Source organism: Ictalurus furcatus, chromosome 5 (genome assembly GCF_023375685.1).
Source record: "Ictalurus furcatus strain D&B chromosome 5, Billie_1.0, whole genome shotgun sequence".
NCBI classification, from domain to species: Eukaryota; Metazoa; Chordata; class Actinopteri; order Siluriformes; family Ictaluridae; genus Ictalurus; species Ictalurus furcatus.
The window spans coordinates 20319068-20463246 of NC_071259.1; the positions used below are offsets into that span (position 1 = coordinate 20319068).

Here is a 144179-nt window from a genome sequence, read left to right on the forward strand (position 1 = left end):
TACACACACACACACGCACACACACACGCACACACACACACACACGCACACACACACAAACACACACTGCGAGCTAACTAGAATTGTGGGACCTGGGTAGCAAATCAGTACCACAGAGAATGTTAGACTGGATACCCAGGTACAGTATATGTGAATATGGTTCACACATGGTTCTCTGGTTTTCTGTCACTAACTCGGTGGACCTGGCTACACTATCCATCAATCCATCAATCCTCTACCGCTTACTCCTTTTCAGGGTCACGGGGAACCTGGAGCCTATCCCAGGGAGCATCGGGCACAAGGCGGGGTACACCCTGGACAGGGTGCCAGTCCATCACAGGGCACAATCACACACACACTCACACATCATTCATACATTACGGACACTAGACATGCCAATCAGCCTACCATGCATGTCTTTGGACTGGGGGAGGAAACCAGAGTACCCAGAGGAAACCCCCGCAGCACGGGGAGAACATGAAAACTCCCCACACACAGGGCCTGGCTACACTAAATTGGGGTAATTGTAAATTGGCTTCTACATTGAATGTGTGTGTGTGTGTGTGTGTGTGTGTGTGTGTGTGTGTGTGTGTGTGGTGCCCACCAATGGACTAGCATCCTGTCTAGGGTGTGTTCCTGTTCCTACCTCATGGCCAGTGTTCCTGGGAAAGGATCTGGATTCACAGTGACCTTGACCAGGATAAAGTGCTTACAGAAGATGAATGAATGAATGATTAACAAATTCAGCAGCCCCCCCTCGAAGTAAATTAGTATTGGCACCTCTGGATTTAATGAATGATTTTCCACTTAGAGAAAAAATGTGTGAGATCACTCATGACTTCAGATCGATCGCTCTCGCTCTCTCTCTCTCTCTCTCTCTCTCTCTCTCTCTGGCATGGATGTGGTTAACTGCTTAACACGGCTGGGTGGATTTTAACACTGAGGTAGCAGGACAGCCCAACACACACACACGAGCACCTGCTACCTCTTTTCCTCTACATATACAGACTTTTTTCACTTCGGACTTATCGGAAGGCTGTATGTGGATGAAGTGGTGACAGAGTTTGTTTTGTTGGGTTTTTTTTTGTGGCTCGGTGTAGGCTAATACGCGGGGCTGTGGTCTGATGAGACGTTTATTTATTTATTTATTTATTTTGAAGGCAGGAAAACTTTGGTAACTCGTATACTAAAGAAACACTGACCAGCCTCCGTCAAATGGACAGAAACACGCCGTGTTTGGTAGTTTCTGAGTGGTCTGTGTGTGGTGGGATTTATGGATAGCTTCGTCCGACGCCGCGGAATGTAACGGCCAACACAAGCGCCTCAGCCGCCGGAGTTACCTGTAGTGAAGTGAGTAGCTTCCTATTGATGTTCAATAGCAGGACACATTTCTAATGAGCGAAATGATGTTATTCTGTTGCTGCAGATATGTTTAACCCTTAGTTTTAGTTGAAGAGAAAATTAAAGCTGAATGTATCGATAATGTTTGTTCGATTTGCATTTTAACCTTATTGAGACGCAGCTCATATTGACTGCTTTATTGAATTTTCAACTACTTTTATGATTTACTGTTCTCAAAGCTTATTGTCGTCGGTGTATAAATGTGCAGAGTGAAAGCCTTTGTTTGTTTTGTTTTTTTTGAGCATGTCATGAAGTCTCCACCTCAGCTTTTGTCTTTTACTTAAGGCTTTTTTTTTTTTTTTTCCAATCCAAATCCATTCAGACTACTGAGACCTAAGCAATGTAATTTTGAAATGCACACAGTGTGAACAGGTTTAGCAGCTCAGCTAAAGTTCTTAAGCACTGTGTTGTTTTATCTTTGTTTTGTGATTATAATGATATGACCTCCAAATTTAAATAAAAACAATATACTAATAATAGTTATATTATTAACATGCTGTTTTTTAACACGAGATGGGATGAAGTATAGCAATTTGCATATTAATGATATGCCAGAATATTTAGTAGGCTATTATATATTTTTTCTTACGTCCCAAAAAACTATGTTTATTTCCTGTGTATATAACTACACACTCAGAAAAAAGGGTACTAAAGTGCACTAAAAGGTATTGTTCCTTATCAAGCAAGCATGCTCCTTTTGTACCTTTAAGTATATAGCCTTTTACCTAGAACGGTGTATATATAGTGCCCACCATTAATATTGGCACCCTTGGTAAATATGAGTAAAGAAGGCTGTGAAAATTGTTTTTATTGTTTAACCTTTTGATCTTTTGTTTTTAAAAATTCACAAAAATACTATGCTCTCATGGATGTCAAACACAGGTTTATCAAAAATATCTTTGTTAAAGGTATTATTTAACAAACAATTACTGGCACCCTTTTAGTCAATACTTTGTGCTACTCTTTGCCAAGATAACAGCTCTAAGTCTTCTCCTGTAATGCCTGATGAGGTTGGAGAATACATGGCAAAGGATCTGAGATCATTCCTCCATACAGAATCTCTCCAGATCCTTAAAATTTCCAGGTCCATGGTGGGGGACTCTACACTTCAGTTCACCCCACAGGTTTTCTATGGGGTTCAAGGTGACTGGGATGGCCTTGATTTTGTGGTCAGTAAACCATTTTTGTGTTGATTTTGATGTATGGTTTGGATCATTGTCCTGTTGGAAGATCCAACAGTCTATGAGTCTATGATGCCATGTCCTAACAAAACGTACAGGTCCTCTGGCAGAAAAACAGCCCCAAAACATTATTTAACTGTGGGCATGAGGTATTTTCCATATGGATACCTCTCTGTGTTGTATGAGAATATAGGCTTTTTACTTGAAACCCTTCCAAACAATTTGTGGTGATGTAGGTGACTTCGGATTGTAGTTTTGGAGACTTTCTGACCCCAAGATGGAACTAACTTCTGCAATTCTCTAGCTGTGTTCTTTGGAGATTTTTTTGAACCATCCTCTTCACAGTGCGTTGAGACAATATAGACACACGTCCAATTCCAGGTTGATTCATAACATTTCCAGTTAACTGGAACTCCTTAATTATTGCCCTGATGCTGGAAATGGACATTTTCAATGCTTTTGCTATTTTCTTATAGCCACTTCCCATTTTGTGAAGCTCAACAACCTTTTACCGCACATCACAGCTATTTTCCTTGGTCTTAGCCATTGTTATGAATGACTAAGGGAATTTGGCCTATGTGTTACCTCATATTTATACCCCTGTGAAACAGGAAGTCATGGTTGAGCAATTTTCTGTTCATAGTCACCCAGATGTACAAAAAAATTGTAAAATATAAATGGGAATATACTTCCAATATATTTTTCTTATATGAGTTCATAGGGATGCCAATAATTGTTGTACACCTATATTTAACAAAGATAATTTTTGATAAACCTGTGTTTTGTTTGCAATTGTTTGGTATTTAATTGTTTGCAAATTTTTGTGATTTAATTTGAACGAAATATTAAAAGGTTAAACAATATAGACAATTTTTCACAGCCTTCACCAAGGGTGCCAATATTAGTGGAGGGCACTATATGTGCTGTGTTGCCTCAGTTTCAGCTACTGATATCAATACCCTTTTTTTTGGATGTGTGGTAAAAACCCTTTTTGGATGTGTTGTAAAGCCCTTGACAATAGCACTATCTATCTACTTTATAATGTTGAATGTCGGATAAGAAGATCTAACTGTACACATAAACAGTTAAACTATGGAGCAAGTGAATAATGTCCTGTTGCATTACATATGAAAGTGGATTTTTTTTTATTGTTTGGTTTAGAATCACATGTAGTGTCATATGTTTTTGTTTGTTTGTTTGTTTGTTTGGTTGGTTGTTTCATTTTAGCTTCTCCCTAACTGTCACAGGCCCTGAATCTATTATATTTTTTTAGGTCATTGTAGAGTTTGCACCACCACATTGACCATATTGACATTAATCATAAAACCACCCATGGGAGCATAAATTTAGTGGAATCCAGAGAGCCAGGCGGGATGCTGCCTTGTCAATTATTAATATGGCTAAACTCAAGGTTGAAGAAAAAAGTGAGTAAAAAATCAATACAGAGGCATCTTGTTCTCAGGACTTTTGCTCTCTGGGCAAGCTCACCAGTGCATGTTGTGAGATCACTAACAAGCTTTGTGAAATATTTATTCTGTCAGCCTAAGCTAGCTGTATTTCATTGATTTTGGGATGATGTTACCTTAGTTTTCTAAAGCAAATTTCCCCCATTTCTGTTGGCGTGCTATTATGTTCTGTGCATTATTTTTAAACATTAACCATAGATGTAATTGGGACAATATTTGATTTTAAAGAAGCAGATTACTGTAGCTAGAGTATATTTTGATCCCAATTAAATATATTGTCTTTCTGTGTGTAGCTTTATTCAGTGTGTAGATAGTTTATCTTTTGCTTGGTTTTTCTGTGAATTTTGTTTTTGAATGAGATCAGAATTGGAGATCCATTATTTTTGGAAGCACAATACACTGACCTGAGATCATTATACAGTATGCATATGAATTATTGTAGGAATTAAACTGAACAGTTACTTGCTAGCTTTAACAATTTTAATAGACATTCCTTGAGTTATTTTTCAATAAAAAAATTAAAAGACACAACCAACAATCTTTATAGGTGAAAACCTGCACAAATGTTTAACCTCAAGCAGTTTGCTCTAGTCTGCATGTTCACTCAGATTTTATGACAGCAGCCTTTCTGATATTAAATTTATAGGCTGTCCTTATTAAAAATGGCTCATCCTAACATTTTTAGACCAATTGTGTAAACCACCAGCTTTTTAAAAACTTGTATTTATTTATTTATTTTAATTTCACCTTCATCACCATCCTTTCTCATAGTCATGACAGTTGCAGTACATGCAGCTGAACATGAAAAATTTCAACAAATATTCCAATCTGTTCTTTTTTTAATAGGACCATTAGACTTTGAGCTAAGTAAATACAATTTCTACTCCCTTCAGCTGAAATCAGATGGATTTTCTTTCGACGATACTTATTTAGCTGCTCTCCGGGGTTTTATTCATCACTTCAACCACACTCTCAGCCTCCCATTTGTCATCAATGGCTCTGCTTTCAGGCAGTTGCCAGGATTCTCCTTGTCCCAACACATATGCAAACACATGCACATGCATAAATATATACAGAGTTAGTCATACACAGCCTTGTTGCTCTCCGCAAATACAACAAGCTACTGGAGACGGTTGTCATGAGAGCTTCTGGGGGTCAGCCGTGAGCCAGATGGGACTTGGGGGGGGGGGGGGGGGTCGAGAGGAGTGGAAAGCAAGGGTACAAGTGATAATTTAGTGAGACCTCAGTGGAGGTGGCAAGGTGCTACTTTTTTAATAAGTATGGTCTCACATCAAATCCTGCCTCATCTATCGCCTTTTAAGAAAATGAATTCTCTTCTGCGTGTGTTGTCACATTGTCACTTTTTCACCTCGAATTGGGCTGATTATTCACCGACACCCTTTTTTTGGTTTGTCTTCAAAGTTCAGTCGGCCTGTGTAGCTTTTCATGTCAACTGCTTAATGTTGACAATTAATATCAAACTGATTGAAAAATATTGAACCTTTATGTATTTTCACACATTTACATGTAGGAGTGGATTAAAGAGTAGCTTTGAGAGAGTCCTTAAGAAAATGAGGTCCATATAGGTGGCAGAGTGAGAGGTTAAAGGCAATGTCATATCCCTCCTAGCATTTTCTTGGTAGAAAATTGCTCATTTGTTACTAATGTCAATTTCCATGGAAAATGCTACCATAGTTGGTTGCATTATATTCTTAATAATTAACAGACTATTTTTTTTTAATGCTGAAATCTTTAGAACGCTTTAGTGGTTGTATGTATCATTGTACACTTGAAAAGCAGAAGCACCTGACAAGACTTCAACGTTCACCTCGATCTCCCTTACCCTCCCCTCCTAATTCTGGTGCCACTTTTACGGGGAATGGCACAACACAGGGGCGTCAATGACAGTGAGCAAGGGTGGTTTATCCCTGCAGCTGTCAGCCCAGGGGGGTATTAAGCCTCCATTCTGAGGATTCTTGAGCCTTTGCCAACCAAAGACCTACTGTAATCCATTTCAAAGCACATGGACAGCCAGTGAGTCTATTCTCTTTACTGAAAGGGCTGAAAGGGCAAAGAAAAATTAAGCCATGAAGTCATATTAAAGAGACTAATACAAGCGCTCTATTAGACCATGTTGAGTTCAGGGAAGAGTTGCACTAGTTAGTGACAATATTCTGATGAGTTAGCAGATCGATTATCCCACATAATTAGCCATGTATCATAAAGTTTTCAGGTTTCTTAAAGTGGAGCTGAGTAAAATTTTCCTGCAGTCTGTAGTACATGGGCTGCTTAGCAACAAACAAATGTCCGGCCGTGGCTCACTACATAACTCATAACTCACTACACTTAATCCTGGAAAATACCAAAGCAAACATGATAAAAATTGGTCTCCCTCATAAAGCAACCTGATGTTGGAAAACAGCTGTGAACTATGAATAGGTGAGCCTGTTACAAGGGCTGGATAATGACTAAGGAATCCAGTGTTTATCATGTAAATGAAAAGAGTGAGGCCCATCAAAAGAGGTGTTGGAATGTGATGCGCACAGATCCCTCCCCTGAGTAAAGTCCTCCAAATGCTCTCTATCTTGATTTGGAGTATTACAACATAAGAGGTTTGAGAGATCAAGCTCTTATGAGAGAGGGATGGGGATTATAAACAGAGACTGGCAGAGGTCGTGTGTATGTGTGCTTAGGGGGTGTATTATGAAGTACATAAGTGCTACATGATGCAAGAGCCCCAGTTTTACTGTGCTGCCAGGCATGTCGTGTTCTTATCCCCTTTGGAAGCAGAGGCACCTGCATTTATAATTCCTGAAACAACTGTTCACTCGAGATCTTCTTTTGAACAGGTCTCATGTTGCAGCAGGAAGACATGGCCCAGTTATTTTGGACTGGGAAAAATGAGTAGATTCAAGCTTTCCGTTGACAATGAACGTAAACTTGTTAAATACTTTCATACCACTGTTGAGCTTCATGCCATTCGCTTTGGTTTTGCCTGTGTTTTGATGGCATTATTGCAGGTTGCTTAGTGTCATATCAGCAGCAGTACTGTTGAGGTGAAAATGATATGATATGATATGAGAGTAGTGGTCACATGAACATGTGCTACACAAGACCTCTGTCATTTAGCAGCCTTTGAAGAGAGCTGGCAAATCCAGTATTTAAGGTGGAGAAGCTTAGCAAGGAACTGCAAATTTCAGCACATTGCCTTGCATTAATATAGTACCACAGAGTCCAGTGCAGTGGCCAAACACAGTCTTGGAAAGGGTCCATGATTCCCTCATCCATGGCATGGACTCAACTATGTGAATGTAGGAAGTATGCATATATGTTAAAAATATAACTGTTCCAAGCGGCTATGAATAATGCTATTCCCAATAAAGGCCTTAAATTTAAACCTTTTCTTTTTTTAAATCATTTATTATCAGAGAAATTATGTTAGGCAAGCCCTTTAAGTGTTCTTGTCCTCTTGACAGGCATAGCACAAGTCTGTCATTCTGTTTAGTCACTGTTCTTACCTGATGCTGTGTGCACTTGAAAACTGTGTGCATTTGAACATCTGTCAGCATCGCACCTTAAGGCTTCCTGTCTATATTCTATATCATATTATGCTGTATATTATATATTTTTTTAATTATATATACATATATTTCTCACTGGGGTCAAGTCATCTAAAGAAAGCATGTGAAGAAAAGATAAATAACAGTAGATAGCAAAAAAAAAAAAAACCTTCAATCAAATCAATATTTGGTCTGACCATCCTTTAAAAAAAAACTTTTAAAAACTGCATTTAAAACTGTCAGTTCACTTCCACTGCACTGCGTAAGTGCTCCACATTTTGCAGTGTTCCAACCTGGAACTGAAATGGACTTAACTGGAATTTTATGTCATGAATCTACACAAAATATCCTATGGTACTGAATTGAGGGGGACACTCAATATAGTTTGTAAAATTATTTACGGATAAAAAACATTTAAAGTTATGATCACATAATGTTTCATGCCATTGCTGTGAAACTGGTTCTGGCCACATGATTAGTCACATAAGTAGTTGAATGGAAAATCTCAATTTTAATACACCTGCTCATGGAAGGCACAAACTTTGAGCATCCTATGGAGAACATTAAATCTATTATTAAAAATGGAAAGAATATGGCACACCCGAGACTGCCTAGAGGAGGCTGTCCACCAAATGTCACCAAAGATGGGATTAGTCAGAGAAGCAACCAAGAGGCCATGGGAGAAGTTGTTCACAGGGCAATCATAGCACTCCACAAATCTGGGCTTTATGGAAGAGTGAAAAGAAGAAAGCCATTATTGGAAAAAGAAAAATATGGAGTTTGCCAAAAAGCACATGGGAGACTTAGTGTGGAATAAGATTCTCTGGTCTGATGAGACCAAAACTAAACCATTTGGCCTTCGCACAAAGTGATACTATTGGTGGAAACCCCAAAAAATGCTCATCATTCTGAGAATAGATGAGCAGGGGTTAATACTTATGCAAAGTACTGTAGATACACAATTATCTAGTTTTGTAAGGAAATCTGCTGGTTGGTGAGTCCAAACAGAGAATTTACTTGTTGACTGTCTTGATTGCCTGAGTATTTGAGTATTGAAATTATGTCAATCATATTCAATGGCCTTCACGGTCATTAGATATCAACCCAGCTGAACACCTATGGGAGATTTTGGACCAGTGTTGTAGAAAGCACTTTCCACTGCCACAGTTAAACTCCAGACAGCAACCTTGTTGCCATCTTTATTGTTCTTCTTGGTCCTTGGGGTTTTACTCTAGCATTGTCCACTAGAGTTTGTTTTATGCTAAGGAATTCTAACTTTAACGTAGACATAATTAGTGTAAATCTTCAACATTGTTGTATTAAAGAAGAATTATTGAAAGTGATATTCTGTCGGTATTCTGTCACTGTACTGTACATAAAATATGCTGTAATGCTAAAATGTTCAAAAAGTTCTCCAAATGGCTTTTCTTTAAACCATTCTTTAAGTAGTACTTTTATTCAGCAAATTAAAGAAAGTGGAATTCTCTCGTCTTAAGCACATCAAATTTAGAAGGAAGGATTTATTAGAAGTATTTGGCTCTCACCATAATGTGAGAAAAGTTGATTTGTCATATTAGGATAAATCTTAGAATATATACCAACAAGAAGCATTAAACCTCAGATTTCTCCTTATATACCACTATTTCCAGGTCCATTGAGAGCAGGTGGCCTAGAAAAACACATTCTGTCACAACTAACAGCACGTACTGTCCACTTAACAGCAACCCTGAGGGAGCAAACAGCTTCAGGACTTGTTTGTTATAACTCTTTCCCCATGCTTCTATTTCTCTCGCCAGGAAAAAGGCTTTGGTCTTAAACTCCAGGATGTTTTATAGCTGTGAGTAACAAAGATGGTCAACTCTGGATAGCGAGACATGGAAATTTAACGAAGTCTTTAAAAGTACAGAACAAGTAAATACAGTTCAGAGACGCAGTTTAATGTGATAAATATTGTTTTCGATGAGTAATGTCAAATTTTTTGTCTTCTGTTTTGTTGGCATGCATGCATGTCTGGTCATTAACTGTTGATGTCCTTTGGCCTTTATGAAGAAGAACGGCAAGGCTGCTTTTGCAGAATAAACCATTGTAGAGTCTCTGTTTTTTCTTGTTGGTCATGTGTTACTTGTGGCTGCTTTTGCTGTTAATATTATGAGAACAGTGTTTATTAGTGAACAAGGCATTATTTCCAATAAAACCAGTATTTTCACTTCTAGCATAGAGGAATGAATGTTCTTTCTTACAAAAATTTTATTCTGTACTTTCTGGATCTTGTTTCAGAGACAAGTTTGAAAACAGAGGCAAGCTTTACCTATTTTGGTGACAAGTGTCTCTTTGCCCTTTCAGATTCATTATTGTATAACATATTTGAGCAAGAGACTTTTCTGGGTAAAGACCAAATTGTAAGTTAAAGTAACGTGCAATTACTGATTTTGTAAAGGTTGTGTGTGTAGCACAAGCAACTTGATAAACACCCACAAAAATGTGGAAGCTGATTTACTTACAGGATCTATGGACGATTTAGTCTTTCAAATGAGAAAAATAACGTTGAGTTTGTTTTGATTGGCAGCCTTAATGAATATGCACTTTGGACATTTCCTACTAAAAGTACAGAAGAAAACATGGTGTCTATGCAAACAGATACAATTAGCACCCTCAATGAGATTTACTAAGCCTGAAAGGCAATTGTATGCACAAATTAGTATGGACAGGTGAAGATTAGAAAAAGACCAGGCAATGTTTTTCCAATTTTCAACTGTACAGTTTCGGTGAGCATGTGCCCACTGTAGCCTCAGATTCCTGTTCTTGGCTGACAGAAGTGGCCCCCGATTTGGTCTTCTGACTCGAGGTTCGGAATGCTGTGCCTTCTGTGATGCTTTTCTGCTCACCACAGTTGTAAAAAAGTCATTAATTGAGTTATCTGACTTCCTATCAGCTTGACCCAGTCTGTCCATTCTCCTCTAACCTCTCTCACCAACAAGGAATTTCTGCTCACATAACTGACACTCACTGGATGTTTTTTGTTTTTCACACCATTCTGTGTAAACTCTATAGACTGTTGCTTGTGATAATCCCAGGATATCAGCCGTTTCTGAAATACTCAAATGAGCCTGTCTACCACCAACAGCCATGCCATGGTCAAAATCACTATGATCAAATTTTCCCTCATTCTGATGTTTGATATGAATATTAAGTGAAGCTCTTGACATTTATGCATTGCACCACTAGCACATGATTGGTTGACTGGAAAATTTCATGGATAAATGGTATACAGGTGTTCCTGTTAATTTGGCCAATGAGTATATATTTGCCTGTGTGATTTAATTTACCCCACTATTCTTCTTATCTCCCTGTGCTGTTTTGTTGTTTTACATGATAATTATTTGTAATGATTGTTTGCTGTCTGATTTTATTGTGGCACTTGTCTAAAAGTTGTGCTGTGTAAATGAAACATTGTTATGCGTAGTAGTAGTAGTGGTAGTAGTCACTTCAGGTATGAACAATAATCTTTCGCAGATGAAATAACATAGAGCAAACTATACTGCCACATATCTGTCTTCACTATTAGCTAACTCAACAGGATTGCTGCATATACAGGGAATACCACAAGACCACTGCTGACCACATATTCTATGGCTGGGGGATAGACACAGAACTACTGTGCAGACTTCCTGACCATATTATTAGACACACCTACCTTGTTTATACACCTTGAGCAAAGAGTATAGAGCCTCTAGGTCATCTTTTTCAATGCACAATTTGCATCATAGCCTATGATTACATGTGATGGAGAGTGTAGAGGGTAGCTGACAAACTGCAGAGCAACAGATGGGCTACAGTCGGTCATTTTATACATACAAACCAAAACAATATGGTAGGTTTAACTCATAAAATGGCCACTCGATGTAGATACACTGGGCCTCATTTATGAATCTTTTAGTTGTGTGTAAATGTTTTTGTACCGAAGAAAAAATTCATGCTGGATTTACAAAAGTTTCTGTAATGCTGAATTTACACAAATTCAGAAGATCTTGTAAGATACAAATGTTTGTTTTTTTTCCCCATGGTATTTCATGAATACCAAATTTCTTGTGTAAATGCTCCTGTGAATGATTTACAAACAAATTTGTTTGTATCCTGCTTGATAAATGGGGCCCAATGTACGCACCAGCAGCACACTGTGTACGGCACTATCTTCATTAATATTCACCACTCCCCAGGAATATCATGATAGGAAAATACCTAACAGTTGGCACTGGGAGAACACACTAGTTTCACTGTCCTGTTTACAGTGAACAAAATTGATTGTAAAAAAACCCCAAAACATTACAGCCTGTAAGTCTAGATTAGTTGCCCTTTAATAGCCAGGCCAGCTTACCTGATGATTTACCTGTGTAGGATTGTAGGCTTTTCAGGTTTAAGGTTTCCTTTATAGCGCAGAACTAGCTATGGCTGTCTTGGGGCCTTTTTCCTCACGTAATGCATGGGAAGATTTTCTAAGCTGCAGCTTTGAGTAATTTATCTGTATGCATTACTGAGACAGATGGCTCTCATCTTACCGATTTTTTGTGTGATAAGAGAGCACTATTAACATTAAACATACATTCTTTTGAAAAACGAGCTCATGAAAAATGCTGTCATTGCTGTTGTCCCCTTTCTCAGACTTCTATTCGGAAGAACCTTTAAACCATTCATTTGTCGGTGGATCTTTCGTCTGAGGACTCTGCATTCCTTATCACAAGACTGACTTGCATTAAAAGGACTACCTTCAACCTTTGTTCATTTTTTTATTTTTTTTTTGTCAGCCAGTAAGACTTCATTTCAAGCTGACCCTGAAATACAGCCATCACATCAACAAACACCCTCATGTTTTCTCACCACGCATGGGTGAATTAGCGGCACTTTGCAGGGGCAAAGCATCACATGAACAGATAAAGATCTGCTGTCTAAATGAATACTCAGGAATCATGTTTTATCATGTTTTTGATATGAGGTGAATAGATGGCCATTTCTTTTTACCCATCTGTTTCTCCATATTTTGGTGCTGATTTTTAAAATTACACAGTCTTTTATTCTGATCATAATATGTAACAAGATGAGCACAGAGCACATTTATTTATTTATTTATTTATTTATTCATTCCAATGACATTTTTAGATCTCGGTCTATTCTGAGAGGTCTGTCTGCTCTACCTACTGTACGCCTCTTTATTCTTAGTGTGTGTCCAGGTGTGGTCTCATTACACACAAACACACTCATACGACACACACAGATAATGACACATTCACTGCCACTTGTGGCTCATAATTAGTGAGTAGACATGTGCAGACTTTTAAAGATAGGTCTTCTGTAGGCCACACAGAACACACCTTGCTTTTTCACCGCAAGTAGCCGAGGATATAGTACAGACACATTTATGTTTAGCTCAAACTTCCAGTTCTGTAGTGACCACAGCCAGGGGAAATTTGTGGAGGAAACAGGAGGAGTACCTATAATAAAAGCACTACTACTGCTGGGAGAAGTCTATAGTGTTAAATATATAAGTCCCTGTAGCATCTGATGGATAAAAGGAAAACTGTTTGCTCTCAAGTTTCTCCTTCCAGCCAATCCATATCAGCAGCTTTATTTATTTATTTTCATAAAGGAATCTTAAAAGCTCTCCAAATGTCTTTTTTTGTTTTTGTTTCAGGCTTTATCGTGGCAGCTAACAGTGAAGGATGTAGTTCTGCAACTGCATCATGCATGAGCTCATGTCATAAATGTTTTAGAAATGATATAAGTGTATAAATATAAGTTTTTATATAGGTACTGAATTTCAGATTAACTGCTTATCATTAGTCATTGTTCAGTGTCAGAGGCCCTTTGATTTATTAATGCAGCAGAAATATGCTTCTGGCTTAGGCCTGTTCTAGCACTTTACATTCCACACTTCTTGTTGCTTTTTATAGATTATAATGGCCTACTTGCAAATTTTCTTAACCCGTTAAAATCTTAGCTTATTCAGTTATTCCACTTAAAGCATAGTATTCACTAACATCTGAATTATTCTGTACAATGAAACTAATATGAAAGGTATGTAGTTAAAGGTAGAATGTCAGTGTGGACCCACAAACAACTCCTAGGGTTACCTTCATTATTAGCATACATCTACACACAGATATGTGCTGCATTGTCTTCTCTCTCTCTCTTTCTCTCTTTCTCTCTCTCTCTCTCTCTCTCTGTCTCTCTCTCTCTCTCCCTTGCACCATGGCTGTAGAGACAGAAGCTACAGAGGCCCCCCATGTTTGTGGTTACCCGCTGTCTGAGAATGAGTTTAAGATTTAAAGCAAGGCAGTTTGACAGGGGTTTGCCTTGGCTGCTGAATCTAAGAGCCCTTTCAATTTGCAGCGCATCCTTCTATAATCTCTAATCGGAGCATGGTCTGATACCTTTTCCTACTAAATCAAGAGGTTTGTTTCTGCTTATGCTGTGGAGGGGTGGGTTCAAGAGCCACGACTAACAAAAGGTAGAAGACCTAAAAACCTCCAATAACATGGTTGTAATCATAATTTTAATAAACATCTTTTTTTTTTGTTGCTTTTGCCTCAATGAAGTCTCTTAAATTTTCAGCTATGAATGTTCGAAATCAAGGTGAAAAGTTTTTTGCGTAGGCAAAACTTAATGCCCCCTAAAGCACCCTGGAAAGATGTCGGGAAATATATAGTTAACACGCCCCTTTTAAGGCTTTGTTTCCTTTTTGTGTTACATTTACAACCTCCACGTATGGCATGAGGGAGAGGCAGTGCGTCGCATGCGCGCTGACCCATGCGTGGCCTGTAATTTGGTTCACTGCCTTTCAGAGGGTTTGTTCAACTTTCTAGTTAATCCCTAAAGACTGGAAGTTTTTTTTTTTCTCCAAAACTGCTCCTGCTTAATGGTGCTTGTTGATTTATGGAAACTTACTGGAATGAACTCGAAAAATAAACACACGACTGTTGTTTAGTGTGTTTGCCTGGAACTTTTCCTGAACTTCTCTCATGCCATCTTGCAGGTCTCGGAAGGTTAACTCTGCTGTCATTTCCATGGAGACGATCCGGGCCCTCCTCCCACTCCTCCTCCTCTTACTGAGTGTGTGTGCGCACAGTTGTCATGGCAACCTCCGCCCGACCCCCAGAGTGTATCTGTCTTACAAAGGTGAGCATGGTTTCTGTTTACTATTGCACACATAGCAGAAGAGAAATCGTTGTTTTCTCATAATACATCCGATTAACATTCGAACACCTCCCCTTTTCATCATATTCAATTTTTCAGTTATACTGAACCAGCTTTGCAATTTAATGAAGCAGCTGTAATGTATTGGCCAGCTCTACAGTAGATTGGGTACAAGCAAGAGTGCATGATTTGAGAATAATTGCTCTGTTTGTTTCTGCTCCTAATTGTCGAAGGCATTGTATGTCAGAAAAGACTTTTTTTTTTTCATTCAACATACTTGAATGAACCACATATATAGGATTTTCTGTTAAGAAAATGTTAAGGAAATGTTTTTAATGGTACGTCTGTGACAACCGTCGTCCGTTGCCGAATTTTGCAGCATGACAATTTTTCGCCTATATATTCACTACACGGTGCCTTCTCTCACACACACTCCCTGCCTATCACTTTCTGTCCTTCTCTGACAGAGTGTATCACCAGCATGCCTCATCGCCCAATTAATGCTGTAGAGAAGTGACTACCCATCATCCCCCCTGCATGTTGACGTGTCACTGTGGGGCACAAAGAGAGTCATGCAGAGAGAGGAGCGTTTGATGTTAAAAAGTCTCTCACAATGCCATTAGAATTTATAACTATAGGCTCTGCTTATACACAAAGAGGTGGAGAATAATGACACACTTTAGTTCCTGAAAAGGTGTTTGTTCTGTACGATTAAGTGACATTTGTCACGGCTAAATACAGACACATTTATGCAACGGCCTGTAGCCCTAAGCATCTAACACTGGCTTGGCAGCCAGTAGGTCAGATCCTGACATGAGTATGCTCTTAGTTCTTAGAAGCAATAACACACACATACACACCCACACACTCACCCATGCACTCAGCTCATTGTCTGTCTCTGGACTGCATGACTTTTTGATCAAATGTCTCTTTGACAAAGGCACACCGCAAATTTACACAGACACACATACACACTTGCAGTCTCCACAGGAAGATTTGAATGCAGGACCTGTTGGCACTGTGCAGGCAGAGCACTGGCTTAACGTGGCATCCTGATCCCAGGACACTGGCCTTCGCATGTAACCTTAGACCAAGGAAGAGATGAAGAGGAATATGTCGGACAAACAGAATTTAAAAATGAAGGCAGAGAGCTTAAGAAAGGACGGAAATCGTCTTTAATTTGTGAGAAGCAGAAGATACTGGATTTAGGAAAATAAATTGTGTGGCACAGCAGAATGGCAGTAAATAGTAGTAGAATGGCAGTAGAATAAATTGGATGGATGAAGAAGAAAGGTCTAGAGGTAGGGGACAATGTGCACTGAGATAGAGAGAGAGAGAGAGAGAGAGAGCGAGAGAGAGAGAAAGAGGGAGTGGGGAGAGAGGACAGGGAAACAGAGAAGATAAATATGGAAGAGGGATTCGTGGGAGGGAACTGAAAGGAGAGGACTGATGAGCAGCCCAGAGGCAAGAGAGATGGAGGTTGAGGTAGAGAGAAGGACGTGTGTGTGTGTGTGTGTGTGTGTGTGTGTGTGTGTGTGTGTGTGTGTGGAAGGTTTGTGTGCAGATATGTGTGTAAAAGTTACAGAGGATTTGGGGTTGTGTGCACACTATGGCCCATATTCATCAAAGTTTTGAGAAGATTTCATCACACAGAATGGATATAAACGAGTCTGCGTTTGATTAATAAAACTGTCGTACAGCATTAAAATAAGCTGTGGTTTGAGCACAAATGATGAAGCAACTGTGTGGACATAAGCTCTCACTAGTCTCTTATTGTGCATGCAAACGACACACCCCAATTCACCTTCAAGTAAGAGTCATCCAAGATCCGAAGGAAGAAGCGCACAGAAGAAGGAAAACTACACTATTTGAGTGAATCTATGTTTGAGGTGCTTTTGTCTGAGTCTGCTGCAAATAAAAGAGCAAATGTTACGCAAATGTCAAATCCTTACCTGCATGTAATATGATCGATTTATAGTGAGGTTTTTATTTTTACATTTTTTTTAGAACTCAAATAGCTCACATTTAGCTGAAGTCGGATTTAATTAATGATTTCATTTAAAGCATGCATAGTAGTTTAGTGGTTATCACATTTGCCTCGCACCTCCGTGGTTGGGTGTTTGAATCCCGCCTCCACCCTGTGTGCATGGAGTTTACATGTTCTCCCTTGCTCTCTCTCTTCAGGGGTTTCCTCTGGGTACTCCTGTTTCCTCCTTTGGTCCAAAGACATGCGCTGTAGGCTGATTGGCATTTCAAAGTAGTGTGTGTGAATGTGTGTGTTTGTATCCTGCGATGGGGTGTCCCCCACCTATCCTAGTTCCATAGGACAGGCTCCAGGCTCCTTCACATGTATGGAAAATGGGTGGATGGATTTAATTTAAAGGTAAATTTAATTAAAGAATTAATTAAAACTCGGTGATCAAGTTTCCATTCGGAGCAAATAAACAAATCCTTAGTTCATGTACGCAATGCAGTTCATCAAACACCGAAAATGAGTCACACTTACAAATTATATTTATAATTAATGTATGAGGTTCACCTTCTTGTTTGAGATGATTAATGCTATTTGCCAAATTTTGTTGTTATTACTTACTCTATGTGCTATAATTGCTGATGATACTGCTATTGATTTTGATTATTTAATATGCAGATTAAGCATTTTCAGGTTTGCATTTAGACAAATGTGATCGTATACATGACCAAAAGATACATTTTTTTTAATCATTTTTGACTGATAAGAAAACTGATGATGAAATTTGCGTATGCTTGTTTTACTGTTACATTTGTCGCAACCTTGATGAATAAAGGGTTAAATATACTGTATGCATTTGCGATGTTCTCTCGGTGTGTGTGTGTGTGTGTGTGCGTGTGTGCGTGTGTGTGTGAAGTTAATTATGAGCATGGTCTGAGTGGAGGTATTGTGTGCGAAGGTGACAGTGGAACAGATCCCTGTTCTGAGAAATGGGATAGGCTTGTGTAGTTGCCAGAGTATTATTAGCCTGTGCGGTTGCTGTGTTTAGCGGAGCACAGGGAAGCCCCCCAGAGCACACAGGCACCTGACGCCAGCAACCTGCTCTGGTATGGCATACACACTCACGCACGCATACACACACACACACACACACGCACACGCACATGCACACACACACAAATACACATGCGGAGCTTCAGCTGGTGTCATCCAGCTCCCGTCTGAATCACTGTAGATTTATATGTAACCAAGTAACTAAGCAGTGACAGAAACTTGTACCGGGTTTACATATCCCTCCAACCCCCGTAGTCTTCTAATGGACAGATTGAGATATAGCAGGCCTGGTGTCTCTTCCTGGAATGAAGCCCTTTTCCCAGATTGCCTGACGCCACAGGACTGATCGTGATGCTCCCTTGGAAATGTGGGAAACAGTTTTGGAAAGTAGAAAGATATGCATATGCTCAATAACTGGAAAAACGAGCAGGATTAATAGCTGAGAGATCAGAAATAGCCTTATGGGAAAGGGTTTTTTTTTTTCTTCTGATGAATCTTCTAATGTCAGAACTCACGTCTTCCAGCTCTAGTACAGCGGTTTGGATGAGAAAAGAGCGATAGTGATGAATTAAATGATCATTTAACAGCACAGTCGCTGAAAGTACAGCAGTTTTAGATCTCTATCTTAGACAAAGATGATGAGTGACAAGAAAGTGATCACTTTAAACTGAGACATAGAACACTGAATTTATATCTTGTATAAAACTTTTAGATGTCTCTCATTGTAATGATGGACTTTTCTTTGTAGGCTCTAATATGTGGGGTGTTTTTTTGTGTTACATTTGCAGTGCGCTAAAGCTAAGATTACAGTTTATCCAGTGAAGTGTTTCTTGAACATATTGTAACCGGACATTTGGACGGACAGTTTGTTTCCATTATGGGGAACTTTAATACGAGGAGAGGGAGAAACAGCAACAATCATAATAGGTCAGTGTGATTGACCTGTTTTACATTGTTTCCCAAGAGAAACTCTGAGGAATTATACACACATCTAACCCTTTGCCATGGCCGCCTTGTAAAATATACTTTGGAATACACTGCCCTTTGAAAGTTAAGTATTTAGACATATTTTATGGTATCAAACCTTAGTTTTATTCATGATAAGATCATCTGAGATCTAATATTAGTACTCAATAAACAACATTCATTAGAGTTGTAGGAAATATAGACTTGTGTGCACTTTCATGGCATGTTTCCATGTGTTCTGGCCCACAGCCAGCTCTACTGGCCAGCAGCCACTAATTCAACTCAGAGTGCTTATAATGTTTTAAATAATACTACAGATTAGTGTTAGATTGCTAATCATCACACCACGAGGTCCTGCTCATTTCTTATTTGGGCCTGTCAAATCTGAGGAAAGAGTGTGGAGTAATAATACAGATTTTGAACATATTGTTTGTTTCCCGAAGAGGAAATTGTAGCAATGATACGAGACCTATGAGGCTGCTTTAATGGCTTCCTTTCCCGATAAACTGCTGAATTGGTTGGTGAAACAGCTGTAAAGATGGGTCTGCAGCTGGAGTTTAGACTAGACTCGACTTAGCGTTTACCAAAAGAAACATACAGACACGGATTGTTTTCTGCCCTTTTTAAACAGCCAGAATCTGCTTTCTGACCTGATTGTACTGTAGACATAGCAGTGAACATATGTTTCCTTTCCTGCTGAAAACCAGATTATAAACCAGCTTTCTCTTCATAGTGATGTTGGCAGTGGGTTTGCTAAGGTTAAGACCATAAACACATTTGTTTATAAATATAATATCATATCTCCACCATGAATAAACTGAAGTATTTAGGCTTTTCTGACTCCCTGTTACATTACAGTCAGCAGTGGGGTTTTTAATTAAGTGGAAACCGCCTGTCCTATAATTCACCCAGTCCTTGATCTGTGGACAGTCTGCCATTTTGTATTAAGGCAAATTTTGTGTTGGTCACATATACAGTACCTTGAATTGCCAGTTCATTGGCCATTTTACCTAATAAATCTATTACAGATAGATTTTGACTGTAGCCCCCTTTTATAAGCCCCCTTCTATCCAGTCCATCAGTGGAAGTGGCCCACAATAGGACTACTGCTGGCAAGGTGTTATTAAGGTGGTGGACCATTCTTAGCACGTCAGTGGTAGTCCTAAGGTGGTCTCTTTCCTTTGATGGTTAGAATAAATGGCATGATAACAAGTGGTTATTATTGTCACCAATTCTATACACTTGTAGGTGTTCTTAATAAATACAGTGTAGTGCCCTAGTGGCCATACCATTAAAACCTTGTGCTCTTGGCTAAAGTGGCAGCTTGCACTTGAATTCTGAGAGCATAATAAGCTTTAATGACCTACTTAGCAAAAGCTCTACACAGTTTGTCACATGTTGCACATTATTAGAATTAACAATTTAGTCCAGTCTAAAAGAATGTGTGTGTGTGTGTGTGTGTGTGTGTGTGTGCAAGAGAGAGAGTGAGAGAGAGAGAGTGAGTGTGTGCTACAAAAGTGTGTACACCATGTGGCTGTGTGGAGCGGGATATTAGCAGGGCATATTTTTGTAAGAATTTCAAAGTTAAAACATGCATGTTGGTTGCTCTCAAATTATGATTATGAATGATAGATTTTAGTTATGGGACATAAATCTAGATAATGAATGAGCATGTGTGCTACATGCGATTATACATAAACATAAAGAAATACTAAATGCTGTGTCAGAAGGTCTGCCTTATGCCTTGGAGTGCATCCCTCCACCCTGCCCCAGAAATGAGTCACCACCAGCTGTTTTTTTCAGTTCCAGGTAAAAGCACATTTGCAATATTATAACCCCGAATACACTCCTGGCTGTCAGGGGTAATATACTTAGTGTTATCATCTCAGTTTTAATATTTAATAATATAGCTGCAAGCAGTGGATTCCTCCTCAAGATTGTGGACCATTTCAAACTAGACACGGTAGAGAAATGTATCCCAGAGATACAACATTTCAACGCATTTGGATCAATGGCAGATTATAAATTCATCTTTTAGTTATCAGTCCTCTGCTCACGGGATTCTGAGTGAGCATATACAGATAGCTAAACACATTTCAGCTTGTAGAGCGGCTTGAATGACCACTCAGGCAAAAAAGTAAAGTTGATGCTTTTTACTTTGTTCCATAAGTGCACTCGTGTATTTTTTCTTGACAGTTTTCTCTTACATTTCTTGTGAAACTGAAAAGAAATACAAAAACGCTTATTTAAAATACATTAGTCAGTGAATACAGTTCAGTTTACAATGCAATTTTTTAAGCTATATGCACTAAAGTGTACTTTGGCTCGATCCAACACAAACAGCGCCATCTATCGGGCGATAAAGCTGTTGTTAAAAATAATATGCAGTAACAGACATTATTATTCCTTTTAATGTTATTGTTTTTGGAGATGTGAGGTTGCCATCGCACCTGGTAATATACTGTAATGTCCTCAAGTCCATAGGTTAATGTTCCATTGATTTGTGGACACAAGAAATGTGTGCAACAGTTGTAAATTCACCAATGTGTGAATAATTCGGCCAATTTTTATTTGATTCCTTATTGCTTATCACCATATAGAAAGACATGTACACTACAGTTCAAGTAAATTGGACCTATGGTTCATGAGGAGAAGATTTTTGTAGTTTTGGACAAATTATCAATGTATTGGAAAATCTATCATGGCGGACTTTATGGGCCCCCAATGGATTTTTTGTTCCCCATGAGAAATATGGCATGTATACCAATTTTCAGACATTTTGGACTTATAGGGCGGAGGGAAAATCACGTACATTTTGGGGTGGCCTGTAGCGCCACCTATGGCCTCATGTCGGCCATTTATGGTGTGGGAGTTACTCGTGGCATGTAGTGTGAATGTGCCAAATTTCAAAACTTATTACCATTCAGATCTTGAGTTATTGGACACTTTATGGAGATAAGGAGAGCAATAATTATAAGAGGAAGAAGCAGAAAAAGAATACTAACAAATACAATAGGTTTCCTCCTGATGGAGGAATCCTAATTAGATTTTATTCTCATCCATATACTGTATTTAAACTATTCCTCTCTTTGTGCTAAAGTTGTGTTCTTCAGCTCCAAAACGGTCTGGCTTTGTGAGGCCAGCCTGAAGAGAAGAGTGAGAGAGCGAGAGAGAGTGGAAAATGTGACCACTTTTGTTCTCCATAAATGAATCGCATTACACCAGCTTTTGGCTGGTGGATTTAACCCTGGCACCAGTTAGTACACACACACACACACACACACACACACACACACACATGCACACAGACACTAATAGTCACCTTAGTCAAGGCCAGTTGGCAAATATTTCAATAATCAGATTCATAAACATTTCTCTCCCAAACTCTCTTTGCAGTTACTTAATAAATATCTCCTACTAGATATATGATACATAATGCACATTTGTTCCCACTGTCAAGACACAGGTACATACAGTCTGCTCCATATGGTTTTGTTCAGTAGAGTATTTCAGGGCAGATCTGTTACTTTTAGGCCAATTATGCTTCCATGTATTCATCGCCTGTCAGGCTTTCACTCTTAGCCTACTTTCTTTCATCACACATCACACACTGGCACTCTGAACTGAACTGAAGTTTCTTAATGGCTGATGAATTGGACCAAATCAGCAGAAAAACAGTGCACCCATGATGTCATCTTCCCCGTTGTGCTCATATGACTTTAAGTTTACACACACACACACACACACACACACACACACACACACACACACACACACACACACACATGTTTTCATCTTTGTGAGGGCCTTCCATAATTATTAATGCATCTAATAATGGTATCTTTCCACCTAAATGTAACTTTAACTTTAACCACAGTAACCAAAAGAAATCTTTTGGCTCTTTTAGTTTTTAAAATAAAATCTGCAGGTTTTGGGGTGGGAGGGAGGGGTGGGGTAGAAAGCAGCTGTCCCCCCACAAGGTCAAAACTGCTACATATTGCTTCCTTATGGGCACATGTGGTATCCAACAAGCTATAAAAAAAAACATTACTGTAGCTACTTAATACTATGTGTACACTTAACCATCTAACCCTAACCTTAATCTCAGCAAGGAAATGCTCAAATATTTAAATGACTAAACTGTGTGTAAATATAGATCGGAGGTGTCATAAGAAGGGTCATGCACTGTGACTTATCTGAGTTCAGAGGCCAGAATGTCATCCAGTTCAATAAAATTTCAGTTCTCTGAAGCTACCCAGTCACATGCTTTGTACTATTTGACTGTGTATGTAGCAGACTAGGAGATGTCAAAGTATGGATTAAAGGAATGAGGTCAGACTGGTGTCACCAAGTCAGATAAATGAGAAAAGGTAGATGAATATGCATTTAAGAAAACTGTGTACAAGTCTAGATGAACATTAAACACAGATTGCATGTTTAGGGAACACAAAATGGCTTGGTTTTCATATAATAATGGCAAAGTAATGACATAGTACCAGAGTATGAAATTAACAAGTTTCAGTCACTCCTAGTTAAGAGATTCTGCATCATGTTCATCTTATTCTCTCCTAGTTACAGGTCTTTGTAAATACATATACAGATCTGGGAGGTTTGGCCTGCTCTTTGCAGGCGGGAGCTTGACCTTCTGCCCTTCTTTTACCCAAAGATAGTGGATTTTGTGGGTAAGGCCTGTTGGACAGGGATGAGAAGAGGGCTCTGAGAATAGCATGATGGTGTCAGGAATGCCGGGAGTGCCAGTAAGATTGTGAACATGGCTGGAGGATCACCCATATAGCTGCCAGAGGGAGACACACACACACACACACACACACACATGCACACACACACACACACACACCGTCAGCACACTTTGCCACCTAGTTAGAGCACCAATAAGAGCATCAAATTCACAGCCTGCACACATACACACCCATATAGTTCTTCATGGATGTGAGATTTTAAATGGCATCGTAAATGAAAATGTCTATATACAGTCTACATATAAGTTGATAATAAAATATATAATATTTAGAATTTCAATACCTTTGTTTAGATAAAGGAAAAACCTTGAGTATGGATGTCACATTGTTTACAGTCACAACAATTCCATCCATCCATCCATTTTTCATAGCACTTATCCTACACAGGGTCGTGGGGGAGTCTGGAGCCTATCGGAGGGAACTTGGGGCACAAGGCAGGGGGACACCCTGGACAGGGTACCAACCCATCACAGGGCACAGTCACACGCACATTCACACACTATGGACAATTTGGAAACATCAGTCAGCCTACAGCGCATAGCTTTGGACTGGGGGAGGAAACCAGAGTACCCTGAGGAAACCCCCAAAGCACAAGGAGAGCATGCAAACTCTGTGCACACATGGGGGAGGCAGAATTCGAGGCCCCAACCCCAGAGGTTCAAGGAAAATGTGCTAACCATTAAGTCACCGTGCATCCCCCCATTCAGAATTTGAGCCTGAGCTGTAACAAATCCCACCTCCTGCACTATGACTAGTAGTTCTTACTCACAGTCACACGAAATAGTGGAACCAGAGGAGTATTGCTTGTTATGTTTTTTTTATTTTTTTATCCTACCTATACACATAGCTTTTGCTGCATGATTTTTTTTATTTTTATAACCAAGACGGTATTACGGTCACTGTGAGAGTACTGACCTACAGCTATGTTATATTAAATAGCATTCACATGGAGCAGATTTATGATTTCGGTTTGTCGTATGCATTATCTGAAATCTAATCAACAACAGAACCAAGTGTATGGATGTGACCTTCCCAGCACTACCACTAATTCCATTTCTATTTATTCAGTGAACCCTGGTTGAGTCAGATTATTATTTGGGAGGAAGCTCAGCGATCCTCTGAGATCAAAGTGCAGAATGGTATGGGGTTAACATGAAGTAATTTATAGGTTTGGTCTGTGTCACCGTTTCTCTGTGCTAAACATGCACTTCCACTTGTGCTTGTAGAGGGCAACGATGTCAGCACCTCTTCATAACTCCAGATTTATATCTAAAGCCAACCAGCTTGTCCCAACCCCACCCTGCAGCCTTTTCTCTCTTTGTCTTTCTTACTTCCTCTCTAAATTGACCTCGAGTCACATGATACCTCTATGACATTATTAATTGTCTGGTCTTTGTAATACAAAGCTATGTGTACATTTGTGATAACAAAAAACATTTGCTTTAAAAAAAAAAAAAATCACATTAGTGTATATGACAGAGGAAGAAAAAGCTCTGAGAGCACAGAAAGGGACAGTTCAGTGTGCAGCTATCCAGCATGCTCAGACAGCTGAACTAATCTTTCATCTCCGCACCTGCTCCGGTCCCTTGTTCACACTCAGCATTAGAGACAGAGGAACTCAGCAAGAGGCGCATAGACACGGCGAGGGAGAATAGCACTGAAATGACTGCCACCTGCTGTATGACAGAGAGAAATGAAGCTCTATCTGTATGCATAAGATTAAAGTGTTTGATCCTCAAACTAAGCATGCTGATATAGGAACAGATTCTTGTTGTGTTGATACTAATCCCAGTTTTACTAATCCCAGAATCACAGAAGCTTGGTGAAGGTTTGCCTGTTTTACTTTCTATGTTCTGTAATGTTCTGTTCAGTTCAAAATGCCGCATTATGAAAAAAAATATTTGCCACATATTTGTACTCTTAACTATACAAGAACCTGCTGGAAGGTGGATCCCAGAACAAAGGGGTTTAGTTATATATTGTTTATATTGTTGGTAAGTGAGATTAAAAAGGTATTAGCCATGACAGCTGGGCATGAGATTAGAGATGATGTCTGTCAGTAGCTTAACAGTGAAACTATTAGGGTTGGGCAACGTATTATATTGGGCAATGCATTATATCACAAGGTCTCAGATAGGCAGCTGCATTCATGTTTTTGATTTTTTTTCAAATCAGTAATAACCACCAGGTTTCATGCCATGTTTCCTCCCATGGCTGTATTTCACAGGCACCTTCTCAATCACTGCTCATGATGTTACGGATGCATCAGCAACATATAATGGAAAAAATATCAGCCCAAATGAAGATATTTGGGGCATTTCACCCTGTGTAATCACCTGACATGACTGTCACTGATAGGATGTCTGAATATATGTGCTAGAATATATGTGTCTGAATATGTCTGTGCTAGAAACAAATCAGCCACAGCATCACTTCTTCATTATTTTTCATTCACAAAGCATTTTTTGCATGGGTGTAGGAGCCATTATACATGCCCCCCCTCACATTTCAAAATCTAGGTTTTGTTTACCCCTCTTTTTCCTAATCTCAAATTTTATTTCACATTGCCTGCCTGTCTCCGAGCATTTCTGAGTTGGACAGTCTTCAGGTGAATCCATTCTGCAACTTTTAGAAAAATAATTCAATTTAAAAAATAATAAGTGCAGGGATCAGACTCGAGTAGCTAGGCGCGCTGAACCATTTGCCTGTTGCCAAGTTTGATGAGAGCAAAGTATCTGTCACTGCAAGGTAACAAGCAAAACCATCCGTGGAAAAAAATCTTGCGTCCTGAGGTAAGGTCGGTTACGACACAGCATTCAGGCACTCTTGTGCACACTAATGTATAGATGAAAGATTTACCACTTTGTATTTGAGGTAGGATATCGTAGCTATTTCAGCCCATGAAATTGCTGATTGTTTGCTGGTTTTGTTCGACAATTTTGTTGTCGAAATAATTATTTAGCCTATGAAACTGTCAAATATGCATACGTTTGCAAACTAGCTAGCATAGCAAAATTGTGTATATGTGCCATTGCTACGTGTCCATAAACGATTTACTGGTAACGTTAGTCAAAATGTTGACACAGAGATGAGCATCCTACAATATTTTAAGAGGAAGAGGACAGAGGAGGATGAACAGCAGGTCATAGGAGTAGAAAAGACTGAGGAGGACGAGCTTGTAAGTTGTATGGATAGCCATCAGTTAGCCAACTAGTTCACCTCACACCGTGTTGGATGTTTGGGGTGGGGACGCCATCGTGTGAGGATCGCTCCCACTGTTGGTGAGTTGGAGCTGGGAGTTAGAGACGGTCCGGTTTCATTTTTTGTCATGATTCTGGAAAACTTCGCCATGGTAGGGCAGTGGTGCTGCATCAAGAACTGCCATAGTAATTCACACTGTCATCCAGAGAGAAAACGACATTGCAGTGATTTTTTTCGATAGCAAAATACAACTCCTCAAACTCATACTCTTAGCTTCAACTTACCAACAGAAACAGCAATCCTCACAGGATGACACCCAAGTCTCAACATGTACTGTGTCTAGCTACATTAACTATCAGCTGTTCTTAATGATTATAGTAGTTAGTGTGTTAAATGAACAATTCTCTGTTTGGAGTAATATTGATGAATAAACGTCACTTTATTCAGTGGCATACATCAGAACTTGTATCTCCACATTTTGGTATTTTTATTTTTTTCATAAATTAATGCTATTGGTCACCCTTTACATCTGTCTGTGTGTTTTACAAACATTTAACCAATGAAAAATATTAAAAGAGCTTGTGACTAAATCTCATAACTCTATTGGATACTCAAACTGTCGATAAAACCTCATAGCTCCACCCCGACTTGAATGAAGTGCTGCAGTAGTCTGAGTATTCTCAATCTTCTGTCACTGCAAATACCTTCTCATAACCACACTAATTAGCTCATTCTGTTCCCAAATGTCATTAGAAATGAGCATTTAAGTGTTTTATTTATTTTTTAAAATCTTTTCGGGGGAGCATGCCCCCAAACCGCCCTAGCATTTCAGCGTCCCCCACCCAGGTTCAAAATCGGTCCCACGCGCCTGATTCTGTGTATTTTTCTCCATTGCTGGTGTGTTACAATTGTATGGTTTTACAAAAGTCCAACATAATCCACTTCAACACGTTTGTTAACAGAATATATTCTAACAAATGACATGTTGTTATCTTTGGAAGAGAGGGAGGGTTTAATCCTGCTTGCCCATTTATACCACCTGTCTCTGGGTATTACATATAATAAAATATATGCTACAGTTGTATTAATACAAAATCAAAAAAATGTCAAGAGTACATTCATTGCTAAATAGTTAACAGAAGCCAAAGTCCTGACTCCCTTATGTTATGAGACCACTTGGATCGAAACACTCAACACTGACTTTTCCTCCACAGAGCTGCTGGAAACGAGGACCATCCGGCCATTCAGCTTCTCCTTCAACACCAGTGACTACCGAATCCTCCACATGGACCAGGACCAGGGCCGCCTTTACCTAGGCAGCTGCGAATATATAGTGTCCCTGGACATGCAGAACATCAACAAGGAGCCACTCATTGTAATACACTTTTGCAAGAGTCAATACTTTAGTCACTGAATTGAATTGAATAAGCAGTGTTTTTCAGAGAACACATCAAATTAACATTGCAAGATAAACAGTTGAGTGCAGATGTGTCCATACTCTTATGACATATTAAAAAAGACATATTTTAACCAAGACATTCAACGTTTTAGTTTTTATAAATGTTCCTTCATTATAAGATATAACAACAGTATTGAAAATGTGTATGTTTAGATACTAGTTACGGAATAGAAGAAAATATATCTTTCTGAATGGGATATAAATATTTTCTCACAATTTGCATGCCCAGCCTTTGCCGCTACTACTGCCTTCAAACCTTTTCACATTCTCCCCTAAATATCATTTCATAAGCTGACTTCCTTAAAAATTCAAATTCTTTCTTTTGTTGCTTTGTAACTATTGTTCTGTTCATTTTGCCTTATATTTGGATTGTTGACATCTTTTTTGCAAATAATTTGTGCAAAAGAGATACTAGAGAAATAATCAATCCTTTTTCATAAAGAAAACATACGGAATGCAAAGCCCTTAATTGTATATTACACACATGTTTGCTGTGAAATTTAAAACCTGATCTCATGAGATATTCATATATTTTAATGAGCAACATCTGTATTTCATTTGATTTCATTTAAATGTAGTCATAAGAGAAAGTAGGAACAGAATGGTAACCCTACTCATTAATCTTAACCATTGTAATTTTTCATTCAAATTGAGTTGTACAAATTATCATAATTTTGCAAGTGTGAGACCACATTGGGAGTTTTGTGCAGTGTCAGGTTGTTGTTTTTTATACATTGCTGTGTTTGCACACAAATTATACTATATTTTGTGTAGTGAGTAACTCCGTGTTTGATCCTAGATCCACTGGCCTGCTACTACCCAAAGAAAAGCGGAGTGCAAGATGGCAGGAAAAGGAGGACAAGTAAGTCTACATTAATCCTTGGTCTTTCTGTGAATGAATGCCTAGCTGTAGGCATAAGTGACTATCTAATTATAGCTCACTGTCTGGTTTTGGGGTTTTGATGACCTTTCCATGTGTGGGTGAAAGATGAAATGAGGTATGAAAAGATACTCAACTTTTCTTCTCATTACAGGGAGAATGTGCAAACTTTGTGCGACTGATCGAGCCCTGGAACAGGACTCATCTGTACACATGTGGCACTGGAGCTTACAAGCCCATCTGCACCTTCATCAACAGAGGCTGGAGGGCTGAGGTGTGCACATGCACATTTACACACACACACCTACATGCCCACATATGAGACCTATATACGACACCATTCAGGTTTTTGAAATGTATTGTTCTGTCACAGTAAAAGCCTGGTGATCATCTTGTCTATGTGTTTGCGTTCAGGAATATCTCTTCCGACTGGTGCCTGGCTATGTGGACTCTGGAAAGGGAAAATGCCCCTATGATCCACGCCAAGAAAATGCTGCCGTTCTAATCAGTGAGTCTTCTCTCTCTCCCTCTCTCCCTTCTTCCTCCGAAATTCAGAAGAAGTGAGCTGCTATGGCAGAGTCGTGCTTCATTAACATTGATTAATTTTTGTCTCCACACCATTCTCTGCCTTTGCCAGATGGGAACCTGTATGCTGGAGTACATGTAGATTTCATGGGCACAGATCCAGCCATATTCAGGACTCTAGGAGACAGACCTGCTGTCAGGACAGAGCAGTACGACTCACGGTGGCTTAATGGTAGGATGTAAACAGAAAGAGGATGTGTTTTGAGAGCAAAAACCCATACTTAAAACATGGATATTAAGTATAAATGTATAGGGTTGATGCTGAGTTTATATCTGTTTTAACATTTTTTCTTTTTTTATTTTTTTTATTATTATTTTTAATTTTTTTTTTTTTTACATCCAATCCTGTTTATTTGGAGCATTTGTATGCAATATTTCTGTGCAATGTAAGCTTCAACATTCACTTTTGCATGCTTATAGTTAAAAAAAAAACAACAACAACAACTGTAAAAACATTATTTACAGTTACTCATAATAAACAGTAACAAAATGTTATATGTACATTTCTGTAGCAAAGGTTCCACATTCAGGCACCTTAAAATGCAGCTCCCTTGTTTATTTGGAGTTTTATTTAATCTAATAACTTTGAAATGATTCAGATGTTAGATGGCACAGCATCATTACAGGATCATTAAAGCATCAGTATTACATAAAAAAAATAAAACGTATAAATTCTGAGCTCCGAGTTCAGAGTTTCAAACTTTCATTTGTTTCTTTAATATATAATATAAATATTAATATATAATAATATCTGTTTTAACATTAACAGTTATTATACTCTCTTTCTCTTAGAGCCCGTGTTTGTCAAAATTCAGAAAATTCCAGATAGTACAGAGAAGAATGATGACAAGCTGTATTTTTTCTTTCGGGAAAAGAGTTTGGATGCAGCAGGAGGCAGCACCCCCAGTGTGTTGGCCAGAGTGGGCAGAGTTTGTCTGGTGAGAACTTGTACGAATAGAACTGCTAAGACATTTTATTTAGATTCTGACATATAATATTCATTCCCTTAAAAATAATTAAGAACGTTTTATTTTATTTTAAGCTTCCTACCTAAGGACTAAATCATGCTATACTACATAATGTAAGAACTAAAACATTTATAACATACATGACTTAAGAACTAAAACACTTATAACACACATGAATTAAGGACTATAACATACAACATATACATGATTTAAGAACTGTAACAGTCATAACATACACAAGACATAAGGACTCAACATATACTGTACATGACTTAAGGACTAAAATACTCATACCTTATACAGTACATGACGTAAGACATGGGACTAAAACACTTCAAATATATGCATGACCTAAGGATTACTTTCATAACTTTCATAACACACTCATAACATATGCATGATTTAAGGACTTAAACATTCATAGCATATACATGACTTAAGGACAGAGAGCTAAAAAAAATCACGTGAAAAAAAAAAACAATTACATACATGGCTTAAGGACTAAAACATTCATAACAAAAATGATCTTTCCAGCTTTGATACTAAATGGATAAAATATCATTTTCGGGGAAAAACCCCCTGAAGGAAGCAGTATTCCCCCGCTTTTAGTTTATGTGAACATCATTAATGGTACTGTAATGCTCATGGAAGTATATTATCATAGCATGTCATAATGTTTAAAATAATGATGATGTAGTTTCACACTGTTTTATAGAAAAGGGCTTTAATGTATGCCTTTGGTCCATTATTCATCATCTACAGAGAAAATAACATGCATTTTATTGCTAAATTAATGTTATATATCTTATCTGTGTCTTTTTTTCCCTTAGAATGATGATGGGGGTCAAAGGTCACTGGTAAATAAGTGGACAACTTTCCTGAAAGCACGTCTGGTCTGTTCTGTAATTGGGATAGATGGAGTAGAGACATATTTTGATGAACTAAGTAAGTAAGACTGTGTATTTTGATTTTTTCTCTCTTTTTTTTTCTTTTTTTTTTTCATTTTCTGAATCCAGTGGAGTGACAGATTAATGTTTTATGTTCAGGGGATGTCTTCATTCAGCGGACTAATGATGAACGCAATCCTATGGTGTACGCTCTGTTCTCCACTGCTGGGTAAAGATTGAGCAGGAATTTTTAAACTGCACCTTTTCAGATCATCATGTCACTGTGGCCTGTGTAACTCGTTAGATAGCCATAGTGTGTAAGACTACAGTGAAATGGTGATGAGGGTCTCTGCTTTTCTCTCTCTTATTAGGTCTGTGTTTAAAGGCTCAGCAGTGTGTGTGTATTCCATGTCTGACATCAGAAATGTCTTTAATGGACCCTTTTCTCATAAACATGGGCACAATTACCAGTGGACGCCTTACACTGGAAAGATTCCTTATCCGCGCCCTGGGACGGTGAGTGCCAACGTGGAGAATCATTATATAATGTGATCCTGAGCAGCAGATTGATTATAAGCCACAATGGCAAATTATTAAGCCTGAAAATCAAATCATTTAATAAACTAGACTGTAGTAGTACTGTAGTGTATTATATTTCATTCCCTTTTAAACATTTTCTACAGAGAGATATTTTTGCCATGCTTTTTTGGGGATTAATGGTTAAAGTGTGCTCTTCTTCTCTCTGATTAAACCCAGTGTCCTGGAGGAACATTTACTCCTGGAGTCCACAGCACCAAAGCCTTCTCTGACGAAGCTGTCAACTTTGTGCGTGCTCACCCTCTTATGTATCATCCTATATACCCTACACACAAGCGCCCCCTGGTGGTGCGGACAGGTGTGGACTACCGCTTCACCACTATCGCTGTGGACATGGTGGATGCTGTGGATGGGAGATATGAGGTGCTCTTTCTGGGAACAGGTACATTTCTGACCAAATGTGTTTTTGTGTTTTTTTTACTGGACTTGTGTATGTGATTAGTTGCATACTTATAAAAGTGTGTCTTTTTAAAAACAAACAAACTAACAAATGCTGAAAATAATTTTATAAATAATTCAAGGATGAACATTCTGGCTCTGTTTGATTCTTAAAATTCTCTGAAGTGATGCTTCTGACTTGTTGCTTGATAGACAGAGGAACAGTCCAAAAGGTGATTGTACTACCGAAAGATACAAGCACGACCGAAGAGCTCATTCTTGAAGAGGTGGAGATTTTTAGGGTAAAGGTCATATTAAATGTATTTTTTAATGAATAAATGAGCTTTTGACTGAAGATGAAGTCTTTCCTAATAAAAGGTTATGTGTGACAACTGCAATACTACGCAAAACAGCTGAATATCTATCACTGATGTTTTTCAGACACCTGCACCAGTGAGAACTCTGAAAATTTCCTCTAAAAGGGTAAAGGATTATGATTGCAATATATATATATATATATATATATATATATATATATATATATATATATATATATATATATATATCAAACACCATATATATGAGCTAAATATACAGTAAAATTCTATTTAATTTATTAAATTAAAATTACTATTTTAATTATTTGTCCAAAACTATTTAACCATTCTACTCATTTACTATTTATTGTTCAAGAAAACATGGAAGAAGACATTTAAATGGATTTTTCCTGTTTTAGAAATCTTTGTTTGAAACTGAAATATTTTAACGTATACAGCTTATACACACCTTTTGCTTACACTTGTAAACTATTATGTTGCGTATGTACATTTAGCATCATATGTAATACGTAAAAATGTGTTACTTATTATATAATTGATAATCCACAGCTAGGTGTCCTTTTAACTGAAAGGATAAAAAATATGTAACTGTATTTTACTATGGTTACAGTTGTTTATGGGCAGCACGTTAGATTAGAACAGTGATTAAACTGACTGGAACTACCTGTGCAGTATATGGTTTGAAAGCACACCTTCCAGCCAACCAGAATCCAGTATTCAGACAGACCATGGTATAAGAGCTGTTAATGACCACCCTACTGCAACACACATCATTGAATCTATTAGAAAAGTGATCTATTTTCTATACCTTTGTTTTGACAGTTTTTTGGAACATGATGGAATCTTGATTGTGGAATATTGCACAAATAACTATTATGAAAAAAAGTAGGCATAGTTCAATACCATGAAGGGCAAAAAGATCAAACCACAGAGTCAAAGGCAAAACAGGGAGCAAAAACCAGAAGAACAAAATCAGAGGTCATGCAAGGTTAGAACTATAGGCTAGAGTGAGCAAAACTGACTGAAGCAGAACTGATTTAATAAATCCTTCATGAAACAGTCTTCAAGTTGACCTATCTATGTGGTGTGACTATGGGCTTTCACTCTATTGTGGCTAACAGCAACAGCTGTACGTGTCATCGGCACGAGGACTTACCCAGGTGTCTTTGCATCGGTGTCCTGCGTATGGTAAAGCCTGCTCAGACTGCTGCCTGGCCAGAGACCCCTACTGCGCCTGGGACGGAGAGAGCTGCTCTGCTTTCACCCCAGCCACCAAGAGGTTGTTATTAACAACTTTATTAACCCAGAACATTTTTATGTTAATGTTAATGCATGTTATTTTAACAGTGTGTATGTGTATGTGTAAGATCAGAATCATGGTTCAGGTTCTTGTTATGGAAAATGTCTGTTGATCTTACTTTAGGAGAAGCAGGAGACAGGATATCAAACATGGCGACCCGTTACGTCAGTGCAGGGGCTTCAACTCTAAAGGTTTGTGCATGTGATTATGAATGCATTAGGAAAAGAGAGAAAGAAATCCCTCTATGCATTTATTCCGATTACACATGTTCTGCTACGTGTCTTACACATTTCGTAGAGAAGGGAAGTACAAAAAAAATAAACTAATGACAGTTCCTATTATTAGGCCACAGTATGTGTAAGCTACATTGAATTGCTTTGCAAATTTGCAGAAACATCGGCAGAAATAGCATCAGCTGCTTAAGCATCTCTTCCTGTCTCTCAGTAGAGAAGCGTCTGAGGGAAACGGTGCAGTTCGGAGTGGAGGGCAGCAGTGCATTTCTGGAGTGCCAGCCCAGGTCTCCTCAAGCTACTGTGAAGTGGTTCTGTCAGAAAGATGGCAAGCGTAAAGCGGTAAGATTCCAAATCAACACTCACAAGCAACTCTGCGAAGATTTTCAGTCATGAAAAGCAAGTGCAACAGTTTGCATCCAGCTGCTTACAGACTGCACATGCACAGACACTGCACAAGATAGAAGCTAACAGTTAGAAGTACTCCTGAGTAAAAAAAGTCTGAACCCCCATTTTCAATTAAAAAAGGAAAATGTACATGTGTTTTATAACTAACGTACAAAAATGTGTTTTTCTTGCAACAAAACAGTTGATTTTCATTTTTACCATTATACCGTTTTATAGTGTACTTGTTTATATAGTTCTAGCTAATTCACAGGGACGTCTATGGCAGATGCTTAACATAATCTAAGTCTAATGATAAACTAATTTAAAAACATACTAGTTATGCTCCTGGTGCAGTGGAAAAATGTTGCCCTATCATCAGGAGATCGCAAGTTTGAAACCTGATGATTGCACAGCCATCTGTAGCTGAAAGTGAAAGGAGCAGATCTATTCATGCTGTTGGGTGGGATGGATGGAGTACTCTCAATCAGGGAGACCTTGTTAATCAGAGTGACACTAACCAATCATGGACTCATGTATTGGGAAGAGGGCAGTTAGAGTTTTCCTCTGTACTGTATGTGTTATGCTGCCCTGTGTTGCAGCATGAGCATGTCACTAGCTGGGAAATCTCTGGCAAGTTAAGATGACTTGAGTTGTGCTGAAATATTGCATATAAGGGATATCATCATGCAAGTCCCATCACCTTGATGTTCTCCTACTACACACTGATGATCACTGATTTATTTATTTTTTTACAGTCAATTTTTCCAATAATTGAAATAATATCCTTTTAAACCTGGTGATTTCACAGCTCAGTCGTGATAAAGATGTCCTGAAGACGGCTCATGGCATTCTGCTGAAATCTCTTAGCCAATCAGACTCCGGCGTCTACCACTGCCAGGCCACAGAGAACAACTTCAAGCACACGCTGGCCCGTGTGGCCCTGCGTATTCTCGACCGTGAGATTGTGGAGGCCCTGACAGCTCCAGACGGCCCCTCAGATCCCGAGCGCCATCACCAACACGACAAGCAGCACCACCCACCTCCTCCTCCACCCCCACCTCAAACCCTGCCCCCACCAGGCCAGACGCACTCACAGCCTGAGGTGACGCTCATCAACCAGTACTGCCAGTCCTACTGGAAGCAGCCTCACAAGCCCAAGCGCACTAACCGCAGGCATACAGAGAAACAGGAGCCTGAGGAGCTGCTGGTGCAGTGAACGTATTGAGGAAAAAATACTCACAAAGCCACTATTTGGTTGCATTCTGTGCATTGTGTGAGCAGGCAGAATCACTAAAAACTGTTTCTAAGCTTAATGTCATATTCATCCCCTGGGGCCATGCACAAGGTCAAAACCAATAGACTTATTTTATAAATTGGGAATTTTACACTGCATGTTGGATATTGGGTAAGACGCATGGTGCAGTACCTTCAGCTCAGTTTTACTTTGGCTTGTCTAAAGTTACAATACATGTCTACATGTTTGCAGTGCAGTGCATTTTGAAATAATTTACATACACTGAGCTAGCAGTTTATCACGTATGCTACACCTACATTGTACCTACGCACTTTGGTCACTGATTATCAGTCACAGCTGCCTGTAGTAAGTGTATATGTTCCAAAAGAAAAGAAAAGAAAACTGATTCACACCAGCATTAGTATATAAGGATTAGTCTCTTTTGTTTACCATTGACAATTTAAAGGAAAATCAGTGTTCCATAAACATTGTAGTTGTGTAACTGTGCTGCTTTGCAGTTCTTGTATTTAAAGCTTGTTGTGTTGAGTCAGATGATTGTTAGTCCTCAGTGTGTGTGGAAAACAGCAGTGGAAAAATACTGTGCAGGACTTCTATATGATTCCACCCCCATTCACGGCACAGCCGTCTGCTGATTCATCGAAAAGAAGCCTTTTTGGTCCTGTATTGGGATGTAATTATGACATGCATTATGCTGACCAATATTTATGTTATCAAGACCAAGGGTGATTTATAAATCAGGATGTATAAAGGTAGATATTGTAGCGTTCCTTTTCAGTCTTTGATAGTAAGTACTCTTGAGCTAGTCTGCATCAGACAAATCACAGCTGCAAATTTTGCATTCAAGTGTCATGATGTGTTTATTTGTAATGATTAATAGCAGTGTTTCTAACATTTTTTTTTTTTTTTGCAATAGCTAAAGTCCCAAGTGGCATTATCACCAAGTAATTATTACTCTAAAAGCTAAGATCTACTAATAGTGAGGAAACGACTAGGATTTGGAGGTGGTTGTAGGTTTGCTGTTTTGAACAGGAATGATGAGAGACGTTTCTGCAAGATAGATGTATGGACCAAAATCTGCTCCAGCCTCCTGTCATAGTAAGAAGGATTAGCACACACACACACAAAAAGTAAATACTGTATAGAAAGCTGAGAATGCTTTAAAAACTGGAGCACTAGCTCACACAAAAAAAAATAATGTTGAGAATGAGTCAAACAGACTTTTATGGCTGTTGTACATTTTTGCTTATGAATGCGAGTATATAATTCTAGTGGAAAATAACAGTCTAATTGTTTCTGTCCTGCGAAACAAAGTCGTGTACTGAGAAAGTAATGTGGGACAACCATGTAAGGTATTTTCCTTGCATAATCAGGTCATATTTTGGTGGGAATTTCTGTAACTTATTGCATCTTCCAGATCACCGTATTTGAACTTTGTAACACAAAAATAGTAGTTCTTCAACTTTTGCACCTTTTGCATATAAGTGGTAGATGTTTTCTGTGGTCAGCTGTGGTCTTGTGCTTGTGTATAAAGGCAGATCTTGTGCTTGGCTATGTGTATGATTATTACACATGTACATTGAAGTGGTAGGTATTTGAGTGTTTGTCAAGTTTTAACTCTAATCTATTACTCTCTCTTTCTCTCTCTCTTTCTTTCTCTCTCTATCACTCCACACAACATATTTATTTTGAGAATGTACATATTCATGGCCATTGTGCTCTTTGGTGGTGGAATATGACTGGGAATAGCAGATTTTATATCATGGTGTGTACTCACTAACAGGACCAGAATATACAGGCTCACAAAGATGCTTGTAGCAAAAAGGTTTGTTTTTTTCCTCAGTTGTGATAATAGTCAGTCGTTTAGTCTGTTCCGTAAGCATGTTGTGCTTTTTTTTTTTTTTGGCAGTATGATGAATTCAGTGTGAGAAATGATTAGATAAAGATTTAATGCAGTTCAATCTGACAGATTAAAAAAAAATGTAATCTTGTCATTTGACCGGAAGAAATGAAATAACAATGTTGAAATTCATTTTGTATGAAAACTTTATGGACATGGACAAAACTCAAAACTTCTCATCGTTTGTATGTATGTGTATTTCAGCTGGAAAGCACAGAGATGTCTGAGGGCTAGCACGAAAGTCCAAACTGTAATAGTTTCCAGTCGTTTAAATGTTATTGTGGTGAAAGATATGGGCTTTTACAGGAAATGTGGTATGCAATACAGATGATTTTGGTTCTTCTTTATCTTTGCTCAAGTGGCTGCATATTACAATAATTCTCTTATGTATTCACTGTGTTTTTGTTAGCTTACGTTAATGTGGTCATTTGTAATAAATAATATTTTATTATGATTATATTGTGAGGTTGGAAATACTCATAGATGTTTTATAATCATAACAATAAACTGCTGTATTTGTTCTTATTTAACCTCTGGTTGTCATTGCACATTTAGTCTTTTATAGAATTTTTATCATAATATCAAGAAACTAGGAAGATTGCATTAAATCATATTTAATGATTTCCTGTTCATAAAAGTATTCCATAAGTTCTTAGAGGAAAAAGTAGTGTAAATAAAGAGTTTGTGCTCTATTTCTAACCTTATGCATTACCATTTAAATCCATCAGAGTGAGTTCTGCTTTTTTTTATCTAGTTCACACAGTCCATAACATTTTGGGCTATAAATTTTTTTTAATAACTATTTGAGCAAATACAGATGTGACCAATTTAAAGGAAAAAAAACAAATGTTTTAGTAAGGTTTTGGGGCTCCCTGAGACACCACAACAGCTTCAGTGTGCCTTGGAATTGATTCTACAAGTCTCTGTAACTGTACCGAAGGGATGAACACCAAAGATATTCCTTCAATGGATGTTTTGATGATGTTGGAGAGCGCTGTCTAACCCATCTCTCCAAACTATCCCATAGGTGTTGGGTTGAGAATTGGTGACTGTGAAGGCCATAGCATATGATTTATGTAATTTTCATACTCAACAAGCCATTCAGTGAGCTTTTGTACCCTGTGGATTGGAACAGTTAACATCCTGGAAGAGACCAATTCCATTACGATAGAAATGGTTCATCATAGGATAAAGGTGATCAGCCAGAATAATTGTGGACTGATTTGCAGTGACACATCCCTTTAAGGGAACAAGTGGACAAACCATGCCATCAAAATACCTCTTACAGGACAACAGAGCCATCAGTTTTTCCTTTAATTTGTCATACATATGTAACTATTTCTGTCTATGATTAAAGTTCAGTTGGACTCATAAATGTTTTGGTAAGGCTTAGAAATCAGAGGTAGAGATAATATTAAATGTAAAATTCTCAGAGTGATTAGTTATCTTTGCATTTGTAAACAAAAGAAAGATGTATTTGGACAAATGGGAAATGCTAAATATAGAAAATTGCTGTCAAATGGGAAAAATATTCTCACAGATTGCATAATGAGTTTGCTTTATTCAGTTTTAATAATACTACTATTTGTTATCACCTAAACCCTTAAAAGAATCATTCGGGTTGCTAGTGGTCTGTGACATCTTCCTCCACCTCACAAAATGGCAACAACAAAAAAAAAAACAGATTGCAAATTCTGTTAGAAAAAGGATTGACCAAATAACAATTTACATGTAAACTGCATTTTGTAATGTCTAAATATTGTACAGTTTAGACACTTGTATTATTTGACAAACAAAATGTAAATTGCTATTACTGGTTTTAACAGTTTTATACTGTTTTACATTACACAGTTTTACAAGTTTTACATGACAGTTTGTATAAATTCATGTTAGATATAATTTTTAAGGTGATAACGAACTGAGGTACAGTTACTGAGACACCGACATATTTTTTTCAGATTTAACAACTGTGTGTGTGTGTACACAAGGGTGTGTACTGTTTACCAGAGATGGATATTGGCATTAGTCATCCCATTCATCATCATCTTCATCCTCACCTCCATCATCTTCTTCATCACCTAAGAAAAGTTCGATTGAAATTAGACATAGTTATGAGGCAGTTCATAGAGAAAACACAGAGTCATACATCATTTCACCAACATTTATTATGCTTTGATATTTACCTGAGGAATGAATGACTTTGCTTCTTTTCTGCATCACCATCATCAGAGCTCCAACGATGCCCTCACCACCCTGATCTTGTGATGAAGGATGAGGATCAGGACTGTCTGTAACCTGATAATAATAGAATATAATATATGGGCATAAATGTGAGAAGGCGCAAATACACACACATACACACACACACACACACACACACACACACACACACATATATATATATATATATATATATATATATATATATATATATATATATATATATATATATATACACACACACACACACACACACACACACACACAGTTAGGAGCTCATGAGCACATTAGTTTTCAGACCCCAGAAATAACTACATACATAAGTGCTCTTCAGAATTTATGCAAGAGTTACACAAACCCATTTTTTCACAACTGTCTGACAGTTTGATTGGAAAATATAAGAGGAGACATCATCAGAGACATTAATATATTTATGAATTAACTTAAAGTGAGCTTTAAGTGTAGCAGATGAGATATTCGTTCAAGTGTGGGCACCCTTTCTTGGCATTAATTAATTAACTCAACTGAACAATTAATTAAAAGCATGCTGAAATAACCACTCCCTGTGTTTTAGGACTTTAGGACGTCATGATGTCAGTTTTGTATCTTGTGGCATAATTAAGTTGTATGTACAATTAACTGTCAAAAAAGTTAAATAATAGGATGTGCTGGATCAAGTGCTATTTCATTATCTGTCAAATAATGAGAGTGGAAGCTATATAGGTTAAATAAAAACAAATTTTGATAAATATGATAATCACCACTAGAACTATTCATGCATATATCATATTAGTCTTTTTTGTCGACAACAAGGCTTAAAGGCAAGTGCTTGTGGTTAAGGGTGGTGGTCTAAACATTATGGGAAAACCCCATCTCAAATACTTCAACTCCAGAGAATGCTTCCAACTTCATAGGTGTACATGCATTACCTGCCTCTGAATATTCATAACTTTCCCCATGTAAATATTAAGGCTATTTTTGACCTTAAGTAGCCAACTCTGAATACGGCCCTATGTTTGCAAATAACAATCTGTCTTACAGTCTTTAGCTTGGTGCCCAGTCGTATCTGGTCCAATAAAGCTCCTCTGCCACTTCCTGAAGTTGGAGAAGGACTGACCGGGCTGCTGCTGTTGGAACTAATGACAGGAGCAGGAGGTGGAGGAGGTGGAGGGGGAGGAGGAGGTGGAGGTGCTCCTCCTCCACCCATAGAAGAACTGGGGGGAGGTGGTGGGGGAGCTGAGTAACCACCAGAGGGAGGTGGAGGAGGTGGAGGTCCAGTTCTTCCAGTTGGAGGAGGTGGTGGAACAGGTCCACGAAGTGGAGCTCTCTGATTACGGGAAGTAGCTGGTGGAGGTTGGCCAGGGACGGGAGGAAGGTTCCGGTCCCCACGAGGTGGAGGGGCTGCAGGTGCACCACTTGGGACTCGGGGTATACTCCGAGATGGAGGAACCATTGCATCTGTGTGGACAGTAGAACTTGTGACATCTTTGCTAATGTAACTGAAGTGCTATTTGTATAAACAGATTTAACTTTATTCAAAAATACTGGTGTGAGAGGTATTGTATATGGTCTGAATAATAAAGGATTCAGGAATTGTAATAACAAAAATAATACATTTAAAAAAACATTATATAAGGATACATGAAGCCAGCGCTCACCCTGCTTCCTCATCTCCTCTTTGACAGCATCCAGGCCACCAGACTGCTCGATGAAATCGTAGATAAGTTTGGATGTCTCTTTGTCTGTCAGCTGGTCTTCACTGATACCAGCACAAGAAAACAGTTTTTTCAGATCTGGGTCCAGATTATTGGTCTAGAATAAAATAAAATAAACAGGTTTATTACACATGAATCACTGTAAGGTCTATCCTGTTTGCACTTAATTGTACACAGTGTTTTGTTGACTAAAACTAAGACAAAATATCTCTTGTTTCCATGACGAAAGTGAAATTGTAGCTAAATTAGAAAAATTCCATCGAACTCAAAATGTATGATGGAATATAATTAGATTTTCCTCACTGATAAAAAATGAAATCAGAATGTCAAAAATTGCTAAATCACAAAAAACGATGGTTAAATCTACACTGCCTTCATAAAAAAATATTGAAGAGCATTTGAAGAAAGTAAAATAACTAAAATATTTGGTCTTTATAGGTCTTCAACTGCTCAGTTGACAAAATGTGCTGTTTTTCCATAAACTAAACTTATAATTGTATATAAATGTATTTTTGTCAAAAATCTAAGACTAAAGCTCAACACAAATAGGTCTTGTACACAAATGTACACAATCCTTATTAAATCTGAGAAACACAATAAGTAAATTAAGAATTATATCATTATAATTAAATAAGTTGTAAAAGTCATATTTATGGGTTAAAAAAAAATCTAGCCCACATTACCACACTGCTTCAATATTTCTCAGACGCTCTTACAAACACAAATGGTAGAAAGTCCCTCTGGTCAAGTCAAAGGTTGTTTTAACTTATATATTAAATGCATTAAATGTGTCTATTTTTTGTGTTACTGTTCATTTGTGCTTTTTGCTCTGGTTAATTGCTTTATTTTATTCATTATAGTATATACTGTATTTCTTTGTTTTAATTTTTGTAATTGTGAGTTCTTTTATTACAAAGCAGATCTAGACATTTTAAGTGTTTCTTTTTAAGTTACACACAGTACAAATGTAATTATTTCCACAGTAATTAGTAATTAGTTCCACAATAATTATGTTAGAGCTATTCAGTGTTCATTAGTTGGCACGTTGTAGTCACATAAGAACACTGTAAAATATGTGAAAAGAGTGAAAAGAGGAATTTCTTACATCAAAACCAGTGTTTGGATCCCATCCTACATGTGTGACATGCCTGGAATTAAGGAAAAAGCAAATGTGAGATAATTTTTTTAAAAGAATGAGAATTTAAAGCGTCAATTATTCCGAAAGCCACTTATGCAAACTTACTTAAAACCACTGGGTGCTCCGATATCTGCCTTGGTAAGTCGAGGTCCCTTCTTCTTGCCCTTCTTGTCTTTCTTTCCTTTGCAGAAGGAAGCAGGCGCAGGCACAGGGACACTAGAAGATCGATACCGAGAGGCCAAAATGTCTGGGTTTGGGATATCTATTGTGGCCATACCACCTGGCAGCATCAGTGGACCTGAAAACAAATACAGCATACAATATCTGAAACCTGAAAGTAGGTATACACACCAGTGATACACAGAGCATCTTTAGCATTATTCAACAGGAAAATATTTACACTCAGCAACTAACTTCAAGGTATAAATCTATGGGTCTTTAGGTTATACAGGACTCATAACAATATAGTACTGACCATTTGATGGGGGTGTGGGTGGTAGCGCTCGTTTTTCTGAAAAAAGAAAGGAAAATTAACCTCTTTTCTTCCAAACATGAAATAGAACAGAGGCATTTGATTTCACAAATGTATATATTAAAGCGCGCTTTCACAGACTTACCTTCAGTCGGAGAACTCTGTCTTTTTTCTAATAAGAAAAAAAATATAGATGGAAGCTGGTGATGTGCTGGTTTTTAATAAATGTCACCTGAATTTCATGAAATTGTTTGTTTACTTTGTGAGCATTTTATTAGAATTTTAGCATACAAACAAAGAGCATTTTAGAATAATTGTAGGGGACAAAGTATAAGCAACACATCTGTGTTATTTTTGTGTTGTTTTTTAACACATCTTTATGTGGAAATGTACTAACACACAGCATGTGTTAAATGTACTAACACACTGATTGTGTTAAAAGCAACACAAAATGTGTTGTCATTATCTGGACATGAAGGTGTGTTCAATTAACACATGACTGAGTGAAGGTTTGTAGCAATATATTTATCCATTAAACCATTACTGTAAACTAGAAAAAGCAAAAATGTGCGATAAAAGTCCAGTTTACGACATTAAATGCATCACTATCTTCGTTAGCTTTAGCTTACATGTTTGTAATGCCCACTGGATTGTAAGTTGGTTACTCAGTTTTTTTCAATGTTTTAAAGGTCTCCTTTGATCAAAATCTGACGTTTTTATCTTAAATATATGACTTATTTGTGTCATATATAAACACCACTTTGACAGCTCTAGCAGTAGGTTTCTGAACACCTTATTGTGTATAAATAAAGGAGATACCATGCTGACATATTTGTTTATAATGTGGTATATTTGACATTTTCAAGGGGTAAAAATAAAATATTAACCCAATTATGAAATAAAATTTACCCAGCATTTTTGTAATAATTAAACCACCGTTTGGGTTGAAAAACACTCCATTTACTGGGTTAAAATTAACAACCCAACTTGATGTTCCAAAATGGGTTTTGTCCTACATTTACGCAGCTGTTTGGCTAAAGAAAAACCCAAATTGGGTTGTTTTTAACCCAGTGTTTTTTAGAGTGTAGTATTTGGAAGGTGTATGTTCACATTTGGGAGGTGCACATTTACTTCCTGTAGAAGCATAGAATTGAATAACTTGAATTAACTGAAGTGCTAGTGGTCTATTTACATCCAACACAAAAACGGTAAACAAATTAGCATTTACAGCATTATATATATATATATATATATATATATATATATATATATATATATATAGAGAGAGAGAGAGAGAGAGAGAGAGAGAGAGAGAGAGAGAGAGAGATATTGTGTGTGTGTGTGTGTGTGTACAGTATACTGTAAAAGGCACTATGTACTGCATATCTTCTAATAAGTATCATGAATGTGCTGTTTGCAAAAATAAATGAAGAACAAGGATAAAAATTTACAATAACAATCTTGCTCAGGCAGCCCATAATGTTGGGTGTGTCTCTCCCCAGAAATGTAAACAACAACAGTACCAGTGCTAGAAAAACAGGCAGAGTGTGTTGATATAAATATATATACATATTCTCTGCGAAACTTATTCCATTCATTGCCCTTTTTCACAAAACATGTGGTACAACTACTTTAGTACACATAAACTACAATGCTCAAATGATGCATATAAAATGCTAAAGTGCTAGCTACATGCAGGTTCACTCAAAGTTGCTCAGGTACAAAGAAGCTGAGTGAGTGGGAAAGAAGTTACTTCAGTTTCTGTGGTTGGGGCAAATCGAGTGTTTGTCGTAGCAGACGGCTAATCGTGATTTGTTTATGGGGACCAGACGGACACTGTGCCATTTTAGAATTTTTGATATTTGGTTACATCTCACACTGCCTGTCCAGCATATACAGTACATCTACAGTATATATGCTCATATTTAAAGGCTCGTATTGCACAGTCCAACTGAGATCCACAATGTGGGTGCTGAAACTGTACATGTGCTACAGACAGTTATACATTTGTTCATTGAAAGAGGTGTATCTACAAGTCAGGCAGGGCAGGCAATTGCCTGGGGCCCCGCATACTGAGAGGGCCCCTGAGGGCTGATCATTTAAATAATCAGAAATTTTCATTTTAAAATAATACACAGCAACAAAGGGGGCCCTTTTGCAAAGCGCTATCTCATTTGAAGGCTCGTTTATGCACTGGGCTGTTACAGGGGGAAGCGACACAGTTTTGAGACCATGCTCAGCATGACCATGTTCTTCCGATCGTTTTCAAGAAAGAAATGAAGTCTTCAAAACACGAGTCTACTGCGATTCCTCAACGGACAGAAGACACATATTTCTAGGTTCGCCTCTGTTCACTGATTTTCAGTAACCACTTTATCCTGGTCTGGGTGAGTGGATCCCATAAACACTGGGTGTGAGTCTGGAAATACATGTTCACATACTACAGTTTATCTAATGTTATCTACACTGTCTATATTTTTCCCCAGCTTTAACAAGCCGAAATGAATAGGGTATGTGATTGATGAATAGTGTATGTGATAGTGTTGCTATTTGACCTTGGCGATTGGCTCTCTGGTTGATCTTTTCCTCTAATGAGTTTCTGAACAGGTCCGATTCCTGCTCACTTGCAAAGTTTAGACCCACTTGGCAGTCCTGAAACATACAGATGTATATTGCTCCTTTAAGGGAAATGATTGACCATTTACTTAGATTAAAATTCTCTCAAACTGTTACAATCTCTGAGCACAAACTGAAAACATCAATTTTTGTAATTTTCATGCCAATAATTCTGTTGGACACTGTATACAGTGAGCAAACACTGGTGATAAAAATCAGTCATACATTACTTTAGAGTTACCTCAAGAAGCACAATGTATACAGTATTTATACATTAATGGATGTATTCTTACATCTGCTGGGAAACTGAGAAAAAACTGCTTTGGACTGGAGTAAGTCATCTGATTATATAACTCTTGCTCCCATATCATTTTCCCCTCCTGAAATACATAAACATGCATAAACACACACTTACATAACCATATGTACACATTAGTCACATTTAGTATTCTTATTATTAAAATAGAAAACAACATTATCTTTAAAAACCGTAAATATAGCCTATTTCACTTAAATTAAAATGATAGTAAATATTTGCAGAAGGAACCTTTATATCATAAAGGCGGATGAAGTATGAACGGCGTGGGTTGTCCTTGACAAAACACGCTACTCCGGTATGCTGTAGACTCCAGTGGGCTGGACTGTGGGGAAGGGCCATATAGAGCTGTACAACAGCAGTGGCCAGACTCTACACACACACAAGACACAGCTTTGCTAGACACATAAAACAATACACAAATATGAAAGAAACTAATACATGCTAACGTATCTTCTCTGCCACAACAGGAAGTGGCCTCAAGCAGCACTTCCTGCCATTTGATTCAATACTTTTTTCATTTTCAGAAGTGTACAAACACACTAGGAATAATTTAGCCACATATCAGTCATATATTGTATCAATGTGTAGCTAATAGTCCTATTTATGCCCTTCAATTAGTGCAGAACACATTATAAGGAAATAGATCAATTCATGAAAATGATCAGGTTACGCTCTAGGGCCTGTATTGTTCTGTCAGTTTAATCTGATTTCTGCATTGTGTTAACAGAATACCCACTAAGAAAATGAAGCATTAAGACTCAGAGCTGCAGTTCTATTTGATAAGCATTAGCAGTAGCGCATGCTGTCTCTCTGTCTATAACAAGAACCATTTGAGTACTTTCGAAACTTGCTAGAAGCATAGAGGCTACCTATTATCTTCAGATTGCTTATGTTCATTTCAGACATTATCTCACTTCTCAGCTGCCTCTATCCTCCTTAAGCTTGGACTGATTGACAGTTAAACAGTCTCACTCACCACACATCTCCGGCCCAGCAGGTCCACCAGACGCTCATTCTCCTGGATGCTGAGGAGGGAGCTGGGCATGTTCTCCTGCCCTTTAGCCTTCCCCTTGCTCATCTCTCGTCACTGTGAGAACACAATTCGACCCTAGGGTAGTGCCTTGACTTGGCCCACGTTGGCTGTACTTAAACTTTTATATTTGTTTGAGATGGGCGAGAGGTAGGGGAACTGGGACTTCCGCGTTCTGTTGATATGATGTCAGTCTTCGTGAACAGGAAGAGCAACCACAGTGTGTATCTGTTCCGTGAGGCCTGGGTAGTCTCAAGCTATAGCTTAAACAAGGAACTACACACAACCTCAAGTAATCTGCTGACTTAGTCGAGTTTATGTCTATTGCAACTGGATTACTTTCATAAACACCACAATGGCACAGTTGTACATGTTTTTCCAACATTGGCAAACTTTTTAAAAGCTCTTTTGTGGGAAGTTGTCACTGCTCAGGCATTTAGAACACCATAAACTTTGCAGCTGTTTTCTGCAGCCCTGTTCAGTTCCTGTGTGCTTTGTGGAGTTTCGTATTCACTGTTCATCTCAGGAAGTCTTAACACAACTGATCTGATGCTTTATACACCTTGGCTGATTGGTTTGGAAAGTCCAAACGTACTGACTTTTTCCTTGGCCTTATGTTTTGTCATTCGGTGGTTTGACTTGGGAATTCACAAAATGAAATTGAAAGGCATTTTTCAGTAATCGTGAACAGAATGTTGAATTCTGTATAACTCCATCCATATCCATAAATTATCCATATATCCATCCAAATCCATATATATATATACTCAGCAAAAAAAAAAATAAATGTCCTCTCACATACACCTACTTTTATTTACAGCAAAAGTCTTAACATGTGTAAATATTTGTATTAACATAAAAACATTAAACAACTGAGACATAAACTGAACAGGTTTCACAGACATTTGACAAACAGAAATGGAATAATGAGTCCATGAGCAAGGGGGGGGCCGCAATATCAAAAGTAACAGTCAGTATCTGGTGTGTTCACCAGCTCCTTTAAGTACTACAGTGGATCTCATCCTCTTGGACTGCACCAGATTTGTCAGTTCTTGCTGTGAGATGCTACTCCACTCTTCCACCAAGGCATCTGCAAGTTCTTGATCACGTCTGGGGGGACAAATGGTTACATGTGGTTTGCCACTGCAAGGACGATCAGCTGTCCTTCCTGTCTCCCTGTAGCACTGTCTTGGGCATCTTACATTACAGACATTGCAGGTTATTGCTCTGGCCACATCTACATTCCTCATGCCTCTCTGCAGCAGGCCTAAGGCATGTTCACGCAGGTGAGCAGGCATTCTAATCTTCTGGTGTTTTTCAGAGTCAGTAGATAGGTCTAATTAGTCTCCTAAGTTATTGTAACTGTGACCTTAATCGCCTACTGATTGTAAACTGTTAGTGCCTTAAGGACTGTTGCACAAGTGCATGTGCAATAATTGTTTATGGTTCACTGAACAGGCATGAAAAACATAATTTTCAATAAAGACCTTTCTGATAAAGATCTGTAAAGCTAATTTGGATTTTGCAAAATTATCTTTAAAGTACAGTCTCCTAAAAAAGGGACGTTTATTTTTTTTTGCTGAGTATGTGGATACTCAACATATACATACATATATGCACACACACACACACACATATATACATACATACATATATATACACACATTATATATATACATATACACATATATACATATATATACAGTATCTCACAAAAGTGAGTACGCCCCTCACATTTTTGTAAATATTTGATTATATCTTTTCATGTGACAACACTGAAGAAATGACACTTTGCTACAATGTAAAATAGTGAGTGTACAGCTTGTGTAACAGTGTAAATTTGCTGTCCCCTCAAAATAACTCAACACACAGCCATTAATGTCTAAACCGCTGGCAACAAAAGTGAGTACACCCCTAAGTGAAAATGTCCAAATTGGGCCCAAAGTGTCAATATTTTGTGTGGCCACCATTATTTTCCAGCACTGCCTTAACCCACTTGGGCATGGAGTTCACCAGAGCTTCACAGGTTGCCACTGGAGTCCTCTTCCAGTCCTCCATGACGACATCATGGAGCTGGTGGATGTTAGAGACCTTGTGCTCCACCACCTTGCACAAGGATGCCCCACAGATGCTCAATAGGTTTAGGTCTGGAGACATGCTTGGCCAGTCCATCACCTTCACCCTCGGCTTCTTTAGCAAGGCAGTGGTTGTCTTAGAGGTGTGTTTGGGGTTGTTATCATGCTGGAATACTGCACACTGATCATGCTCTGCTTCAGTATGTCACAGTACATGTTGGCATTCATGGTTCCCTCAATGAACTGTAGCTCCCCAGTGCTGGCAGCACTCATGCAGCCCTAGACCATGACACTCCCACCACCATGCTTGACTGTAGGCAAGACACACTTGTCTTTGTACTCCTCACCTGGTTGCCACCCCACACGCTTGACACCATCTGAACCAAATAAGTTTATCTTGGTCTCATCAGACCACAGGACATGGTTCCAGTAATCCATGCCCTTAGTCTGCTTGTCTTCAGCAAATTGTTTGTGGGCTTTCTTGTTCATCATCTTTAGAAGAGGCTTCCTTCTGGGACGACAGCCATACAGACCAATTTGATGCAGTGTGCGGCGTATGGTCTGAGCACTGACAGGCTGACACCCCACCCCTTCAACCTCTGCAGCAATGCTGGCAGCACTCATACATCTATTTCCCAAAGACAACCTCTGGATATGACGCTGAGCATGTGCACTCAAATTCTTTGGTCAACCATGGCGACGCCTGTTCTGAGTGGAACCTGTCCTGTTAAACCGCTGTACGGTCTTGGCCACCGTGCTGCAGCTCAATGTCAGGGTCTTGGCAAACTTCTTATAGCCTAGGCCAGGGGTTCCCAAACTTTTCCAGGGAAAGGCCCCCCAAATGGCATTAACATTTGACCAAGGCCCCCCTTTTGAAAGATGTCTTTAAAACACATTAAAAATACAGACTTCTGAATATATCCCCCTTTTTTTATTAATAATTACATCTTACATCTTCACATTACATTACATTAGGAATTGATTGTGTCTGAGTGGTTGTCTGAGAGTGAGAATTTTTTTTTCACACCAAATTGTTGAGGCCCCCCCGGGCGCCCCCTGGCAGCCCCCACTTTGAAAACCACTGGCCTAGGCCATCTTTATGTAGAGCAACCATTCTTTTTTTCAGATCCTCAGAGAGTTCTTTGCCATGACCAGGATGAGGGAGTGAGACCAGGATGAGGGAGTGTGAGAGCGATGACACCAAATTTAACACACCTGCTCCCCATTCACACCTGAGACCTTGTAACACTAACAAGTCATGACAACAACATGACACCAGGGAGGGAAAATGGCAAAATGGGCCCAATCTGGACATTTTCACTTATTTTCACACAAATATACACACAAATATACATATACACATATATACATGTGTATATGTACATATGTGTATGTGTGTATATATGTGTGTATATATATATATATATATATATATATATATATATATATATATATATATATATATATATATATATATTCCCCACAGTTCAGTATTATGGGCTATTTTGTGTACATTCATGATCATCCCAATTAAGCTCACTTCAATGAATACTTATGTATGGAATAACTTGTTTAAGTTTCATAAGCAAACAAAAAAAATTATATCATACAGAATTCACCTTTATTGAAAACTGTAAGCATGACCAAGTCAACAGGTAATTCAGTAAACAAAAACAATAAGCAAAAAACAGTTGATGAAGTAACTTCATATGCGACAAAGTATCTTTGGTGTCACTGGATATGCTGTTAAAATTCTGTCACATCATAAAACATTAGCACCATCTTCTTTAAAGATACAAAACTGTTGAAAAAACATGAAAAACAACCATTCTATACATGAATAGTAGTATGTACTCAGCAATGGTTCGCATATGGGGGGAAAAACAAGAAATGGGTTTGAGTTACATGAGTGTATGAGGAATTGAATTCCACACAAATGCTGTAATAAGTAACAGAGTAAGGTCACAGACTGTAAATTGTCAAGTTCACATTCACATTGGCATGCACGGGTAACAGCCAACAACCACACCTGTTATATCCAATGTGCCTCAACTAGAATGTAAACTGAGCACGAAATAGTCTATCCCACTTTACTGCTGAGAGAGGAATGGGGTGTGCTGATTGTAGGATATATAGGAACAATGATTTATCGGCTAAAATGCCAAATGAGGTGACCAAGAGGTCATTAATAAATGGGAAATATTCCCTAAATGTTACCCATTATTTGAGGACATTGTATCCATTAAATAGGCAGATTTGTCACATCTTGAATATTTGAGACTTTCTCCTGTGTATATATGGATATATGTAGAAAAAGGATAATAGTCTGCTTTTGAAAACATATTTCACAGACACTGTGAAGTACTGTGCACTCTAGAACCATTTTTGAACAATTTACACCTTAATTCAGCCCTATTGTGCACTGTCATATTGGCTTAAATATACATGTTAACATTTTTTTAAAGTTGAGGGGGGTCCTTTTTCTTCTTATTATTATGTCACTTTGAAAATTTGTGGAGATTTTATCTGTGGCACAGAAAAAATATCAATCTAAAACAAAAAGCCACAGGAGAAGTGCTGATAAATACATAATAATCAATGGCAGATCATGAGCTCTGATTTATCAAGGTTCACGCATTCATTGTTGGGGAAAAATACACATGGAGCCTTTGCTCTATGTCACATGAAGTGGGTTGGGATGGATGCAATTGCAGTTAAGAGCTTTATTATAGGAGAGATAGGCTGACAAGTCCAAATCGTGAAACACAGGCATTGTCAGAGCAGGCAAATGGTCAGGCAAACGGGCATGAAGCAGGCAAGGCAAAGCACGAACCGAGAAACTAGAAACAAAGTCAAAACCATAATAACAGCATGAGATCAAGGCTTGATACACGACAGAGAAAAGCTCAACTGAGCTTTATACTTCGCAAAGACCTTGTGAATGAGCAGTACTGTGGTGTGATTGGGAACAGGTGTGTGTGATTAGTCCTCAGAAGAGGGTGATGTGTCTGTGTGTACCATTGGGGGTTGTAGTCGTCGGCCATGTTTGTAGTTCGTGGTGTATTCTGGGAAATGAAGTGGCTAGTTTGCCGTGACACTAACCCTAGTTCAGCATCGAATTCCATTACAGTGGTTCTAATCTGCTGTACCTTTGTTAGTCAGATTAAATGTAATCCTGCATAAACAAAAAGCTGTTTTGAAAAGTCTAAAACTAATCAATATACTTTCTAATTTGTCCATTCTGCTTTAAAACCACAGTCAGAGACTTGAGAGCAACAACTTGAGGTCCAAAAATGAATAAGGCATAAAAAAAAGAATCTGGGAACAAGGTTTACATCCTGAGTTTTGAAGGCACATGATGGTTTGTTTGGTTTTTTTGTTTGAGGTAATGCCAATGGCACTTGGCACTTTAAATACTCTAAAAAAAGATACTCATAAAATAGCTATTATGCTTTATATTTGCTGGTAATAGAACTATCTTTATAAATCCCTGATTGTGGCTTTAACATAGTTCATATGTGGATTATTTTTTATGTTTTCAGCATTTAGGTTTTATGGTGTGTGACTTCTGTGAAAAACTACAGCCTTTACCAAAACAGGGCTATGATAGAGAAAATTGGATAGGAGACATTTTCTCCTTAAATTGTAGCATAGCAGATCAACAGAATGAAATAATCTGTTATATGTGCATGGCATGAATCTATTTCCCCTAAAACCAAGATTGAACAGAATCAACAAAAGTTCTATACGTTTTGGATTGGAGAACAAAACATGGATTTTTCCTGTTTATGTTGAAGGGAGATAATAAACCAATACATCTACTTTTTGGGATTCTCTTACAGATGTTGTAAAAGAGCTTTTGGAATTTTGCATGTTTAAGCAGAAACCTAATTGGCATTTATCTCTGTGGATTGTCAAAACAAAATACTGCATTCAGGATCTTGAATGTCACTGCCTCGGAAGGGCGTGATGTCGTCATTCGACCAAGATCCTCCACCACAAACACTCCTCTATTTAATTTGAAATATGGTGGGAAGCAGGTCCTACCCTCACTCAGTGAGGGAAGGGACCGGAGATGAGACGGGCCCAGCCTATCAGTGATTTTGTTTGTTTGTTTGTTTGTTTTTGCTCTTCTCTCAGGTTCCAAAACTGGGTTTGAGAGAAAAGGACAGCTTGATGGTGTTCTGCTGAGCAGGCATACTGGACCCCTTCTGTTTGTGGTTGGGAATTAGTGTCCCCCACCACTGCGTTTCTCTCCACTAATCCAGTCCAGGGCAATGAAGGTTAAACTCATCGACATGAAGATGAAACCCAGGGCTGTGAAGCAAATAGCCTGAAGGGAAAAAGGTGGTATGTGGACAGATCTCAAAGACTTGTCACTGAAATCCATTCAGAAATGTTTGTTATTCATTAATCATTCAACTCACCTGAATCTTTGGTCTTGAGTACAATGGCTCTTGATCTATCGGAACAATGCGGATATAGAAGAGGCCTGGGAGGATGAAGATCAAGCTTGGGGCAGAGGTGGCACCTGACAATAAGGAAACAAAACATTTGCATTTCACATAGGCAGCATATTGATTTAGATTTCTTCAAAGCTAAAGGAACAGGAATTTTCTGAAAGAGCCTGAAACTTTAGTTCTTTCATCTGTTGTAGATAGAAAGATATACTTTATTGCTCTACAAGCGGAAATTTGTACATACCGATGATGCCAAAGATGTCTCGGATGTTGGGTACAAAGATGACAAGCAAATTCACAGCAAAGAGGAGGCACACAGCAATGGCTATGTGACGAGCCCAATGAAAAGGTTTCTCAGGGAAAATCAGCTGCAGTAGAGCTCGCCGAATCTAAATGAAAATCATATTTATATTAACATCACTGCTCATGTGTTTAGATTGATTTAATCACTGGGCTTACTCACTGAAACTGAAATTACTTAAAAGGTATCACAGATATTAAAAAGTGTACTTTTATTAACCCTTACACCACAGCACTGTACTGTAGCTCCATTCTGGGCCAGAAGGTGTTGATTAATTTTCTGTAACAGCACAGCTCTGACAATAACACTGGCTGCAAGGTTTCTATTAATGCACTCGTTCTGATATGTTATGGTTTCTATAATAACATGGTAGATGCTCCACATAAATGAGTGTTAAAGCATGTGATTGCTGATACGGTGAAGTATTCTATGTGAAGTATTCTATATTCTATTGTGCAGTAGCTGCTTTAACATAAGTAATAACAGAAAGCAACTTCTTTCCATAAGTGACCTTCCACAACATTAAATAAGCAAATAAAAAGTATGATGTGTAATTCTTTAATTATATATATATATATATATATATATATATATATATATATATATATATATATATATATATATATATATTGTTTGTTTGTTTGTTTGTTTGTTTGTTTTTAATGCAATAGTTGGCCAATTGCATTGGTAATAAGAGGAATACAACACTTTGGCTTGTGCTGTAACAGAGTACTTTCATTGCACAGTGATCTTAAACCTGTTGTTGATACATTATTGCAAGAAAAGTGAATAACAGTGTCTAAATAACAAGAATTTTTTTTATATATAAATAGAGTATTGTTACCGGGAAGAGCACCACAGGCACAGTCAGTGTGACAGCCACCAGTACAGCCAGTCTCACACACAGGATCAGTATGTCCAGAGGGTTCACTTTACTGTAGGTGTGCAGCAGCTCGGGCTCTGTACTTCCTGTTCAGATCAAATGGAGAAAAAGAGTTTACTTTACATGATAAATAAGCCTATAACAAGCCAATAAATCCCACAAAAGTAGGCATTTTAGACCAAAACATACTGGAAATATGTGTGGCAGTCTGAGAAATCTCTTCACATAGAGAAATACATACAAAATTACAGGTTATCTTAAACTGAAATATGTCTCCCTTCTGCATGTCTCAACCTCAAGTAATGTTAGGGGTAAAGTCTGAAAATGGGGAAAACTTGCATTTATTTCTACTTCCAATAAATTGATCAAAGCATGAAATTGACTGTGTGAGTAAATCATATTAAGATAGCAAGGTTTTCGACTGTTTGTATCATAATTCTTCCAGGTTGTTATATAGTGAAATATATTTATGGGACCATAAAAGTTGAGATAAAATAACTATAAGGTATGGTGAGTTCAGACATAGAAGGCTCACCATAAAAGGTGAGGTATCCAAAGATTGCGGTCAGCAGGTACATTACGAACATGCTTAAGATGGATACATTGGCGATGGCCTGCATGCGTCGCTTAGTGGGGCTGTTAAAGAAACAGAGGAAATATATAAATTATTAATAAATGATCATAAATATGGGTGAAAAACTATTTATATCCAAAATTAAGAATAAATGCAAATAACATTTATGAAACTGTCACAACTAATGTTCAACTAATTTCTACTTGCTCCAATGGCACACATGGCAAATATTTGGAAATTCTACACATTTGCTCATTTGCAATGTTTTCTCCAAAACATACTTGCGCAATTCAGTGTAGATAGGCAGAACTTCAGGGTGGCACACAAATGCAAAAGCCAAAATGGGAACTGTATAGGCCGTCTGCAAGACATATAGAGAAAAAAATGAGGTAATGAGAGTAGGATGCAAACACTGTCACCTGTCAATATAGTCAGGCCACCAGTGACATGACCTGGATGACTGGAGGCTTTACCATACTAGATTACTTTTTCTGAAAATACTGTAGGTATCCTTTGACTGTCAAAAGATCTGTCATGATTATATCCACCTCTGACAGATGAAGAGGAGACAGCTCTGTTTCACTGACCTGCTGGTTGATAGTGAAGTATTTGGCCTCACATTCTTCTCCTATTGTGATGTTGACTGTGGTATGATTGCTGAAATCCTCCAGAGGACAGGGAATGTTGAACTTCTTATAGATGACCTAGATCAGAATGGCACAAACAAGGAAGAAAAAGAGAAAGAGGGGAAGGATGTTTGTAACAGAAGACACTGAGTAACAGTGAAAGTAAAGTAATGTGAACTCTATCTAATCAGAACATTCAGAATTCCTGTAGTAGTTAAAATTAATGCTAATCACTTAAAGCAATTTCTATACAATTATACTGTTGAAATGCAGTGTTGGTATAGTATATGTATAAGTCAATCCTGAGAAAGAAGCATGATGTTTCTGTCCCACTGAATACTCACTGAGATGAGAAAGAAAACCATGCAGGTCAGTGAGAAACCACTGGTGTAGCCCAGGTACCCTACAGACACACATGCCACAATTTCACTTTAACCTTATTAAACTTCGCCTTGTGTGCTTATATATTTCTAATTCATAGCTGAAGTGATATTCTGCATGTAGGCCTATGCTCTGATATGCTCCAGTTCTGTTTCTCTGATATTCTCTTTTCTGCTCTATTTTGTTTAGGTACTTTTCACAGCACTATAATGAACTCTATTTATTTCTCTACTTTTTTATTTCTCAACTCTGTTTTCTCAAAAGCTATCAATATAATAAGATATAATAGCAATACATATTTTTAAATATGTGTGGGAAAAATATATATGTTTACATACAGTTTGATGTATAAGGAAATCTAAAACAATTATTCTATTCTATGTTTTACATACACTATGTTGACATGTTAAATAAATTTGGAAGTTCTTATTTTCTTAGTTCTTATTCAGATAGTTATATTTAGTTATATTTTGATACGAGTAGTAATATACATGAACATACATTTTCTTCCACATAAAGGATGCTACATATATTCTTATTTGCCTTCCTTCATATGAATGGCATTTTCATCTGTGCAAAACCAAACTGATCTCATGTTTATGCAGTCATATTTCAGGATTCACAAAATTCTTTCATGTGAAATCTACAGGCAAGTAAAAATAATTCTTGCCATTACATTCCAGGCTTCCTGAAGTTAAAAATTTTACCCTGCATGGTCTACCATAATTACCAAGCATACCGTTTATTGTTCTGCAGCCAGTTGCACCATCTGAACATAATTTTGAATGTAATTCAGGGTGTAAAACACAGGTTACTAAACAACTGGAAACCATACGTTGAGAGCAGTGTGGTGCAGAATTTCAGTTGCACCACAGACTCTTAAGGTATGTAATATGTAGCACGTAAAGTGAGTGGAAATAGAACTTTGTCACACAGAGTGAGGTATTTCACAATAACCAGAAAATCAGAAATACAATCCAACATAAACAGGAAATACAACATTCATGACAGAGATGAGGGGAAGAGGTTAGCGTCTATTTTTCTTGGTGTAACCTTACTTCAAGCGAGTTCTCTCTCGAGTCTCATGTAGTTGCATTTGCATTTGTTTTGCTCGTACAGCAAAGGCATTTTGTTTGTCTAACAACCTAGAGCAATGCAAGACAGTGAAATGGCAGCTATTTCAAATTGAAAGCATTTGAATAACAGAATAATGTATAACATTACATTAGTGGTAAAATGTTACAAATATTTTGAGCTGTACCATGCCAATAATATTAATTTGACCTATGACATTTTACATTTATGTCATTTATTCAGAGTGACTTACAGAAGTGCTTTGTAGTCAGGGACTAAGAGTACCATCAGTCTAAAAACCCTGTTGGGGAGGTTATTACAATATGAAAAAAATAGATGACAAGGATTTTTGTTTAAAATTAACAAAGTGCAAATGTAAGTGTATTACGTCTTCGTCTGAAAACATATACAAGTTCATTCCACCAACTGGGTGCCAGGAGAGCTTTAATACATGTGTTCCTTGTACCCCAAGAGATGGGGGGTCCAATCAAGCAGTGCTAGAGGCTCAGAGGGAGCATGGTAGAGAGCGGGGTGTGGCAGTAGTCCTTGAAATGACAAGGGATTGAACAAGTGGCCTTTGTTTTATAGAAATTGCTAAGTCCTCCTGATTTTGTTAAGAAGAAACTTGCACTGCAAAAAGGGAATTTCAAAAAAGTAAAAAAAATGCCTTGTTTCTGGGAAATTAGTTTTTTTTTGTGTAAAAAGAAAAATAATCTTGTCAGGCATGTTTTGCATTAGAAAAGCTATCTCATTTTGAGAAAATATATCTAACTTTGTCTTAATAAGATATTTCAGCTAATATTGAGCAAGATTTAACCAGTAACAAGCTACAACAATGGTTTGCATAATAAACCAGCAGAGGAACAAGATGGTTTTCCTTATTTTAAGAATAAGACCACTTGCAAACCAAAATTTTTCATTGAAGCAGCTATGTGTCATGGTTATGCTGAAATCCACACTGAACTACATTACCAATCAGACCCAGCATGTCACATGACCATGTTGCGTGCCCCACTGATCACTCACACCTGTTCTGTGTTACCCCTAACAAGCACCCCTATAGAAGTTCTAGTTTTTCAGCACCTAATTGTCAAGCTTTTGTTGTTTTTGTGTTCATGTGTTATCGTGTGTCCTACAGCCACTCTCATAGACTTCATGTTTTTGCCATGTGCTCATTGTTATGTTTATGGTTCTTGTTTTCACAGTTTTGGTTGTTTGTTTTGCACTTTATTCAGAAAAATCTGTGCTTGCATCTGTCACCTTCTACAATCCCTGACACTATGTTGAAGTGTTTTCCCTGTTTTAGTAATGCTAAAAATAGCAATGCTTCTGGTGCCTTAATTTAAGACAAAGTCACTTATTTTTTTTATTATTTTTTATTTATATATTATTTATACTAGTTTATTATTTATTATTGTTTGAAGAAACTGTGTCTTATTGTAAGCTCTTTATATTGCTAATTATTAATCTTCGATTAAGTAAGTCTATCTTGAATAACATTTTCATTGCTTGTAATAAGCACAACTTGCTTAAATTTTGGAATTTTTGTCTTTTTTTAAGATCCAATAGCATTTTTAGTGACTAGATATTTATGCTATTTTTAAGAATTCATACTGAGACAGTTTTGCTTACCCCATTGGAATTTTTTGCTTGATTTTAGTACACTTTAACTAGATTTAAGTGTGTCTTGCTTGTTTCAAGAAAGGCATTTTCTGCAATGTGCATGAGCAAGTCTGTTAAGTGCTATGAGGTGGGAAGGAAAGTTTGTTGTCTAGGACTACCCAAAAGTTGTGTGCAGTGACAGATGGTGAGATCTGAGAGCTTATCAGGTAGAAGCACTGAAGTACTGAATTACATTTTGAGCTAGCTTTGTTACACTGCTTTAAATAAAAATTGGTTTAAATAAAACTAGAGAGCTTATGATCTATTTATGTTGGTGAGTGGATGGGGGGTAAAGGGCGAGAGAAGACTATGCAAAAAAAATATAAGTATATAAGTTAATAACCTTATATACTAGGTTAGTAATATACTTACCAAGCTGTCTCATCATAGCCAGTGGAAGAATAATACAGACAGACACAATAATGATCAAATAGTTGCCATTCAGGTACCACTGTCTGGATAAAAATCAAATAGGTCATTTAGAAAGTGTTGAAAGTTCATAATACAATGTGTCAAACAATACAATATTCTAAAATTTAATATCTTATGTAATCCCTTAAACTCCCAGGAGCTGCTACATTTCCCAGCTACATACCTATGCTATTAGCTTCACTGTATTTATCAAATAATGTACTTTAATATGAATAAATCAATAATAAGTTGGGAGTTGAGGAGTTAATAGGCTAACACTGCTTACAGATGAGTCCAATTGTTCATGGTAATGTGACTTTGGTGTGCTAATTAGCCAAAGTACTAGTAAATTGAGTGGTGGCTTATTTATGTAGCCTATATTTAAATGAATTTGATGGCCCTTTAGAGTTAAAACAGAAACTTACACCATAACCTAAAGTTGGTTTATATACTTTTGCCATTTAAGGTTAAACATTGTGAAACTAACTAACTAATCAACCCATTTTGTTTTCAGGGCCATTAGCATAGTAACATATGTCCACTTGTGCTACCATAAATCACCTGTTTTTATTCTACATAAACAGAAATGCAAAATGATTTAATCCATTGTGTATTTATTTTAAACACAGTGTGATCAGTGTCAGACTATGACACTTGTTACCAATGATGTAGTGAAAACAACCCTATATACGTAGAACTCAATTCATTCAATAAATATTAAGATCATATGGCACCAGCAGCATTTCCTCAGCTACATTAATTGATTATGCAAACATTTTCATTACAAGTCATAATAAGTTGATTTTGCATCTTACCCACTGCCATGATGAAGACCCAAAAAGGTTTGAATGACCAAAGGTAACTCATATTTCACAATGAAGAGATAGCTAGACATTGCTGAAATAAACACAGGCAAATACAGAGAGATGTAACAAAATGTAATTGTAAGAAAATTCACTGTGATATAATCCACCTACTTATAAGCGTAAGTAGATTTGATTATTATTTATAATACATGTCTGGATCACTGGGATTTAGATAGAGCCATTGTTCTCAAAGTGGGATCTTGAGTATTATGGGGTCTATAGTACTATATTTAGTATTTAATCCTTATAATTATTAGGCTGTTTGACTGCTCACGTGAATTGACTGGATTTATTTGAAACCTCAATAACTCAAAAACAAATAGGCCTATAAATAATAGAAATACTTTAATGATTTTACTTAAATCTAATGACAATTTTAATAAAATGTATTCTGTGAGTATAGCGTTCAAGAAGAAAGTCATATGGCCTAATAAATAACCAAAACAGAACTGTATACATTTACCTGAGCCTAATATTTTTTAAAATAATGAACTCAATTAAAAATCTTGTATGGTAGCACTACTTGTATTGTTCTCCGCTTGATATATCGCTTTGCTTGTATTTCCTTATTTGTAAGCGTCTGCTAAATGAATAAATGTAAATGTAAAAATTCTTTGTCATGTTGTATAACATCCCCACCTGGGCATTGTAAGCCACTGTCCTACCCTGTGTGGCAACATTTTTGACATAGACATAGCAGCTGCATTCAAAATCACGTACTGTGACAGTACCTACTGCATTGGATTCAGTACCTACTGCTTGGCCGTTGATACACTATGTACCGATGAGTATAAGTGTGAAGTATAAATATAATCTGGACATACTACATCCGCCATGTTGGCACTGTCATGTGACCTGCAACTGAAAAAGAGCCGACGCATTGCTTTCCGCAACTTTGATTCTGACACCTCTTCCGGGTCAGTCCTCCTGCCTTATGGGATAGTGCAGTGTCCAGTGCGTCCATATTGCAGAATCTCGGTGGAAGCAGTAGGTCATCCAGGTATTTCTCACCTATTGTTTTATGAATATTGAGAATTCGGACATACTACTCCTTTGGCATACTGCTTTTAGCCTACTGAATAGTAGGGTAGTAGGGATATTCAGATGCAGCCTGTGACAATGTACCACAACGCTTCATAGTGTACATCTGTACCGTTGTGCACATTGATTTAGATTGCTCCAAAAGCTTGTCATTACCTTGTCTAGGCCGTCAGTGACATTTTACTTTTAAGGGATAAATGTCAGAAATCTTGACACCTCTCTGACAGGTCATGTTATGCAACATGACTAAGCACACTGGCATTCCACCTGAGAAGTGGTGTTTGTCTTTTCTGAAATGCCTCAAGTATCAAAAATACTGAAGGCCACTGTTTTGATATGAATATTTTTTGCTTCCAGTAAGTAGTGCCTGTAAGCAAGTAAGTAACCAGATCTAGCAAAGTAACCATAAATTAGATTTATCTTGCAGGGGCTGTCAAGTTTATGTTGATATCATGTGGCTGAAAAAATATTTCCTCAGTCACTATTTTGGCTGTGTGGGGTTTTTTTTTGTTTGTTTTTTTTTTTTTTTTTTAAATGAACTGGGCATCTATGAAACATTTTATGACTTAATCCATGGCTTTCAGAGCACTGGCTCTTCGAAGAGTCTTAGTTACTATAAATTATCAATGCTTTAAAAACAGAAAGTTTTGCAGTCTACCTATAACAAAAAGTAATATAAATCACTTAGCATCTGAATCCATAACCACTCTTGTTCTCTAACTCACCTCCAATGTTGTGCATTGTTATGACAACAGCTGCCAGTATTTTTCCCAGGTGACCGAATGCTCTCTTTCCAAGCTGCTCATATGCACGAATACCTGCACACAGACAGAAATAGTCAGCAAACTTTGTGCAAAGCTTGAGGCATGGCAAAATTTCAGTGCGGTGCTGTTTTATTATATTATTGCCTTGACTTACCCACAACTCCAGCACTCTTCAGAAGAAGATGGATAGAATAAGATGAAAGAATAGCAATGCATATCAACAGGAACCTGTAAAAAAAAACAAAAAAAAAAAACCCAATAAACATTGGGGACAAAATACAAATTAGTGCAATGTACTGCAGTGTGTGTATTTGGATTTGCCTCCAGTAGGCCCAAATTGTTGCACATGACGTGTGTGTATGTGTGTGTGTGTGTGTGTGTGTGTGTGTGTGTGTGATGACTGCACTTTTTCCAACAGGCAGACCTACAGACCTTGCCAACTGTGCAGCTATATTTAATGCTGCGATTTGATTTGAGAACCTTGTGTTTCTTCGTTATCACTGCTCACCAGTTCAGCACACAAACCTATTTCACAGTGATCTGTTTATTTAACAGCAAATACCTAAAGAGAAGACTGTACATTCTCACTGTTAGGAGTAAATTTGTGTCCGGTAATCTTCATCATGGATTAAGAGTGCACTACACACTACATGGTGCTACTGAAAACCTATAGCTTAAAAGTAAAATCTTTGAACACTTTACGTCCTGTCTTATGCATGCAGGAACATGGGAAATATACAACTTCATATATATACAACTAGTGTATATATATATGAAATATACAACTAGTGTGTGTTCTGAGTCTGACTTCAGTAAACCATGTGAAACTCAAAGCAATGTGAGAGTATTTTGCAGCATGTTGTGATACTGTGCTGAAGCAAGAGTACACTGGTGATGCAGTGTGACATACTCACAGAAACAGAATTATGCCAGTGTTGGACATGGCATATGACAGTCCCAGGATTCCACTGCCCATTATAGCATTGCTGAGGTTAAACACAGACATCCCAAATGAGGTCTTCCCTTCAAACTGCAAGAGACACAAAGATAATATGCTCAAAATGTCAAAAACATGCAGGGAATTGCAGCATACAGACAAGAGACTGGATAGTGAGTATGTATGGGTTACATTGTTATATTGTATAAATACATATTATTATACAGAGTACAGCTTTATATATATATATATATATATATATATATATATATATATATATATATATATATATATATATATATACAGTGAGGGAAAAAAGTATTTGATCCCCTGCTAATTTTGTATGTTTACCCACTGACAAAGAAATGATCAGTCTATAACTTTAATGGTAGATTTATTTGAACAGTGAGAGACAGAATAACAACAAAAAAATCCAGAAAAACGCACATCAAAAATGTTATAAATTGATTTGCATTTTAATGAGGGAAATAAGTATTTGACCCCTCTGCAAAACATGACTTAGTACTTGGTTTAAAAACCCTTGTTGGCAATCCCAGAGGTCAGACGTTTCTTGTAGTTGGCCACCAGGTTTGCACACATCTCAGGAGGGATTTTGTCCCACTCCTCTTTGCAGATCTTCTCCAAATCATTAAGGTTTCGAGGCTGACGTTTGGCAACTCGAACCTTCAGCTCTCTCCACAGATTTTCTATGGGATTAAGGTCTGGAGACTGCCTAGGTCACTCCAGGACCTTAATGTGCTTCTTCTTGAGCCACTCCTTTGTTGCCTTGGCCATGTGTTTTGGGTCATTGTCATGCTGGAATATCCATCCACGACCCATTTTCAATGCCCTGTCTGAGGGAAGGAGGTTTTCACCCAAGATTTGACGGTACATGGCCCCGTCCATCGTCCCTTTGATGCGGTGAAGTTGTCCTGTCCCCTTAGCAGAAAAAAAACCCCAAAGCATAATGTTTCCACCTCCATGTTTGACGGTGGGGATGGTGTTCCAGGGGTCATAGGCAGCATTCCTCCTCCTCCAAACACGGCGAGTTGAGTTGATGCCAAAGAGCTCCATTTTGGTCTCATCTGACCTCAACGCTTTCACCCAGTTGTCCTCAGAATCATTCAGATGTTCATTGGCAAACTTCAGACGGGCATGTATATGTGTTTTCTTGAGCAGCAGACCTTGCGCGCGCTGCAGGATTTCAGTCTTTCACGGCGTAGTGTGTTACCAATTGTTTTCTTGGTGACTATGGTCCCAGCTGCCTTGAGATCATTGACAAGATCCTCCCGTGTAGTTCTGGGCTGATTCCTCACTGTTCTCATGATCAATGCAACTCCACGAGGTGAGATCTTGCATGGAGCCCCAGGCCGAGGGAGATTGACAGTTCTTTTGTGCTTCTTCCATTTGCGAATAATCGCACCAACTGTTGTCCCCTTCTCACCAAGCTGCTTGGCAATGGTCTTGTAGCCCATTCCAGACTTGTGTAGGTCTACAGTCTTGTCCCTGACATCCTTGGAGAGCTCTTTGGTCTTGGCCATGGTGGAGAGTTTGGAATATGACTGATTGATTGCTTCTGTGGACAGGTGTCTTTTATACAGGTAACAAACTGATATTAGGAGCACTCCCTTTAAGAGTGTGCTCCTAATCTCAGCTCGTCACCTGTATAAAAGACACCTGGGAGCCAGAAATCTTTCTGATTGAGAGGGGGTCAAATACTTTTTTCCCTCATTAAAATGCAAATTAATTTATAAAATTTTTGACATGCGTTTTTCTGGATTTTTTTGTTGTTATTCTGTCTCTCACTGTTCAAATACAACTACCATTAAAATTATAGACTGATCATTTCTTTGTCAGTGGGCAAACGTACAAAATCAGCAGGGGATCAAATACTTTTTTCCCTCACTGTATATATATATATATATAATTTTTTTTTTTTTTTTTTTTTTTTTTTTTTTTTTTTTTTTTTGCACTTACATCTGTAAACTGAGGGGTTTTTCTCCCGTTGCTCTTATGTGGTAAAAAATTTTCTTGCTCTGGGGAGAATCTGCATATTTCCAAAAATGAAAAAGAAGAAAAACCATTGGCATCAGTTGATCATTATGCTGAAATGCACACGTTTTGCTGCTTTTCTAATAAATCCTTTTGGGGGGGGGGAATGTATTGACAATGCTTTTACAGTGATGCATTTAAAGTTGATTCATTCAACCTTAGTAATTGCCTGGTCAGAATTGCAGTGGGCCTGGTAAGGCCACTAGATTGTTTATATTTTGGGAAATAGAAGCAACTAAATTCATCAGAAAATGCTGTAGGCTGGTACGAACAAAAATAATAACTGTATGGGATTTTTAAAAAATCTAAATACAGGTACAGATGCAAATATTTGGAGCACTAAACAGATACAGATACAGACAGTGGCACTGCACTACTTTGCTAGTGTAGCGTATTATGTGACCAATTGTACACTGCCCTGGTTCTACTGGATATTGATGTCTATATTTTGCATTCAAGTTTTCCAAGAAGTTATTAGCTTTTTTTAGGCAAACAAAGAGGACACATACCCATCTTCCAGAGGCTGAAAATCTTGATGGTGTCCATTTGCTAGTTTCTGAAGTTCCATCTTCGTATATCTTTTTGTTTATTATTGTTAAACAAAGTTAAATAAGTCTTAGTAAAGCTGGTTTGAAAAAATTTCTTTAGTGTTTATCTGAAAGACAAAAAAACAATACAGGAAACATTTAGCTTTTTTTCTATCTTTTATCAAGTTATTTTTAACATCAACAAAAACACATTAAACATAATTAAAAGACCATTTGGAAAATATTACATAGCTGATTAATGACATCAATTTAATTTTTTTATTTTTATTGGGTCTCTACCAAGTTAAGTGCAAAGAACTGGATGAATTCTCAAGCTGGAGGCAATCAAAGAAAAAACACGAGCTCCATGTGGCTTTTTTCCCACTCTCCAAAGTTTGATTGGTTCATCAGAGCTCATGTTTCAGGAGAGGATCTGAGCATGGGTTACAGCCTATTTTTCATACCAAAGAATTTCCATACACTGCTGACCTTAATGTCCAATCACTTTTTCGTTATATTTGCTAATGTGTATGCATTATTCCCAGGTTGATCCAGCAGTGACATGTAAGGCCTATTACAATTAGGTTTTTTATTTATTTTATTTTTGTGAAGGTGTTAAAAACACACACTGTCCCCGTGCTGAATAAAGTAATATTTGTTCTCTCTCTATGGTGGTCAGATGTTGTGAAAAGCTGTGGGAAAACTCAATACAGCACATTGCTGTTTAATATGAAACTCATACTCAGACTCAGTCTACTGTTTTTTTCGTACTCGAATTGGCTACGTGGCTCAGAAGCCAGAATTTTGGAGGGTGTCCAGACAAGCCTGCCAGCTGTAACTCCCACACACTTTTCTGATCTCTGCCTTATAGACTGGTGTCTAGTACATTTGATAAGTTTGCTTTTGTGCCTTTCTGTCCACACATGCTCCTTTAAATGCTTGTCTTTCCCTATGCACACACACATGTGAATGTACAAATGGGTGACAAATTAAAGGAAAGTCACCCAATATGCCAAACAGCTCAGAACAGATCAACATGCCTTGCCATAGAAGTCTCTGGAACTATACTAAAGAGATTAACACTATTCTTCCAAAAGTGTCCCTCAGTTGGTGTTTTGGTGATGCTGGTGAAGAGGACTATCTAATATGTAGCATTTAACATATGGCCCAAAATATCCCATAGAAATTCAACTGGGTTGAAAATTGGTGAATGTGAAGGCCATAGCATAGAGTTTACATCATTTTTATATTAATCAAACCACTCAGTGAGCCTTTGTGCCCTGAGAATGAGAAATTCTTATCCTGAAAGAAACCATTCTCATCACACTAGAAACATTTAGAATAAAGTGATCAGTCATTGACTCTTTCAATGACTTCTCAAGTGGAAAAACCATGCGAGCAAAATGCCTCCACAGCAAAACAGAGTTACCTGTCTCAACATCTCAATTCTCAACATCTCAACTAAGGGAAAATAATCTCTTCATATGTTCCTAAATGGTCAAGAATATTATGCCTAGAATGCCTAGAATATTATACAGCAAAGAGTCAAACTGCAAATAAAGCATATACCAGATGGGTTATAAATCTAGTAGCATGTGTTAAATGAAGTTAAATATATCATGGGAATTCCTACTGCAAGGTCAGTAACAGGATCAGCTATAAAAAATATGCTTCATGACGCATAGACATTAGAATGCTTGCCAAGGTATGAGCAGATAGAGCAGAAAAAAAGAGCAACTTAATTCAGAAATTTTAGACTTGTTTAAAAACAATTGTTGAGTAAATCTTTAGTAATAAATTAACTTTCCATAAATTTTGGATAAAATAAAAGCCACCTAACACCATAGTTGGTGTTTACAAAAGAGTAATATGATGGTTGAACTTGATGATAGTACACCTTTACTAAAGCAATGCGCAGAATAATTTCCAAAATTTTTATGTAATTATTATCAGGAACACCAGAAACTGTACGACTACTCTGCAGACACAAAACAGTGAGACTTTAATATCAGAAATCCAATTCCTTAGTCAGTTTATCTAGCTGCACGAGTATATGACATTTACCCCAATCCCCCCAATCCCCAGTCCCCCACCCAAACAACAGGGTTTTGTTGCAGTTAGTGTATGAACTGCCCTTAGCCCTTGTTTGCCAAGGACAAGCCCTCTTGTCGATTTCCTCAGGTAATTTAATTACTGTGTGCAGATGAATATATTAAACAAAGGTAAAAACATGTGTCTCAGACAGATCCACATAAGTGACAAAACAGAGACAAATGTCTATGGTTGGGCCATTAATGCACCTCATGCCCTCAGCTCCCCAGCATGAATGGGTAGAACTTGTTCATCACTGGAAACTAGAGCACTCTAGTACTTTGCTGATTACTAGACAAAACTAGATAAGATTCTATACTGATTTCATGCAACTCCATCACTTAGAGACTCATTGACAGGATGCACATGTCCACCATAACAATCACAAGCTGAAAATCTATTACACTAAAAAAAAACCTCTGTGGGTATCACACACAGGTCTTTGCTTGTGATGCCCATGACTGTATCAGACTATTTTAGGATATCCCTACTTAGTGACACATGATACAGTAAGCTCTTGGAAATTACTCTTAGTATCAATCAATGTATCCTGTTACCATGTCACACACAAAGGCATAAAATCAGTACAGATGCACTCATTTCCCTTAAATATCAGGACCTCTACAAGGTATTTAATAAGCATAAACAGCAACTCAGCTACCTCTGCACTGGAGTTAAACATGGAATTTTCTCTGGGGGAAGAGGATTTCCCTTACCAAATCATGAAAATTCTGCGATGAAAACAAAGCACAGACAGACTTAACTACACTCTAAAAAATGCTGGGTTATTTTTTTCTACCCAAAGGTTGGGTTGAGCCTTTTGGGTCATTTAATTCTGCTATTTTATCAATCTTGGGTAGTTTTTTTGGGTAGTTTTGCGTAGCCCAACCATTAGGTTAGTGGCTGGGTCATTTTCACTGAGAGATGAATCAATGCACCCCTCCCACACCCCTCAGCCCAGCTCCTGGAATCAAATTAACTGAGCGATCGTAAGTTGGTTATCCAGTTATTTTAGATGTCTCTTTTGTTCAAAATCTGATATTTTTCTCTTAAATATATGACTTATTTGAGTCATTACATTTCAAAGTCTGTATATAAACACCACTTTAGCAGCCCTAGCAATACATTTCTGAACACCTTCTTGTGTATAACAAAGGAAATACCATGTTGACATATTTGTTTATAATATCGTATATGTGACATTTTCAAAGGTCAAGAATAACCCTGAAAATATTAACCCATTTATGAAATAAAATTAACCCCACATTTTTATAAAAATGAAACCATCCTTTCGGTTGAAAATCAACCCATTTTTTTGGGTTAAAATTAACAATTAAATTTTTACCCAGCTATTGGGTTAAAAATAACCAATTTAGTTTGTTTTAACCCAGTGTTTTTAGAGAGTATGCACTAATTATCAGAGTCTAAATGCAATAACTAAAATTTGTTATCTATTACCTTTAGTAGTTGCAGTCATAGAACAGGTGGGTGGGAGCAACAGTGTTTACCAAATTACGCTTGTGTACCATATTTAATAAGAATGTAAGACTACATTTGTTACTGGCAGATAGCTTTTTGAGCACAGTCATATGCTATCTGATCTCATCAATGCCCTATTCACTTTCCAGGCATTCAGTAATAATTTATATGAGGTTAATGAGGAATAATTTTTGTTGACAGATATATGGTATGTTATGGTGAAAACGTGTGAATTCTTCATACATGCTATGGAATCCTATGGTAGGGTATATCCTTTCAGCAGAAACAGTCATGTCAAGTGGGTTTTTACTGTCATTCGTCTATATAGCTTGTAATGTATACATAGGAATGAAATGGTGTTTTTCCAGAACCATCGTGCAACACATAGTTTGCAAGACTACATAAAGTGCAATACACGACAGGGTCTGACAAGTGCAGGACAATCAATACACAAAACTAGACAATAAATAGACAGGACAATAAGCTGTCAGTGTGAATAGATGCAAAATGTAACACATTTTGAAGTTGTGTTAATATGATGACAACCAAACAACACAGAGAAGGTTTTAAAGTTCCTCATCTTTGCTTGTATAGATAGTTTACTTGTGGGTTTATTTGTGGACACCTCTAGCACAGCAAAACAAAAGAAATGGACCACTTACAAGGCCTTTGAATGACTTGAGTGATTTCACCAGAGTCCTTATACTTCAACAATGTGAGTAGATGTGTCAGGAACAGGAATACACCACTAGTATATTCTCCCAATGCAGGGAATGCCTCCTTGTAATAATTTTCCCAGAGGTTATCACACACTTAAATTAAGCCAACAGACTGTCCATTAACCCTTTGTTCAGAGGGTTGGTTTTTTTTTTTGTTTTTTTTACGAATTAAATTTAAGTCTTACTGTCCCAAAATTTAAGCACTGCACACCAATGACAACCCTATAAAATGAAAGGACAGACATGTACCAACATACTTTATGGTTTAAAAAATATTTCATTTTACTAAATAAACTACAATATAACTGTTGTTTCTACCCGTTCTACATAATTTTTTTGATGGTAAAAATATTTGATTTGGGATTTCCCACATACTTGGCCATATTACATTGGGAGTTCCGGCAGGCTGTAAATATGTCCCAAGGCAACATCCTGTACAATTATTGAGTGTTCCACAGTAATGAAACTGTGAAAGTGCAAATTTCATATGCAGATAGATAACTTATTACTTTAACTTATAACTTAAGACTTATAACTTAAAAGACGACAAACAGCGTTTATTGATATCGTCATTATTTTCTTTATATGAAAGCTATTTTTGCACAATAGTCATACTGTAAATTCTGGCATCTACACCACTAGGGGGCCTGAACAAACAGGTTACAGTGGTGGCACTAATTAGAGAGCACACTATCCCTTCCTAGTCCTCCTGTTCATTGTTACTCTTGAGTACCTCAAGTTAGGTACCCATTTCAACCCATGCCAAGCTCATTGAGTACTATTCTTCATCCATTTCACACCTACAGACCTGAAACTGAAAACCCCAAAACCAAATTTCTCTCTCTGTTACATAAAGCCACCTACCAACCACAGGCACTAGATCCAATTCTAAATGCTCATTGTGTCACAGTGTTCAAAAGCTGAAAACTGACACACGGAAGTGGGTATACACAGAAGTGCAGTGAAAAAAAAATCTGATTTCAACCTTCATTATTATGATGGCGGTGACTAGTTTTAATTTAAAGGTAATAATAATCCCAGTTGTCAGTACACATATTCTACTCATTTCAGGTTAATATAATTAATTAAATAAACAAATATAATTATTACAAATGTCATTTTGAGTACTTATTTGTAAATAACTACCTGCTTGCAACTCACAAGTATCATTAGATGCTGGTTATCTTCTGTGGTGATGCTGTACCAGGTCTATAATGCAACATTTTCCAGTTCCTGTTGGTTCCTTTGCCTTTAGCCTTCATCTTGTCTATGTGAGTACTCAGCAATGCCCAAGTGGGTTTCTAACTTGGCTAGTAATAAAGGACATTGCACGTTTTATCCTTGAAATACACCACAGTTATGTTAATAAGATGTTTCAGGCTATTGGCCTGCTGAAAAATAAGGTGAGATGTTTTGACGCTAGTGGCAGCCATATGTCACACAGATGTGGTGAGTTCATTTTAGCCCATTTTCCTTGTTCCATCACACTGATACAGATTAATCTTAATCCCATCTTTTAAATGAATATGACCTGCTTTATAGTTATAGGCATGTAATTGAGCTTTATGTTTAGAGACAATAGCAACTGATTTGTGATCCAAATAACATATACAGCCTATAAAAAAATCTTAAACAATTAAAATACAAACAACGCAGAAATGGACAACAGGAACAAATAAATAAATAAATAAATAAATAAATAAATAAAATAAGCAGCCATTTGGCCCCCTGTTTTGGTGCCCCGGAGTGATTTTGAAAAAGGCTGTGTTTCCTGTATGGGCCACCTATATATTTTGAGTTAAACCTCATTTCAAATCCAATGAGCTGAGGTAAAAATCCAAAATAACATAAATCGTGTTACTGTCAAGTTACCTACAGACTGTGCTATGCAGTTTGTCAAAATATCTGGAATATATATTAGTTCTGCAAGTTGGATTGTATTTACAGAACAAAGAACCATTGAAACTAAAACTGTATTTGAACCAAAAAACACTCACAATCTCATGGAGATATCTACCATTAATCTCAATGTATGCCAACCTCAAAATCTCTTGCGTATACCAAGAGGAGGAGCAAAGGGAAAGGAGGAGTGAAGAGAAAGGAAAGAAACTTTTCTGATGCAAGACTATCCTTGTTTTCTCACCCCTCCTCCCAGTGCCTCACTGATCAAGAGCAAAAAGAACCCAGTCCAGACCCATGATCCCTTGAGGCAACTTACTCCTTTTTCTTTTTACAGCCTGCAAGTCACTGGATATCATAGGACCTTGTAGACCCACAAATCAGTCAACGATGAGCAGTGACAAATGTCTGACTGAAATCAATGTGTTATTTGCTTAACCTTCTTAACACTCAGTTTAAACGTTTAGGGGTTTGGAGACATACTAGGCCGTTAGACTTGATGGAAGACAGGGGGTGCGGAAACACTGCAAACACTAGAGATCATTACAAGAGATAAATAAATAAACACTGCACACTGTTCCATAGAACAATGGTTACTTCATGAGTTCACTTCTGTATTCATATTTAACTGTTGCTAAGAACCACAATGTTTATGTTCAGCTCTGTTGACGTGAGCAGACAATATTTTAAGCAGCATTTTAAGTCGTAAAGGGAGGTGCTTACTTTGTGTATAATACGCTCCATACTCCACACTTGCTCCTCAAGTTAAACAACTTTGAGCTCTCCACCCATTTCACTAACATTCTTAGACTTTTTTCTCTTTCCTCATCTTACTAGTGCTCTTCACGATCTCCTGCTCCCCTTGTCATGCAAACACAAGCTTCACAGTAAAACACAAATGAATGGCAAACCGGATGCATTTAATTCTACACAATTTGTTTTTTCATATCAGGCATATTGGGCGTGCCTATACTTGAATGCCTGTACCCAAGCGATACTGCAATTTTTTCTCTTGGCTGGATCACAAGGCCCCAGACATATATATACTTCAGATAAACCATGAGCATGCCCTCTGCAATTAGTACTTGGATATGTTTCCATGAAACCAAAATGAACGGCTTGTACTGCGCTGGATAAAAATAACAAAGAAAGCCTCATTTCATTTTGATCAAACATGTGACTGAGCAGCATGAGTTGTGCTAACAACATTCAAGACATTATTGTTGATTACATGAAGACTTGTCTATCAGCACCTCATATTCCTTTTCCATCTCTTGAACTTCCTCAGACACAACAGAGGAGATTGGATATGACCAGGACATCCGCTCGGTATAACTGAGGAAGCCACTTTGTGCATATCAATTGTGTGGGCCACAACTTTAGTGTGAGCGTTATACCCTGAGAGCCAACAAAATAAATTAGCCATATTCCATGTGGTTTCCACTTGATAGTGATACTGATAATAGTGGTGTGCTACGACAATTTTAGGATGCATGTTGTGTTCTATACAATTTTCTCAATACATAGTGCTTGACAAATTACAAAACACAGATTACACAATCACCACACACAATTCAACTATGTTTTGGTTTGCTAAAACAACACTAGGCTCTGTTTATGCTCTTTCCCACTTGGGTTCTACGAACATGGCTGCTACCAGATGTGACAGTACAGTGTTTTTGCTTTGCGGCTTGTGGTTACACCTCCAAACTATTTAAATTATGATTCACTCTTTCATTCTATCAAATTGTTCACACTGTCACATTTAAATGTCTGTTACTGACACCAAAGCCTTATGACGACTTTTTTCACAGTGAAATATACACTTATTAGCTAGAGGTTATTTCATTTATCCATATACTCCCACAGTAAATGAAATACTGAGTATTAGAAACTGTAGGATTGTAGGTTTTGAATCAACAATTTTCAGGGTTTTTTTTAAAATATTATTTTTTAGGACAACTTTTCACTAGTAGTACTAGTAATGTGTTCCTTATTCAAAATGGTTCAAAAAGAGCAGTGAAAATGCATGAGGCAACAACAGCAGGAAGGAAATTATTGCTTTTGACACAAAGATTTGAGAAATTAGGCCACATAAAGCTATGGAGGACGGTCTGAATGTACAAAAAAAAAACCTTACGTGTCCTTTACTGTGTGATAGTTTTCTTAAGTGTTCTTCTCTCTTGCCTGCAAAAAAACATTAGTAGCCAAGGTGACATAAACGCAAGTGGGTCAGCATGTAGGTCATCAGACAACTGTTTTGATTTTTCTAACTTGCAAGAGTTAACAGGACTGTATTTAAATTATACAGGCATTTATATACAAATCCATGTTTCTTTTCTTTTTTTTCTTTCTTTCTTTCTTTTTCTTTTTTTTTTTAGAAATGTATCTGCTTTAATCTTGTGCTCTGATCCTACGTTTTTTATACATGACACCAAAATATCAGTGCTCTGTGTGAATTCAGCTATACTATATAAAATGTCCATCACATTCACAAAATTTCCATAAATTCCTTTGCTTTTTTTAACAAACAGAAAAAGAATGGTGTTGTGGCTGTTTTGTTAGTTTCTACTACTACAACCATATTGGGTAGATTAGACAGTTAAGAGTTCAACAGAAAACAGTGTGCTGGTGGATGATAATACTTTTAAAGGGTGTATACATGCATGTAAATTCCAAGCCCTTCCTTTCAAGAACGGCAGTTTGTTTAATGGCCCATGCACCCTGGCAAATTAGTTGTAAGCCTCTCACCTTTTTTTTTTACCTTTTGAAGTTGCAGTTGACGTTTTCTCAAATGTAGAAGTGGAGACACATTACCTGTGTAGTTTTCTTGGTTGAAATGTTTGTTTTTATCACTCTAATTGAGAAGAAACCAAAAGAAGAGCCAAAAGAAAAGAGGACACTACAGATCCAGTGAAGGGAGCAAGTGAGCAGGGGGAGAAAGCACATGTGTGGAGGAAGAAAAGAGCTGAAGGCAGGGCTGTTCACAACCACAGTCTCAAATTTCATGTGATGTCACACATACTACTGAAGTCACTAGAGCAAGTTAAAACAAGACAGTGTGCTTTTTCCCCTTCAATGAGTCTACGCTCACCACGCTAAAAATGAGTTGTGTTTCAATAAAGATGAATTATATAGTAACACATATAATTTTAATTAGAAAATGCTCAATTATGCTCAGTTTTATCCATTATTAGTTTCTTTAGTTTAATAGTTACTTAAATTGGTGGCTGTGATTCAGCAGTTAATGTAATGTGTGAGTGAACTCATACAAATATTGTATGTTCATGTGGATTCCTCCCATAACTGAATCATTTTCAGTGTTTTATGTCATTTAATTTTTGTCATTTTACATAGCAATGAGTTTAGGTCTGGAATTATAGTTTCTTTCCTGTTGCAAACTAAGATCTTATCTTTTCTAAGTCCCCTTAAAGACAATCAAAACACAAAACAAAACAAAACAAAACAAAGGCATTATTGACAGAATTATTCATTTGTGCCACAGATTATTTTACACATAAACATTTGCCTACTTCTAGAATTGAAGCAGTCTGGCGATGTACAGTACTTCCCATGACATTTCAAAACATAGTGCTAGAATGAAGATAATCTCTGAATGGAATCTCAGTTGCAGTTTGTTGTTCCTCACCCACGGAGCTAAATGACTGTGCCACATATTGGAAATCTGAGGTAATTCAGAAAAGTCTACCATTAAGTACACATGGGCTTTAAATATTTTTGGTGTGAGTCAAATAACTGAAGTAAATAGGTACTTTGTACTCATTTACATCTTGTCATTTCCCCTATTCAATATTCATGTTAGATTCAATTCCGACGTTATTAATGATGTCAGCATTACATGGCAGTCAGCCACTTTTCAAGTGTGGTTTAGTTTCATTTAGACCAAAGGATTGATACTTTAATCTGGTTTAAGGTGTGTGATGTGTAGAGTTAATATACTGTAATATGGAATCTGGGGAGAAAATTGCAACCTATAAATTAATGTCAAATGTAAGCAGTATTGTTTCTGCTGGTTCGTTTGAAGATGATTGGTAACAGAACACAAAAAATGCTTTCATTTAAAAAAGGAAATGAAGTGTCATGTTACATTTGTTTTAGACTTTCAAAATTTGTAAATTATAGACTAGATGTTTAGTTTGTTAACACAACAAGCAAAGACAATACATAAGCAAGATTATATTATTTGCATCATTTTCACTAGGTGTACTTTCTAATACAATTTAGAATGATATCTATCTGATTTCAGCAATATTTGGACAGAAGGAAATGCTCCCCCCAACCCCCAAGGTGAATTAGCACTATAAATCAGACAACACCTCAAATATATATGCACTAATATGAAAAGCATGTTTATAAACCTATAGTAATACCCTAACAAATGAACTTGTGGCACCGAATTAGCTTTACTTTATTTCATTGATGTAATTTTATTTTAGTCCCCACCCTGCTGGAAAAAATTGAAATCATAATAAAAATTCTAATGGTTTCCATTACAAATCATCAGCTAACCATTAAAACCATTACCATTATTGGCCCTTAATGGTATCCTCTAGACAAAACATGCCACCAATAGAAGGCCACAAATTACCAGTTAAAACCCATTAGAGTTTCCATTAAAACCAATACAATTCCCATTATAACCAGTAAAACAATTACACATTTTATGAGGGTTTCTATTGTTTTGGGGTGATTTTTGATTTTTTTTTCCAGCAGGGTAGCGTACTTAATTTACTATCTATTTTATTTCCCTTATCCTAACCGTTCATATGTTATTTATTTATAATTAAACATGATTTTGGCTATTTAAAATTTTTTAAATAAATAAATAAATAAATAAATCAGCGCGCACGTGCTTAAGCGTCATTTGAGTCATGAGAATTGAACACCGAGGCCTTGTGGGAAAGCGTGTTTTGATGCCATAGTTTTATAAATAAAGGCCAAATTATTTCTGATGCGACAAAACTTCATATCCCATAGTACACTCCGGCGGGCACTCCTTTCATATGACTTCCTCTTCACTTTTAGCAAAAAAAAAAATTACACTGAACGTAAAAACCTTGTATTTTTTCAGTGCCACTTTCTTCGAGAGTACTGAACATAGCATTAAACATCACAGGAATTAATATTTTACAATCTAATGATGGGAATGCAGTGTTTGTGGGTTGCTAGGACGAATTATTTACCTTAGTTAGCAGCCGTGCTACTACCGTACAATGAGGCGATGCTAATGTCTGTTAGCTCTGAGCGAGTCCACACAGCCTTATGATAATCATTTGGTTGAACGTGGTGGGAGTTCTGGTACTATTAGAAGATTTTGCAGCTTTATTCTAATATCTTTCAGTAATGGAAGAAGTTGACAGGATTTTAATCCACTCTCTAAGACAGGCTGGCACGTAAGTTTTGAAGATGTGAACTGTGGTTTATTTTCCAACCTGCTCTTAGATCACTGACCTGCAGCTACAGACCATTTAAGTTCAGTCACTAGTGACACATTAAATCTTTTACTCATTTTGGAAATTAGCTACATCTTCATGTTCAATGTGCAGTAAGGAAGTGCTGTTTGTAATTTCCTTGCGTTTGTATCTCAGTAGATTTTATCACTTGTATTGTGAGTCAGACAGTATTGCTTTAGATTTCTTTGTACAAGAGGAAAGCAGTTTCTCTCATTTTTTGGTGGAATTTGCTTGAAATGATTGGGTAATCTAAATAACTGTCAGTCTGCTTCCGTGTCTGTGTGCATGAGTGTGCAGTTCCTTCCTCCTTGCATCCTTCTACAACCCCAATTCCAAAAGAGTTGGGACACTGTGTAAAATGTAAATAAAAACAAAATGCAATGATTTGTAAATCTCATTAACACATATGTTATTCAGAATGGAAGATAGAAAAGATATCAAATGTTTAAACTGAGGAAATGTAACATTTTAAGGGGGGAAGGTAATTTTGAATTTGATGGCCACAACACGTCTCAAAAAAGTTGGGATGGGGCAACAAAAGGCTGGAAAAGTAATTGTTACTAAAAAGAAACAGCTGGAGGTTAATTGGCAACAGGTCAGTAACATGATTGGGTATAAAAAGAGCATCTTAGAGAGGCAGAGTCTTTCAGACATAAAGATGGGCAGAGGTTCACCAATCTGTGAAAAACTGCATCTACAATTTGTGGAAAAATTTCAGAATAATGTTCCTAAACATAAAATTGCAAAAACTATGAATCTCATCATCTAATACATAATATCATCAAAAGATTCAGAGAATCTGGAGAAATCTCTGTGTACAAGGGACAAGGGTGAAAATCAATATTGCATGCCCGTGATCTTCGGGCCCTCAGGCGGCACTGCATTAAAAACAGGCATGATTCCGTAAGGGAAATCACTGCATGCGCTCAGAAACACCTCCAGAAATCATTGTCTATGAACACAGTTCACCGTGCCATCCACAAATGCTGGATAAAGCTCTATCATGCAAAGAAGCCTCCATATGTGAACTTGATCCAGAAACGTCACCATCTTCTATGGGCCAAAGCTCATTTAAAATGGACTGAGGCAAAGTAGAAAACTCTTCTGTGGTCAGACGAATCGAAATTTAAAATTCTTTTTGGAATCCATGGACGCCGTGTCCTCTAAACTAATGAGGAGAGGGACCATCCAGCTTTTTATCAGCATTCAGTTCAAAAGCCTACATCTCTGATGGTATGGGGTGCATTAGTGCCTGTGGAATGGGCAGCTTGCGCATCTAGAAAGGCATCATCAATGCTGAAAGATACTCTTTTTATACCCAGTCATGTTACTGACCTGTTGCCAATTAACCTAATTAGTTGCAAAATGTTCCTCCAGCTGTTTCTTTTTAGTAACACTTACTTTTCCAGCCTTTTGTTGCCCCGTCCCAACTTTTTTGAGACGTGTTGCTGCCATCAAATTAAATTTTTTCCTTAAAATGGTACATTTCCTCAATTTAAACATTTGATATCTTTTCTATGTTCTATTGTGAATAACATAGGGGTTTATGAGATTTGTAAATCATTGCATTCTGTTTTATTTACATTTTACACAGCGTCCCAACTTTTTTTGAATTGGGGTTGTACTTTACATTCAATATCTCTCTCTCTTTCTAAATGCCTTAATGTTTCCTGTTAAACCACGTACCTCTCACCTCTGTCCTGCAGTGATATAGATGAAGATGTGCAGAGTGTTAAGCAGTTCTCCAGTGAGCTCATAGTGCAGGCGGTGGTACGATGCTTGCGTGTGATTGACCCGGGTGTGGGCAGTGGACTCTCTCCCACGCTGCCGCCTGGTATGTCTGCCCGCTTCAGGGTGGGCATGAGCCTGGCCCAAGCCTGCCAGGTGAGCGATTAAAAACTTTGTGTCTAGATTACAGCTAGGACTACATGACATGGGCAAAAATACTATATTGCTATATTATATGATTCATCAGAACTCCCACAAAATCAGTAGACTAGATCATCTGAGATTGACCAGGACATGTCTCCTATGCATTATTTTTGGTTAACATACACTGTATGGCCAAAGGTTTGTGGACACCTGACCATCACATCCTTATGTTCTAGCATTACAATTTCCGTTCACTGGAACTAAGAGACTCAGACATGTTCTAGCATGACAGTGAAGACAAGGTTTGCTGAGGTTGATGTGGGAGAACTCGAGTGACCTGCAAGAGCCCTGACCTCAACCTCACTGAACACCTTTAGGATGAACTGGAGCATCAGTGCCCGACTTCACTAATGCCCTTGTGGCTGAATGGGCAAATCCCCACAGCCACGCTCCAAAATTTAGTGGAAAGTCTTCCCAGAAGAGGATACCTTATTATAAGAGCAGAGGGATGCTAAATCTGGAATAGGGTGTTCAAAAATTACATATATGTATGAGGGTCAGGTGTCCACATACATTTGGCCATATTTTTGATCAAACATGCCTATTCCACATGCCATTGGATCACTAGACCCTTTTGGGCCATGACTTCAAGAGGTGTCTGGCATGATGTCTGAGCTAGGACAGGATAGCTTAGAACCACAGTTCTTGAAGCATAGACAGGTGGTTTGAGCCATACATTTGTAATTCTGTTACATTGAAGGAAATCACAATTTACTTTTAATAAAGTTATATTTACTATTGTCTTCTTGTATTTATTAGCTTTTTGACCGGTCAGTTGAATGTTAGTGTTAATTTAGAAAAATAAAATAAAATGCAGCCCTATAAATAATATCAACTTGCACCTTCTGTGAGTGGAAAGTTTGCAAATAAAAAGCTCTATAATGCCAGTAAGTAGCCAAAATATTCTTATTAATTACACACATTTAATTAATAGGCATGATGTTTGAGTAGATGGATTATGTACGTAAAATAAATCTTTGGTGAGGGTCAGTGAAATTTATTCTACAGGTAGACTGTACCATTTAGCTGTGCTCTGATAGAGAGCAAATACAAATACATAGGGTTCCTAGATAAAAACAAAAACAACAAAGCAATAAACGTTAGTATTTTGTTAACTGAAGTTACAAATACATAGTGTCCATAGTTTAAAAATGTCCGAAAGCATGCTCATGATACAGCTTTTGAAGTTGTCTGGCTCACAGTAAGCGGTAATTGAAGAATAGCTTGTGGAGGAAGTTCAAAATAATAGAAAAGGAAAATGCATTTTCATGAACAGATTTAACCACAAAATAAAGCATTTTTAGCTGTAAATCTTGAAAGAGACGACTCACCCTAAATTTCGTCAAAATATTTAATGAGAGATTTATGAACCTAATTTATTCCTGTCATTTTGTTAAATATAGTTTTGTTACTTGAACCTCAATGAAAAACTTCAGATTAATTGATCGTACGTCTGCTGTTTGTCTGTTTGTGTGTAGGACTTGGGCTATAAGGGAGAAATTGGCTACCAGACGTTTCTATACAGTAATGAGCCAGAGATCCGCTCTTTACTCATGTTCCTGGTGGAGAAGCTGCCCAGAGAGAGTGCAGAGGTTTCTGACCAACCAGCAGGTATAAAATAAAACAATCACAGTATCATTGTGCAGGATATTCTGCAGACAAGAGATACTCACTTAAGCATCATGAAAATTGTGTGTTAAAAAGAATAACCATGATATTTGAAAGTTGCACATCGTTTCAGTAATACCATATTTGTTCAGAATGTTTTCTGAAGTGGTGCAAATTGTTCTGCAAAAGGCCTGTGAGGCCTCCACTATACAGAATAACAAGGGTCTTGCTCCTACTTATTATATATAAGCTCCTACTTATATTCTCAAATTTCTATATGAAAAATGGTTGGAAAAGGGCTCAAATCTGAAGACAGAGCTGGTCATTGAAAAATATTGCTTTTCTGCAAAACAGTTCCATCGTCCCAGGGAATCAGATGCTTTCCCTTCTATGCATATCTTATCAGAGTGATTTTTTTTAAAAAAAGGTTTTTTTTAAAGGACTAAATTTGAATCATGGCCCTCATTTATCAAGCTGGATAAGAATGAATTTATTCTATGTAAGTATTTCATAGGAGCGTTGACCCAATAAATTTGTAATTCATGAAAATGTGTTCAGAAAACCTTTCATGCTCTAAAGGAGCTCGTGAGTTTGGGTTAATTTTATTTGCACATATACATGTAATGAAGATTGTTTGTTTTTTATTAATAAGTTGTTTAATATTAATGCCCTTAATGGATCTTGCCATAAAATATATCTTTACAGTTTATCTGCAAAAAATGTAATGAAAAATTTAAATCTGTACCTTGCAACAAGACAACAATTCAAACATAAAGCAGAAACAACAGATTTCGGTCTCAGACACTGCATATGAGGACTAAATTTACCACTGTTTTGACCATTTACTACTAATGGTCTTACTGCTGTATGCTGAATTTCTTTGTCTTAATTATTCCTAAGACTATGCAAACTTTTGCATTCAAATGTGTGTGTGTGCTTGTCTTTTGGAAAATGTCCAAAATCAACTCCATTCAAGTAATAAGCTTTTTGTAACTCTGTTTTTGATGCTGTTTTTAGTTCAATAATACACTATTGTTTGAATTATGTCAACAATTCATAGGGAATTCAGTTTGGTTTATTTTGTTGCAGTAAACCCAAATAGAACAGTTTTGTAAAGCTATACAATTTATAGCTATAGTTTCAAAGCCACACATCACAGACACAGTGGTGGGAGTCACCGGATTTTTCCTGATCATTTAATGCATGCTGTGTCTTGATTTTAGGAATACTTGCATTCCTGGAATGAATAAATAGAAACATCCAGCTTGTTTTATGTTTCCCTTTGTTTCTTGACACATTGCTTCTCTCTTAGGGAAGTCTGCTCTCCTGCAGAAAGCCATAGCAGCCCAGATTAAAGCTCAGCTGGCATTGCCTTGGCTCCCTCCATTCTGCAGACTGCCCCTGCATCGCAAAACCCAGGTACGACATGACCACTGAGGATGGGCTGCAGTGGTTTACATTTAAATATCGCAGGTTAAATGTTTTATATGTACAGTATTATTATTTTTTATTTTTTTTACAAAAATCAATTCTTTGAAGCCTGTCTCTTTAATGAAAATTGGTCTTAACTATGTTGATGGATATCTATCTATCCAATTGCTTAAGTAACATTAATAATAATGGGAATTGGTCCTCAGAGTCCTGGTCCATGTCACAATTTCAGTGCCCAGCCACTGAGTCTCCCATACTCACTGAAAGGTCCTGCCAAGAAACAGTCTAAAGGTAAATTCATCTGCTTTTTTTCTGTGCTCATATTGTTGTAGACAACTTTCACTGAAAAAGCAATAATCTAAAAGTCTGGATGAGGAACAAGCTAAATATTTCAGCATACAGAACAAAATATTGAAAAGATTACTGTAGCTAAATGTACAGTGCTGTGAAAAAGTATTTGCTGATTTTTTCTGTTTTTGTGTATATCTCATACTAAGCTGCTTCAGAAATTAAAACAAAATCTACGATAAAACAAAGGCAACCTGAGTAAATACAAAATACAGTTTTTAAATGATAATTTTATTTATTGAAGCAAAACAGTTATCCAATAGCAACTGGGCCTGTGTGAAAATGTATTTGCCCCCGTAGTTACTAATTCTATGAAATTGCATTCATAACGGGGTTCAGCTGGACTAGACGCAACCAGACCTGATTACTGCAAACACCGTTCAATCAAATCAACACTTAAATAGAACTTTTTCAAAAGCATGAAGCTGGTGAAAAGGTCTTACCCAGTTACACACTATGCCAAAGTTGAAAGAAATTCCAGAAATGATGAGGAAGAAGGTGATTGAAATACATCAGTCTGGGAAGGGTTACAGACCTATTTCAAAGGCTCTGTGACTCCAAAGATCCACAGCCGAGAGCCATTATGTCCATATGGAAAAACTCGGCACAGTAGTGAACCTTCCCAGAAGTGGCTGACTTTCCAAAATCCCTCCAACAAAAAAAAGTCTATTCATATTCAACACTTCATCAGTTTGCAGGAACATTGACATTTTTGGGCCTTATACCCATCTCCTCCCCTAAAAAACAATTAGATTTAAAATAAATAAATAAATAAATTTGGGTCTTCCCATAAGTATGTGAATGCTGTTGCTGTGACCTTGAATTAATTCAAATCATTACTTATTTAAAAAGAGTATATTGTTTAAAATGAGAACTTTAAGGATTTAAGAAGTATTTGTTGCAGTGGCCAAATCACCAAATACCTTATATGTCACAAAAGTGCATACGTGCTTTAGCGAGTTTGCAAAAAACGTGTGAGCAACTTAAAGATGTAAATACTGGCTCTTCTCAGTGATGAGCAGGTGCCAGAAATGGAAAGCTGTGCAGCGCCACCTTGTGTACCGGGGTATTTCTGCTTTTCAATTAGTATCATCTACTGTCAGGGAGTGAATTTGCACTTTCACTTAGCGCTTCACCCCGTTTAATGTCTGGGTGTGAAGACAAAAAAAAGGCGTCAAAAAATTGTACCGTTTAACGCGCTGCGAAAAACGTCCCAGTGTGAACAGGCCCTTAGTCCTACAAGTAAGTGAAAGACCGATCTCCAGTTATTAGAAGTGTTTGTTGCAGTTATTGCTGCAAAAGGTGGTATAACCGGATTTTAAGTTTAAGGGGGCAATTAGATTTTCACATTGGTGATAGGTGTGGATAACATTGTTTTACTTCAATAAATAAATAAAAACTGTATTATGTTTATTTGTGTTCAGGCTACTTTCCTTTTATGTTGTATTTCGTTTGAAGATCTAAAACTATATTGCATAAGATATACGAAAAACAGAAGAAATCAGGAAAAAATACTTTTTCACAATACTGTATGGAAAAGAAAAAAAAAACTGGCTGTGCTTGTGTATCTAATTGACTCTAGATTTGTAAACGTGAACGTGGCTACTGTAGCAGATCTAGTGGAAAGCCTTCCCAGAAGAGCAAAGGGGACTTAATCTGGAATGAGATGTTCAAAAAGTGCATATGGGTGTGATGGTCAGTTGTCCACAAATTTTTGGACATATAGTCAGTCCATTCACAATTTAGTGATCGCAGAATTTAACGCAAAATCAAGCAAACTCCGCAATATTAGGAGGATCGTGCAATTTTTTTTTAAATAACTGCAGATTTTCTCCAGTTTTGGGCCAAGAGGTGCCATGTGATGTCATCACAATATGCATTCAGCCAAAGCCTTCTCCTCTACAGCTAAAAGGTCTGATTTACCAACAAACATCACTGTGAAAGACAGTGCAAAACTATTTCCTGCATCTGCAATTTCACAAATTCAAGTAGTTTTCTGCACAAAAGACTATGCATAGCGATTTAAAAAAAAAAAAAAGTTTAAAAACGCAGCCAAACGTTCATTTTTGGCTGCAACAATCACAAAAAAAACTCTGTGAAATCCTGCACTGTGTATTGTATACCATCTGTTTAGAGTACGAGTCAAAAGCGATAACATGAAGCATCATAACGAAACAAAACACAAGCATTTGATATTTATAGCCATAAACTAATCATAAATGGTTCAGCATAAAAGATAACTGTTGTCACCATTCAGTAATTTTAGTATCCAGACCTTTTGTAAGCAAAGAATCATATGCAAATGGTCCTTTACAAATTGTAGTTGAATACATCTGCTCTAATGCTTCTATAATTTTCTCTCAGAAGTGAAAGAGTATTGGAGGGAGTATTTGCTGCCCGTAACATCTCAGCCTTCTCAAGCCACCTCAGTGCCTGCCTCTCTGTTGGAGAACCATGTTTCAGAACTCAGCGCAGCACAGGAGTGGGAGAACGAGTGGAACAGCCAAGGCCTTCTCTCCAGACTCACTCCTGAGGTGCACTCATAAATCACTATAGACACCGACACATAACAGAGCTGTACGCCAAGTCAGTGATGTCAAGGAACATTTCACAGTTCTTATGAAATGGATTTTATGAATATACATTACTCGTGTTTTAGTTTAAAGGATTTGTACATTACCTACATGTAATTAAAAATTATATCAAACATACTTTTTACTTGATAATTCAAGGACTTTTTTAATTAACCTTTTACAACATCCAAACAAATCCATGCCTGTGTTTATGCATATTACAACCAATCATTGTTGCAGAAAAATTGCCTCAAATTACATTTGCGCTTTATAAATTTGTAGTTGCTGTGAATAGAAAAAAAAATCATGATATTGTACAAATTTACTAATTCAAATGAATGAATGCTATGATGGATTTTGTTTGATTTTCATACAGATGAAGACATAAAAAAACATTAAAACACTAATCCCACCTTAAAATCTTACTTTAACTTTCATAAGGATTGACGCATGTGAATAGTTTTGAATTTGTATATAGTGTTAGGAAAAATTAAATACTTTTACGAAATGCTTTTATACTTGTGTGGATATATTTGAACTTTCTCTCAAGAATAAGTTTGAGTCGCTACTTTATATAGATCCTTTCACATAATTATAATTCTTATGTACTTGTTCTGAGCAGCTCAAAATAGGCATTCATTTCTGGGAATAGTGCGAAGTTTGTTCTGCCTCCCACGTTAAGGCTCAGTGCTAAAAACAGAGATAAACATGTTTAAGAGGTGCACAGTGCTGTTTCCCTCACATTAATGTGACATTCAGCGTACAGGCCTGTCTGCTAAGCCATCTGTCTGTTGACATTTCACACTTCATGTCGATATTCACCCTGTTTTCAGCCTACAAACAGACTATTAGTCTGTGCTGTGGCAGCTATTCCTGTACCTGAAAAAGTCAACACTTGCTAATCCTAGCTGATATTTGTGAGAATTCTGTGCTTCTTCTGAATGCCATCAGTGTAAATTAGGCAGAGTGAGATAGGATCATCTCATGTAAAGTTGGCTATTATCTGAGATCATACTCCTTTTATATGGCATTAACATGACGGACAGACAAAGTGCATTTCTCTCGCTCTCATTTCTACAGGACTATCGCTCAAGGAAAAGAATGCGGCTGCAGAAGCGAATAGAGGAGCAGCTGAGGGCGGCTGCCCAGCCTCGGCCCGACACACACAACGCCACACGTTCGACCTCTGACCTTTCCGAGCTGTTAAACTCCTTCGCTGGGGCTACAGCAGGAGGAGATGTCTTGACCAAAGGCACACGCTTCACCCACTCTGAGAAATTCACCTTCACACAGGTACAGTGTGTGTAGGTCCACTAATATTGTTACCCTTGGTAAATATGAGTAAAGAAGGCTGTGAATAAAGACAATTTTTAAAAAATCTTGTGTACAAAAAATTCACAAAAGTACTCTGCTCTCATGGATATCAAACAATTGCAAACAAAACACAGGTTTATCCAAAAAAAAATTTAATTTAATTATTGGCACCCTTTTAGTCAATACTTTGTGCTACTTCCCTTTGCCAAGATAACAGCTCTGAGTCTTCTCCTATAATGCCTGATGAGGTTGGAGAATACATGGCAAGGGATCTGAGACCATTCCTTCATACAGAATCTCTCCAGATCCAACACATTTTGAGGTCCATGCTGGTGGATTCTCCTCTTCAGTTCCCCCCACAGGTTTTCTATGGGTTTCAAGTCAGGGGACTGGGATGGCCATGGCAGGACTTTGATTTTGTGGTCAGTAAACAATTTTTGTGTTGATTTTGATGTATGTTTTGGATCATCGTCCTGCTGGAAGATCCAACCACGGCCTATTTTAAGCTTTCTGGCAGAGGCAGTCAGGTTTTCATTTAATATCTGCTGATATTTGATAGAGTCCATGATGCCATGTCCTTACAAAATGTCCAGGTCCTCTGGCAGAAAAACAGCCCCAAAACATTAAAGAGCCAACACCATATTTAACCGTGGCATGAGGTACTTTTCCATATGGCTACCTCTCTGTGTGTGCCAAAACCACCTCTGGTGTTTATTGCAAAAAGCTCTATTTTGGTTTCTTCTGACCATAAAACCCGATCCCAATTGAAGTTCCAGTAGTGTCTGGCAAACTGAAGATGATTGAGTTTGTTTTTGGATGAGAGTAGAGGCTTCTACTTTCTGAAACGTGAGTACCTGAAACCCTTCCAAAAAACTTGTGGTGATGTAGGTGACTTCAGATTGTAGTTTTGGTGATTTTTTGACCACAAGATGCAACTGACTTCAGTTAATAACTTCATTTCTCCAGCTGTGATCCTTGGACATTTTTTGGCAACTCAAACCATCCTCTTCACAGTGCGTTGAGACAATATAGACACACGTCCAATTCCAGGTTGATTCATAATATTGCCAGTTGACTGGAACTTCTTAATTATTGCCCTGATGGTGGAAATGTGCAATTTCAATGCTTTTTCTATTTTCTTATAGTCACTTCCCATTTTGTGAAGCTCAAACACAGCTATATTCCTTGGTCTTAGCCATTGTTATGAATGACTAAGGGAATTTGGCCTAAGTGTTACCTCATATTTATACCCCTGTGAAACAGGAAGTCATGGTTGAACATTTACCTGTTCCGAGTCACCCAGGTGTACTAAAAAAATGTAAAATATCAATGGGAATATACTTCAAATATATTTTTCTCATTAATTTATAGGGGTGCCAATAATTGTTGCACACCTATATTTGACAAAGTTGATATATATATATATATATATAAATAAAAACACCCGTGTTGTGTTTGCAATTGTTTGATATCCACGACGAGTATTTTTGTAATTATTTGAACACAATTTCAAAAGATGAAATAATAAAGACAATTTTTCACAGCCTTTTTTGCTTATATTTACCAAGGGTGCTAATATTAGCAGAGGGCACTGTATATGTCAGCTTGTGTTGTTCTGATTAAACAGAAAGCTTTCCCAGAAAGCTACTAGCTTTTGCAAGTAAATTCTCTTAGCCTTTTTAGACAAAAAAAGTGTCCCCAAATTACAGACCGCTGATTTAGGATCGAGACAGTCTTGCAGTTGGAGCTTATGATATTTTTTTTGTATACAGTAGCTGTGCATAAACTTCTCTCTCCAACCTTGTTAAAGGAATAAGCGAATAAATACATAAACCCAGCTGGCTTAGTTGTAAGGCAAACTAGACAGCTATGGATATTTTTGCTATCTAGCTTGCTTTGGCCATATTCTGTAACTTTTAATTATTGAAAATGTGTAATGTAAATAATGTAAGCTAGCTACATTTGTTTGGGGATAAACTTTTACAGCTAGCTGTTAGTGTTGTGTGATTTTGGAAACCAAAACATTAATATTTATTTTTGTTTGGTCTGAAAGCTTACCAATTTCCTGTTTCCTGCAAACACTAGCCAGTCTGAAGTACTTAAAAAATATAAATTTCTTATGTATTGTAGGAAGGCATTTTAATTAACTCTGTCTTTAGGCACTTAGGACTAGCAAACGTAACCTCAGACCCAGTGCTTCTTTCTAGCTAACTTTCTAGCTAATGGTAGTTAGTGGTTAGGCATTCCATGGAGAGGAGCTGTGTTTTTTTTTTTTTCTTCAGATTTATATCACTAAATAAATTTGGGTCAATTTTGTGAGAAGTTGTAGTTTACTCTCCACATAATCAGTTATGGGGTGGACATGTGACAAGCTAATGCTTTTAATGGCTAAGTAACCCTGCTTTTAAAAAAACAATAGGACTCATCACAGAAATTCCAATAGTTTCCACTACAAATACCATTACAAGCCATCAGCTAACCATTAAAACTATTACCATTATTGGCCCTTAATGTTATACACTAGACATAACATGCCACTAATTTAGGGCAACAAATTGCCAGTTGAGACACACAGAGACCATTACAGTTTCCATTATAACCATTAAAACCATTACAGATTCTATGAGGGTTTCTGTTGTTTTTTTCAGCAGGAACATTTAGAAAAGTGTGAGTAAAACTGTAGAAATGCCACAGATGTTTTATTGATTGAGTTCAAAGCAAATTAGACTCAGAACAATCCAACAATGCCGGGGTTGTTTTTTTTCTGGTTGGGGAACTGCTAATTTGTTGCCTTAAATTAGTGGCATGTTATGTCTTAATGTATCAAAACATTATAAATACAATATGATATGTAGAAATACATTTTCTGTGAGATTAAGAAATTTGCATTATAAGTGACATCATAACTCAGTATAACATAAAGTAAATGATATACCATTTCTTTATCCTGTTATGATGCCTTTCACCCCCTAGCGGCTATACGAAAACAGACACCAGGTGTCTTTATTTTGCAGGAACCTGAGAAAGCCGCTCAGCAGATGGCAGCAGCAGCAAGTGCACTTCCCAGCTCCCACCAATCAGAGGAGGACCTAAAGGCCCAGCAGGAGGCAGAACTGTCTGCAATCCAGCAGCAACTACAGCAGCTTTCTGTCCAAATGGAGGAGGTGGGCGGAGACATAAGGCAGCTCACAGTGTCCATTCACCAGGTAATGACTGCTGCGTGTTCTGAATAGCTTCCGCTGCACTTTCCATGGTAGAATTCATGTGTGAATGTTCTGGGGGTTTTCCCCCCGTTTGATTCTTGCAAATATTAGGAAGCTCAGTATTACTTTTAAACACATTACAAATAACTGGCTTAATAAAATATATCAGTGTTTTTTTGATGAAAGAAATAAGGTGAAAGTGGTATGTAATATTAGGTAAACATTACAGTCTTTTGAATATAGTTTTCTAATAAGAGAATAAAACCTGAAAACTGTGCATTTGATTTTCAAAAATGTGACATTTGGAAGTAATACCTGAAAATTTCATGTTTATATGAATTTGGTTTGATAGGTGTCAGATGAGCTGAAACAGAGAGAGGTACGTAATTCGGAGAAGGAAAGCACCATCAGGGTTAAAAAACAGACCATCGACCTCCTACCAGATGCCGAGAACAACCTGATCAAATTACAGGTATGAGAGCCGTCCTCATAAACCATGGTCTCTAACCTTAAGCTTAGTGGAAATGTCCTGCATTCTCAATGTGTGTGTTTCAGAGCCTGGTGGAGGCAAGCTCTAAGCGAGTGGTTCACTTGGCCTCTCAGTGGGAGAAACACAGAACACCACTTATTGATGAACACCGTCGACTCAAAGAACTCTGCAGTAATCGAGAAGTGAGCCACTTTATGTGTGTGTGTATATATGTGTATATATATATATATATATGTGTATATATATATGACGGCGTTTGCTTGATTTTGCATTCATTTCTGCGATTGCAAAATCACAAAATCCTGGCAGGACTGAAAATGAAGCTAACTCAAAATTACAGCAGATTTTCTGCAGATTTGGGCCACGACACATGGTGTGACATCATCACAACGCACATTCAGCCAAAGCCCTCTTCGATTCACGTGCGTCGAACATGAGTACAGCTAAAATGTCGCATTTATCAAAAAACATCAATGTGAAAGACCGTGCAAAACAATTTCGTGCAATTGCAATTTCACACCCTCATTTACTTTTTCTGCAACTGTAAGTTGCATCACAAATTTAGAAAAAAGCCACAACCAAACCAAGCATTTTTGGCCACACCCATCACGAAAAAACTGTTTAATTTACAGAAATAATGAACACAAATATTAATTGCCCGGAAAAAGCTTTACTGAATGACAGCTTTACTTGGTGGTGATAGCTCAATATTTCAGCATGTAGCCCTACTACAGCAGCGCATACTTTGGCTCAAATTTAGGAAAAGTTTAGCTGCCACAGATTTTGTGATGAAGATTATTGCAAATGTATTATCCCATCCCACAACTACAAGCTTCATATCTGACTGGCTGCTCCCGACTCCTTGAGAGTAAAAACCACCAGAGATTTTTTTTTTTTCAGTTCCGATGCACCTCTAACTTTCACACCTCAACACCGCTGCTCTCTCCATCAGAATAATGCCAGACACAGCTTTTCTTTATCAGATTTTCTGACTGATTTTCTCTAGACGTGGAGCATAACAAATACACTAAGAGTAGTTTCAGTGTTCTTGCACTTCAATCAATGTATTGGGTATTCAGACACTTGTGCATACATGGAAGAGATGTGTGTGGAACAATTACTATTACTCAAATCTGTTATTAGATGGAGTCCTCCAGAAAGTTATCTGAAATCAAAGACCTTCATGATAAAATCCGACAGTCTGCTGAAGAGGCCAAAAAGAAGGAGAGCCTATATAAACAGCTGGTATGAAAGAAACTTTTTTTTAAGTTGTATTTTAAAGAAATAAAAAAGAAATTTGTGTACATATTCAGTAATTTGTCTTCCTGATTTAACATGTGTCCTACATTCCTTTCCCTGTGCTATTAATGCAGATCACAGAGTACGAGACTTTGCCTAAAGATGTCTCCCGCTCAGCCTACACTATGAGGATCCTAGAAATTGTCGGCAACATTAAGAAACAGAAGGAGGAAATCACAAAGGTCTTTATTTATTAATTATTCAGTTCCTGTATAATGCTGTTTTAATTATTTTTATAGCTTTAAGTTCTCTCTATGGTTTATCAGTACATTCAAATTGCTGGAGTTTGAACTGTGGTTACAACTTTTGCTTGTGAACGGCAGATTTTGTCGGACACTAAAGATCTGCAGAAAGAGATTAACGGACTTACAGGAAAGCTTGACAGAACATTTGCTGTAACAGATGAACTGGTTTTTAAGGTTAGTCCTAAGCAACTGAGTAACTGAAACAGTTCAGGTAGGAGGGATGCTTAATTAATCAGTGTTTCTGTTTTTATATTACAGGATGCCAAGAAAGATGAATCTGTTCGTAAATCTTATAAATACCTGGCTGCCTTACATGAGGTAAAGGCACATTGAAACCTTTTGATCATCAACACACACACAAAAAACACTATATGACTTACAGTATCTCACAAAAGTGAGTACACCCCTCACATTTTTGTAAATATTTGATTATATCTTTTCATGTGACAACACTGAAGAAATGACACTTTGCTACAATGTAAAGTAGTGAGTGTACAGCTTGGGCAACAGTGTAAATTTGCTGTCCCCTCAAAATAACTCAACACACAGCCATTAATGTCTAAACCGCTGGCAACAATAGTGAGTACACCCCTAAGTGAAAATGTCCAAATTGGGCCCAAAGTGTCAATATTTTCTGTGGCCACCATTATTTTCCAGCACTGCCTTAACCCTCTTGGGCATGGAGTTCACCAGAGCTTCACAGGTTGCCACTGTAGTCCTCTTCCACTCCTCCATGATGACATCACGGAGCTGGTGGATGTTAGAGACCTTGTGCTCCTCCACCTTCCGTTTGAGGATGCCCCACAGATGCTCAATAGGGTTTAGTCCATCACCTTCACCCTCAGCTTCTTTAGCAAGGCAGTGGTCGTCTTGGAGGTGTGTTTAGGGTCGTTATCATGCTGGAATACTGCCCTGCGGCCCAGTCTCCAAAGGGAGGGGATCATGCTCTGCTTCAGTATGTCACAGTACATGCTGGCATTCATGGTTCCCTCAGTGAACTGTAGCTCCCCAGTGCCGGCAGCACTCATGCAGCCCCAGACCATGACACTCCCACCACCATGCTTGACTGTAGGCAAGACACACTTGTCTTTGTACTCCTCACCTGGTTGCCGCCACACACGCTTGACGCCATTTGAACCAAATAAGTTTATCTTGGTCTCATCAGACCACAGGACATGGTTCCAGTAATCCATGTCCGTATTCTGCTTCTCTTCAGCAAACTGTTTGCGGGCTTTCTTGTGCATCATCTTTAGAAGAGGCTTCCTTCTGGGACCACAGCCATGCAGACCAATTTGATGCAGTGTGCGGCGTATGGTCTGAGCACTGACAAGCTGACACCCCACCCCTTCAACCTCTGCAGCAATGCTGGCAGCACTCATACATCTATTTCCCAAACACAACCTCTGGATATGATAATGAGCACGTGCACTCAACTTCTTTGGTCGACCATGGCGAGGCCTGTTCTGAGTGGAACCTGTCCTGTTAAACCGCTGTATGGTCTTGGCCACCGTGCTGCAGCTCAGTGTCAGGGTCTTGGCAATTTTCTTATAGCCAAGGCCGTCTTTATGTAGAGCAACAATTCTTTTTTTCAGATGCTCAGAGAGTTCTTTGCCATGAGGTGCCATGTTGAACTTCCAGTGACCAGTATGAGGGAGTGTGAGAGCGATGACACCAAATTTAACACACCTGCTCCCCATTCACACCTGAGACCTTGCAACACTAACAAGTCACATGACACCGGGGAGGGAAAATGGCTAATTGGGCCCAATTTGGACATTTTCACTTAGGGATGTACTCACTTTTGTTGCCAGTGGTTTAGACATTAATGGCTGTGTGCTGAGTTATTTTGAGGGGACAGCAAATTTACACTGTTACACAAGCTATACACTCACTACTTTACATTGTAGCAAAGTGTCATTTCTTCAGTGTTGTCACATGAAAAGATTAATCAAATATTTACAAAAATGTGAGGGGTGTACTCACTTGTGTGAGATACTGTGTATATATACACTCACTGGTCAGTTTATTAGGAACATCTGTATGCCTGGTCATTCATGGAATTCTCTAATCAGCCAATCATGTGGCAGTGCACAGTTGAAGACTGGAAAAAGACAACATTGTTTTGAGATGCTTTTCTGCTCACCCTGGTGGTAAAGAGTGGTTATTTGAGTTACCGTAGCCTTCCTATCAGCGCAAAACCTGTCTAGCCATTCTCCACTACCCTCAGTCATCAACAAGGCATTTCCGCCTACAGAACTGCCACGCACCGAATGTTTTTTTTTTTTTTTTGTAAACTCTAAAGACACTTGCACGTAAAAATCCCAGGAGAGTAGCAGTTTCTGAAATACTCAAACCAGCCCGTCTGGCACTAACAACCATACCACGATCAAAGTCACTAAGATCACATTTTGCCCCATTCTGATATTTGATGTGAATATGAATCAAGTGGCCAGCGAGTGTATATAAATACTGTAAGCATGTTCCTGCATGTCGCTGTGTTGGAACAGGAAATAAGGGACAGTTGCTCAACTATGATTACTTTTGTCTGGTAATTACAGTATATGAATACACAAAGATCTTAAGTGTAGTTTTCTGTGATTTTCTTACTTTTTCTTTGATTAATTTTGTTCCTCTCAGAACTGCACCCAGCTTATTCAGACTATTGAGGACACAGGCAGCATTATGAGAGAGATCAGAGATCTGGAGGAACAGGTGTGTGAACTTTACATTTTACAAATAGTGTGTTGCATTAATTGTCCAATCACATCTTTAATCCTTCTACATTAGAACCATTAGGAATTCTTGTTCTGACCATTTTTTGTGTGATTAAGTAAAGCAATTATGCTTAATAGTGCAGTATCCTCTACACCAAGAACATTCATCTCAAATTTGTTAAGGTCCAGCTAAATAAAATCACATGCCTATAAAGTCTGGATAAGCAGCTAACATGACTGAATGGTGACAATCGTTTCCTTTTGATGCTGTTAGTGATTAGTTCATGGCTATAAAATGGCTATAAATGCATGTCTATAAAAAACAGACACAATAATATGGTGTGTTTTTCATACTGTTTTTCCATGTTACCAATTTTGAATAATGCAACAGCAGATGAGACCTCTGTTTTGTACCTGAATCAGAGAATAAATGCATACCTCATTGCCCAGTCATCTTTAAAAGTTTTATTGTTGATTTTTTTTTTCTTTTGAGTAAGCAATGTTGTCCAGTAATCAGACCAGAGTTGATTCCCAACTGTTTGTGGAAATACTTTGCTGAATCTGCAACTGGACTGTAGTCGTTTGATTCACTAGAAATAAAATGTTAGATAAACAGTACATTTCAGAATGTATTCAGACCCCTTCATTTTTTCTCACATTTTATGTTGCAGCCTTATGCTGAAATGCTTAATTTTTTTCAACTAACATCCACATCTATACACCATACCCCATAATGACAACTCAAAAACCAGATTTGAGATAACTTTGCAAATGTGTTAAAAAGAAAAAAAGATTAAATATTACATTGACCTACGTATAAATCAGACCCTTTGCTATGACATTTGAAATTTAGCTCAGGTCCATCCCATTTCTCTGGATAATCTCTGAGATGTTTCTACACTTTGATTGGAGTCCACCTGTGGCAAATTCAATTGATTGGACATGACTTGGAAAGGCACACACTTGTCTATATAAGGTATAATATCTGAAAATGCATATCAGAGAAAAAAGCAAACCATGAGGTCAAAGGAACTGCCTGCAGAGCTCAGAGACAGGATTGTGTCCAGGCACAGAACTGGGGAAGGCTACAAAACAAATTCTACTGCATTGAAGGTTTCCAAGAGCACAGTGGCCTCCATAATTCTTAAATGGAAAACGTTTGGAACAACCAGGACTCTTCCTAGAGCTGGCCACCTGGTCAAACTGAGCATTCGGCTGAGAAAGGCCTTGGTAAGAGATGTGACGGAGAACCTTATGGTCATTCTTGTTGAGCTCCAGAGATCATTTATGGAGATGGATGAAACTTGCAGAAGGTCACCCATCACTGCAACACTCTGATCTGGGATTTATGGCAGAATGGCCAGACAGAAGCCTGTCCTCGGTATAAGAACCATGAAAGCCTGATTGGAATTTTGCCAAAAAAAAAATAAAAATTCAAATTCTAAGCGGGCTTTCATGTATCTTGCACTGTTATCACAAATCTGTTATTTTCTTTGTCATTATGGAGTGTAGAGTGATGTAAATAAAAAATTTGCTTTGCACTCATTGACTACGTTTACATGGACAGCAGTAATCTAATTATTGACCTTACTCTGATTAAGATAATAATGTGATTAAGGTGTTTACATGAGTTGCTTTTAGAATACTCCTGTCATGTTCCCGTTTTACATGTTATAGAACATAATTAGATTAACAGCCCGCGTCATTACGTCCGACGTCCCTCCAGAATTTCACGTATCAACATACAGTTCGTCTTCGTTACGGTACTGTATACAGTTTTGGGCGTTTTTATTTTTTTTATGAACGCTTTAAGTGCAGTTAATTATTTGTCATGCTATACGTGCTAATAGACAACTGTTTGAAACCATGGGCTGCGTCTCAAATCGCGTAGTTACGTCTATATAGTAGCCGAGATACATGTATTTTTCCCCACTACAGGCCTATAGTAGGAAAGTTTGCGGTTTGGGATGCAGCCGTGCTCTCTTGTTCGCCGTAAAATGTAAAACTGCTGTGTGTGATCGTGTCCTGTCGCAAAATGCGGTGAAAACTCTCACACGACGCTCATAATGTGATTAAGGTGTTTACATGTCTGTAATACACGTCCATAATGCGACTAAAACAGGAGTACTCCACCTGTCTTAATTCGATTAGAGCTTAATTCGATTATGACCTTAATTCGATTAAGGTAAGTAAAAATTGCTGTTTACATGGTAGTTTCTTAATCAAAGTATGGTCTTAATCGGATTAAGAGTGGATTATTGTTGTCCATGTAAACGCAGCTATTGATATCATTCATCACAATATGCAGTCAAAATATTGTATGAATGGTGTGTGTGTGTGTGTGTGTATGTATATATATATATATATATATATATATATATATATATATATAATATATATAATATAATATAACATAATATAATATAATAATTGTATTACCAGTGCTCAGTCTCTTGTCCCTCCTTTCTGTAGATTGAGACTGAAAATGGTAAAAAGACTGTTAGCAACCTGGAGAAGATTCTGGAAGACTACAAGGCTATTCGACAAGAAAACTCTGCCCTAGCAGCTAAGATAAGAGAAGGTTAACTCAAACGGGGAAGTGTTTACCGGGACTATACAGACACTATGATCGGCTCTGATGGTAACACTAGTGTCACTCCATCTCCAAGCTTATGAGCCAACTGTGATCCAACGTAATTCCAACCCAAACAGCTACAAAGCTGCTTTTGGCTGGAGATGTGGACACAATACTCTTTTGTATCAAAATGAAAGAAATTTAGTTTGTTGTGAAAATGTTGGAACCATTTGAATGTATTCTGATCTTCTCTTTTTCCCCCTCATTTGGCCTTGACTGCAGTGGTTCAAGAAGGATTGGTACATATGCTTTGCCTGTAAATACACAATGACAACTTTATTGTGTAGCCAAAAATGTCCATTAACTGTGACCCCTGTTAGTCAAAATAGCTAACGAGAGCACTGGAATCTTACAGAGATGTGGTTAAATTTAGGACGCTATGCATGAGTTTGAAAAGATTTTCAGAGCGACCCATCTTATGTAGCATCTATGCTATGTAGGATCTTATATAACATCTACGTAGTGTCTTGCACATGGGTTTGAACTGCAATATGAATTTGCAAGAGGTGATCTAAAATCAGTGTTTGCCTCTGATCTACAGCAGTCAATCAAGTCATATAATTGAGTAAGCTTATCATTGTCTTTAACTGTTAAGCCGAGAACACTGATTGTTTCCTACATCTCATATCCTGAGAGAATTAGGATTAACAATAAGTCCAATCAAGTATTATCTCAAAATGGCTTCCAATTAGAGCCAATCTCTAATGTGTTTGATTTTAGAGATACCACACACAAAAACAATGGTTGCCAATTTCTTTTTAATCAACGTGTCATATGTGGATACTTAGTCTAGTCGAACAAATAAACTGTCCATGTTTCTTGTACTGCAAATTATCTGTGGCAGAATGATTGACTGCAGATTAGCTGGAGTTATTATGAATCATTAGGCCCTGTTGAATGTTCCAACTAATGTGCAAAAATTGAGCAAATCTCCACCAAGGAACGGTTTAGAAAATCCAGCTTCTTTTATACCATTGTGAAATTCTTGTCACTCATTTGATTAAAAAGAATGCAAAAAGAAGTATTAGTGAAATGTATTTCAAATTTTGTGTACTTTTGCATACTGATATAATAATACATACATTAATGCATCATAAGTGTTTTGTATTTCCTCTGAAATATTTATCATATTAGGCTTTTGTGTCTGTCTGAGAAATGTCCTCACAAACACAAATGTGAGGTGTAAACATAAGGGTTATTGATCCTCTAAGTCCAGATGTAGTGTTGAGGACAGTGTACGTGAGCGCACATTCATCAGCTGGGCTACTAATCAGTAAGGCAAACCATGGATAAGGATACAGAGACAGGAAGCGTTTGCTTAATTCTTATCAGTTTCTTGAAGTCAAGATTGACGTTTCAGGATACAAAATTGCATAGTTTGTTATAGACAAATTGACATGTATCCTTTGCAACACTGCAACAGTTTTGATGCTGATTTTTCTGTTACTTCTATTTATTGAAAGACTCTATTTCTTTATCATTCATTCTGTCATGTGTCATTATGCCGGTTTCCATGTAGAGGTGGCTAGATAGAATTGGGTAAAGAATATTTTATTGAGAACCACACAGATATTTGCACACAATGTTGGAGTTTAACTTTTTTTTTTTTTAAACATGTCAAGGCTAATTCTAAATCAACACAATGGAGATCTTTCTTATGGAAGCTATAGTAGAGACTCAGTCAGTCTTCCAGGGCAACCGGAATTAGCAGAAGTGGCTTTAGTTTTGGATAGGCAAAGTAACTTAGGCTTTTACTAGGCCTGTCACGATAACTACTTTTGTTGGACGATATATTGTCCCTGAAATAATTGCGATAAACTAAATTATTGTCATTTTAAGACTATTTTATGCCACCGATATAATAATATAATAGCATAATAATGGAGGTACATTCATTCAAAGAGCAATGAACTTTTAATTCGTAAGAATATTCAGACATTGGTATTGGAATGTTAAAAATAGTTTTTGTCTTCTGACGAAAATATCCTTTACATTTAGTCAGTATTTCGTCATGGCATATTTATTCATTTTACTCTGACTAAAATGGCATTTAGTATTATTCACTGGCATTTTAATTGATGAGAAAATGCAAAAATTAAACCAAATATTCACACATTTTATATATTAGCAAAAACATGTGAAAACTGCTCTTGTTGTGAACCTGATCTCCTGAAATATTACAATGAGTACACTATTCTAATACAATATTGTGAATTCTTTAATTATTCATCGTCCATGTTTTAGTGCATGCCATTCTACCTAGCGCCTTACTTAAGTTCAAGTTCACTTGTGCTTTTGTGTCATTTTGTGCAGCAGCAAGTTGTAATATTACGCAAATGTTGTGTATATATCTGATTAATCCCATGCGTATAAGGTGCGTTTGGATGAGTTACTTAAGCCGCTAGTTAAGCATTTCAGTTTAATGGTGTTCATTCACTGTTCAGTTTAAGTGACTAAATCCCCGACATTATTGACTATGACTGGATTATTTGAAGTACTATTGAAGAACTATTCTTTCAAGATTTTCCTTCTTTAAAAAACATTGTTAGTGCTTTAATATCTTGCGTCATTTTTTTCAACAGTATGTTTTAATTAAAATTCGAATTTAAAATTTTTATTCGATAGCCCTATAGCAGACGAGAGGAAAGAAGCTGTGCGAATGACTAAAATGTTGGTGACATTCATTCTTATGGCAACACAATAGGCAAAATCAAGGTCATGTCCATATATCATACAATAAGTCAATAACTTAATTTTTGTGACAGGTCTAGCTTTTACTGCAGCTACATGCATCTAAGAAGGATGGATTTAATGTCAAAATGCATATTTATTTAGTGATTTCAGGTGGTCTGGGTGGCAAAGCTTATTTCCTTCCATGTGGCTACACCCCTACATATAAAATAGCTTTGATAATTACATTTCTAGAAAAGCTCACGCAGTACCTTCTGAGGTCCTGCATCATGCCCAGGCTGGTGAAAATGTGGACAAGCTTTGTTGTTATGCATGGCCCCACCAGGAATCTGACATAATCTGTCCGTTCATCAAAACTAGATGACTGGAAAATAATTCACTTGGTCACATAGGCCACCAGGAACTAAATGGCAACTGAAAGACCTACAGGATTTTATGGCCAACAGAGGAAAATGTGCATCACACAACAATATCAAAGATATTGCACACATGTGGCCTGTATGGGAGGGTGGCAAGAAGACCCCAAAAGGTCCATCTGCAGTCCCATTTGAAGTTTGCACAAAAACTGAAAGATCCTGCAACAAACAGGCACAAGGTTTTGTGGTCAGAAGTATCCAAAGCAGAACTTTTTTTCCTCCCCCACTGTGAAGCATGGTGGTGGAAGTATAATGTGGTGGGGATGTTTCTCTTCTGCAGGGACTGGGGAATGTGTTAAGATTGAGGGGAGGATGAATGCAGTCAAGTACAGGGAGATTCTGGTGAAGAACCTGATGAAATCTGCAAAACATCTGCAAATGGTTTGGAAATTCATATTCCAACAGGACAATGACCATAAAGCTTTGAGTGCCTTGAAAAGTGCTATATAAATCTAAGGAATTCTTAATTATTAAAAGCCAAATCTACCATGGAGTGGTTTGCTAGGAACAGGGTGGATACTCTGGAGTGGCCTAGTCTAAGCCCTGACTTTGATCCAACTGAAAAGCTATGGAAAGACTTGAAGGTTGCTGTCTATCAGCGAAAACCTACTAAGCTCTTCCATCTTGAAAAGTCCTGCAAAGAGGAGTAGGGAAAGATCTCCAAACCAGATGTGCCAACCTTGTGGAGAACTACCCAAAGAAGAATGGTAGCTGTTACCACTATAGCTCAGTTAATTGTCACCAGGCAAAGGCCTAATCAAAATATTCCATTTTAACACTGAACACCAAGATATTTGGCACCTGTGAACCTATTTGTGGTGTTTATTAGCAAATGACAAACCTTATTGTCTTAATTTTCAAATGTAGTAATTGTTCATTTAATAAATATTTTAGTAATCTGAGCCACTTCATAGAAATCCTGTCCCTATTATAGTGTTAAGAATGTGCTAATTTCATAACACTTTTTCATAACATACTACACAGCACTATAAAGGCCATAGAAGTCATTATTTCAATTCCCATGTAAGTCCACCAAGTTCATATCTACTAGTGAGGCCACAAAAAATAAAAGTAAAGTGGGGACTGAATAAAATGATTTGCATTGACAAACCACTCATGCCAATGTGAATTAGAGCATTGCAAACAAGCAAATGAGAAATTCCTAGATACCCACTTTTCTGAAAATTTGCTGTATCATGTACTCTGTTTATAACAAATTCTGCCTTCAGCTAACAAAGGCTGTTTCTCATATTACTTGAAGCTCCAGTGAGCTTAAAACGTCCATAGAAATCTAACAGTTTTGGTCTGGAGAAGAGGCAATCCATAAATTGATATCCAGCCTTACAGCACTGGGGCTTTCTACTATATGCAATTAAAGAAACAAGTATGCTGCAAATAGACTAAAGCACGTACCCACAAGAGGAAGCCCTTAACAAGCAATGAAGAGCTGAACATACCGAAGGCACATAATGGACATAGTGTAGGACATAGGACCATTTGAGCGCAACCAGCGCAGCAAGAATGACCCAGATTTTGTGTATGACATCCAGTTAGACAGGTAGGTTTTCCTGAAAACAGTGAAAAAGAAACAAAGCCAGGAAAAAGTCCAAGATAAAAAGTCCAAGATTGCTTAGTATACAGCAACCCACATGTGTCCTCCACCCAGCTAGTCCCCATTGTGTTTAAGGTGTTCCCTTTAAGTTAAACATTTAGAAAGTCTGGACACACAAACACAAGAAAGTATGTAAATAGAAATTTAAATGTGACGGACAGTTCTGTGAAATAATACACATCTGTTGCTCAAATATTTTAGTTTCAAAACCTAAAGGGGATATGTTTACTTAAGACACCAAATTCTAGATTCAGCTAGCTGTGTAAGCTAGCTGTTTGACTGGAATTTCTCAATTTCAGGCATGCACATAGATCCTGTGGCTCAGACAGCATGTCACAGTCTACTCTAGATGAATCTGAAAAATGCATGTGCTTGAATAAGCTGAAACAGAGGATCTGCTAGAGAAGCCATGATTGATCATGTTTTGAAAACTTGAGTCACTGAGCGACAACCAGTGATTTCATACATTGATCTGCTCTGCTAAATTATTTTTCAAAAACTTCGTTCGGTTCACTGAAAAACTTTGCTGGGTCCGCATCCAGACTGCAGTCCACCAGTTGACGACTCCTGCTCTAATGGGTGTTTTTGATTATTACTTACTGGCCTGGAATAGGTGGCCTCACAACTCCAGGGTTGTGGGTTTGATTCCTGCCGTGGCCCTGTGTGTGCCGAGTTTGCATGTTCTCCCCGTGCTGCGGAAGTTTCCTCCGGGTACTCCGGTTTCCTCCTCCAGTACAAAGACATGCATGGTAGGCTGATTGGCATGTCCAAAGTGTCCGTAGTGTATGACTGGGTGTGTGAATGTGTATATGAGTGTGCCCTGCGATGGGTTGGCACCCTGTCCAGGGTGTAACCCAACCAGTGCCCGGTGCTCCCTGGGATAGGCTCCAGATTCCCTGCAACCCTGTAGGATAAGCAGTATAAAAAATAGATGGATAGATGGCCTGGAATAATACTCTGATGATACTTCAGCAAAGTAACATTACATTCATTTCTGACATGCCTTCAGCATTTAATTCTTAAAAAGCAATACCCTGCAGATTGCTTTTCACTGGAGAGCAATGCAATGAGTGAGCTGCTTTTCAGAGTGGAACCTTTTCAGTAATGTAAAGCAATACCATTTGTGTATTGCATTTCATACTTTTTCCATGCTGTGATTGCTTTTCAAGCTGGAAAAAAAAATTATACAGAGAAAACTAATGCTGCAGCATGCATTTCTTTCCAAGGTAGATGCTAATCTCTACTGACATGCATTCAACATTTACCATGATGACTGTTTTTCACTGCAAATTCAAGTAATGCTGGTTTTGCTTTTCAGTGTGTCACATTGTCCACATGTCCAATTGGCATATATCTAATTGTATTGCATTTCATTTCTCAAATCATAAAGGATGTGATTGGAACGGTTAGAAAGGTTGTAAATGTCTAATTGGGGTGCTGTTATGAGCAACCATAATAATTGCACTAACTGCATCGAAATTTGTGTTTTCAATACAAATTTGCGGATCTGAAAAATAGATTAATTACTTCGTGTATTCGTGTTATGTACTTTGTCAGAGATGTTCAGTTTGATCAGCTAAGCGAATCGTAGTGTTTGTCATGCTATTATTCTGTGGCTCTCACACCTTTATTGTCTCGTTGAAAACTGGTGGACAGGCTCGTTCATGTTTTGTCGGCTCTCAGCTGCCTACCAAAGGGCTCTTGGCCGAATTTTGTAAGCGGATATGTCGTAATTAAAATCTTCCTGCCCCACCAAAATCTGTTGTCACCAGCCTCTACTGGTTGCACGTTGTTGTGGTATTACTGCGTTTCTATCTGGCACTTAATTTTCCACACGAACCCAGAAGGTACACCGAGACCCCAGCGAGAAACAGCACACACAAAGTGCGTGCTCGTCACGTAGCACATGTAGGTTGGAGCAGCTGTCAATTATGTCGACGTTTGACCAATCGCCTCGCTTGTAATGTGGCTCACGTTACCACAGCTGCCACGTATTGGCTGAACTGGCACACAAACACGGGAATCAAACCCCTTACTCATAGAAAAAGCATTCTCCACGGCCAGTGGCTCGGTCCAATGTCAATCATCCTCACGCCTGTACGCTATTGGTTTGAAACAGCAGGTCAACGCCTCCTTTATCTTTTCGGGCGCAGCTGCTGTCTAAATGTACACCGTGTACAAAACAGAACGGAACAGTGTGGTAAACAAGCTCAGCAGTCGAGCGAAGCTATACGGTTTGTTCCGAAAATGTCGCGAAGAAGACTGTTAAATGTAGGCTGCGCTTTGTGGAAGAAAAGCAACAGTGGTGGATTAAGAAACCCAGTTGTTTTATGCGCCAGCTTTGCCACGAGCCCGACACAAAACGAGCAGAAATGCTGCAAAGAAGGACAAAAGTGTGCAACAAACACAGCAGCCACCCCGCTCAGACACCACCATGGCAATGGAAAAGCAAAGGGCGAGGAATCTTTTACTAAACCCGGGAGGTCTTTTTCTTCTACCGCCCCGCAAATCGAACAGAAAACTTACTTATGGGCGAGATACAACGAAATGAAACGCCTGGTGCACGGTAAGTCTGAGGAAAAGTCTTTCTGCACGATGATTTTGCGACAACACGTTTAGGGAAAGCAGAATTAGAGGCTGTGCACGCCGGTTTCACTTTATGCTTACTTTAAGATTACTGTTATTAAACCTGCTGAATCTTGATGTATGTTGTATTTAATATTTAAGTTTTTAAACATGTTTATTATAGCTGCCAGTCTTGAGCTTTTAGGGGCTAAATATGTCCCAGCCCTAACAGGGCTCAAATCTCGGATTTCCAGAGGCGGTTTCTCTTTTAATAGAATGTATAAGGACGTTTACTCGCCATAAACAAAGAAGTTAACACAAAATGCCTTATTAATGAAAAGTAAATTTGAGGTCAGGGGCGTAACCATAATCACCCGTATACAGCAATCCTATTCTATCCAATTTATTTATTTATATTTGCGAAACATATCCTAGTTCCCTTCTGCAGGGGTGATTTATGATAAGAACAAAACACAGACTGATGCTGTGTACCTGCCATGGTTCTGCTATGTTTCAAGCTTACATGCTTAAAAACATGCCTTTTTCCTCACATGCCTTTTTCTTCAGATTTGATTCCTCCCGGAGTGTGCAACCTTCTCAATCCGTCCACCATCTATGCCAACAACGAGGTGAACTTGGAAGAGGTGGACATCTATGGTTTTGATTATGATTACACGCTGGCCCTCTACTCAAACGCCCTCGATGAGATGATCTACAACAAAGCCCGAGAGTTCCTCATAGAGCACTACAAGGTCTGTGGACCTTTAGGAAATCTGTGACTATGGAAATGTCAGCAAAAAAACCCCCAAAAAAAGTCTGTGTGTGAATGCAATTGAGACCTTTACAGTTGAAAATGACATGGTTCTACCTGACTTTATTTTGGCAAACATGCCATTTAGCTGGTACCAAATATATGCGACAATATGTAACACCAAAGTATTGCATAATATATATATATTTTTAAGTGCAAAGTTGTATATGGATTGACGATATTCATGGTTACAATATTTTGTCTTAAAATCACTGGTTACAAGAAAGAATCTTATAATTCTGAGGTCTTGTAATACATATCAGATTTTCTGAACTCCCTTTCAGTTGCTGTGCTAGTAGCTTGATCATGGTTCACTTTTGTAATGATTTGGAATTTACTTTAGCAAATCATGGTTTAATAAGGTGTTGATTGTGGGACAGTCAAGATTGACATGTTGAACTTTTTTCTTGTGTAGTATCCTCAGGGTATCAGCAGGTACAGATACATCCCCAACTTCGTGGCTCGAGGCCTTCATTACGATATCCAGAAGGTATATTCCGAGACAACCTTGTAAAATACAAAAAGTAGATTAAACATGCCTATACATATGTACCAGTGACTGATAAGTGGGTTTCTGCACCATAGGGACTGCTGATGAAAATCGATGCTTTCCATTATATTCAGCTAGGCACTGTGTATAGGTAAGTTGTTTTGGCAACGTTACTGTAATGTCTCATTATCACAGTGAAATGGGGGATGTGTTAGTGTTCAACTGTCTGACCTCCAGTAACAATACTACAACAAATTGCTTTTGTGATTGGCACTGATCTATTTTAAATGAGCTTGCTCGTTTATTTTTAAATGCTCTTTAAAATATATATATACAACCCCAATTACGAAAAAGTTTGGACAATATGGAAAATGCTAATAAAAACAAAGAGGAGTGATTTGTAAATGTCCTTTGACTTGTATTGAAGCAAAAAAATGTATAAAGACAAGGTATTAATGGTTTTTTGTTTTTTTTTTTTGGAAGGTAAATGTTTATTTTAAAATTAATGCATGCAACATGTTCCAAAAAATTTGGGACAGGGGCAGTTTAGGACTAATAGTGATCAGCATCAGGTACAAAAGCCAGTGTCTGGAATGGTATGGGGGTGTGTCAGTGCCCATGGCATGGGTAACTTGCACATCTGTGAGGGAACTGTTCGTGCAGAAAGATATGTACACATTTTGGAGCAACATATGCTGCCATTCAGAGCAGGACAACACCAAACCACATTCTGCCTGGATTATAAGCGCATGGTTGCGCAAGCAGAGAGTATGGGTGCTAGCATGGCCTGCCTGCAGTCCTGACCTGTCTCCGATTGAGAATGTGTGGTGCATTATGAAGTGCAAAATAAGGCAACGAAGGCCATGTAGAGTTGCGCTGCTGAAGAAATGCATAATGGATGAATGGGGGAAAATTCTGCTTGATAAACTTAACCAACTGGTGTCTTCAGCGCCCAAACGTTTAATAAGTGTTATTAAAAGAAACAGTGATGTTACGCAGTGGTAAATAGTTGACTGTGCCAACTTTTTTGGAGTGTGTTGCAGTCATCAGATTTGAAATGAGTGTATATTTAATATAAGTAAAACATCAAATAATGTTAATATGTTGTCAATATAGTACAGGTTGAATAGAATTGTCAAATTACTGTTGTGTGTGTTGTTTTTTTTTTTTTTTTTTGCATTTTTTTTGCACCCCCCCCAACCCCCCATTTGGGGTTGGGGGGGGGGGGTGGTGGGGGGTTTGGTGGGGGTTTGGGGGGGGTGGTGGGGGGTTTGGTGTGGGGGGGGGTTTATATAATCAGTACACTAATCTGTCCTGACATTAATATATAAGCTTAACTTCTACACTATGAACATTGTTTGCTAAAGCTAACCACCACTGAAGAATTAGCCAAGAGGAAAATAATATTAAAGAAAATTCAGATCCCTAATTGAGATGTTTTCTCAAAGGGGTCTGAAGCCTGTTCCAGATGATGAGGTCATGCAGTTGTATGGAGGTTCTAATCACATCCCTCTTCACCAAGTCAGCGGCTTCTATGGAAAGGTTAATGTTCCTTCTTGTCTGTCACCAGTTTTGAGACGTTTAGGTTTAATATTATTGTGGTTCATTAGGTATTTACTGAAGCTATTTACACACACCTGTGAATAAGTGTCAGAAATGGAAGGGAATTTTTTCTTAGAACTTTTTTTGTTTATTTATGTCACTTTAAAAAAAATTAATTAAAGCAATGTCTTTTTTTTCTATTCAATTCCATTGAAAGGTGAATAAATAGTGGTCTTTATTGTTCACTTTGTGTGATCTCACCCCAGTTTTCTTTGTAATGGAATTTTGTGTGTTTTTCAGGGACCCAAGATGAAGCAGTTCATGGATGTGTTTTCCATCCCAGAGATGACACTTTTGGCTTCTGTTAATGACTATTTTATCTCCAACGACATAGAATACGACCCTGAGCACCTCTACAAAGATGTGTCTGTAAGTGTGCACCCACTCTCAACAATAAGTCAACAAGTTATATATGTTAATATTATTATTTATATAAGTATAATATAAATATTAATTATACAAATATTAAGTTCTTTGTAGAAAGTTTTATGACACTTGTGGGATTTTAAGAAATTGAGGCAAGTTTAGATCCATTTTTTTTATATGCAATGTTTTGGTGTAAATATTTTCAGACATATGTGGTGGCATGCAAATAACATTTATTACAGAAATGTGTTTTAGTTTTAAAAAACAAACTGGCAGGTAAAAGCTCGAGTCAGAGGCTTTTAAAACATTTTCTTTAAAACATTTTTATATGTATATTATTTATTATGTACATGTTATATTTATGAAAAAAAATTAATATACTGGTTTAAGCTCATCAGAAAAGTGTTTTGGAATTTCTTAGACATTTTTGGATGACTTTTTGACAAATCCCCCATTCGTTCAGCCAAATGAAGCTAGTCCTTGCAGGATTTGGTTCCAGGGTGATTGTTTTGTTGCTGCTCAGTTCTCAGCTAGAGCTTTAAGTCTTTTCTTTGTACTTTTCCCAACCCCCCTCCACTCTGATGGGCTTGCTCTTTCACCCACTGAGCAGAAGTGAGTAGAAACAAGTTCTGCTGAATTGTCGTCACACTGTTTATTTTGCTGATGTCAAACTCCGATTAGCTTAACAGACAAAATCTGTATTTTCATTAGTGCCACAGAAGGAGTTTGTTGCTATCTCTTTATCAGTACATGTTGAAAAGACCATTTTCATCATGTTTATACTGTACATGCAAGTCTAGAACTTAGTGTACTTTCCATGCCTAACTGGCAGTGTGCCAAAAGTTGATCTGAAGCAGGTTTTGGTTTTTGAGAAAACATATTGGAGAGTGCAGAGAAGGAGAAAATGCTTGGCATGTTTCCTGTTCAGGAACTGAGGCTGTGGCAGTTTGATTGTCAGACAGCAACCGTCTATAGCATTTTGTCAAGATGTCATGCTGCTATTGTGGACACTGACGCATGAACTTTGTTTTCACAGGAAGCTGTTGGAATGGTGCATATTAAGGGGTACATGTACAAGTGGATAATGCAAGACTTGGGTAAGAGTTCAGTATTTTCCAACAATAATTGCAGGTTTATGTTTTGTTACACATGACTTTAAGTATTCTTACTTCTGCTTACATTGTATTGAGCAGCATTCGGCGTTGCTTGTATGTGAAATCTAAACAAATTGTGACTTAAGCAAACAGAATTTCCTGTGTAGCGTGCAGTGTTTGCAAGTATGTAAATAAAAAGTAAATAGGCAAGTATGGATGTGTTGCAGAATCTGCTTATAACAATAAGTAAAACAATAACTGCTATATTTTGTATTTTTAAAGCAAATAATAAAATTACTATTGTGCAAAAAAAAGAGACATTTAGACACCGTCATCAGTCTTCATGAAGGAATAGTTTCATTATTTAAACTCCACAAACAAGCACTTGGGCTGAATCCCAAATGACTTCCTGTTTAACCAACCACAAAATGGCATTGTACACAGTGTATTGCATTACATGTAGTGAAGCCATTTGAGATTTACCTCATGAAAACGGAAGTCAGTGCTGACTCAATTTTATGCAATATGCTGAAAAATACCATATTTATGCGTTGATATATTTTACTCGAGTAAGAGGAAAAAATCTCTATTGAATCAGTTGTGCACAGAGGCTCGGGGAAAGCCCCTGCATTCAGCTCACGGTCCAGTGCATGCAGTGCACTGTGAGATCACAGCCGGGCAACACCTCGGGGCAAGAATGGAAACTAGTGCTTGCCACAAGAAAGACAAATTCTTAAATCTTATATCCTGAAGCTTTAAATGTAACTGTGCCACTACTATATGAAGGAGTGTCTTAGAATATAATTTATGAGATGATAAATCTATGTTGTAAAGTAATAGTAAATAAATGATAATACAGTGAAAATTGAGCATAAATATTTAAATATTGCACAAAAATATTAATAAATTTATTTACAATATGTGTTGTCAAATATGGTGTAGGAATAATGTGCACCGCTCAGCATCTCGAGAGAGGGGACTTGAGTGTCAATCAGTATTGATAATGTTAGCAATATAATTACCATGCACGATAAACTTGTATTTAATTATATCAGTATTATGTATTTTAGCAAAATATAATTACATGCAGTTGCTAACTATTATTTATGCTCATTTTCATGATTCATTTTAATGTGTTCGATATGTATCCATAGTAAGTGCTAAACCACATGGAATTGGTGGATGCTCACATTATTTAAGCCTAACAGTAAATTGTAACTTTTTGTTGTTGTTTTTTTTTTTTTTTTAAGTGTTGTTATTTAACAATGAAAAACACAGCTTTCAGTAAGGAGCCATTTCTTTAACATGTATAGACATGGACTTCAGTATCAGTGCTGTGAGCTAAAGCCACTCATATGATTAACATGTATACACGATATATAATATATGCTACTAGCTCATTTTAGCAACATGTATGTTATTAGACTGTTACTAAATTTCATACACAGGGTTCTTTTAGAATAGCTTTTCTGGTACATTAGGTTGTGGCATGCTAGTCAACTAATGGTAGCTAGTTAGCATTATAGCAGTAAATGGTAGATTGGGTTCACAGCTAGCCAGCTGACTCAATTACACAGAAATATACAGGGGGTGAATAATCAATATTTTTCTATTTTAAGTTTTTTTTTTTATTGTATGTAGGCTAAAAATTCAAATAAATTTATTTTTCCCATTTTCAAAAATTGTACTAAGCTTGATCTGCAACATTGTGAGCAAAGTGCAAAGGCAACATGTTTAAAACTAGTACGCCACATTCTGTTGTGTCCTGTACACAGCTTTTAATCTGACTGATTTGTGTATATTGTGCAAACCAAATAGCATAAACCAGTGGAGTTTGAATGAAATGCTGGTGTGTATATATAATATAGCTACACTGTTATATAGCTACAATACTGATATCGCTACAAGCTGAATATAACATTTTTTTCTGTGCACTTATTCCTAGAAAACGTCTTTTAATATTGATATTAGAGGTTGCGTAAAAGCAATCTGTCTTTTTATATATGCTTAGCCAATGGACAATGTGTACGTTGATACATTAATAGTGATTGAAGTTTAGACTTTTAGCATTAATTCAAGGAGTTTAACAAAATATTACATTAACTGTTTAGGAATTACAGCCATTTGTACAGTCCCTCAATTTTTACAGGCTCAAAAGTAATTGGACAATTAACTGATGAGCTGTTAAATGACTAGGTGTGGTCTGTTTCCTCATTATTTCATGACAAATTAAAGAGATAACAGGTCTGGAGTTGATTTCAACTGTGGAATTTGCATTTGCTAGCTGTTCATGGGAACTCTCAATATGTGGCCCAAAAAGGTGTTGATGAAGTGGACAGAACAAAACAGACCTATCAGAGAGATAGCAGAAACTTTAGGAATGGCCAAATCAACAATTTGGCACATTCGTAAGCCCTGTTTACACTAGTGCGTTTTCGTTTTAAAAGGGCGTTTTAAAATTAAAAATGATCCTCATCCACACTGGCGTTTCTGATGTGTTTCAGAAACGATCTCCGTCCACACTACATGAACGAATACACATGTCCGATGACCATTCGTGCACACTGGGCATGTGCATGCAAGTGTAAACAGGAAGTTGGTTGCTAGTCACCGGCAGGCACAACAAACTGGAGTTCCATGTAGGGCTTATGCTGCTTGAAATGAGATTTGTTGCTGATTGACCTAATCATAGCTTGCTCTTGCGCATGTAGGCAGCTGCAGTATTATAAAATACAGTATTTAACTTTCACAATGGCCACTAAGAATGACAACAAAGCTAGCAAAGCTTGCAGTTCAGTTTCTGTGTTGTTGTGCATACAATCAAGGTATCATAATGGTCATATGGTAGGGGCTTGACGAATCAGGGAAGGATACGCAATGATCCAGAAGACCCGATCAGGGAGCGAAAGTGGGCGAAGCCACGCCTTCGTTTTCAAAAGTCTTCATTTTGGTCCGTTTACACATGAAAAGAGAGCCCAGAGTTTTCAAACTAAAATGGGGTCTTCGGCATTTCCAAAAGTCTCCGTTTTTGAGGGTCGAAAACGCCGGAGTAGTGTAGATGACGGGCGTAACCGTAGCAGAAGTTATGCTTTTTAAAATGAAAACGCACCAGTGTAAACAGGTCCTTAAAATGAAGGAATGCACTGGCTTGTACCTCAGCAGCGGAAGACTGCTAAATTGGATTATCGTGGAATTCTGTCCCTTCACAACATCTAGCCAAGTCAAGAACACTCTGGAGGAGGTAGGCGTATCATTGTCAAAGTCTACAATCGAGAGATGCCTTCATGAATGTGAATACAGAAGATTTACCTCAAGATGCTATCCACTGGTAACACTCAAGAACAGAAAGGCCAGATTAGACTTTGCTAGAAAACAGCTTAACTTTAAAAAAAAAAAAAATGTAAAAAAAAAAAAAAAAAAAGGCCTGTCCAGTTCTGGAACAAGATTCTTAAGTCAGATGAAACCAAGATGAACTTGATGGGAAGAGAAGAGTGTGGAGAAGGAAAGGAAGGGCTCATGAGCTAAAGCATACCACATCATCTGTCAGACATGCTAGAGGCAGTGTATGGATATGGCTGCCAATATAACTGGGTCACTGGTGTTTATTGATGATGTGACTGCTGATAGAAATAGCAGGAGGAAGTGTATACAGCTATACTTTCAGCTTAGATTCAGTCACATGCTGCAAAACTGATAGTACAGAGCTTCATAGTACAGATGGATTGTGACACAAAACGTACCCTGAAAGCAACCCAAGAGCTTTTTAAGACAAAGAAATTATGTGTTCTTAAATGGCAGAGTCAGTCACCTGACCTCAACCCAATTAAGCATGCTTTTCACTTACTGAAGACAAAACTGAAGGCAGAAAGACCCACAAACAAACAGCAACTGAAGGTGGCTGCAGTAAAGGCCTGGCAAACCATCTCAAAGGAAGAAAATCAGCATTTGGTGGTGATCATGGGTTCTAGACTTCAGGCAATCATTGACTGCAAAGGATTTGCATCCAAGTATTAAAAATTATCCTAATATTTATAATTGTTAGTGTTCAATTACTTTTCAGCCTGTGAAAATGGCTGTAATTATTTAACGGTTAATGTGATATTTTTGTTAAACCTCTTGAATTAAAGCTGAAAGTCTACACTTCAATCACATCTTCACTGCTACATTTCAAAGCCATTGTGATGGTGTACAGAGGCACAGTTATGGAAATTGTGTATGTTGGCTACGATGTGCATGCTGCCATGATTAATTTTTTCTAGCATTTGGTCACTTTATTCTAGCTAATAATGATGTATTTGGGTTTTCCGACACAAGTTTTTGCTTTGTCCTGCACTCGTGCACACAAGTCTGTAACACAAGAGTCCCTCCTGTGCTAATGCAGTTTACTTCTGTCTACCAAGCACTCCAAGTAGCCTGTCTTATCTTTCAGTTAACAGTTACAGGCATATACACTGATTGCTGCCACTGAATTATGAGTTGAAATGGTTACTGTTTGTACAAACCCATAATGTTACATTATTGAGTGCTGATAAAATGATTTATTTTCCTTCCATTTTTCTCCCCCCAGAGAAATATATTCTCAGAGGAGATGAGACTTATGCAGTGCTGCATCGACTAGCCAGCCATGGGAAGAAGCTTTTCCTTATTACCAACAGCCCCTTCAGCTTTGTGTGAGTTTTGAGGAGATCAGGACTATGTCCCTTTTGTAGGATACTTTGTTTGTGATGCAGCATGTGCAGACATGTTGGAGCCTCTTGAAGCTTTAGCAACCAGCCATAATTGATAGTGCTGTTACGGGTGCATGTGCTTATTTTCATTTTGCTTGAACCTTTTCAGAGACAAAGGCATGAAGTACATGGTGGGAAAAGATTGGAGGGACTTCTTTGATGTTGTCATTGTTCAAGCTGACAAGCCACACTTTTTTAATGACTGTGTGAAGTAAGTCTTCTGCCAGAAACATTTTTCCAAACCTCTTTTTGCTTGAAAAATGGGTTGCTATGGGGTGACCAGTGAAATCAGCCAATCTGTGTGATGTCATTGTGAATATGTGTTGCGTAATTTGACTAATAATTTTTTTGGTTCTCAATATCTGTTAGACCTTTCAGACGACTGGACAGTAATGGAGTCCTCCAGTGGGAAAAGATCAAGAGTTTCGACAAAGGGCAGATTTACAAACAGGTATGCTACTGTTAAAAAACAAATTGTTTTGTTGTGACGTGTATTAATGCCATGTATTTTGTGCAAAATGGGCAGCTTTTTGTTGATTCATGAAACATATTAGCCAATCCCTGCCAGTCCAGTGTCTTAAGCTGCCTTTCAAAATATTTATCCACTTACAATCATACGTCATTTAAAGTTAGTCATCGATGACAAGTTGAAACCAGGAATTACTCATACCAAGCAAGTAAAGCTCTTTGCCCATTAATGCTCATGACTTTCTTTGTGAGAGGCAGTAATAAGATACTCAGGAGCTATTATGAAATCTAGTGTATTCTCCCATATTGTTCCTGTTTGAACTCAAGCCTGAATAATGACTATGTTTTGCGGGGAAAAAAGTTCTAAAAGCAACTTCCATCTCTGAATATAAATCCTTTTAACCCACTTCAGCAGAGTTACTTGTGAGTCTATTGTGCACAGGTTGCGTTGATTAACCTAAAGTGAAACGCCTTTGGGGCTGGTGATCTCAAACTACTGCCGATTGATGGTTTACTTTCTGTGAGAATGACCTCTTCTTGCTCCTTGCCAGTGGGTCTTGCTTTGTTGTTGTGAATTGCTGTGCCTTGGCAGTTACTTCAGCCAACAGTTACTAAAGGTGTAGAAGACCGTTCTGAAACCATGTCACTTTGAATGCATATTAGGTGGTGTTTGTTAATATTTTTACAATCCCAGGCACATTATCACCGCTTCTTTAAACTCTTTGTTGAGAACTTCCAAATTCCTTTCTTTGTGGGACTTAAAAGACTGGCCTAAAGCCAGCCCCTAGCACTAGTTGAACTGTGAGCTTTTATTGTTGTATTGGTCAAAGCCAGTGAACAGTGGGTTGCTGTGTCATTAGCTGGGAGGTCTGGCAAAGTACTTACCTCACCAGTTCCAATTCCTGATGGAGCAGTACAATAAATGAATGTGTCAAACACTCAAAGCCAGGCTCATCATTAGTAGTCCAGTGTGTAAGACACTTAAATGTTTGTTCTCGCCTCTTGTTTTTTAGGGAAACCTTGTTGACTTTCTGAGGCTGACAGGCTGGCGTGGCTCCAGAGTGCTCTATTTTGGGGACCATCTTTATAGCGACTTGGCAGTGAGTCATTCTCTTTTTTGTATTTGTTTCCACTGGATAGCAAGTGTGCAGGGGTTTTTTTTTTTTTTTTTTTTTTTTTTTTTTTTTAAAAAGTGTCACATGATACAGTTTCCTTCTGCAACTGATTTTTGTCTGAATCCTGTCTGGCCAGATTTATATAATCTCCAATAAGGTCTAGCATGCTGAAAAATTGTATCCTTTGTAATACTAATTGACATATGTGTAGGACCTGATGCTGCGCCATGGGTGGAGGACCGGCGCAATTGTTCCTGAGCTGGAGATTGAGACAAAGGTGGTGAACACTGAACAGTATGCACAGAGTCTTACCTGGCTCCAGGCTCTCACCGGCCTGTTAGAGCGCATGCAGGTACAAACTGCACTGCACTCAAAACACATCAGACTTCCTAATACATTTCCCAAACTTCAATGACTGTATCATGACTCATAACACAGAGTGACGGGAAACATTTTAACCACATCCAACTTCATATCAGGATAGCAGTATAACCAGTTGCCCTGGCAGTACCTTTTAATTGGACTTTCATCTAAAGAATGAAAATGTAATATTTAATTTCACTGCCCTTTTCATGTGTACAGTTTCATCATCAGTGTGTGTTGTATGACAACTTGAAATGGTACATTTATTGGCAGTCCTGGCTGAGCTTCACAATAAAGCATTCTGTGGCTTTTCATCTATTTAAAGCCAGTTCTGCTTTTAGACTCCCTTTGCTCTTATCTCTCGAAGAACCATAATTGTATAGTTAATGATGACTAAGGTATTCTTCACATTTATTCCAGATGTATCGTGATCCAGAGTCCAAAAAAGTGCTTCAAGAATGGCTGAAGGAGAGAGAAGAGTTTCGGTGAGTGCCCTTGATTATGTGTACAAAGAAAACTGACTAAGTAATATCAGCGTCACTAGAGTTCTGGCTTATGTGAGAAAGAAGCCAGATGGCATTTGATTCATACTATGATAAAGTTTCATAGCACTGCACTCCCCCCCCCCCCCCCCTTTTTATTTATTTATTTATTTATTTATTTATTATTATTATTTTTTTCTTTCCCAAACATTTACATGCCGATCCTATATTGATGATTCTGTCCTATTTGTGAGAACTACTTTATGAAGGCTGTGGGGGATAGCATTCTCAGATTGCAATACAGTATATTCTTTTACTTTCTCTTAATTATTGTACTTATTGGAAAAGTGCCAACATCTACGGTTTAGCCATAACATTTATGAATTTTGGCCGCTTAAGCCCTGTTCACACCGGGATGATTTTTGCAGCGTGACAAAACAGTCCGTTTAACGCCCCAGTGGCTGTCAGAGTGTTCACACCCAGGCGTAAAACGCGTGGCGTCAATACGTTGAATTTTTTTTTTTTACCGTTGAGGGGTTAGGTTTTTTTGACACGCCTTGTCAAAAACTGGCCGAGCAATGCGATTCGCACTTTTGTTCACGTGCCTGGAGTTACTCAAAAGTATGACTTGATGACACTCAGGAACAAAACTGTCCTTGGAACGTCCGCCAGCAAACGTTATAAACCGGACCAAGTGTGGACCTAAGTGGACATTCGCAACGTCCGGGGACGTCCCCCGTTTGCTGGGTTCTGCTTTTCAATAAGTGCCATCTACTGTCAGGGAGTGAATTTGCAATTTCCCTCTGCACATCGCCCACGTTTAACGCCTGGGTTTGTACACAATAAAACGTGTCGATAAACTGACATGTGGAAAAACATCTCGGTGTGAACAGGCCCTTACTATGGTGATTCTGGAGACACCGGAAGTCTAAGCTTTTTCCACTTTTTCAGCTATAAAAAAATAATAGAAATCAAGAAAGAGGGACAGTGGTCTGTTCGGCCAGTAAGAAAAAAAAATTGAGGAACTGCTATTTATGAAGTGGCAGTCACAACACATTTTTGCCTTACTATTTTGTGTGGTTTTTTTGTTTGTTTGTTTTGTTTTTTAATACTGTTAGGGGCAGATCTAGGGGGGAAAAAAGCGTTCACTTCTACAAATATCTGCAAAGATATCAGCCAAAGCATCTTTCACTACAGTTTAATATAATTTGCAACATCTGACATGGGCCAGACTACAGATTGGACAGCCACATTTCTGCAGATTGCTGTTAAACATCAGTTCAGTCACTATATATTTTAGCATTTATGCTGTTAGCATTAAGCTGTCCAGTCCACCAACTCACTTCTGTTTTTGGGATTATAGGTTGAGTTATAAGGTCTGTTTTTTAATTATTGTTATTCCTTTTAAGAATGTACATGTTTTTAACAGTTTTTTTTTTAACCACTCAAATCTGTTTTTGGGATTTGTCCAGTGTAAATGTCTCAAAAGAAAAGTTCCATATAATCAAAACAGGAGTATAATGGATTGCTGTTTTGCACACTGTCACTCACTTAAAAAAAAGAATGGCCTGTTTTGTTGTTGTTTTTGTTTTTACAATTGCAAAACTGCAATATTTTTTTTTTATTAGCTTTAGTATTATTGTTGTTGGTGGTGGTGTTATTATTATATATGTTCTTTGTACACATTTGGGGTTTTTTTTTTTCCAACCAACTTTTTTATTTTTTTTACAGGGCTCTCACCAAAAACTTGTTCAATCCCCAGTTTGGCAGCATCTTCCGTACGTGCCATAATCCTACCTACTTTTCTCGCCGACTATGCCGTTTTTCTGACCTCTACATGGCCTCCATCAGCTGCCTTCTGAACTACGATCTCTCGTACACATTCTACCCACGTCGCACTCCTCTGCAGCACGAGGCGCCCCTCTGGATGGACCAACTCTGCACTGGTTGCATGAAGACCCCTTTCTTGGAGGAGATGGCCCACATACGCTAAACTGTTTGCTACACACGCTGTCCAGTGACGCACAAATTTAAACCAACTTGCAAACATGCCATGTGTTACAAACTCTTATGTTAATCAGGGTCATGTTATAGATGTGTGCATAGCAAAAACATCTTATTAAAATGATCACCTTCCTTGAATGTCAGGACTTCAACCACAACTGTAAGGCAACCAAGCAATCAAAACCAACCGCTACTGGAAAGAGCCATGTAGGTAAAGTGCTGATCTTTAGGGACTTTTTCTTTTTTGAGCTAGTGTGCTGATCATAACTGCACCATCTGCTGGAACTTCTGTTACACTGCATTTTCTACATTTACAAGGAAAGGAAATTGAAACCTCCTGTTTTGCTTGTGACGCACAATTATATTAAATTTTTTAGGAAGTTATTTACAATGGCATTGATTGCCTGTTTTATTTTTAACTGTTCTGCAAGGTACAATGTAATAACATTGCATGCTTTTGACTTGCTTTTTGTTTGTCAGGTAAAAGAAAGAGAAGCGTACAGAAGTGGGGTGTAAAGAGTGTAATCTGTTACACTTAAGTATTTTTTCTTTCTTTTTTTTTTAACCCTTAAACCATGATGTACTTATTGCCAGGGGTGCTGTGGACCGTATTCATTCTGGACAGTTTTTGTTTCCTATGGTCTCCTTGGGCCCCATGTCCACTAAGGGCCCTTAGCTCCTTACCCACTTACCACTCCTTTGTGACACCCTTGTGTATTGTGTTAATGTGTTGATGTTTTTGATAATCCTTAAAGTCTTAGCATTGGTTTGTCAAACTAACCAAGTAAAATAGCACATCTCATCTATGAGCTTTTCTCTACTACTCTGAATAAAAAAAGAGAATTTGCTACTTCTTGTCTTGTCTTGCTGCTTTAATATGAAGAGCTGGTCAATTGTGCAGTTATCATATCAGCCAATCATGTGGCAGCAGCTCATTGAATATAATCATGCATACATGTCAAGAGCTTCAGTTAATGTTCATGTCAAACATTAGAATGGGGAAAAAACTTTGGTCTTCATGATCTTTGACATCACCTGGTCTTTTTCCAATCTTCAACTGTCCAGTTTCTCTCGTCCGTGCCCCCTGATTCCTCTTTCTGGCTGATAAGAGGGAAATATGATGTGGTCTGCTTTTGTAGCGTCGAGTTGTGCGTTCCAACATTGTGCTCACTGTTGTAAAGAGTTGGTTATTTGAGTTACCGTTGTCATCCTGCAGGCTTCTACCAGTCTAGCCATTTTCCTCTGACCACGCTCATGAACAGCGTTAACACGGCATGTTTGGGTTTGTTTGTTTGTTGCATCATTCTGTCATCAACTCTACAGACTCTTGTATGTGAAAATACCAGGTGATCAGCAGTTTCTGAAATATTCCAACAATGCCACAGTCAAAGTCACTGTGATCTCAGAGACCGAAGTGTTTTAGGTTCAGGTGATGAAAGTAGTCCACCAACCAAAAATACCCAGCCATATCCTGTGGAAAAAACACAGACAAGAAGAGGAGTATAGCAGAGAACTATCACAAATTGTCTGTGGGGGAAAAAATACTTGTAATAATGTAGTTACTAACTGTGTAGTAACAAGGAATGCGTGTCTAATAAAGTGAAAAGTAACTAGATTATAGTATAGCGGAAGTTATAGTAATCGATAGCGGTTAGTGACGGCTGTCAGGTAGCTCGCCGTGATCGTATAGTGGTTAGTACTCTGCGTTGTGGCCGCAGCAACCCCGGTTCGAATCCGGGTCACGGCAATATGTTGTCAGTGGTTCTTTTCTTCATAATCTCTTTATTTCATAATTTATACCTTTTTAAAATGAAAAATAAAACAAAAGATTATTGCTTGTTTAACGATTTATTTTCTCTTTCATATTCTCCATTCTTTCCCGTCCCCATTTGTCTCCGTCCCTCTCTCCCCCTTCTTACACACTCCACGAAGCTTCCCATTGTCACGTAGCTCGCCGTGATCGTATAGTGGTTAGTACTCTGCGTTGTGGCCGCAGCAACCCCGGTTCGAATCCGGGTCACGGCAATGTGGTTGAATTGTTTTCCACCCCGCAATTTATTATTTTTTTTTATTGAGTCTTGCATTCATCACCCTTTCTGATGCAATATTGTCTGCAAACAAAATCACAATACTTTGTGAGTTCTGTAGCGTGACTCTTGTGTCAGATCAAGGATTTAAGGTTATACTACAGAGCTGTTGAATTATTAGGCTACTTTTGGCATTTGATAATATTTAACCATTTTCACTAAAACAGATTTTGGTGCGGGCTGTTAATTGGCCCTTTTTAACTAAAAGTCTAACTTACACGCACAAATAACTTATGTCAAATAATAACTTTAAATATCTCTTTAAAATGTATTAAATGTGAAATGCTTATATGATTTTTATCCCTGGCTTATTCGGTCTCTGTAAACTCACTCCCAGTGGAATAAATAATACTACTTTGAAATGTGATAATTATTTGACTATTTTTTAATGCCACAACAACAAGAAGTAATGAACGTAGTCAAATTATTTACAATATTAATGCTGCCAGACAGCATTTCTTGCACAAAATTCAGTACTTTTTAAAACATTACATGTTTTCAGTGCTTTTGTTTCAATAGGTTTATGTATACATATTCGTTATATGTGACATTTATAAAATGTAGAAAATTTGGTTTACAAAGACACTATTTCTTTTTGTGTATGTGATATTTCCCTAATAAAATAAATAACTGCACAATGTATTGTTGTTTATATTCCAAAATATCATTTTGAAATTAAAAAAGCACATCAGATATACAAATCTCTATCATACATCCCAGCTTTCTATTAATATAAGTTTCTAAATCATTCCAAAATAATCTTGAGTAAATAAACTGATAAAACAGATGCATAATTGTTTCTTTTTCCAATCCAGAAAATTCATAGGTATATATCAAGAATATGAAATATTCAGATTAAATCTTTCCAAAACATGCTTCCCTAGATAAATCATATGCAGTATTTTGTAATACACTTCTTTAATTTGCTATTGATACAAAATTTATTTAGTATTTTCCACACTATTGTCCAATATATGTTACCAAATAAAGAAGAGAAAAATCTTGCTGCAGGAAATGAAACAGAATAAACAGCATTTATTATGACCTTATGGCTACAGTGATGTTTTAAAACATCAACACTGTCAATATAAATATATTCACAAAAATCATCAATGTTGATTCCCACTGAACTAGAGTCCCTTAAAAAATATAAATAATGTGAATTTTTTTCCTACAAATGAAGTCATAAAGTATCTCGTCTAAATCCATAATCACCGTAGGAGGTAAAGGGGGGTGGGGGGGTGGGTGATTTTAAAAATAAATAAATAAACATACACTAAACTAGATGTTCATTCCACTTTTGAGAATAATACCCTCCCAAATATTGATAAATCCCTCATTAGCCACAAATAAAAAAAATTGCTTGGGCTTTGTTTTCTTCAATAATTGGGTCAAAATCGGCTCATTTGTTTTTCATTTTTACAAATTACTATCCCAAGATATGTTAATTTTTGTTCAACTGGAACACTTTCTATCTATGTAAAAGAACATTCTTTAAGGGGAAACAACACAGATTTATCTAAATAAATTTTAGGCCTGAATATTTGATTGATGATATTTTTAACTGCAGCGATCAAATTACGTCATACTCAGATGATGTCATATCCTGTTATACGAAGCAGCGCCGCTGACGCTAAAGGCTGCGGGGAACAAACAAAGAGGCGGGTGTGTAGAAATGTAACATCGACTCAGCGTTTTAATTAAAAGCCTGACCGCTTGTAACACATTTTTTAATGATAGATACGTTGTTAGTTACATCGGCGTTTTTCTAATATATGATACTAAATACTACGGTTATAAACCTGTTTTTTCTGTGATCAGCTTTTATTTTGAAATCTGGTCATTTCGGTGAGTTCTTGAGGATTTTCTCCTGAATCTGTCAAAGATACACAGGGTTACCGCGCAGCATCCGTGCTGTTATTGAACCCAGTTTCGAGTTTGTTTTATCGATGGATGATCAGGATTCCTGAAGGGGATATTTACAGAGTGAACTACCCCAGCATGTCAGCCGAGGAGGAGGAGAGGGGGGTAGTTCGAGTCAAAGTCAAGGTGAGAAATTGTGGGGAAGCAGCGGGTGGGAGTCTGAAATAAACACACACACAAACAAACACACACACACACACACTCTCTCTCTCTCTCTCTCTCTCTCTCTCTCTCTCTCTCTCTCTCTCTCTCTGAGAGAACAATAACAGAGCTGGTGCTAACGGTGTTCCACGTAGTCGACCTCAGAAGAGAGGTTTACCTTACAGTTTCCACCGCAGAAACGGAGACATTCTTGCACCGTGTCTGTATGGTCAAGTGGTCATTTCATTTCTGCTAAAATGTGGGGGAAAGACATTAGTGATAAACACATTTGTTTGCTAGCTGATTGGGTATTTTCGTGCCATTGTAAATATTTATTTCCGACAGCAGCCCTTACCGGTTTATTAAAGCTTGTTTTCACATGCCCGTTGTTGTTGATGATGATGATGATGATGTTCTTATGTTGTTGTTGTTGTTGTTGTTTATGATGATGTTCTTATGTTGTTGTTGATGTTGTTGTTGATGATGTTCTGTTGTTGTTGTTGTTGTTCGTGTTTTTTTCTTATTGTTGTTGTTGTTCGTGTTTTTGTTGTTGATGTCCATGTTGTTGTTGTTGTAATGTTAGTATCATTTCGTTAACAGTCGGTTTACACTTCCACATAGTGTTAAGTTAAATGAAATGTAATGTAAATACCCTTTTGTTTGGTTAGAGTTGTCACAATAAAATATACTTTTTTTTTTTACTTCATTACTGATTTCTAATTGCTTTATAACAAAGCAATACCACTGCATGAAAAAAAAAACAACAACAAAAAAGCTGGTAACTGACCTTCATCACACAGTGTTTAAACCAAATACAGAATATATAATATAAAAAATGTGTGTATATATGTAGTAGCATAAGCTTTTCATTTCTATGTTTTATATATGTGAATGGCCCTGGAAGCACATTTTGTTTGCAATTAATTTATCATATTATGATTATAGTGGGGTTATAGTGTGAGTTATCTATCAATCCATCTATCTATCAACCACATGCACGTTTGTTAAATAAAGAAAGCTGTTTGTGATGGAATCTATAGGTGTTCAATCTGTACAACGGCACTTCTTGTTTATCTAAACATCTCTGGCTGTCCAAGCCATTTTATTATAAAAAAGGACTTGAAAATAATGAAAGTTAGAGTATTGGATTGTTTGCCACGTTGTAGTATTGAAGATCCTTTGTACAAGGCTAGTTTAGGTAATATTATAGGTAGTGTATCTCTTACTTTCTGATTACAGAGGCATCAGGTTTTTAGCTTGATGTCATGCTCGTAAGTGTATCCCTGGTTGAATATTTGATGTGAATGTTGCTCGTATGATGTTTGTGAGAATGATCAGACGAATAAGGTTGTGGTGAATCGTGGACATTTCCCACTATCTCTGGCTAAGCTGAAGCCAATATGGACGTGATCACACAGTGGGGATTTTCAGGGAGGCGGTTTATGTTCTACCTTTTTGTTTGATTGTGGAGACATTTTCAAGGAAATGTGTATAATTTTAGACCATTTTGCAAATGTTATAATTTTGTAGTGGTGTCTGAAAAACATGTATCTAAGCAAACATAACATGGCGATTGTGTTATTGCACATAACTTCACAGCTGTCATTTTGCTTGCATTTATAGTTTGAACGGTAAATACCTTGGCGACTGAAGATAACTTGGTTGATGACTGTTCAGTGATTGGTAAGCATTAAATTCTTGGTGCACCAGCCAAAATTGGACCCGTTTTACCTATCCAAGTTCAAGTGCTAATATCCACAGATGTACACATTGTGCACTAGTCAGCAGTGTCTTAAAGAAGACAGTTTGGTCTTCAGACACATTGAGTTCAATTCTTTGTCACCATTTATGTACATACTTTCAGCTGTTCTAATGTTTCAGGAAATGTGAAACATGATATAAAAACAAGAAGCACATGTCATTTTTTACAGTGTCAAGGTGGATGTCAATGCCTTTGTGTCCTTTTCTTTTACATTTAATAGTTCACACACCCTTCAGCAAAATTGATACAGAGAGCTAAAAGTGTTTAGAGTACACACACAATTTTATACATGGTCATTAGGTGTCATCAAAATGTGCCAAAATGTATCCCGATATACACTCACAGAGCACTTTATTAGGAACACTATACTGATACAGGGTAGGGCCTCCCTTTACTTTCAAAACAGCTTCAGTTCTTCATGGCATGGATTTCACAAGATTCTGGAAGCATTTCTTTGAGATTCTGGTCCATGTTGATGTGATTGCATCATGCAGTTCCTGCAGATTTTTCAGGCGCACTTTCATGCTGCAAATCTCTCGTTCTACCACATCCCAAAGGTGTTCTATTGGATTCAGATACGGTGACTGGTAAGGCCACTGAACACATTGTCATGTTCATAAAACCAGTTTGAGATGAGTTTTGCTTAGACATGGTAAAATATGCTGGAAGTAGCCATTAAAAGATGGGTAAATTGTGGCCATGAAGGGATGCACATGGTCAGCAACAATACTCAAATAGGCTGTGGAATTCAAGTGATGACTGGTATTAATGAGCCCAAAGTGTGCCAAGAAAACATTCCTCACATATTATACCACCTCCACCAGCCAGGTTGGGTCCATGGTTTCATGTTGTTGGTACCAAATTATGACCCTACCAAATTCTGAGGCACCATGTGCCTGCAACAAAAATGGAGATTCATCAGACCTGGTTACTTTTTTCAAGTCTTCAATTATCCAGTTTTGCTGAGCCTGTTCTCATTGCAGCCTCAGCTTTCTGTTCTTGTCTGACAGAAGTGGAACCCATCATGGTCTTCTGCTGTTGTAGCTTATCTGCCTCAAGGTTTGTCTTGTTATACATTCTGAGATGCTTTTCTGCTCACCACAATTGCACAGAGTAGTTATTGTAGCCTTTCTGCCAGCTCAAACCAGTCTGGCCATTCTCTCTCTCTCATCAACAAGGTGTTTCCATCCACAGAACTGCTGCTCACTGGATGTTTCTTTATTGCACCATTCTGACTAAATTTTAGAGACATAAATTTGGGATTTTTGACTGAAAATGATGGTCTTGTATTCACTCCTCAGCCAGATGTCTGTAGTTTCACAGGAAAAAAGCACATTTCCAATGCTCAAATTATAGAGCAGCAACAATGCTATGAAAAACACAGGTGAGTCCAGGTTGCTGGCAGAACGAGTGAAGAAATTCTACTGTTTTTGACAAAAAGAGAAGTCCTATCCGGTAATAACTTGCCAGGAAAGACTGTCATGAACTCTTTATATAAGAACACGCGAAATTAGTTATCACAATAAACACCTTAGGAATAAAATATGATAAGACCTGTTGTTCTAGATTTGGTGGTTTTGTGCTGGTAGGGTTTGACGTGTGTGTTCGGAACTGCTTTTCTGCTCATCACAGTTGTAAAGACAACCCCTCCAGGATTTTGTGATTTTGCGATCGCATAAATTAATGCAAAATCAAGCAAATATTCAGAGGAGCTTGCCATTTTTAAAAATTGCCACAGTTTTTCCACAGATTTGGGCCAAGACGTGTCGTGTGACATAATCACAATGCGCATTCAGCCAAAGCTCTTTTTGATTCACGTGTCAAACATGAGTACAGCTAAAAGTTCTCGTTTACCAACAAACGTAGCTGTGAGAGAGCGTGCAAAACAATTTTGTGCAGTTGCAATTTTTGCCAATTCAAGTAATTTTCTGCAAAACGGCACAAAAACACCACAAATTGCACCGCAAATTTTGAAAAAAGCTGCAGCAAGATCATTTTTGGCCGCAACAGTTAAAAAAAACCTCTGCGAAATCCTGTATGGACTGTAAAGAGTGGGTATTTGCCCTACCATACTGTAGATGTCTGTGTAATGAGCAGGGGTACAGGTGTTCCTGTTAAAGTGGCCAGTGAGTATATTTACGTTTAAGGTTGTGTAAAAGTTAGTTCATGTTATCCCTTTATAGCATCTATAAACGGTCGTTCACTTACCAGCATCTCTCTTTTTTTTTTTCCCCTCTCTCGAAGTTAACAGGACAAAAACGCAGCTCGTCATTTTACCAAGAAACCTCAAAGCACAAAGTCCTCTGTCCTGAAGATCCCTTTTTTATTTTTTATTTATTTATTTATTTATTTTATCTTTTTGCTATATTCAAAGGTTTTTGAAAGTTCTCCAAAAAATGCAAGTATTTGCTCATCAGACTGCTCCCTAGTAGGCTTCAAATACTTTCTATGCTGTGATCAACAGCACCTTTGTAACAAAATTGGGTGTCTGAAATGATTTCATAGTTTTATAGTGCTAGAGTGTGATCAAACAAACAATTATAACTACATCTGTGACATGAATGGATTGAGTCAGCAGGATTTTGTTTTGTTGTTTTGAAAGAGTATGCAAGCAAAAACTTGAAGTTTTCCCAAAAGGAATATGTTTAGATCTGAATATTCCCAGATGTGATGCGAAGCAATTGTGCATAATTGTATGAAACTTTTTAAACAGAGGCTGATATTATTGCCTAAAACAATGACATAAAGATTTTGAAGATAACATCAGTATTTTCTTTGCATAAAACAAAACATTTGGTTTAGTTTACAAACCAGACAGTCTAATTGAAACCAGACACTAAGGGGCAAGTGTGAAATAAGCTACCCATCTCACAGCTGTACTGTGGTGTAGGATCCTGTGGTATTGTATAAGTGTCATACATGGTCACCAAGGGGTCAGAAAAGACTTAGTACGACTTGGGGGAATTAAGTAATATTTAATAATGAATGAATTAGAACGAATCTGCCACCAAATCAACTGAAATGTCTGCTTATGTTGAGATTGTAATGTTTGACTTGTGCAGGCAATGGACTTATGACATTTATTCAGTCTCTCTCCTTTTCTTGTATTTCTTTATGCAGAAGTATGAGGGATTGCAGCCAGTGGAATTCCGCTCTTTTGCCGTTGATCCACAGATCACATCATTGGAGGTGTTGCAGCACATCCTAATACGAGCCTTTGAGCTGAATGGGTGAGTGTGTCTATGACTGAGGAGGTATATTATATTATATTATATTATATATGTGTCAAATAACATGTACCCATGATTTTAACTTTTAACTATTAGAGTAACTTTCTGTAACATTCTCCGGGAAGTAGAATAACGTGTTGTCTGTAGAATAACTTCTAATTCTGTAAATATTAGAGTAATATTCTGGCCTTAATGTGTTGTGGTTATTTTCTTTTATAGCAGATAAGCTTACACACAGCCTTAACTAGGTTAAAGTTAATCATTTCCCTTATGTTTTTAGTTCAACAGCTGAGTAAACTTTAAGGCATTGTTTACAGATTTACTGCTTACAGATTTACAGAATTTGGGAGGAATTCAGCATCGAATGTAAATCTACGTTTGCGTGTTACATATTCTTTTCCTCTGTATTTAACAGAATTTTCCACATTTACTGTTCTACCTGACAGTTTTAAATTGTAAATTGCAAAAGGCTTAAGTATTTCTTTTAAGTAAGCTTGATAACGTTTGCCTATCCAGAGTCTTTAAAATAATATCTATATTATTGCTCCACAGAAGGCGTAATTTTGGCATTAGTTACCTGTCCCGTGATCGCATGGGAACAGAGGTGTACCTTTCCCTCCTGTCTGATTGGGATTTAGATGCAGCGTTTGTCAGTGCAGCTAAGCCTTACCTCCAGCTTAAGATGGACATCAAACCTTCAGAAGACAGTGAGTAAATTGTTTGTTATGGTCATTGCATGGTCAATAAAGGGGATTAAACCCTTATGGTTTGTTGATATTTGTGAAAAACTTGAAACTCAAGCAACTATTTGAAGACATGAAATGCCTACATATACAAAAGAGTCTTTCCAGGAGAGCTGTTTAAATGTAGGTTAAATTAGACGGGTAGTGGAGATAACTGAAGAGCATAGCTGTCACTTAGTCTTAGCAGCCATTTCTGTGGTTTCCCTGTCCCCTCAGGTCCAGTTCTTGAGGACTGGGACATCATAAGCCCGAAGGATGTGATTGGCTCAGATCAGCTACAGGGCGAGAAGAGGTCACTGACATCTACGGCTCTTCCCTTCACCCAGTCCCTGCTGTCCCAGGTTACTGATGATGTTCTTCACCCAGTCAGCCAGCTGTTTTACCAGCCAGTCTCTGCTGCGTTCAGTCAGGTTCCTCATCTCCTAATGTAATCGCACTTTAACCAAAGGCGGTTTCCCAAAGAAGCATGCTATGAAGATTTGCCAGGCATTACCTATCATGTTAGGATTACTATAGTTGGGAAACAGCATGGTGCCACTTTAATATAATTTAACTGCTAGATTACATGAACGCACCGTATGAATGAATGATGATTGAACTTAATTTGTGATCCAACATACAGCTACAGGGTTTTTTTTTCTCTGTCTATCTATTTATCTTTTTCTTTCTTTCAGATGGGTCGGACATTGTCTAGGGTTCAGCAGGCGTTAAGCTGGTCATATGGGGAGGAGGTTAAGCCATTCAAGCCTCCATTGAGTGATGCAGAATTTCACAATTACTTGAACAGTCAGGGTCAGCTGACACGGCCAGAGGAGTTGCGGCTCCGCATTTACCATGGCGGGGTTGAGCCTTCCCTGCGCAAGGTGAAGTTAAGATTATTTAAAAAAAAAATTCATACACATTGTAGCATTTGTCTTATCATTTATCCTTTTCCCCATTATAGGTAGTGTGGCGTTACCTTTTAAATGTGTACCCAGATGGCCTGACAGGACAGGAGAGGATGGACTACATGAAGAGAAAAACGAGAGAATATGACCAGCTGAAAAGTGAGTGGACATCCAGGGTGAGCCCAGAGGATCTGGAGTTCATTAGAGGAAACGTTCTAAAGGATGTGCTTCGAACTGACCGAGCCCATTCATATTATGCCGGCTCGGAGGACAGTCCCCACTTGACTGCACTGACTGACCTCCTCACCACTTTTGCCATCACACACCCGCAGGTGGGCAAGAATATTTACTATTTGCTTAAATATTCTTTTTCTGCCTTCTTAAAAAGGGAGAAGCCTTACAAAAAAAAAAAAAGAAAGAAGAAAATTCTACACACATGCAGTGGCACAAAAGTCTGAGACCACATTAAAAATCTGGGATAGGTGAAAATTCTAAAACAAAAAAAAAAAGAAAATGTACAACATTTTGAATATTCAATATGCACATTTTCTAGACCATTATTTAAAATTAAGCAAATTTGTGATATTGACCATGTTAATGCCTTTCATGTAAATATTTCTAAGATGGGGAAAATATTTTTTCACAGCACTGTGTATTTACCCCATCCTGATTCCCTCTGTTTTTATGTATATCTCATACTAAATAGTTTTAGATCTTCAAATGAAATACAACATAAAACAAAGGAAACCTGAGTAAACACAAAATAGTATTTATTTGTTTATTATTTTTATTGAAGCAAAAAAAGGTTATCCAACACCACATTTATATTTACAGTTATTCATTTAGCAGACGCTTTTATCCAAAGCAACTTACAAATGAGAAAATACAAGCAAAGCGATATATCAAGCAGAGAACAATACAAGTAGTGCTACCATACAAGATCCATTAATTGAGTTCCAGAAGAAGCAAAGTGCGCAGAGTAGAGGTGTACGTGCAATTTTTTTTTTTTTGGTTGGAGTTGGTTAGGTGTTCACGGAAGAGGTGGGTCTTTAGCTGTTTTTTGAAGATGGTGAGAGATTCTGTGGTCCGGATTGAGGTTGGAAGTTCATTCCACCACTGAGGAACAGTTAGTTTGAAGGTTCTTGAAAAGAACCTATCACCAATGTGAAAAACTAATTGCCCCCTTAAACTTAAAATCTAGTTGTGCCTCCTTTAGCAGCAATAACTGCAACCAAATGCTTCCAATAACTGGAGATCGGTCTTTCACTTGCTTCTAGGACTAGAATTTACTCTTATGCTTTGGATCATTGTCTTGCTGCATAATCCAGTTGCACTTGAGTTTCAACTTACAGACTGATGACTGGACATTCTCCTTTAGAATTTTCTGGTAGAGAGCAGAATTCATGTTTCTCTCAATTATTGAGGAATGTAACAGGAACCTTGTCTTCCAAACAGTTCCACTTTTGACTCATCAATCCACATAACATTCTCCCAAAAGGTTTGAGGATCATTAAGGTGTGTTTTGGCAAACTTCAGATGAGCCTTAATGTTCTTCTGGGTTAGCAGTGGTTTTCATCTTGCCACTCTTCCATGGATGCCATTTTTGCCCAATGTCTTTCTGATAGTGGAGTCACATGAACAGTGACCTTTTTTGATGCAAGACAGACCTGTAGGTCCTTTGATGTTGTCCTTGGCTCTTTTGTGACTTGCTGGATGAGTAGTTGCAGTGCTCTTGGAGGAATTTCTGGGAAGGTTCAATACTATGCAGAGTTTTTTCCATCTGGAGATAATGGCTCTCACTGTGGTTCTTTAGAGTCCCAGAGCCTTTGAAATAAATTGTAACCCTTCTCAAACTGATGTATTTCAATCACCTTCTTCTTGATCATTTCTGGAATTTCAACTTTAGCATAGTGTGTTACTGGGCAAGACCTTTTAACCAACTTCATGTTGTTGAAAAAGTTCTATTTAAGTGTTGATTTGATTGAACGGGGTTTGCAGTAATCAGGCCTGATTGCGTCTAGTCCAGCTGAACCCCGTTATGAATGCAGTTTCAAAGATTTGGGGAATTAGTAACTATGAGGGCCAATACATTTTCACACAGGCCAAGTTGCTATTGGATAACTTTTTTGCTTCAATAAATAATGTTATCATTTAAAAACTATATTTTGTGTTTACTCAGGTTGCCTTTGTTTCATCTTAGATATTGTTTTCATTTCTGAAACAATTTAGTATGAAATGTACACAAAAACAGAAGAAATCAGGATGGGGCAAATACTTTTTCATAGCACTGTGTATATATAAAAGCTGGAAATCACTGTTGCTATAATAATTTTGTTCTACTTACAGGTGTCTTATTGTCAAGGTATGAGCGATATTGCCTCTCCGATCCTTGCTGTCATGGACAATGAAGCACACGCCTTTATTTGCTTCTGTGGTATCATGAAGCGCCTCGAAGGCAACTTCCGCCCTGATGGCCAACTAATGTCTATTAAGTTCCAGCACCTTAAGCTGCTCTTGCAATACTCAGATCCTGAATTTTACACCTACCTGGTCTCCAAAGGTGCTGACGACCTCTTTTTTTGTTACCGCTGGCTGCTTCTTGAACTAAAGCGGGAGTTTGCTTTTGACGATGCACTGAGGATGTTGGAGGTGACCTGGAGCTCTCTGCCTCCAGATCCACCTGAGACCGAGGTTGAGCTTCTTGGATTACCGCTTGAAGCAGATGAGTCCCCGAGTCATGACAGCAGCTACCCAAACTCAGAGAATGAAAATCTGGAAAAAGAACAGACAGAGCAGCGGCGGCGACACATGTTGAGGCCGTCCCGAGAAGAGGCAGATGGAGGACACTGTCTCGGATTAGAGGAAGACAGAAAGGAAGAGAAGCCATCTTGTGGAGAGGACAAAGGAGATTATGGTGTGGATTGTGTGGTGAAAACTGAAGACCCTGCTCCAGCACCTCTTTTTGAGAAGCAGTCCAGTTTTGGAGAATTTAAGTACTACAGTGCACGAAACGAGGACAGTTTTGAAGCTAACGAAAATGAACCATCAGATCCTACGTTATCTTCAGTGAAGTTTCAGTCCACACGTTCATTACCTCTCACGGTCCGCCAGTCCACAGAGGACAGTGAGGATGATCCTGGTGAGCGGCAGCCTTTGATAAGCGGGAATGACCAGCTTTCATCTCCTCAGACTGAGGAGAAAAACTCATCCAGTTGGCAAACCGTTTCTCCCCTTCCTCCAAGTTTACTGAACTTTAAAAACGGCTCTCAGTTTTCTGCAACATCTCCTTCAATGTCCAGCTGGAGAGCAGTGTGTCCTGATGTTCCAGGATTGAAGTCTGTCTCCTCTTCATTTATTGTTGGTAGTGCTGTATCTCCTGATAAGGCTTTGGGGAGATTTGTGTCTTCAGCTGCTTTGTCTAATGGAACTGGATTGCACTCGCCATCAACCCCCACAGGGAAGTCTGCACTTTCCTCTCCATCCCTGGGCAACAATCGCTCACTGCTGTCTTCCCCTGTTTTATCCTTTGCTAAATCTCCATCACTACCCAAACCATTCTCCAGCAACCTTTCATCCCCATGCAAACTTTCAGGAACTGGTGCAAGCACTCCAACTACAGGCAAACCTGATGCTAGTGGTGTTAAACCCTGTTCCCTTCCTCCTCCTCAAGAGTTTGGGAAGGGCAATCCTTTCATGCTGTTCTTGTGCCTTTCCATCCTGTTGGAGCACCGTGACCATATCATTAAAAATAGTTTGGATTATAATGAGCTGGCCATGCATTTTGATCGCTTGGTCCGCAAGCACAACCTTGGCCGTATTCTTCAGCGTGCCAAGGCCCTTTTTGCTGATTACCTGCAGAGTGAAGTGTGGGACTCAGAGGAAGGTGACGAGGTCAGCTTGGACTCACCAACCACAGCTGCATCCTCACCACTAACACTCCCTAAAACCAGTTGTTTGCAGTCCACAATGGCCTCCTCCCCAAACTCTACTTATAATCTGGCCTCTACAATCCCTTCTCCTACAACCCCCAATGATCTCTCTCCCTCATCGTCCTGATGAATTTTATCTGAACAAGTTTCATCCCCACGAGAAAGCAAGTCATAATCTATTATAGTGTTCATGATAAACTTTACCGGTTTTGTTTACGTGGCAAACCAAAGCTGGACAAGCGCTTCTTTTCTTAATCATTCTGCTGGTATTAGATTTTTTTGCACAGTATGCTTATTTTTCCTGTGTGACCACGGCCTTTAAGATTTCTTTTCTACACTTTTGCATGCCACTTATTGTACTGTATGTTACTTCTTGCACTTTACTCTTTGTCTAATTTGTGCTTAAACTGTGTAAATAAAATCCCTGAAAAGAACGGCATGACATTTGACAGCAATGCTGGATTGACTTTTACAAACCTGTAGACACTGGTCCAGTTAATCTTCACTATTGCATCCATTGATGTTGATTCAAGATCCCATTGAATGATTTTATTTTGGTACATCTCCAATGTACAGGAAAATAACCCAGTTATTCAGGCCTAAATCTGTTCAGATTGATAAGATTGCATTTCCTGTTTGAATCAGATGTCTTCTTTGATATCAGTTGGAACTCTCCATTTTGCTTAGCTGAATATAAATGTCATGGACATATTCATGGATTGGATTGTGTAAATGATGGTTGGATTGTGTAAATGATCACACTTATTGCTCTGAGAGGCCAGAATAATTTACTGGATCTGAATCATAAATTATATTTGGTTTTGTTTTGTTTTTTGTTTTTATATCTGATGCATTTGCCTATGGTTGTTCCATACAGCAAGACCACTGGCAGGTGGATCAGCAGAAGATTACTGTGTAATTTATTATTCACCACTATTGTCCAAAATGTACAGCTCAAATAGTAATATTATCCAAAAATGTCTGATAAACCAGTTTTGCCCACTCTTGTTTAAAACTGACTCATTTGCTTGAACAGTTGTTTTTAATTTATTGACCTTAAATGAATACAATGGAATATAAAAAGTCTACACCCTTTGTTAAAATAGCAGGTTTGTGTGATGTTAAAAATGAAACCAAAATTAATCATGTACCATCTTTGTCCACCTTTAATGTGATATAAAAATCAACAAATTTCAAGTGAAAAACAAATGGAAACATTTTAGGTGGGAAATGAAACAAAAAACTGTTTGGATAAGAGTCTCCTTAACTAATACTTTTTATATAAAACACCTTATGTTTGTAATACACACTCAGTCTTTTTGTGTAAGAGTCTACCAACTTGGCACATCATTTTTTCAATCTTCGTTGCAAAAATGCTCAAGATCTATCAGATTGCGAGGGGATCAGCTGTGCATAACCCTCATTCTTTAAGTCATTCTACAGGTTTTTGATTAGATGTAGGTCTAGGCTCTGACAGGGCCACACCAAAACATTGATCATCATCTTCTTCTGAAACCATTCCTTTATTGACGTGGATTTGTGTTTGTGTTTCTTTCTTCATCTTCAGCTGTCTAATGGAGACCTGCAGGTTTTGTGCTGGTATTTGTATTGGCATTTGGAACTATCCATAATTCCCTTTACAGTCCATACAGAATTCAGAGGTTTTTTTTGTGTGATTGGTGGACCAAAAATCCTTGATTTTGCTAAGGCTTTTTTCAAATTTTGTAATGCAATTTACTGCTTTCTTGCGAAAAACTACTTGAATTGGAGAAAATGCAATTGCATGAAATTGTTTTGCACAGTCTTTCGCGGTGATGTTTGTTAGTAAATGAGCTGTACTCATGTTTGATGCACGTGAATCGAAGAGGGCTTTGGCTGAATGCATGTTGTGATGTCACATGAGGTGTCTTGTTCCAAATCTGCAGAAAATCTGTGGTAATTTTAAAAAATTGCAAGCTCCTCCAAATATTGTGGAGTTTGCTTCATTTGCATTCATTTCTGTAATCATGATCATGCTCAAAATCATGAATTCTTGGAGGGTCTGTCTTTATCTTTACTAGAACCCCAGTCTCAGCTGAAGAAGCAGCCCCATAGCATGATGCCTCCCTGGCAAGTTTTCATCTTGTCCTTTCATCAATTTTGGAAAGACATCTTGTTCTTGGTAATTTCATTGTGGTCCACCATTTTCTCCACTTGTTAATAGCCTTCCTGGTTTTCCATGGTACATCTAATACTTTGGAAATTCTTTTGTAACCCTCTCCTGATCTATACCTTTTGACAGTGAGATCCTGTACATGCTTTGTAAGCTCTTTGCAGACCATGGCTTCAGCAGTCAGATGAAACCAAGAAAAAGTCACGAAAATTCTACAGAAACAGATTGTTTATTTGGGGCTAATCAGAATCACTTCATTGATGACAGTTGTATGATAATTAGTTTTGAACATGACTTTAGACTTGATTGGTTAATTCTGCGCACATATGCCCCATTATTAAAAAGATGTGTATACTTTATATTACCAGGTTATTCTTTTTTTTTTTCCCCAAAAACTTATTTTTATTTATCTTATCTTGGTTTCATTTTTTTACATCACAAAATTTGCCATTTTAACAGCAGTGTATATAGTTTCTTATATCTTTAGTTTTCACAGAAAGCAAAATAAATGTATCCTCATATTTTATCATTCCTCATGTTGAATTTGGGATTCCATACATGTCTTAACACCAAGTGTTCTTTTATTTTTCTTTCTTCTAAGAAGTGTTGAAATCCTTTATAGACGTGGGCCAAAGGAATTTTCCTTGAAAATGCAATCATTGTGGGCCTTCTGTGTTTCCTTTTAAAAGCTTTATTGAACATTAAATTATTCCCATAGAGAGGTTTGCGGGACTGAATGCTAGCAATATCTGTATTTATACAATAAATTCATCCAAGACCAACTTTGTATCTCGCTGATTTTTATAGTATGTGAGGGTTTAATATAGGAAAAGTAATAAAGCAAGCAAATGTGTTTAAAAAAATGGGCTACAAAACATTGTATGTAATGCGTGGTCTGTTTGGATGAAAATTAGCCGGTATCAGTGTGATATGCCACAGCCACCTCTTATTTGTTAATATACAGATAAACCAACTTAGTTTCATTTACGGTTTGAACAAGTAACCTTAATTTCATAAGGTTTCTAGGCATTAAATAACATTTTTTAAAAAAAATGTTTAATAAGGCTATCACTTGTCATTGTAAGACTCAATGGGTAAGTTATTTATACTGTCATAAATGGCATTGTTCCTTCATATTTTTGTTGCTCCCCCAATTACTAATGTAATAACTACCAACCTAATCTCATATGAAATTATAGTGACCAAAAAGTGCTTTTGTTGGATTTTATTTCGTGTAAAATGCGTAATAAATCCATTTATTCATCTCCAGTAGCTGTATCCTGGTCACAGTGGATCAGAGCCCATCTTGAAACAGTGGACACAAAGCAGGAATACACTCCGGCTGGTATGCCAGTCCACCGTACTTCCTGAGATCTGGGCCCTTGTATTTACGAATTTGGAGCGTCAGCAGAGCAAGGCCACACCAATTCCAAATTTTAATGCCCTTACAGACAAATTTTCCATTTGGCACAAGCCCCCAGTGTACCTAACCCTAATATATTGGATTAATAGCTGGTTGCCGACCAACCAGTTAATACTTTATCGGATTTATTTTTTCGGCTTTCATCTCTTTTTGTTTATTTCTGTTTTCCCCCCAGACGTCGGATTAACATTCGTCATTTTACCTGAGAAAAAAGGCGCAATTAGGTGGCAGGTAAAGTGAACTGTACAGTTACATTTACGTTTACATTTATTCATTTAGCAGATGCTTTTATCCAAAGCAACTTACAAATGACAAAATTACTTATTTACTCAAAAGAAACATCGGTATATTAGAATATCATTTGGATTGCTTGTAACTGTATATGTAGGGTCAAATCAGGACTATTATTATACGTTTGTATGCCGAGTGAAATTTCTATTGTCTACTGTTCAATGTCTGTTGTTTGTTCAGTAATCAAACACACAGTAAAATAAAGTCTCTTGGTAACAAGTGAGCAGATCACACAATTATATTAGATTAGGTTAGAATATATTAGAGTAGATGTGTATCTTTTCAATAGTTGTGTAATTAAATGTTGGGTCATTGATCTTTTACTCTAACATGGAACCTGTCAAGTCATTTAAAAAGAATCAATTACCATAATTTTACTTTACAAAACATTATGCATAACTATGTAAATGCTTTTATATATTTATTTATGTCAATTGTTCATATCTATGGGTACTATTCAGGCTATCAGCATGAAGAAAAAATCTAAGTGTCCTTCAGGAGAGGCCCACAGGTCATTTATGTCGGGACCCATCTGAAGAGGCAAGAAAGATTAAAGACAATCCTTTGCAAGACAAGTCAACACCTTAAAGAGAAGATGTGGTCAGGAACAATTCCCGTTCTATTGTTTTACAGAGGGGAGGGGATGTTTCAGACAAGCAAGAGGTGTTCGGAGAATACATTCTTCAGTTTGGGAAGTACAAAGGGAAGTCCTTCCGGTGGCTAGTGGAGAATGATATTGGCTACATTTTGTACTTGTCCAGTAAGGTTGATGAGGAAGAACAGGCTGGGCAGTTCAACCCAGATGGTCGTTGCAAGGAGAGCCTCCTTTCCTTTCTTGAATATTCAAGATGCTTTAAGGAAATTGAGGATCTCCGGCGATCCCTTTCAGAGAGGCCAGACTCAGTGCCAGTTTTGTCAGATGATGACAATGTTGTTGGATTTGGGGCATGAGCACAAGACACCTGGAGGAAGATCTGGAATACCAGGGCTGATGGGTATGCTGCCTTTATAATTGGGAAGAGCTGTGTTCCTGGAAGTAAAATGTACCGCTTGCAGCAATATATTTTAAAGCAGAAAAAACAGGTGACCACTGCTACATCTTCACCCTCACCATCAACTCCCTCCACAATTTCCACTTCACACCTTTTCTCTGATTATCCATGTGAGTAAACCACATTTATATTTGTTTATATAGATTCTTACAGTCTACTGATGTATTTGTTTCATTTCACAGTAATGGAGGAGGATGAGAAGATGATGCTGAGTCTGTCTCCACCCAAATGTCTTACATAGCAGAGTAAGTGAACCAAGAGGCTGCATTAATGTCATGTCTGTTATGTCTAGAATTATCTAGTTCAACCTGTATATGGCATATTAAATTGCACATACTAGAGTTATACTAAACAAATTCTATTGTATATTTCAGAGTCATCTGCAGCCACTCAGTGTCCAGTCTTCTCCACAGCAAAAGGTTATTTTCCACATCAGTTTTGGAGGCGTATCCTGTTACCCACAGATTTATCCTTCATAACTCTTTCATACCTTTTTTATTGTTTTGGCAGTGTTTTTGCCTGTTCTAAAACTTGTGTTCTTTTGTTATACTAACTATTGGTAAAGGTTGAACATATCACTGATGAGGGTGAGTGCACTTCATGAATTTTGTGCATGCTATTTAACATATTTGTATTGTCTACTCAAAGCTTTACCTGTTTTTAAAGAGTAAACTTTCAAATTAGGATCAATTTGTGATCATTTTAAGTTTTTAAATAATCTGTGCAGTTCAATCATAAAGGTGAACATTATTTGAACTTGCATTAATGGAATTTTTAAATAAATATTCTGTTGATGTAAGTTCTAACTGATCCATCCATCCATCCATCTTCTATACCGCTTATCCTCTTCAGGGTCACGTGGAAACCTGGAACCTATCCCAGGGAGCATCGTAAAGCCTATCCCAGGTAAAGACATCTAATTCATGTCATTTACATGAATGTATTATTAATTTTTAAACTTATTGTTCCATGCAGTTCTGCCACAGCCAACACCATATGCGGTCTGCCATCCAGTGCCAACAAGCAGACTGTAATACACATTGTGATACATAATTATGAAAGATATTGTGGTAAAGTCTGCTGTGGATGGTCCCACATGGATACCCTAAAGATTTTCACTTTCCAGAAACAGTTTATGCCTGTCTCACTGTTGCTTAAGTAGATAAATCTCACCTGCATATTGCATACTTGTATCTAGAACCTGCTGATGTAATCAAAGTGTGATGCTGGTACTGATCAACACACTTAATACTGTTTGACTTTATATGATAGAGTTATGTAAGAGTAATGATTTTTAATCTCACTATCTGATGTCCCCCAGAAGAAGATGGATTCCCTTTTGACTATGGTTCCTCTCAAGTCTTCTTCTTATGGTCTCAGGAGGGTTCCTTGGCACCATCTATCTCGCTTGCTCATTAAGGATGCAAAGTTACATCTGGATTTCTGTAAAGCTACGCTAAGCTATTTTATGACAATGTCTATTGTTAAAAGGGCTATAAAAATAAAACTGCAATTTTGAATCGAAATGCGCGTCTTTAATCTATGACTCTCAAAGGAAAAGTTGTTTCCGCCCGGTTTCGAACCGGGGACCTTTCGCGTGTGAGGCGAACGTGATAACCACTACACTACGGAAACTTATATGCAGAGTGGTTTGGACGTCCAAGTACAAAGCATTGACTAACTGTGAAAATAGTTCCGCTTAATTTTCTTTAATTTTTCCATTTCATTTTCAATGGTAGTGCTTATCACTATGGATGCAATATATTTTTGGCCACATGTTGATTCCATGACGTTGATCCAAGGCTTGTTTTTTTTGTTGTTTTTGTTTTTGTTGTTTTTGTTTTTGTTGTTTTTGTTTTTGTTGAAGATCTACATTTTGAATTGCCTCCGCTGACGATCAACCAGTTAATACTTTATCGGCTTTATTTTTTCGGCGTGCATCTCTTTGTTTATTCCCTTTTTTCCCCAGACGTCGGATTAACATTCGTCATTTTACCTGAGAAAAAAAGCGCAATTAGGCGGCAAGTAAAGTGAACTGTACACTTACATTTACATTTACATTTATTCTTTTAGCAGACGCTTTTATCCAAAGCAACTTACAAATCACAAAATTACTTATTTACTCAAAAGAAACATCGGTATATTAGAATATCATTTGAATTGTTTGTAACTATATACAGTATCTCACAAAAGTGAGTATACCCCTCACATTTTTGTAAATATTTGATTTTACCTTTTCATGTGACAACACTGAAGAAATGACACTTTGCTACAATGTAAAGTAGTGAGTGTACAACTTGTATAACAGTGTAAATTTGCTGTAACCTCAAAATAACTCAACACACAGCCGTTAATATCTAAATTGCTGGCAACAAAAGTGAGTACACCCCTAAGTGAAAATGTCCTAAGTGCTCCCTCCAGCAAAAAATCTGGATGAAAACAGAGATGGAAGCCATGGGACTCTGGCCAGGATCACAACTGGTGAGACACCTTATGAACATGGTTTCCTTGTGGCGTTATCTTCCTCAACCTGAGCTTATAGAAACCAACACAGGCCTGCTATCACCAAAATACTTCCAGCTCCATCCATTCTTCATCTGGAAACCAGCTCTATCCATTCTTCATCTGGAAACCGGAGCACAGTATAATGGAAAGGCTCAGAAACAATTACATCCTGCCTTGTCTTTACAGCTGTCCACATCCTCAGGTTGTTTCCTCTGGTGTGGGAAGACCTAGAGTGATTCTTGGTACCAGCGGACAATATTATATCCTTTCCTCTCGTCTGTGCTGTAAAGCATGCAAAAAAATCCTGGTTCCCTGATAAACCCTAGTGGCTAGACATGCTACCAAAGCGTTTTACGAACATCTTGCCAGCCTTACTCACCCATAAGAAGGCAATCTGTAAAACAGTGATGGATGAACTGCGGCACTCTGAAAAATCACCAAATGATATGGCCAACCAGCTGTCTGAGGTGCTTCACCTGAAGTATGAAAGAGCCCACCTAGCTTACCTGCTCAGTGTGCAGAACATCAGGGATGCTGAAGCAGGGCTGTATGGACAGAGGACCATCACTGGGGCACTGAGGAAGGATGACACACCAGCACCGTTTGAGGGTTATGAGGACACTGATGGGTGGTATGGGGTGTCTGTGACTGCACACTATCTGGTGGAGTGCCTTCTTCAAGAATATCAGCGGCAGGAGGCAGCTCTCACTCAGGTCCTACAAGGCACTTTTGGACAAGTGTTCAGGTCAGATCACACACGCAAAGTTGCTAGAAAAGTGACTCTCTCATCTGGCATAATGTCATCCTATGCTGTGATGAATGAGAACTGGATGATCCTGTTCTGGATGATGCTGCAATCTGAAAGTGAGTGGTCCTTAGAGGCAATGTACTGTGGGCTGGCCAATCGCTACAGTGCTGCTGGTATCCCCAAGACCAGGTACCAGTGGGTGGACAGGTATGAATCATCACATCACACATCACATCAAGTAGTGTAAGCGAAGATAATGAATATATTTAACTGAATTTTTTTTTATTTCCCTTTTGTGTACTTAGGGATTGCTGTGCCGCTTTCAGAGTCATGGACCCATCACCTTATGAGCACCTGAAATGGGATGCCTGGAGGACCACTGAAGCTATCCTGGCACAGGTTACTTCAGAGAACCTCAAGAATTTATGTGCCGCTTGCCTGAAGTACAATGAGAACATCATTGTTAAATTGGACTTATTTCATTGTATGCGGCGGTTCACCAGGGAGTGTGTGTCGGAGCACCATCCTCTGTATACCTCCTTCTGCAAGTTCCTCTCTGCTGCCTTGTCTGTAGTGGATCAGAGCAACCTGGAGAAACTGAAAAAAGCATACATATTCTGTGGTATTGATCCTGCTAATCCCACCATGTCCAGAAAAGTTCCTGGAGACACAACAGTTATGGCAGTGTCTTAACTCAGGCAGTGAAACCACCAGTGTCCCAGTGACAATGCTGCCACCTGCTCAGTTCAGTCCACCTCGAAAGAGTGTTCCTGAAGATGTCCCTCTGACACAGGCAGCAGTTGAGAAGATGGTTAAAGACATCCTAGAGAAGCAGCAGGCAGCCCTGCAACAACAACAGCAGCAGATACCAAAAAAAAAACAAATTAGATCTTGTTTAGTTTGTGGTCAGCCAAAGTCTCGTTGTCTGGCTGATGGCTCCTGTGTGCATTTTTTTTTTATCAGGCTGGTGATGTTCAATACTTCTACTGTTCCCGGAAAGTCTTTGAGGCATACTCTGCAGAGGGCCTGATCAACCCCAGGATGCCATTTGAAGATTTTGCAGACACTCCCTTCTTTCAGCGGGAGCTGGAGGCCTCTAAGCAAAGGGGGGCAGAGAGGAAGAGGGTGATTGAAGAGAGAGGCAAGAGGAAATCATTAGTGGAGTATCCTTCTGGTTGTCTGTGCAGGTTCTGCCACCAGCCTCTAAAACAAGGACCCAATAGTCCTCATATCCATACTGGTTTCCCTAGAGTGGCAGGCAAATACATTTACTGTCCTGCTAAAGTGCTTTCCCTGTATCAGGCACAGGGAATGAATGCAGAGATGACATGGGCAGAGTTTCAGCAGTCCCCATTCTATGAGGCTGAGAGGCAGAGGTGGATTGTTGAAAAGAGAAAATAACTTTGTTGTGAAACACAGCATTTAAGTTCTGTGCATGGCATGTCTGATTCCAAGCCAAGCACAAGGTTGGATTTTGGTAAATAGTTACAAAGCCACAAACACTTACTGTGTAATACTGTTGTCCATGAATGTCATTCTATTTGTTCTGTGCCCTCTCTCTCTCTCTCGCTCTCTCTCTGTCTCTCTCTCTCTCTACCATTGTGGAATTGTGTACAGACTTAGTTTTTTTTTTTTTTGTAAGTTATTTGTCTGGTGTAATATGTTTTATCTTGCTTATATTTGTAAATGTTTTAAAACTCTTAGTCCTTATTTGCAATACATTTTCAATAACTTACTATAACACACTCTGCATATATTATTTAGATAGTTATTTTAATTTTGACAAACTGTTAATTTCACAATCTCCTTTAACAGTTAATTTTACACACTGAAAGTGTATCAACATAGTAAATGTTGACAATGACTCTTTTAAAAAAGTTAGATAACAGCAATATGTAACAGATAATAACAAATACTAAAACATGTATAATATAGCAAAACATCAAAATGTTGTGTGGTGTTTTCATTTTAAATATAAATATCTAAATATTTGAAATAGTAACTACTAATGACAAAGTCCCCATCAATAATGGTTTATTAATGATCATTTTTACATTTTGCTCACCTTACACAAAGAAAACTCTTAGGAAATGACTTTTTTATTTTTTACATCATATTGTTTTCATATGTTTATAATATTTTTATGGATTCGACATTAAAAACGTTTTTTTTTAAAAAAAAAAAAAAAAAAAAAAAGAAAACGAAAACACATTGCAGCCAAGGTGGGATTCAAACTAATGTTTTTACGTTAGGTTCGTCCGACCGGCCTCCCAGATTTTGCTCGCTTACTATTGGCTAGTCAGGGCTATATGGCTTCCCGTGAAGCGAACGTGATAACCACTACACTACGGAAACGCATGTTCAGTGCAGGTTGGAGTTCCGTGTGCAAAACAGCCAAGTGTGTCCCTTATAGCAGTGGTTTTCAAAGTGGGGGCCGACAGGGGGCGCCCGGGGGGCCTCAACAATTTGGTGTGCCCATCCATCCCACTAGTATGTTTTCTCTTTCTCACTCTCAGACAACCACACACATACACACAATGAATTCCTAATGTAATGTAATTATTAATAAAAAAAGGGGAGGATATATTCAGAAGTCTGTATTTTTAATGTGTTTTAAAGACATCTTGCAAAAGGGGGGCCTCGGTCAGATGTTAATGTCATTTGGGGGGCCTTGCCCTGGAAAAGTTTGGGAACCCCTGCCTTATAGGATAATAAGTAGTATGAATAATGTCCACTTGATTGCAGTAGTAATACAGTGTACTATCTCACGGTGCTATTTAAGAGTGTAAATGTTTCCCCCTGGAATTAGATTACAAGTGGGGCAAGTTTTATTGTATTAATATAAAAGGTTTGATTTTATGATGTCCCAATATAACTGAAAGTCCGCACGGTCTTTGGAAACTCTGAAATTCTACGACCTCTTCTTTTCTTTTTAATAAGTGGCTTCACAAAACAATCACGAAAATATAAGCTGCCGAAACCCGGGATCGAAC

The 144179-nt window shown here is 37.8% G+C and overlaps 7 protein-coding genes and 4 non-coding genes across 16 annotated transcripts in view; 7 read left to right on the plus strand and 4 right to left on the minus strand.

Moving 5' to 3' along the window:
* The first annotated feature begins 366 nt into the window (after nucleotides 1–366).
* On the plus strand, nucleotides 367–38439 carry sema3gb (sema domain, immunoglobulin domain (Ig), short basic domain, secreted, (semaphorin) 3Gb). Of its 2 annotated transcripts, none has more exons than XM_053625104.1 (18): nucleotides 367–1350; nucleotides 14636–14778; nucleotides 27963–28123; nucleotides 29007–29069; nucleotides 29242–29361; nucleotides 29502–29595; nucleotides 29725–29844; nucleotides 30465–30610; nucleotides 31471–31585; nucleotides 31687–31756; nucleotides 31899–32043; nucleotides 32284–32506; nucleotides 32716–32804; nucleotides 32944–32985; nucleotides 33962–34119; nucleotides 34264–34331; nucleotides 34585–34712; nucleotides 35566–38439. In XM_053625104.1, the coding sequence occupies exons 2-18, from the start codon at nucleotides 14667–14669 to the stop codon at nucleotides 35971–35973; spliced, it is 2262 nt and encodes a 753-aa protein (XP_053481079.1). In that variant the 5' UTR covers nucleotides 367–1350; nucleotides 14636–14666; the 3' UTR covers nucleotides 35974–38439. The 2 variants fall into 2 exon arrangements, with proteins under 2 accessions (XP_053481079.1, XP_053481080.1); XM_053625105.1 differs by having other exon boundaries at nucleotides 34588–34712.
* Nucleotides 38440–39450: 1011 nt separating this feature from the next.
* On the minus strand, nucleotides 39451–50859 carry wasb (WASP actin nucleation promoting factor b). Its single transcript, XM_053625106.1, has 12 exons — nucleotides 47366–50859; nucleotides 46618–46758; nucleotides 46364–46450; nucleotides 46010–46106; nucleotides 43600–43626; nucleotides 43458–43493; nucleotides 43088–43280; nucleotides 42950–42992; nucleotides 41788–41941; nucleotides 41169–41587; nucleotides 40093–40204; nucleotides 39451–39987 (listed from the first exon to the last, which is right to left on the minus strand). Exons 1-12 carry the CDS (start codon nucleotides 47465–47467, stop codon nucleotides 39932–39934), a joined length of 1467 nt encoding a protein of 488 aa, XP_053481081.1. The 5' UTR covers nucleotides 47468–50859; the 3' UTR covers nucleotides 39451–39931.
* Nucleotides 50860–51098: 239 nt separating this feature from the next.
* Nucleotides 51099–75320, minus strand: slc38a5b (solute carrier family 38 member 5b). 4 transcript variants are annotated; one of them, XM_053625110.1, is made up of 17 exons: nucleotides 75006–75319; nucleotides 74382–74428; nucleotides 66036–66181; nucleotides 65452–65521; nucleotides 63452–63567; nucleotides 62692–62765; nucleotides 62499–62591; nucleotides 60682–60763; nucleotides 59828–59910; nucleotides 56683–56741; nucleotides 56300–56416; nucleotides 55994–56073; nucleotides 55674–55774; nucleotides 55100–55224; nucleotides 54199–54343; nucleotides 53922–54025; nucleotides 51099–53827 (listed from the first exon to the last, which is right to left on the minus strand). In XM_053625110.1, the coding sequence occupies exons 3-17, from the start codon at nucleotides 66092–66094 to the stop codon at nucleotides 53723–53725; spliced, it is 1413 nt and encodes a 470-aa protein (XP_053481085.1). In that variant the 5' UTR covers nucleotides 66095–66181; nucleotides 74382–74428; nucleotides 75006–75319; the 3' UTR covers nucleotides 51099–53722. The 4 variants fall into 4 exon arrangements, with proteins under 4 accessions (XP_053481085.1, XP_053481084.1, XP_053481087.1 ...); XM_053625109.1 differs by having other exon boundaries at nucleotides 74993–75319; XM_053625112.1 differs by lacking the exon at nucleotides 74382–74428 and having other exon boundaries at nucleotides 75006–75320.
* A 1937-nt stretch (nucleotides 75321–77257) lies between these two features.
* ccdc22 (coiled-coil domain containing 22) lies at nucleotides 77258–99695 on the plus strand. The gene is made up of 16 exons (XM_053625108.1): nucleotides 77258–77655; nucleotides 79422–79599; nucleotides 81126–81258; nucleotides 82568–82674; nucleotides 82893–82977; nucleotides 85399–85568; nucleotides 86688–86900; nucleotides 89936–90127; nucleotides 90477–90596; nucleotides 90680–90796; nucleotides 91758–91859; nucleotides 91988–92095; nucleotides 92237–92332; nucleotides 92417–92476; nucleotides 94796–94870; nucleotides 97345–99695. Exons 1-16 carry the CDS (start codon nucleotides 77606–77608, stop codon nucleotides 97456–97458), a joined length of 1920 nt encoding a protein of 639 aa, XP_053481083.1. The 5' UTR covers nucleotides 77258–77605; the 3' UTR covers nucleotides 97459–99695.
* Nucleotides 99696–104379: 4684 nt separating this feature from the next.
* On the plus strand, nucleotides 104380–119161 carry nt5dc2 (5'-nucleotidase domain containing 2). Its single transcript, XM_053625113.1, has 14 exons — nucleotides 104380–104792; nucleotides 105359–105543; nucleotides 106018–106092; nucleotides 106188–106243; nucleotides 107541–107634; nucleotides 107935–108063; nucleotides 109097–109157; nucleotides 113722–113824; nucleotides 113991–114092; nucleotides 114251–114332; nucleotides 115363–115449; nucleotides 115676–115816; nucleotides 116248–116312; nucleotides 118041–119161. The coding sequence occupies exons 1-14, from the start codon at nucleotides 104474–104476 to the stop codon at nucleotides 118300–118302; spliced, it is 1761 nt and encodes a 586-aa protein (XP_053481088.1). The 5' UTR covers nucleotides 104380–104473; the 3' UTR covers nucleotides 118303–119161.
* Nucleotides 119162–119988: 827 nt separating this feature from the next.
* Nucleotides 119989–120060, plus strand: trnah-gug (transfer RNA histidin (anticodon GUG)). The gene has a single exon. It is a non-coding gene; the product is annotated as a tRNA-His (tRNA).
* A 206-nt stretch (nucleotides 120061–120266) lies between these two features.
* On the plus strand, nucleotides 120267–120338 carry trnah-gug (transfer RNA histidin (anticodon GUG)). The gene has a single exon. It is a non-coding gene; the product is annotated as a tRNA-His (tRNA).
* A 1627-nt stretch (nucleotides 120339–121965) lies between these two features.
* tbc1d25 (TBC1 domain family, member 25) lies at nucleotides 121966–136380 on the plus strand. 2 transcript variants are annotated; one of them, XM_053625114.1, is made up of 7 exons: nucleotides 121966–122449; nucleotides 127347–127456; nucleotides 128009–128163; nucleotides 128416–128609; nucleotides 128874–129062; nucleotides 129143–129418; nucleotides 131433–136380. In XM_053625114.1, the coding sequence occupies exons 1-7, from the start codon at nucleotides 122354–122356 to the stop codon at nucleotides 133140–133142; spliced, it is 2730 nt and encodes a 909-aa protein (XP_053481089.1). In that variant the 5' UTR covers nucleotides 121966–122353; the 3' UTR covers nucleotides 133143–136380. The 2 variants fall into 2 exon arrangements, with proteins under 2 accessions (XP_053481089.1, XP_053481090.1); XM_053625115.1 differs by having other exon boundaries at nucleotides 121969–122449; nucleotides 128416–128540.
* Nucleotides 136381–139400: 3020 nt separating this feature from the next.
* Nucleotides 139401–142052, plus strand: LOC128607877 (uncharacterized). Its single transcript, XM_053625117.1, has 2 exons — nucleotides 139401–141393; nucleotides 141492–142052. Exons 1-2 carry the CDS (start codon nucleotides 140774–140776, stop codon nucleotides 141877–141879), a joined length of 1008 nt encoding a protein of 335 aa, XP_053481092.1. The 5' UTR covers nucleotides 139401–140773; the 3' UTR covers nucleotides 141880–142052.
* trnav-cac (transfer RNA valine (anticodon CAC)) lies at nucleotides 139496–139568 on the minus strand. Its single transcript has one exon. It is a non-coding gene; the product is annotated as a tRNA-Val (tRNA).
* A 2106-nt stretch (nucleotides 142053–144158) lies between the features above and the next one.
* trnaf-gaa (transfer RNA phenylalanine (anticodon GAA)) overlaps nucleotides 144159–144179 on the minus strand; it is a 73-nt gene continuing 52 nt past the window's right edge. Inside the window, exon 1 of the tRNA in view lies at nucleotides 144159–144179. This exon is cut by the window's right edge and continues 52 nt beyond it. This is a non-coding gene — a tRNA (tRNA-Phe).

Bases quoted from the DNA above. Each gene is read 5' to 3' on its own strand.
- nt5dc2 (XM_053625113.1), top strand. From the start codon at position 104,474: ATGTCGCGAAGAAGACTGTTAAATGTAGGCTGCGCTTTGTGGAAGAAA. The intron at 113,825-113,990 runs GTGAGTTTTGAG...GAACCTTTTCAG, and splicing joins AACAGCCCCTTCAGCTTTGT to AGACAAAGGCATGAAGTACA. The intron at 114,333-115,362 runs GTATGCTACTGT...CTTGTTTTTTAG, and splicing joins AAGGGCAGATTTACAAACAG to GGAAACCTTGTTGACTTTCT.
- wasb (XM_053625106.1), bottom strand. From the start codon at position 47,467: ATGAGCAAGGGGAAGGCTAAAGGGCAGGAGAACATGCCCAGCTCCCTC. The intron at 43,627-46,009 runs GTCAAATAGCAA...TTTTCTTATTAG, and splicing joins CCAGAGAGCCAATCGCCAAG to AAAAAAGACAGAGTTCTCCG. The intron at 42,993-43,087 runs GTAAGTTTGCAT...CCTTAATTCCAG, and splicing joins GGAGCACCCAGTGGTTTTAA to GCATGTCACACATGTAGGAT.
- ccdc22 (XM_053625108.1), top strand. From the start codon at position 77,606: ATGGAAGAAGTTGACAGGATTTTAATCCACTCTCTAAGACAGGCTGGC. The intron at 79,600-81,125 runs GTGAGCGATTAA...GTTTGTGTGTAG, and splicing joins GCCTGGCCCAAGCCTGCCAG to GACTTGGGCTATAAGGGAGA. The intron at 90,128-90,476 runs GTAATGACTGCT...TTGGTTTGATAG, and splicing joins TCACAGTGTCCATTCACCAG to GTGTCAGATGAGCTGAAACA.
- slc38a5b (XM_053625112.1), bottom strand. From the start codon at position 66,094: ATGGAACTTCAGAAACTAGCAAATGGACACCATCAAGATTTTCAGCCT. The intron at 55,225-55,673 runs GTGAGCCTTCTA...TGATCTGAACAG, and splicing joins TGGATACCTCACCTTTTATG to GAAGTACAGAGCCCGAGCTG. The intron at 54,344-55,099 runs GTAACAATACTC...ATTTTCATTTAG, and splicing joins TGCCTGTGGTGCTCTTCCCG to ATTCGGCGAGCTCTACTGCA.
- LOC128607877 (XM_053625117.1), top strand. From the start codon at position 140,774: ATGCTACCAAAGCGTTTTACGAACATCTTGCCAGCCTTACTCACCCAT. The intron at 141,394-141,491 runs GTATGAATCATC...TTGTGTACTTAG, and splicing joins AGGTACCAGTGGGTGGACAG to GGATTGCTGTGCCGCTTTCA.
- tbc1d25 (XM_053625114.1), top strand. From the start codon at position 122,354: ATGATCAGGATTCCTGAAGGGGATATTTACAGAGTGAACTACCCCAGC. The intron at 127,457-128,008 runs GTGAGTGTGTCT...ATTGCTCCACAG, and splicing joins CGAGCCTTTGAGCTGAATGG to AAGGCGTAATTTTGGCATTA. The intron at 129,419-131,432 runs GTGGGCAAGAAT...TTCTACTTACAG, and splicing joins TTGCCATCACACACCCGCAG to GTGTCTTATTGTCAAGGTAT.
- sema3gb (XM_053625104.1), top strand. From the start codon at position 14,667: ATGGAGACGATCCGGGCCCTCCTCCCACTCCTCCTCCTCTTACTGAGT. The intron at 29,362-29,501 runs GTGTGCACATGC...GTTTGCGTTCAG, and splicing joins ACAGAGGCTGGAGGGCTGAG to GAATATCTCTTCCGACTGGT. The intron at 32,986-33,961 runs GTAAAGGATTAT...TGTGGCTAACAG, and splicing joins TGAAAATTTCCTCTAAAAGG to CAACAGCTGTACGTGTCATC.